Source organism: Peromyscus maniculatus, chromosome 4 (assembly GCF_049852395.1).
Source record: "Peromyscus maniculatus bairdii isolate BWxNUB_F1_BW_parent chromosome 4, HU_Pman_BW_mat_3.1, whole genome shotgun sequence".
Lineage (NCBI taxonomy): Eukaryota > Metazoa > Chordata > Mammalia > Rodentia > Cricetidae > Peromyscus > Peromyscus maniculatus.
The window spans coordinates 109,085,724-109,207,310 of record NC_134855.1 but is presented as its reverse complement, the minus strand read 5'-3'; the positions used below and the strand labels follow the sequence as shown (position 1 = coordinate 109,207,310).

General features: G+C 50.8%; 6 protein-coding genes across 17 annotated transcripts in view; 4 read left to right on the top strand and 2 right to left on the bottom strand.

Moving 5' to 3' along the window:
* Nucleotides 1–6,176, bottom strand: part of Cdc25b (cell division cycle 25B) — an 11,934-nt gene extending 5,758 nt beyond the window's left edge. Inside the window, exons 1-8 of one of the 2 annotated variants that reach the window (XM_006984554.4) lie at nt 5,086–6,176; nt 4,232–4,344; nt 3,353–3,404; nt 1,338–1,379; nt 1,167–1,203; nt 812–934; nt 598–720; nt 24–158 (exon numbers count right to left, since the gene is read on the bottom strand). In XM_006984554.4, coding sequence (XP_006984616.3) covers nt 24–158; nt 598–720; nt 812–934; nt 1,167–1,203; nt 1,338–1,379; nt 3,353–3,404; nt 4,232–4,344; nt 5,086–5,285 — 825 coding nt within the window. In that variant the 5' untranslated portion in view covers nt 5,286–6,176. The remainder of the gene's footprint in view (nt 1–23; nt 159–597; nt 721–811; nt 935–1,166; nt 1,204–1,337; nt 1,380–3,352; nt 3,405–4,231; nt 4,345–5,085) is intronic. The other variant, XM_016003033.3, reaches the window with a different exon arrangement.
* An 8,437-nt stretch (nt 6,177–14,613) lies between these two features.
* Nucleotides 14,614–17,393, top strand: Cenpb (centromere protein B). Its single transcript, XM_006984553.3, has one exon. It carries the CDS (start codon nt 14,799–14,801, stop codon nt 16,623–16,625), a length of 1,827 nt encoding a protein of 608 aa, XP_006984615.1. The 5' UTR covers nt 14,614–14,798; the 3' UTR covers nt 16,626–17,393.
* Nucleotides 17,394–19,621: 2,228 nt separating this feature from the next.
* Spef1 (sperm flagellar 1) lies at nt 19,622–23,923 on the top strand. Of its 2 annotated transcripts, XM_016003035.3 has the most exons (8): nt 19,622–20,160; nt 21,637–21,748; nt 22,209–22,365; nt 22,531–22,570; nt 22,698–22,755; nt 22,937–23,060; nt 23,168–23,271; nt 23,500–23,923. In XM_016003035.3, the coding sequence occupies exons 1-8, from the start codon at nt 20,052–20,054 to the stop codon at nt 23,786–23,788; spliced, it is 993 nt and encodes a 330-aa protein (XP_015858521.2). In that variant the 5' UTR covers nt 19,622–20,051; the 3' UTR covers nt 23,789–23,923. The 2 variants fall into 2 exon arrangements, with proteins under 2 accessions (XP_015858521.2, XP_006984614.2); XM_006984552.4 differs by lacking the exon at nt 23,500–23,923 and having other exon boundaries at nt 23,168–23,410.
* A 9,161-nt stretch (nt 23,924–33,084) lies between these two features.
* Nucleotides 33,085–47,868, top strand: Adissp (adipose secreted signaling protein). 3 transcript variants are annotated; one of them, XM_006984550.4, is made up of 6 exons: nt 33,085–33,617; nt 40,621–40,737; nt 42,434–42,576; nt 45,869–46,007; nt 46,889–47,014; nt 47,220–47,868. In XM_006984550.4, exons 2-6 carry the CDS (start codon nt 40,719–40,721, stop codon nt 47,318–47,320), a joined length of 528 nt encoding a protein of 175 aa, XP_006984612.1. In that variant the 5' UTR covers nt 33,085–33,617; nt 40,621–40,718; the 3' UTR covers nt 47,321–47,868. The 3 variants fall into 3 exon arrangements, with proteins under 3 accessions (XP_006984612.1, XP_006984613.1, XP_042132190.1); XM_006984551.4 differs by having other exon boundaries at nt 33,470–33,617; nt 46,892–47,014; XM_042276256.2 differs by having other exon boundaries at nt 33,530–33,667.
* Nucleotides 47,869–48,217: 349 nt separating this feature from the next.
* On the bottom strand, nt 48,218–88,581 carry Hspa12b (heat shock protein family A (Hsp70) member 12B). Of its 5 annotated transcripts, none has more exons than XM_076570665.1 (15): nt 88,329–88,581; nt 86,174–86,299; nt 61,512–61,574; nt 59,497–59,556; nt 57,667–57,764; nt 56,601–56,725; nt 55,166–55,352; nt 54,788–54,892; nt 54,364–54,480; nt 52,538–52,712; nt 51,768–51,854; nt 51,318–51,422; nt 50,963–51,221; nt 50,425–50,528; nt 48,218–49,677 (listed from the first exon to the last, which is right to left on the bottom strand). In XM_076570665.1, exons 4-15 carry the CDS (start codon nt 59,537–59,539, stop codon nt 49,025–49,027), a joined length of 2,058 nt encoding a protein of 685 aa, XP_076426780.1. In that variant the 5' UTR covers nt 59,540–59,556; nt 61,512–61,574; nt 86,174–86,299; nt 88,329–88,581; the 3' UTR covers nt 48,218–49,024. The 5 variants fall into 5 exon arrangements, with proteins under 5 accessions (XP_076426780.1, XP_076426781.1, XP_076426779.1 ...); XM_076570666.1 differs by lacking the exon at nt 88,329–88,581 and adding an exon at nt 87,194–87,810; XM_076570664.1 differs by lacking the exon at nt 88,329–88,581 and having other exon boundaries at nt 86,174–87,146.
* A 13,938-nt stretch (nt 88,582–102,519) lies between these two features.
* Nucleotides 102,520–120,837, top strand: Siglec1 (sialic acid binding Ig like lectin 1). 4 transcript variants are annotated; one of them, XM_076570663.1, is made up of 22 exons: nt 102,520–102,538; nt 103,150–103,225; nt 103,487–103,846; nt 104,145–104,441; nt 105,357–105,623; nt 105,881–106,135; nt 107,828–108,127; nt 108,772–109,029; nt 110,352–110,663; nt 111,023–111,280; nt 111,585–111,887; nt 113,561–113,821; nt 113,927–114,238; nt 114,771–115,022; nt 115,478–115,747; nt 115,836–116,087; nt 116,378–116,674; nt 117,185–117,445; nt 118,487–118,789; nt 119,037–119,139; nt 119,479–119,551; nt 119,963–120,837. In XM_076570663.1, exons 2-22 carry the CDS (start codon nt 103,177–103,179, stop codon nt 120,020–120,022), a joined length of 5,103 nt encoding a protein of 1,700 aa, XP_076426778.1. In that variant the 5' UTR covers nt 102,520–102,538; nt 103,150–103,176; the 3' UTR covers nt 120,023–120,837. The 4 variants fall into 4 exon arrangements, with proteins under 4 accessions (XP_076426778.1, XP_076426777.1, XP_042132188.2 ...); XM_076570662.1 differs by lacking the exon at nt 102,520–102,538 and adding an exon at nt 102,934–103,062; XM_042276254.2 differs by lacking the exon at nt 102,520–102,538 and having other exon boundaries at nt 103,028–103,225; nt 119,946–120,837.
* Nucleotides 120,838–121,587: the final 750 nt, after the last annotated feature.

Sequence of the window (121,587 nt, the reverse complement as noted above, 5' to 3'; positions counted from 1 at the left end):
CCTAGTGGACCAAGGCTGTTTACCTTTAAATCACCCTCCAGGATGTCCACAAATCCATCATCTTCTTCGGAAGCCCTCTCAATGGGAGTCAAGGAAGAGGAAGACTGGGCCACAGGGCTCAGCTCCTCTACGTCCATCTTCCGTTCAGGGGTACGACACTGTCCAAATCACAAGAACAGAATACTCAAGAGGTGGGGGTTTGCCAGCCCTTCTGAGGATACTTGTCTCCAGGACTTGGGGGTGGGGGTGGGGAGTCTGGATCACTCTTCTCTTACTGTCTCTATAAAATTTTTTTAAACTTTTATTTATTTTTAATTTTTAACCTTTATTTTATGTATACGGGCATTTTGCCTGCACATATTTCTGTGCACCATGTACCAGCAGTGTCCACAGAGCTGGAAGAGGGTATCAGATCCTCTGGGACTGGAACTACAGAGGACTGTGAGCTGCCGCATGGGTGTCGGGAATTGAACTCAGGTCCTCTGAAAAAGCAGCCAGTGCTCCTAACCACTGAACCATCATCTCTCCAGCCCCCACCCCTCCCCTGAGCTGTTTCTTGAGGGCGCGCCCTACAGGAGGTCAGTTCTCCTCATGTACCATCAAGTCAGGGGCTGAGCTTGGCCTCTGAGCAAAGGCTTCTCTGCGGCTGGTCCACTCTGCCAGAGCTTGGGCAGGGCTGGGATGAGTGGGCTTCCATGGCATCTTGAAGAGATAGCCATCCTGCGGGCAAGATTGGAGAGGAGACGTCAGGATAACCCCAGGGCACCCTTCTCTCCCCACGCCTCTTCCACCCTTGGGTCCGGAAGCGCACATTCTCTTTGTCCTCGCCAGGGCTGCTGGCTGCTCTGTAGCCTGCCTCCTTTTTCTCACGGCTATCCAGTGCTTGGGAGTTGGTAATGTTCTGTAGCACAGGGCTGTGGTCCAGCAGCCTCACCTAGGAAATCAGACAGGGTAGTGACCACTGAAGGCTGCACACTCCTGTTATCACCCAGGCCCTACCTTCTGCTACCCAGCTCCAACTCCCAGGCCACTCAGCCACCAGATAAAACCCCATCTCCCCCAACCAGCCCAGCGATGCCTGGCTACTTCAAGCACACCCCCTGAGAGGTGCCCCCCAAGATGTTCATGCCTGAACAACTCCCTGTCAGGCCTTGGAGGACACTCACTGGTAAGGACCGGAAGCGTTTTATGGTAAACTGCTCACTGTAAAAGAAAGGGGGACAGTTCAGAGCTGGGAAAATGGGGGTCAGTGACTTAAAGCAGGCAGTCTCTCCTTGCTCCCAAACATTGCGGGAGACAGCGGGAGGTGAGTAGGGGAAGGGGTGGAGAGCACTCACTTTTGAATGACCAGGCTGGCTGTCTGAATGGCCTGTTCAAACCTAGGAGAGAGAAGTGACCCATTTTCTCTGGAGCCCAACCTCTGCCTCAGGCCCCAGGCCCCAGCCAGGCCCATCCCCAAAGGGTCAGCCATGAGAGCAAGGGCCTGTGGTCAGGCTAGGGGAAAGGGAGAGTAGAAAAAAAAGCCCACTACTGGTGGGGCCAGGTACCAAGGATGAAGGGTTTGAGGCAGTCTGGGATTTTAAAGGCTGCCTTGAATGGAAGCAGGCCCGGAGAAAGGCAGTGATGGAGCCAGCTGGGGCAGGTCACAGGGTCATTAAGACATCACCAAGGCAACAGTCTCGCCAGCCTGCACCAGCGAGCACAGGCCTTCCACCTGTATGCAAATTACAACAGTGGGGCCATATGGCCGCCATGAAAGGCATTGATCCATCCCATGACAATAGGCTAAAAGCACCCTGCAATGTGGGTGACTCTGGGCTGGATCCCAGGAAGGCTGGGTTGTCCTTTCCACTAGGAGAAACTGGCCGGGCTCTCTCCAGGACAGGGCCCCCCCACCCCACCCCGACTTTAGTGTTTTTTCTGGATCAGCCCAGCAGAAACTCCTAGTGACAAGTATAGGGGTTACATCCTCTCCTCCCTCCTGTGGAATTTTCTAAGACCCAACCTCTGTTCCACCCCCTCCTGCTGTCTTAGAAGAGGCCAGCCGGCAAGGAATTCCAACAGATGTTCCTTTTGAGGCCGAGGCAACAACTTCTGCATACAGCTCTGCCTTACAACTACGCTGCTGGCGACCACCTGTCAAGTGGAGCCTGCTTACACTTACACTTACACACACACACACACACACACACACACACACACCAGCTTCTTTTTGAGAAACTGGAAATAGTCAAAAGCTAACACAGGCCCCTCGGGGCCCGTGTGCAATCAGCCTGGCATCACTTGTTAGCTGGGCCTTAGGGGTGAGGGATCTGTGTTGTCGTCACTAAAGACCAACCTCCACTCCTCCCCAGCCCCACCCAATTCTTGTTTCCTGTTTGTGAATACACCCTGAGCTCAGCACAGTCCGATCAAAGGCACCAGGAGGAAACAGTAACCGCCACCCTAAACCAAACGCTCTGGTGGGCAGTGCTCAGCTGTCCCTCCTAATGCCCGACAGCTACTCCGGCAGCTGGATGGGAACAGGTGCGCTCTAGAAGGCATAATTTGTGCCCATAGGCAAGGAAGAGGTATCTGCCCAGAGCAAAGGCCAGCTTTCTCTCTCCACTCCCTGTTGCCAAGGGCCTGGGTTGGCTGGGACAGGCAAGTGTTCAAGCCAGAGGCAGACACAGCTTTTGTTTGGTCTAGGTTTTTGAGATATGGTCTCACCATGTTGCCCAAATTGGCCTTGAACTCTCTCTTCCCGCCTTAGCTTCCTGAGTGTTGAGATTACAGATATGAGCTACCACACCCAGCGGGACCATATTTTTCAAGTTGGGAAAACATTTCACGGGCACAAAAATGTGTACAGGAAAATGGGACATTAGCTTTGTATTTCTGAATGACAATGCTAGCCACTGTCCCTATGACCTCTGGTCTTGAAACCTACTCTCACCTGCCTTCTATGATAGCAGACCCTTCTCCAAACAGGAAGCCCCAGTTCTCAAGGCTTGGGGATGCAGCCCTGAGGGGTCTGCCCACTTTCTGATTTCTCTGTAAGAATGCAGGATTCTGGAGGGGCGGGAGAGATGGCTCAGTGACTACGGACACACGTCACTTTTGCAAAGGACCTGAGTTCAGTACCCAGCACCCACATAGGGCAACTCACAACAACCTGGAACCCTAGCTCCAAAGGGATCCAAAGCCTCTTCTGGCCTCTACAGGCCTGACTGCTCACATGCACATATCCCCATGTAGAGAAACACATAACAAACACACAATAAAAAAATAAATCTTAAAAAAGAAAGGAAAATCGATTCCCAAGGGCAGGTGCCAGCCCCTCAGCGGTGGGATCCCTGTCTTCTCTACTCACGCGTGCTCTGCCTTCTGCGGGTCCATAGGGCTGGGGGAGTCCATGCAGAGACCTGGTGGGACAGAGCACTGTGGCTTGCAAGCGGCAGTCTCTCCTGCTTACTTTTCCCCAAGAAAGGAAAAAAGAAACCTCTTCCTATTTGAGATCAAGACACACTTTAAGAAAAGAAACAAAACCTACTTACGGACCCTGAGCCTGGGACACTGCCCCTCAAAGGAGCCAGGGCTACATTATTTGTTTACTATGGAAATGTCTCTACACAGTTTTTTTGTTTGTTTGTTTGTTTGTTTGTTTGTTTTTTCGAGACTGGGTTTCTCTGTGTAACTGAATAGCTGTCCTGAAACTCACTTTATAGACCAGGCTGGCCTTGAAATCACAGAGATGCGCCTGCTTCTGCCTCCCAAGAGTGCTGGGATTAAAGACCTGTGTCACCACGGCCTGTCCTCAACACAGTTTTTTAAAGGCACAATGCTTCCTAAGCATTTTTCTTAGGCTGGTTTAAAACTACTTGGAAAAGATAATGGTTTCCTAAGGAGAAAAGTTACAGACTGAGAGAATGTTTCACAAGGACCACCTTTTGGTAGTGAGTGCCTTCTGGGTGGGGCTGCAGTTCAGTGGCCGCATCACTAGGTTTCGAATAGGTATGATAACATCTCCTACCAAGGGCCAGACTTCCCCAGGCTCCCCAGTCAAGGCTGGGTGTGGTAAGACCCACCAGAGGTGTGTTTTCTTTTCACCTTTGAAGGCAAGAGAGAAGATTCTGGGCCCACCCAGCCGTGGGAAGGACGTTCATCTGATGGGCTGAGAAGTTAGGAGACCCAGGCAGTTCCCTGATCTCTTCTGACCCTAGGGGACCTCACCCAGGACCCTGGGCCTTACCTGCATCAGAAGATTCTGAGGACACGGATGACAGGGAGGTACGCCTGGACAGAGAGAGGCCCACCAGCCTGTTCTGGAATGACAGGCTTCCTACCTGAGTCTTTGGGGTCTCACTAGGAAGAGAGAATAGGCACAGGAAAGGGGGGGGGGAAATGAATGCTGAGTTTAGAAGCTGGTTGGTCCATGTTTCCATGTATCCCCTAGCTATGAAGGGCCCATCCATTACTGAGAGATGATCACATTCTAGGACTATCCTGTATCTCAGGTCAAAGCTCTTCATTCCACGGAGGCCCTAGAGGGTCTTCTCTGGATTGACTGGAGAAGAGTGAGGAGGGTGGGCAGGAGGCAGCAGGGAAGTTCTGTGGAACTTTTCCCTGCTCTTCACAGCCCCACCTTATTATCCATGCACTTTCCTGGAGGCAAAGGCCAAGACCTGGGTCTCTATTGTGGCTGGACCACCCAGCTGGGACCCCACAAGAACGTTTAGGGAGGTCCGTCAGTCTTTAGTCAGTTTTAGCCTTAGGAGCGTTTGGGAGATGCAGGGTGCAAAGAGCAGGGGCTTGTACGACCCACTCCTAAGCGGACCTCAAGGATCCTCTGCCTAAGGCAGAAATTAGGGAGGCAGTGTGACATGGGCACAGTGAGGGAGCGGGGCGGTGGCGGTGGCGGTAAATGATCCTTAGCTGGCCATTTGGATGGTGTAAGCCGCACAACTTCTGACTCAGCACCCCCGTGCCAGGTCCCTGAAGCAGGGGTAAAGCCGTTTGTGCTCAGCACTTCTAGGTTTCGGTGCCTAGTTCCTCCAACTCGGGGCACTCCATCCCAACACACCCAGTACCCGTGGGGCATCCTACCTGCCGAGACCAGCGAGGTCATGCATGGTCTGAGTAAGAGTGGTAACCGGAGAGGAGGAAGCCGCACGCTCCGGAGACCCCAGGAAGCCATCAGGCTCCAACCCGAAGCCTGGGAGGTGGTGCGGCCGCTGAACGCCACCGAGCACGCGGGCAGGACTGAGAGCCGAGCCCGGCGCAGACCTCGGCGGGGGCACCTCCATCGTGGCGGGGTGGGCAAAAGCTAGCTAGCTACAGGGCCACAAGCACGAGGGCGAGCAGACGCCGACCCAGCTGGCTCGGCTCCGAGAGCGAGCTTGGGGTGAGGGGGAGGAGGGAGGGAAAGAAGGGAGGAAGAGCAGTGGGCCTGGGAATGAGGAGAGGGGTGCGGGGAGGAAAGCAGGGGAGGACGCAAAGCTGGGCAGCTGCCACCGCCACCTCCTTATATATTCGAAAAATAACAGCGGCAGCGCCGCCGGACGCCACCAATGGGGGCGCCGGTTCCGGGAGGGCGGGACCGAGGGCGGGGCGCTTGTGATTGGGGCTAAGGCTGGACCAGCTAGCTCTGCCAGCCCGGCTTCTTAGGGTGACTCAGGGAGTTGGCTTAACCCCGTGCCCCACACATACCCTCCGCTCCCTCTGACACGAGGATCCTGGTCTCCGGGATTCTGCCTCCTGGGACACATTTTGGAGGTACACACCCCCGAGAAGGAGTAGCCACCCCCTAGGGTGGCCTCGTAAGGATCCCTCGACGACGTTTACCATCACGCACGGTCACCAGTAAGGAAGAGTGCGACGCTCTGCTTGAGTTGAGCTCCAAGTGTGCTGGGAGGTCTGCGGCGTTCCCTGTCCCGTTTACAGACCGGGACGTTGAGAAGTTCCTTAACTCGTTTAAGGCCATGGGTTTGGTTGAGTGGTGGAGACAGAGATGCTCCTTGCCGGGCTCCTCTGATCTTCCAAGCCTCCCTGTCCGCCCCACTGGGCCACGTAGAGTCGCTGCAGTCATTCTCAGGCGGCGCTTTGGGCACGCGCCTCGTTGCGCGGCAGAGCGGATCGGCGGGCTTCCGGGGCTCCCAGTTTAGACGTGATCCCACTGGACCACAATAGTCTCCCATAATCCCTGAGAATCGACGTTTGCATTTAGGCATGGGTTTCTGCTGCAGGCAATTGTGACCTGTCACCGGAGAACCCAGTTAGGGAAAAATCTCACACCCACTTATGGCTTGGCTAATTTGGTGTTAATAGCACCGTATTTAGTGTTTCTTCGAAGGTGGAAGAGGCTGAGTTTGCTATTAGTTTACAATGAGCGTCTTCTAATGATCTAATCACCTTCCAGCCAGGTCTGTTTTCCTGGAATGAGCTGGGAAGGACCAAACAGGCAGTTGAGAGCTTTTTCAAATTCGTTCTCCTAAGGGAAGGCGTGGCTTCTGGGCTGATTGATTGTTGGGGTGCAGTACACGATCTAGGAGCCAAAAGGAGCTTGCCTTTGCTGCTTGAACCACCACCCCAGACCCACCACCAGGTAGGGTAGGGATGGGGCCTAGGAGGTTCAGCTGTGTGTGAAGGAAGAGGACACTAGCCACACCTGAGTGGAGTGACCAACGGCCTTTTTCTTTCTCTCAGCATTTTGCCCAGCTCCTGTGCTGTACCAGGAACTATATACTACTAGGTAGTTAGGGACCTATTCCTGTTCCGGTCACAGGTCAAGCTCCCGACCTCCAGCCTCCTGTGCTGCCCTTAGTGCTAGGACCAGGAGAGAAATGTGCCCCTGCACGGCCTTCCATTCCAAAGACTGGAATGAAAGTGCTCCGAGGATAATGTTCTCAAAACGAACACAGCAGGCTTCCCCCACCCCCGACCCCAGCACACACTCTTAGGGTGAGAAGGGGTTCTGCTGTGTTGATTTTAAAAATCACTTAAAATGAAATCCCACAGCTGGAGGTGCTCCTTGTCCCCAGTGGAGGGGAGAGGCGCCCAGTGGAGTCCTCCCAGAGCACCTCACATATCAACTCACATGCTTCTGAACTTAATTCACCACTTAGATCATAGACTATGCACTCAACCGAAACAACAACACAACTAGTCCCTAAAGACCAGTTAAAAGATTTGCTCTTTTTGAAATTAAGGAGGGGAGTGTCTCATTGTGTAGACCTGGCTGGCCTGGGGTTCTGTGCGTAGAGCAAGCTGGCTTCAAATTTTGCCTCCTGAGTGCTGGGATTACAGGTATGAGTCACCACGAACTGGCATGTTAAAATACTTGCAACCTGCAGGGTAAGAGGACTTCCCACACAGCATCACCTTTTAGAGACTTTTTTTAAAATCCATTTTTTTTAAAAAAAAATTCTATTTTATTGTTTTATGTGTGTGGGTGTTTTGCCTGTCTGTGCACCAGTTGTCTGCTTGGTGTCTGTGAAGGGCGGAAAAGAGCATCAGATCCCCTGAGACAGATGGATGTGAGCTGCTATGTGGGTGCTGGGACTCAAACCCGGGTCCTCTGGAAGAGAAGTCAGTGTTCTTAACCTCTGAGCCATCTCTCTAGGGCCCTTTTTTATTTCCCCTAGTTGTCCACCCCACACACCTTTTTTCATGGCTTATGACATGTTAAATTTATGTTCTACCAAAAATTCAGAAAAAGGAGACTATTAAATGATACAAAAGGAGGTACACTCCCCCCCCCCCCCGCCCCAAATCTTCAGAAACAGCATTGTGAGAATATGCTCTTTCCTTGCATCGTCCCCTGAAGATGATTCCTACTTATCCAAAGGAAACATGATGGCAGACACGGACGACAGCCACAAACAGAATTAAACATTTCCCAGAAGCCACAGTCAAGAAGCAAAAGGGAAGCTGGCCTTGGTTGTGGACTCATGGTGGGGGAGGGGGGAGGAATGAGGATCACTGAGAGTTTGAGGCCAGCCTGGGCTGTAGAGTGAGACCCTGTCTCAAAAAAAACTGAAACTACCAACAACGAAAAGTAGAAAATGTGCTTGAGGTGTGTCTCAGTGGTAGGCCATTTGCCTAGCATGTGCAAAGGCCTAGAATCAGTTCACAACACAGTAAAAACACAAATAAATACAGTAAAAATACGTAATTTTTATTTTTATATTTTAACTTTAGTATTGTTTTTAGTGTAATACATTAAAAATATTATTGTGCTGGTTAATTTTTTTGACACAAGCTAGAGTCATCTGGGAAGAGGAAACTCAATTAAGAGAATGCTTCCATCAGATTGGCCTATAGGCAAGTCTGTGGGGCATTTTGTTGATTAATGATTGATGTGGGAGGGCCCAGCCCACTGTGGATGATGTGGGTTGTCAGTGTAGGGGCTTGAGAGACATCTCAGTAGTTAAAGAACACTGGCTGCTCTTCCGGAAGACCCAGGTTTGATTCCCATTAACTACATGGCAGCTCACAACTGTCTGTAACTCCCATTCCAGAGGATCCACTGCTCTCTACTGACCTCCGCAGACGACTAGGCATGATGCAGACATACACGTGATCAAAGCATTCATTCGTGCAGTGGTTTGAATAATATGGCCCCACTAGGCTCATATATCTGAATGCTTAACAATGGCACTATTTGCTGGAGTAGGTGTGGCCTTGTTGGAGGAAGTGTGCCACTGGGCACGGGCTTTGAGGTTTCAAAAGCCCAAGCTGGGCCCAGTGGCTCTCTCTTCCTGCTGGCTGGAGAATTCTCTGCTGCTTCTGCACCATGTCTGCTTCTGTCACAATGCTCCTCACCATGATGGAAGTGGACTGAACCTCTGAAACTGCAGGCAAGTCCCAATTAAATGCTTTCCTTTATAAGAGTTGCCATGGTCAAGGTGTCTCTTCACAGCAAGAGAACAGTGGCTAAGACAATACACATAAAATAAGTAAATCTAAGCAAACAAACAAAAGCAGTATTTGTCGTTTGGGAGGCTAAGACTGGGAATTATAAGAGTGAGGGTATCTTGGACTACATACTGAGTCTCTAACTTAAAAAAAAAAAAAAAAAAAAAAAAAAAAAAAAAACAAAGCCAGGGATGGGGGACATGATTTTAGTCACAGCACTCAGATCTCTGTGAGTTCAAGGCAAGCCTGGTCTACACAGAGTTTTAGGCTAACCAGACCTACACAGTGAGACCTTGCCTCAAACAAAACAAAACAAAACAAATCACAAAAACAACATCAAAACCCAACCAGCACTAAGAAAATATGCATGGGAAAATACCTAGAAAATTTTTCTTTGATATATGAATTCATAGAGACAGAAAGGTTAGATGTTATCTCAAGATAGAGAAGAAAGGAATATAGAGCAACGATTTTCTAAGTACAGAATCTCTGTTTTGTGTGATGGAAAAACCCCACAAATGAACAGTAGTATTAGGATATAATATCATGAATGTAATAAATGATTACAATTAATGTAATTAATGAATATCATAAATATAATTATTGAATGAATACTACGAATGTATCAATGAATATCACAAATATAATTAATATCATGAGTGTATTTAATGAATATGAGTGTAATTTTAAAAATAAATAAATTAAAATAAAAAAAAGAAAAATTTTCTTTGATTATAGGTGGATCATACATATAATCCTAACACTTGGAAAGTAGAGGCAGAAGGACTCAGAATTTAAAATCAACCTCAACTACATACCTATTTCAAGGCCAGCATCCTGTCTCAACAACAACAAAAAATACAAAAAATTTTTTTCCAGTGGTAGCATTAGACATTTTTTTTCTTTTTCTTTTTTTTTTTTGTTTGTTTTTTGAGACAGGGTTTCTCTGTGTAGTTTTGGTGCCTGTAGACCAGGCTGGCTTCGAACTCACAGAGATCCACCTGGCTCTGCCCCCCGAGTGCTGGGATTAAGGCATGTGCCCCCATACCTGGCTTCCTCACCTTCTTTTAAGGTGAGGAAAACATTCTAAACCTGACTTGCACTGGTGGCTGTACATATCTGTAAGCTGTATCCCCTGGGTGAGTTGTACAGTTACAGTATATGAACTGAAGTTTTGTTATCTGAGAGACCACAGGCAAACTGAACATTCCTTTCAGGACTCTCAGGTCTAGGTGGAAGTCTAGTAATACCTCCACGGCTAGATATCTTCCATCCCACTAATATCATTTGCTCTACTCCCTTTCAGGGCCCTCCTTGGTGCCACACAGAATGGTACTTACACAACCACATACATATGCTTCTGGCATAGCCATTTCTAGACATCTGGTCTACCTGATCCTATAAGAGTATACAGGTGTTTTTTTACCCTCTCCGAAATGACTTTTCTTCTGTCATCTATGTGGCACTCTGGGATCCCCACCTCCTTCTGTAAGCTTCATCTTTCCCCTGTCAGATTATTAGGGAACTCACAGTCCACCTGCTTTTCTGTTGGTCCAGGCTACCTGGAGCTGCAGAATAAGTTTCATACCCATTATTCTTATCTAACCCATCCTTCATGCCCATCAGTGAGCTTTCCTTTCTCCTTTTCATTCCCCTTTCCTTTTAGTATGTATGTGTGTAAGTAAATATGCAAATATATGTGTGTTTTATTTTATTTTACATTTAAATGTTTCTTTGTGTGTATTTAATTTGTTTGAGACAAGTTTCATTATGGAGCCCTGGCTATCCTGGAGCTCACTATGTAGATCAGGCTGGCCTTGAACTCATGGAGATGCACTTGCCTCTACCTCCCAAATGCTAGAATGAAAAGTGTGCATCACTACATCTGGAATGATTTTATTTTTTGAAATGGGATTTGTGTAGCCTAGGTGGGACTCAGACTTGCTGTGTAGCTGAAGCTGGCCCCACATTCCCGATCCAGCTGCTTCTGCCTCCCAACTCAGATTACAGGCCTCCACCACCATGCTTGGCTCTCTTTTTTCATTTTAAAGGGCAGTATTTTATATTTGATTTTATTTTATGTATATGGATGTTTTGACTGTATGTTTGTCTGTGCACCACATGCAGTGCCCACAGAGACCAGGGAAGGGCTTTGGACCCCCTGGAACTAGTTAAAGGCAGTTTAGCTGACATGTAGGTGATGGGAATTGAACCTGGGTCTTTGGGAAGAACAAGTGGTCTTAGCTACTGAGCCACTGCTTCAGCCCAAGAGTAGTATTTCTTGTAAAAGAAAACTTTGGCTAGGCATTAGTGGTACATATCTGTAGTCTTAAGTACTCTGAACACTAAGGCAGGAGGATCATAAGTTCAAAGCCAGCCTGTGCAACTTAGAAAGATTCTATCTCAAATAGTTAAGAATAAAGGGGGTTGGTGTTTAGAGGTAGAATGCTTGCCTAGCATGTGTAAGCCCTTGGTTTCAGTCCTTAGTATTGCAAAAGAAAATAAAGGAAAAGTAAAGGAAGAAGGAAGGCAGGCAGGCAAAGGGACTTGAAAAATTCAACAACATAGGGGAAATTGTCCATCCATAGACCAGTCACCAAACATCCACTGATTATAAATCAACATATACGAGGAGGCAGGGAGCCATAAGGACAAATGAAAACTCCAAAATGTAGGCAAAGCTCCCTGAAGATGCATAGGATGGTGTCCTTGGCATATGGCTCCACGTTTACCTTTACACCACAACTAATCATTGATCCTATGGGAGAAAGTTTCTCATATTTTATTCTGAACCTTGAGATTAGAAGAATGCTTTCATTTGTTTGTTTTTCCCAGACAAGATTTCTCTGTGTAGTCCTGGCTGTCTTGGAACTCACTCTGTAGACCAGGCTGGCCTTTAACTCAGAGATCCACCTGCTTCTGTCTCCCAAGTGCTGGGATTAAAGGTGTGTGCCACTATACTTATCTTAGAAGAAGGGTTTTTATATTTTGCTTAATAAAGGCCTCAAAATAAGACACAAAATCAGAAGCAATAAAGCAAAATAGAGCCAGAGCTGCCTACTTGGAGATTACAAGTAGTCTCCTATCTGAAAGATGTTCTGAGCTAAGACAAGTAGCAACTGAAGGGAAAAGGTGAAGTATTTATCAAAGATTTATGTTCGGAGCACATGGAGAGGGTTTGGTTTGGTTTTGATTTGATTTTTTGCAGAGAAGGTTACACTGTGTAGCCCTGGCTGTCCTGGAACTCTCTGTAGACCAGGCTGGCCTCAAACTCACAGAAATCAGCCTGTCTCCACGTCCCAATGCTGGTATTAATGGTGTGTGCCACCACTGCCCAGCTACTTGTAGAGTTTTTAGACATCAGGGAAATAGGATTGAGGTGGAACATGTGATTGGCATGCATGAGGCCCTAAGTTTGATCTTTATGGCACACACAGGAGAAAAGACCTGAGTGAGAAATGTGGACAAAGGCTGAGACTCTCAGGATCCAACACACACATGGAAAGAGAAATGTATATCAAAAGAGCAGAAAGTCGGGCTGGAGGGATGGCTCAGTGGTTAAGAGCACCGACCTCTCTTCCAGAGGTCCTGAGTTCAATTCCCAGCAACCACATGGTGACTCACAACCACTTGTAATGAGATCTGGTGCCCTCTTCTGGCCTGCAGGGACACATGCAGGCAAAATACTGTATACATAATAAATAAATCTTATTAAAAAAAAAAAAAGCAGAAAGTCACACTGTCTTCCCTGGCCTTGCAGAACACCACACTGAACACCACAATGACTCGATTTCCGATTTTGTCTTTATCAGTTCCTCATGAGTGTGTTGTTGGTAATTTCTAGAGCCCTTAACCTGGAAGCTCCCAGGACACTGTCCTTGGTTCTCTTTGTCTCTTGACTTGAAGCCCCAGCGCCTCAGCCTGCCATTCTGGGATGCTGATCTTCAAGACTTTCAAAAACACGGCAACTTCACTCATCATGTCTTCATCAGAACCCCCCCCCCCAAGGGCTCAGGGATCTATGCAGAAGAGGAGGTGAAAAGATTTTAAGAGCCAGAGGCGATAGATGATTCCAAGGAAACAGTGTTCTCCAGACACAACAGGACTAATGCACATATGAACTCACAGAGACTATAGCAATAATACGCACAAGGCCTACACAGATTCAAGCCAGACCAGATCTCAGCGCTGAGAGGGAGGAGGTGGGCACAGGTCTCACCCCAAACCAAGATGCTATCTGCAATTGATACCCACTGGCAAAGGGAAAGCAGTTTTCTTCAATAGATTGTCACTGGGTATATCAATCACATTCCAGGGCAGACCCCATGCCCAGGAGTAGTTGGGCAACGCAAAATGAACTCAACAGTATTTTTGTAGGCTTTTTCGTCTCATTTTGCTTGAAAAATGTTTGGGCATTTTTTGCCTTACTGGTCCTTTGCATGTTTATTTTGATTTTTGTTATTGTAGGGCTGTGTGTGTGTATGTGCATTTCTTGGGTTGTCTGGCGTGGTGGCACATGCTTTCAGTCCCATCATTGAGAAGGCAAAGACAGGTGAATCTCCACGAGTCTGAGACCAACCTAGTCTGCACCGAGTGCCAGGGCAGCCAAGGCTACATAGTGAGACATTGCTCATAAACAAACTGGCAAGCAAAACACTACAACGCACACACAGTCTTAAGGGCTCATCACTTTCACGTGTTTGGTGATGCAGGAGGAAGTCTTAAGATTTATTTGTACAAGCCCGGCGGTGGTTGGCGCATGCCTTTAATCTCAGTATTTGGGAGGCAGAGGCAGGCGGATCTCAATGAGTTTGAGGCCAGCCCGGTCTACAGAGTAAGTTCCTAAACAGCCAGAACTGTTAAACAGAGAAACCCTGTCTCAAAAAACCAAGAGAAAAAAATTATTTGTACATATGTATATGTACATACATATTTTTGTAGTTGAATTTATGACTACGTGCAGGAAAAAAAATCCACTGATACCCAGATGTTATTAGTGTTTTTGGATTGTGGATTACTAGAAATTTAAAAAACGTCTTTAGCACCATCAAATGGATTTAAATGCCATGTTGTCTTTACAATAACCTAAATGTGTAACCATAGATTGGCCTTCTCACATTTGGAACAATTCACACCATTAACTTACATATTAGGGGGAAAGACCCAGCACTTAAAGAGTACTGGCTGCTCTGGAAGAGAACCCGAGTCTGGTTCCCAGCACCCACATAGCAACTCACAACCACTTGTAATCCTACTCAAGTCCGACACCCTCTTCTGGTCCGCTCCGGCATCTGCATGCAGGTGCGCATACACACAGGCAGACACACACACACACACACACACACACACACATGCATAAAGACAATTATTTAAAAAGAAGCATATTGGCAGTGGTATTTACACATCGTGACAATCCTAATCGCTTGACGCCAGCCAGTTAAAACGCAGTCTAAGCAGCCTGATGCCAGCTGGCCGCGTCTGGAGCAAAGAGCAGAAGCGAGAGCATCAAAACGTCCTTTGTGCATCTGTCCAGGTGTCTGTGCGTTTTGTCTCCGCAGATGACCTTTCCCGCGCGTGGCCGAGGCGCACGGTCCGGACCTCAGCGCCCCCGGCGGCGGGTCGGGGCAGCGTCGCGGGGTAGGGGAGGCGGCGCCCAGCGTCCCCGCGCTTCCCGCGAGATCCCGCGCGCGCTCCGCCCCGCGCCGCGCCGCGCTCCCCGCTGGGCACGTCCTGCCGCCCGCGCCGCCCGCGCCGCTTGCCACCGCCCGCCGCCGCCCCGCGAGCCGCTTTGTCTCGGGCGGGGCGCGCGGAGAGGCCGCCAGGTGCCCCCCGCCGCGGGCCCGGGCCCCCCGCCCCGGGGCGGCGACGGCGGTGCCGGGCCCCGGGGCGGAGGGCGCGCCGGGATGGGCCCCAAGCGGCGGCAGCTGACGTTCCGGGAGAAGTCGCGGATCATCCAGGAGGTGGAGGAGAACCCGGACCTACGCAAGGGCGAGATCGCGCGGCGCTTCAACATCCCGCCGTCCACGCTGAGCACCATCCTGAAGAACAAGCGCGCCATCCTGGCGTCGGAGCGCAAGTACGGAGTGGCCTCCACCTGCCGCAAGACCAACAAGCTGTCCCCGTACGACAAGCTGGAGGGGCTTCTCATCGCTTGGTTCCAGCAGATCCGCGCCGCGGGCCTGCCGGTCAAGGGCATCATCCTGAAAGAGAAGGCGCTACGGATAGCGGAGGAGCTGGGCATGGACGACTTCACGGCTTCCAACGGCTGGCTGGATCGCTTCCGCCGGCGCCACGGTGTAGTGGCCTGCAGCGGCGTGACCCGCTCCCGGGCGCGAAGCTCTACCCCCCGGGCCCCAGCGGCACCTGCCGGCCCAGCCGCGGTGCCCTCGGAGGGCAGCGGTGGGAGTACACCAGGCTGGCGCACGCGGGAGGAGCAGCCGCCGTCGGTGGCAGAGGGCTACGCCTCGCAGGACGTGTTCAGCGCCACCGAGACCAGCCTGTGGTACGACTTTCTGTCCGACCAGGCCTCGGGGCTGTGGGGAGGTGACGGACCGGCTCGCCAGGCCACCCAGCGCCTTAGCGTTTTGCTGTGCGCCAACGCCGATGGCAGCGAGAAGCTTCCCCCGCTGGTGGCAGGCAAGTCCGCCAAGCCCCGTGCAGGCCAAGGTGGTCTGCCCTGCGACTACACTGCCAACTCTAAGGGTGGAGTCACCACCCAGGCCCTGGCTAAGTACTTGAAAGCGCTGGACACCCGAATGGCTGCAGAATCTCGTCGGGTCCTCCTGCTGGCCGGCCGTCTGGCTGCCCAGTCCTTGGACACCTCGGGCCTGCGGCACGTGCAGCTGGCCTTCTTCCCTCCCGGCACTGTGCATCCATTGGAGCGAGGAGTGGTCCAACAGGTGAAAGGCCACTACCGCCAGGCCATGTTGCTCAAGGCCATGGCCGCCCTCGAGGGTCAGGATCCCTCAGGCCTGCAGCTGGGCCTAGTGGAGGCCCTACACTTTGTGGCTGCGGCCTGGCAAGCAGTGCAGCCCTCGGACATAGCAACTTGTTTTCGCGAGGCCGGTTTTGGAGGTGGCCTTAATGCCACTATTACCACTTCCTTCAAGAGTGAGGGAGAGGAAGAGGAGGAGGAAGAAGAGGAGGAGGAGGAAGAAGAAGAAGAAGAGGAGGGTGAAGGGGAAGAGGAGGAGGAAGAAGAGGAAGAAGAAGGGGAGGAGGAAGAAGGAGGGGAAGGAGAGGAGGTGGGAGAGGAAGAGGAGGTAGAAGAGGAGGGTGAGGTCGATGACAGTGATGAAGAGGAGGAGGAGGAGGAGGAAGAAAGCTCCTCTGAGGGTTTAGAGGCTGAAGACTGGGCCCAGGGAGTCGTGGAGGCCAGTGGTGGTTTTGGGGGTTACAGTGTCCAGGAAGAGGCCCAGTGCCCCACCCTCCATTTCCTGGAAGGTGGGGAGGACTCTGACTCAGACAGTGATGAAGAGGAGGAAGATGAAGAGGAGGATGAGGAAGATGAAGAAGATGAGGATGATGATGAGGATGGTGATGAGGTCCCTGTACCCAGCTTTGGGGAGGCCATGGCCTACTTTGCCATGGTCAAGAGGTACCTGACCTCCTTTCCCATTGATGACCGCGTGCAGAGTCACATCCTGCACTTGGAACATGATCTGGTCCATGTGACTAGGAAGAACCATGCCAGGCAGGCGGGAGTCCGGGGTCTTGGACATCAAAGCTGAGCTGCTGGACCTAGCTGTGCTCCCGCCCAGATGGGCAGCACCTGCCCAAGGCAGAGAGCTCTGGCAGCTGCTGGAGATGGCTGGAGGAGTCGTCCCCGGGCCTTCAGTAATGCTTCGCCTGGCCCCGAGACAGACCCAGGGGCTGAGGTCTGCTTCACTGCTATTGCCTCTTTCTCAGAATCCTGTTTCCTCCCTATTAGTCCCTGGGCTCAGGGCACTGGGTAGGTGGGGAGCTGTCCGGTGCTACCACACCATGCCATCAGTGGGTTAGACCACAGCAGCAGCCAGGGACAGGTCCTGGAAGCTCTTGGCCAGAGAGTGCCTCTCCCTTTGCCACCCAACCAGGTCTTTGGTGGGGGGGATCCCAAAGCCATTCTGGAAAGGGCTCCAGAGGAAGGTCCAGCCTAGGCGCCCACGAAACTAGCTGCCCCCCTCCCGCACCTCTAGGCTGCCTGAAGAAGCACAGTGTAACTTAGCCTGCCTCTGCCTGCTTTCCACCTCCCTAAATCCCTTTCTCTGGCCCAGTCTTTGGCCCTTGGTTTTCTTTCCAGATTGGAGGTCCTCAAGAGGCCCTCTTGGGGAGTGACAGCAGGCACCTCCAATCTGGGCAGCTGCAGGCCTCTTGCCTCATCCTCTGCAGGCTCCCATCCTGGGCAGAGGGGCCTGGGGTTGGGCCCAGAGTCCAGCCGTCCAGGTGCTCCCTTCCCAGTTTGAATTCAATAAATCTGTCCACTCCCCTTTTGTGGGAGTGAATGTTTTAACAGCCAAGGATGCATCCTTCATGGTCTGGGCTTGCGTCTGTCTTGGGGGACACATCCTTTCCAGGTTCCCCTTGGTTCTTGCTGTAGTGGGACAGGGAAGCAAAGTTTTGAGCAAATGGCCATGACTGGGGTGAGTGGCAGGTGGTGACACCCACATAAGTGTTAGAGAATTCTGAGGAGGGAGGATCTTTAGTGTTATATCTTTTGATAGTCTCCAGGAATCCTTAAACTCCTTTGATGTTAGTGAGTGGAGAGGGATCAATAGAGAGGCAGCCAGGAGTCTGATAGGGGCAGATCAGGCAATGTGCACCTGATGACCGGGTTCACCAAAGCCAGTTAAAGAAAGTCCTTGCAGGAGCAGAGCGAGAATGAGAAAGCTTTGGGACTGCGTGGGCCAGGTTGGAGTTGGAGGTGCATACTAGGCACCCTTGTTTGATCTCAATAGGGAGTTCTTCAAGCTGTTCAAGTGATTGGCATTTTCAAGTCTGTTAGTCACCTTTGAGGACAGTGACAGGAAGGGGAAGTTACTAGGAAACATTGCACCCCCATGAACTGGTAGCTCATTGTGCAGGGCCACTCCCCCACTCCAGTCCAAAGGTGAGGGCATGTCCTTCTTTCAGAGCCCAGCCCCTCCCCTCATGGCTCTCCCTTACTGGGGCCCGCAGGTTCCAGCCAAGGAAAGACCTGTGCAGGGTAGGTAACTCTGAGTCCCAAACCGGTTTTCCTACCTTTCTTAGGGCTGGCATATTACCTCTGGTAATTTCCCAACCCCTAACATACCCCAGCCACCAAGTTCTCCCTACACTGGAATGTAAGGGGGTGGGGGATGTCCAAGTCATCCATTGTGCCTTGTTTGACCTGGGTGTGGTTCTTTCCAAAAAGACTGGCCATAAATGTTTGGGCCTTTTGTGTTTCTGACACTAGGAGATTATCTCCAAGCCTTGAAAATTAGTTGTTCTTGTTTTGTTTTTAATGCAAGTTTTGTTTATATTTGTACTGAGGTAGGGATGCACTCACAGCCAATAGCAACCTAGGCAAGAGTCTCACACTGAGCCATACTTCCCCCTTGAAAGTTTTGAAACAAAGTCAAGCAAAGGACTTGGGATTCCATTTGGCATCCACCCCTTTCTCTAATTGGAACTTTGGAGGAGGAGGAGGAGGAGACCAGAAGGTCTGGGCCTGCTGTGGAATATGTTGGAGGGTGCAGTGACCTTTCTCTAGATGCCTCTGGACAGTCCAGGTCCTTCATCTCAAGTACCAAGGCAAATCACTTTGATCTGTCTCCTGCCACTAAGAAGCTCTTGTACTGGTCCCAGTATTTTAACACAAGCTGATGCTAATAGGGCCCCCCTTTTTTTGTGCTAGGTGTCAAACACTCAGATGCCCTTATGAGGTAACAAAACCCACGACAAATAGGCAGAGAAGTTCAGAAATGTGTCCAAAGCCACATCATTAGCCTGTTGGAAGCAAACTTTCTCTCCAGGCAGTATTAGTACTTTGTATTCCTTCATTAAGGAGGGACCTATGTTCCTAACCCTCCTGGTTGCAGAAATCAGTTTTCAGTCCATCATAGAGTAGCTCTTCGGAGGAAGATGATGGGATTGATGGTGTCTGTTGAAGCTCCTGCTTTCATATATACAGCTGACTTCTTATTTCCAATCCCCATACAATTACAGGCTGCTTATACTTTTTTCCCATTTTGTAAATTTCTTCCCAAGTACACGGTTGGGACAAGTAGATGAAAACAGTTTCTGTTTTACAAAGGAGGAAATAGGGTAAAGGGATTAAATGACCTTGCCCAAGAAAGTGGCCTTGAAGGCTCTCCCTGGGAATCCGGCTTACATATTAAATGTCCCGCTAGGATACATTGCTGGGGTGAGGAAATGGCAGTGACCCTAGGTCTACAGAGCTTTGGGGAGGGGTCTAGTGAGGAAGGACTATTAAACAGCTTCGGGGCAGGAGAGATGATTTAGTGGTTAAGATCACCGGCTGTGCTTCCAGAGGACCCGGGTTTGGTCCCCAGCACCTCTATGGTGGCTCACAACCATCTGTAACTCCAGTTCCAGGGGATCCAACACCTGTCCGGCAGGACTCAAGAACACACGTGGTACATAGATACACATACAGGCGAAACATTCAAACACAAATAAAAATAAAGCAATTACTCAAAAGTAGGCAACTTGTCACACAGAACCCGTAGGTATCCGATTAGCAGAGCGCCCCTCCCCCTCCCCTGCCGCTGACGTGTGGAGATGCTTCCTTTAGGACTGACCATTAAATGGCAAAGAAGGGGAATGGCTTCTGGGGACGTAGTTGGTTTCCGCAAAACCCAGAATGGGTCAGTGGTTGGTCAGCAAGTGATGTGGGCAAACAGGTGATGCCTTCTTGGGGAGAAAGGAAGTTAAGTACCGATAACTGCCCTTTCAAAGCTGGGGCCCAGGGGAAGGTAATATGGGAAAAACTACAACTCCCAGAAGTCTCTGTTTCCAGGCAAGTAGCGACAGTTGCTATGGTTTCGGAAAACAATATGGCTGCTCCCAGATGGGATTTGAGTCTGCCGAGTAGGGAGGTAAACGTTGATCTGAGTGGCGAGAGGAGGCACTTGAAGGGTCCTGGGGCTGGCGTTGGGCTCTGTGGGGAACGGTGAGGCCTTGCGCAGGAGCCAATGGCAAGCGGCGTGGATGAGGAGGCTCTGCACCAGCTGTACCTGTGGGTAGACAACATCCCTCTGTCCCGACCCAAGAGAAACCTCTCCCGGGACTTCAGTGACGGAGGTGTGCGTTGTTGTGTATTTTAAAATGTTCTGTCTTTATGTATGTGTAATGGACTTGTGTGTATGCAATCGTTTTTGTTATGTGTGTATGTAGAAGGGGTGGGATCTGTGTTTTGGGACTTGATCGTGGAAGAGTGCACTTGCATGTTTCTTCTATTCGGGTGTGAACAATGTATGTCCATTATACCTTGTGTGCATAGAGTGTGTCTGTGTGTCTCACTTCAGGGGCTTTAAGGACTAAGTGGTGTGTCTGGTATCTGGGTATGTATTTGTGAACCTATGCTTGCTCATATTTCCGTGTTCTGTAGTCTGTCGTGTGTGTGTGTGTGTGTGTGTGTGTGTGTGTGTGTGTGTGTGAGAGAGAGAGAGAGAGAGAGAGAGAGAGAGAGAGAGAGAGAGAGAGAGAGAGAGAATCTTGAATTTCTGCCTCTACTACATTCCTGTGTCTATCTCCCCAATTCTGAAATTATAAGCATGCACCATCACCACTCCTGGTGTTTGTTTTTAATGTGGTGCTAGGGAGTCAAACCCAGGGCATTAGGAATGCTATGCAAGCACACCACCAACTGAGTTACATCGCTACCTTGTGTTCTTTTGTGTTGACATGTGCTATCCTGAATGTGTATGTGTTGTTTGTGTGTGTGTGTGTGTGTGTGTGTGTGTGTGTGTGTGTGTGATTGTGTGCTTGTTTTGTTTGTTTGTTTTTCAGGAAAGGCTCCCGTATTTAAGAAATGCATAGTCCTGTAGGCAGAATGTCTTCATTTCTATGTGTATAATTGAGGAGGTTATGTGTATATGTGATTTCTATGTTTGTGTGTGTTCTATGTGTGCACCATATGTGTCTGGCATTTATTTATTCTGTGTGTCTATACATTCTGCCTCTATATATCTGAAGAGGAACATTTTTTTGAGACACATGGTTGCTATGTAGCCCAGAACTCACTATTTTCCTGCCTTCTGTGTGATGGGATTACAGGCGTGTGCTACCACAGCCTGTTTATATGGTGCTGGGGATTGAGAGCAGTGCTTCATACATGTTATACATGCATGCTACCAACTGTGCTATGCTACCAACACAGTAGAAGGAGCTTGTCTTTCTGCTTATGTAAATCTGTAGTTCTCTCTCTCTCTCTCTCTCTCTCTCTCTCTCTCTCTCTCTCTGTGTGTGTGTGTGTGTGTGTGTGTGTGTGTGTGTGTGTGTGTGTGTGTGTGTCTGTCTGTCTGTCTGTCCTTGTGAATTCCTAAGATAAGGCTGCAGACTCCTGTAGGGCCCTCTTGGAGACTCTCAGTGTTTCTGTGCCCTGAGCTAATAATAAGAAAGATGCTGTTTCTTTGAGGAATGGAGGATCTTGATCTGATCATTGATCCTGCTTTCTTTGTCTCTTTTCTATCAACCTTCCCTTCTTCCCTATCCCCACCCCTTCTCCCCGCCCCACGTCCCTGCCGTTCTTGTCTGTTTCCAACCCTACTCCCTCAGTCCTGGTTGCAGAGCTGATCAAGTTTTACTTCCCCAAGATGGTGGAGATGCACAATTATGTCCCTGCCAACTCTCTCCAGCAGAAGCTCAGCAACTGGGGTACCCTGAACAGGTAGTAGAACCCCTGGATGTGGAAGTAAACTCTGCAGTCCCTGCCCACTTCCCAGGAGGGGCTGCTCCAGCCTCAACTTCCTATGACCTTGACTGGGGATGTGGCTCAGTAGTAGAATCCCTGGGTTGGTCCCTAGCAATGCAAAACAAGACCCAAAAATAAATAAATAAATAAATTAAATAAATAAATAAATAAAAAGCAAGACAACAAGAAACCTCCTATGGTCTTGATAGGCAGGCCGAGACTGCTGGGGGGAGAGGGAGACACAACAGAATCCATTTAGTAATAAAATCAAAGAATTATCTTTATTGGGACGGAAACAAGGAAATTGGCACCCTCAAGCAGAGGAGGTTCAGTTGCCTGCCCATCAAGTCCCCTGGGGGCTATGTCCACTTCCTTCCCATTGCCCTCCGTTCGTTTCCCCAGGACCCACTGCACCCTTCTCGCATTCACTCCACAGAAAGGTGCTGAACAAGCTCAACTTCTCGGTCCCCGACGACGTGATGCGGAAGATTGCGCAGTGTTCCCCCGGGGTAGTGGAGCTCGTGCTCATTCCGCTGAGGCAGCGCCTGGAGGAGCGGCAGAGGCGCCAGAAGCTGGCTGCTGGCTCCTTACAGGTGGTGCTGCTTGAGCCTGCTGGTTGGGGCGCAAGGGGTGCTCCCCAGACATTGGAGAGCCCTGCCTAACTAAGAGAACCTGGCCCGCAGGATTGTGGGAGGGAAATAGGGCTTTTTGGAGACAGATGAGCCCAGGCTCATAGGAGACCACATGTGTTCTTTCAGGAGCTGGCTTCTCAGGATGGCAGTGGCTACATGGATATGGGTAAGGCAGCTTTCCCTTATCTCAGGAAGGCTTCCCCGCCATGTCCCCTCAATTGATTTTAGGGTCAGGGGGAGACAGGAGAGTGGGACTCCAGCAAGGTCACACTCCTCCACTTGCGTTGTCTTAGGTTTGTCCCAGAAGACTCGAGGAGACGGTGCCCCAGCCCTGGGAGGAGAGCAGTCCAGGTAAAGTCGAGGGTTCTGACCTCACCAGGCTGGGTGGGTTACCCACACAGACTAGTGTGGCAGTGCCTTGGTCATTGGGGAGGCGGCGAGGAGGCGGAAAGGGAAGGCCTGGTCGCGGATGCTAGAAGAGAATTGCGGGGGTCTGACATCCAGGCCTCTGCTAAGCTACCACTTACTGCAGAGGGGGCCGGCCGCTGGCGCCTCGACCCCCTGGGTATAACCAGGCGCTGCAGGGCGATCCGAGCTTCGTCCTTCAGATCGCTGAAAAGGAGCAGGAGCTGTTGGCCTCTCAAGAGACAGTGCAGGTGAGGAGGGGGCCCTGAGGCCTAAGGGGCAGCTTGAGGTCTGCAGGGGGCCAAACACGGGCAGGGCATCAGGCCTTGAAGCTTGATGTCTCTGCACCCCCATCCAGGTCCTGCAGATGAAGGTGAAGCGTCTGGAACACCTGCTCCAACTCAAGAACGTGCGCATCGATGACCTCTCCCGGAGGCTCCAGCAGGCCGAGCGCAAGCAGCGGTGAGCGGTGCCTGGGCTGCGCGGGGCTTCCCAGTACCCGCCGGAGCCCAGACGCCGCGACCTCCCCACTCACCTGCCTGCGGACGCAGGACTGGGAGGGCAGAGCGAGCTGCTCACTGGCGCCCCCTGCAGCTGCGGCGCCCAGCTGCGGAGGGTTCGGGCGAATGTGGGGGTGCTCGAAGCCGAGGCCTGGGATTGATCCTCCTCCTTACACTCCATCCGGGCTAGGAGAAAAGACCACTTTCCACAGCCCAGAAAACCTGTACGGACACACAGCATGACCTCCCAAACGGTGTCCACTTTGAAGCTCCCGGCGCTGGGCCTGGAGAGGCGGTCCTCTGGTTCGCTCCTTCTCAGCTCGGCGGATAGCCTCATCTCCATCCGTGCTAATTCTCCACGGCCTCGGACACGCGAGAAGCTATCCCCGGAAGCTAAGGGATTCTCTTGCCCCTCCTGGGTGTTTACATGGGACCCATCTCAGGGCTGGAGACCACAGCAGCTGGAGAGGAAGGGATAAGGGGCTGCAGGAAGAAGCCAGGAGTAAGAGAGGCATGCAGCTGCGCAATAGCCCTCCTCTCTCACAGGGCGATGTAAGGAGTGCCCGGGGAAGTCAGGGCAGAGTTGTCTCTATTAAAGGTAGTGTTGTGTGTTCTTCCTTGTGCCTGTCTTTTTATTTTCTGCCTGCATGGGTCCCAAAGGCAGCGAGTTCCTGCCTTGTCCTTTACCCTTTCGCCAGCTGTCCTTTTAAAGACCCTATGGACGTAGGATGGGTCTCATGTTTTGGGTCCCACTGCTCATTAGATTGACGAAACTGCCCGTGGGTAGATTTTGTGAAGTGTGACAGCCTGCCTCTAGCACCACGTGACCCCTCTCGCTTCTCTCTCTGGAGTCCTCCAATCTTGTCCAAACCCAAGCTGCAGATTTTCACCAATTGTGGCCACTCATGTTCCCAACCTTGCCCACAGACTCTCTCAAATTACCTTGCTGTATGACTCTCAACCCTGTCCACACACTGATCTCAATTCTATGGACGGTGGCTCCATGTCACCTGAAACCCTGACCAAGACACCCTGACCATGGTATGACCTTCACTCTAATGATTTGCTGACTGATACTAATGCTGAACATTTTTGTAAATCCCAAGGTATGGCAATTCCATTCACAGGCATGCACTCAGCATATTGCATGGGAGAAACTCCTGTGCCCTCTGTTCTGGGAGACACACTGTAACAATCATACAGAACTGAACCGATGGGCTGGAGATGGGCTCAGCTGTGAAGAGCATTTGTTGTTCTTGCAGAGGTCCTGGGGTCAGTTCCCAGCACCCACATGGCAGTTCACATCTCACATCACTTCAGTTCCAAGGGCTCCAACACCTTCTGACCTCCACAGGCCCCAGACCCACATGTCATGCACAGATATACATAAGCTTAAAATAAATCTAAAAAGAATTCAAAGGAACTTGTATTGGTTATCTACTACTGTGTAACACATTACTACCAATGTAAAGGCTTTAAAGGCTTAAATCAACACATGATTTGACTTTTGTGGTTGTTTTTTTTTTTTTTTTTTTTGGTAGTCAGAAGTTTCTCCAGTCCTGCCTGGCCTAGGGATCGGGTGAATCTCTCCTACCTGCATCCTGCAGCCACTGGTCCCCAGTAAACACAGAGGCTTATATTACTTACAAACTGTATGGCCTATGGGTCAGGCTTCTTGCTAGCTAGCCCTTATAACTTAAACCAACCCATTTCTATCAACCTATATGTTGCCATGTGGCCGTGGCATTACTTGTCTGCTGGCATCTTGTAGCTCCTTGGGTGGAGGGCTGGCCAACTTCACCTTTCTTCATCTCGTCTTCAGCCTGAATTATCTGTCCTGCCGTAGGCCAATGCAGCTTTATCAACCAGTCAGAGGAACACATATTCACAGCGTCCAGAAAGACATCCCACAGCAGTTTTTAAGGGTCAAATATGAGCATGAGTCAACTGGATCTTCAGCTTCCAGGATGCTTACAAGGTTAAGGCCCGAGGTATCAGCGAGAACTGTGACCTCATCCTCAGGCTTAAGTTCAATTGGGGAAGGAGGCACAGAGTGTTAACAGATCAGTCCCTTGTGGGTGGTTGGGCTTCAGTGTTGAAGACTGTTGGCTTATGACTGCTCTAATTTCCTTGACCATTTCCAGTATAGTAGCTTGTGTGTGTGTGTGTGTGTGTGTGTGTTGTGTAGGTCAGAGAACCCGAGACCACACAGTGGAAGGAGAAAACTGACTTTCACGCGTTGTTCTCAGACCCACACATTACAGCTTGGGATGTGGCAAATGCCTTTATCCACTCAGCTATCTCACTGGCCCCATGTAGCTTATTTTACCAAAGCCAGCAAGTGAGAAAGTAAATAGTGGGCTAGCAAACCAGTCATGGTGGCGCACGCCTTTAATCCCAGCACTTGGGAGGCAGAGGCAGTCTGATCTCTGTGAGGTCAAGGCCAGTCCGGTCTACATGGCAAGTTCAAGGCCAGTCAGGGCTGTATTTTGAACCTTATCTCGACTAATTAACTAACAAATTAAAGGGCCAGAGCTAAGGTTCAGTGGTCAAGAGGACCAGAACTCACAATTGCCTGTTCCAAGGGATCAGATACCTCTGACCACTGAAGGCATCCGCACATGTGTTCATACTCACACACATACACATCATCAGAGATACTTTTTAAAAGAATGGGTAGCAAGATGGAAATTACAATCATCTAATGTAATCATAGAAGTGACATCCCAGTAGATTTCTATATTCTGCTTATTAGAAGCACTTGTCATTGGGTCCGGTCCACATTTGGGGAAGGGTTGTGCGCTGGCATCAACATCAGGAGGACTTGTCGGAGCCATTTCTCCTTTTGTGATCCTCCTGCCTCTGCAGGCAATGAAAGAACAAAATCAAGGACAGTAGTAGTTCCTGTTGAGAGGAGGCTGAAGAAAGATGAAAGAAACTCACTTGGTTTACGTTATTTGTAACAGTTTGGTTCTCGGGGCAGGTGGTGGGTTTATCTATGTGAATTATTTATGGAGCCAATGGCTAAATAATATTAAGAATGTCCTCGGGACTGTATCTCAGTTGGTAGAATGCTTACCTAGCACACACAAAGCCCTGTGTTCGATCTGTAGTCCCACATAAACAAGGTGTGGTTGCCAATATGTGTAACCCCTCACTTAAGAGATAGAGGCAAGAGAATTGAAAAGTCAGTATTATCCTTGGCCACAGGATAAATCCATAGCCAGCCTGGGCTACATGAGACCCTATCTCAAAAAAGATGGAGTTAGGGGTTCTCTTAGTCACTGTGAGGAGACACCATGGCCAAGGCAACTTTTAAAAGAAAGCATTTAATTGGGGCTTCCTTACAGTTTCAGGGGGTGAGTCCATGATCACCTTGGTGGGGATCTTGGTGGCAGGAAGACATGGCGCTGGAGCAGTAGCTGAGAGCTCACGTAATATGCAAGTTTCAGGAAGAGAGACACCAAGACTGGCCTTGGCAATGATCTTTGAAACCTCAAAGCCCTCTCAATGACAGGCCTTCCAACAGGGTCACATCCACTCCAGCAAGGCCACCCTCCCCCCAATCCTTCCCAAACAGTACCACTAACTGGGAGCTAAATAAAAATTTAATAACAAATTAAAATAATCAGGATGGTGAAATGACCCATCAGGTAAAGGCACCTTGAATTCAATCCCTAGGACCCACAAGATAGAAGGGGGAATTAACTCCCACAGGTTGTCCTCTGCATTCATGAATTCTGATTTCCTCTGGTTTATTCATTCCGTAATTCCCCAAATGTTTAAAAATGAGTTAAAAACAAGCTGACAAGTCAGGCAGGTGGTGGTGGCGCATGCCTTTAATCCCAACACTCAGGAGGCAGAGCCAGGCAGATCTCTGTGAGTTCCAGGCTAGCCTGGTCTACAGAGCAAGATCCAGGACAGGCACCAAAGCTACACAGAGAAACCCTGTCTCAAAAAAACCAAAAACCAAACCAAACCAAAACAACAACAACAAAAACAGGCTGAAAGGAAGAAAAAGCATGTAAATGACATCTAAAAATGGTTAATGTTCTGAATAGATTAAGCATACCCATGATTTAAAAAGCACACACAAGTAAAAATAAAAATGAAAAATGAAAGGTCTGCTTGGACTTAAAACTGAAAAGGATGCTTGGACATCCTTCTAGAATATTTTTTTTTTTGTGTGTGTGTGTGATGGGGTCTTTCTGAGTAGTCTCCAACCCAAGGTCCCGTGTGTCAGTTTCCTGAGTGCTGGGATTACAGGCATCCACCCACCACACCTATAACCCCAGCACTAGATGGGACTGTAGCAGGTCTGTGGACTTCGTGCATTTGTGGTTGCCTGTGTTTCTTCTTTACACTCAGAGAAGTGTGATGCATTCTGTGTTCTCCGCCTCTTGTAGATCTGTGGGGATTAATTTTATGAACAAATTTAACTGAGCCACAGGGCACCAGCCTTGTTCTAAGTGCTGTGTGAGAGTGTTCTGGGATATTAGTAGAGGAGTAAAGCAGACTGCCCTCTCTTCTGTGGATAGGTTGGCCTCACACAATCAGCTGAAGGGCTGAGCAGAACACAAAGGCCAATCATCCCTTAGGAACGAGAGAATTCTCAGAGCCGGACGCTTTTGAACTGGCACCTCAGCCCCACCCACCTTCTCTTCAGCCTCAGAAACACTGGCTCTTGCTGAGTCTTGAGCCTAAGCCCTCATGGCCTTTGTACCAGAACTACCTCATCAGCTCTCCTAGTTTTCAAGCCTCAGAAGCTGCACAGGAACCGAATGAATCATTTATCTCCCCCATACCTCTATCAAGTCACCCTGCTGACCAGGGGACTCACCAGCCACCATAATTGTGTGAGCCAACTCCTTATAACAAAGCGATCGCTCAGTCTCTTTCTTTCGGTTCTCCTTTTGGGCTGTCTTCAAACGGTTCTGCTTCTCTGACACAAGATTCTTCCACACTGCTATGTTGAAAATTTCTTCTTTTAGCTACATAAGATTCTTTTGTTGAATCCATCCTACACTTGGATACTTATTTCCTATTTTTGTTATTAACAGTGGTAATGCAACAATGAATAGGCTCATACCTATTGTGTAAGGGGTTATCTGGATGATAAATGTTATAATTGGGGTTGCTAGGTTAAAGAGTGTTATATGCTGGGTGTGGTGGCATACGCCTATAATCCTAGCACTCTGGAGACAGAGGCATAATGATCTCCACAAAGTTGAGCCTGGTCTATATAGCAAGCCCCAGGCTAGCTGGAGAGAGACTGTGCCTCAAACAAAATAAATGAGTGTATCTGTAGTCCTGATATTACGACATTGTTCCTTTTTTTTTGTTTGTTTGATTTTGATTTTTTTGAGACAGAGTTTCTCTGTGTTGTTCTGGTGCCTGTCTTGGATCTCACTCTGTAGATCAGGCTGGCCTCGAACTCACAGAGATCTGCCTGGCTCTGCCTCCTGAGTGCTGGGATTAAAGACTTGCACCACCACTGCCCGGCGACATTGTTCCTAAAAGGGCATGGCTGACTCATAGCAGAGGCAAATATTGACAACCTACGGCCTTACCTTGCTTGTACTGTGCAGTGTTTTCAAGAAATAAATTGTCAATTTGTCTATTGGTGAGGATGCGAAACCACTGGCTCTTTTGCTGTGCTAACTGGAGTCTCAGTAAGTACAAACACTTCAGATAACAGTTCGGGGATTTCCCACAAACAGATGGCTATATTTTATGTTAGGGTCTCATCAGAAAAACTGTAGCTAGAGTTTTCCTGCCTTGCCCACAGTCAGGACAATCTTTGTCACCCGCCAGTCCCACAGCCGCTCAGACCCAACCAAGTAAACACAGAGACGTATATTGCTTACAAACTGTATGGAGCACAGCCAAGTGCAGACCATCTCAGACACCTGCACTCAGGCCCGTGGTCCTAATCATCCTCTATGCGGACCTGCTGGGTAAAGCCACAAGGAACCTGAGAACGGGCTCCCACAGGACATACAGAACATCCCACAACACCCCCCCCTTTTTTTTTTTTTAAAAAAAAGGAAGGTTTTAACCTTAACAAAGTAAAATTACATATAATTTGGGAATTTGGGCATAGCTTCTCTTACTACTTCCTGCTGGAGGGGGGCGCTGTATCTTATGGGGACACAAAGAAAATTTTAGGATTATGGAATAGTCTATGAGGCTGTATTGTCTGAGCCAGTTGCCTTTAAACCATTCTGGATGTTGGGTCATCTGGGCTATGGTGTCATTGGAGACCTTTCAGTGGGTCTTGGCTGGTCAAACCTGATGTATCTTAATCTGGAAGAATTTTGTTTCTATTTTTTAGATTTTATTTCTTTGCACCCCACTCCTCCCAAAACAAATTATATATTTATTATTTTCGAGACGGGGTTTCACTATTTAGCTCTGGCTACTCTGGAACTCACTATGTAGACCCAGCTGGATTTGAACTCACAGAGATCTGTATACTTTTGCTTCCCAAGTGCTGGGACTAACAGCATGCACCACCATGTCTGGTGTGTGTGTGTGTGTGTGTGTGTGTGTGTGTGTGTGTGTGTGTGTACATGAATGCTCCAGCTTTTGGAGCTGGAGTTACAGATTATTGTGAGCTGCCTGAAGCAGGTGTTAGTAAACAAACTTGGGTTCTCTGTAAGGCTAGCACATACCCTTAACCACTGAGCCATGTCTCCAACCATCATAGGGAATTTCTTACAGGGATTCAAATACAGATAATTTTGGAGATGGTTAAACAGTCTCTGTAAGACTTCTCTACCTCTTTTGTGATACTAGGGAATGAGCACAAGGCCTTACCCATGCTAGGCAAGCACTGATCTATATTCCCACACTCAACTAGTTTTTAAAAATTTGAGATAAGATCCCACCAATTTGTGCACTGGCTTAAACTCACTCCGCAGCACTGTCAGACCTACGACTATTGATCCTCATGCCTCCGTCTTCCAAGCAGTGGGGATTATAGGCCAAATGGCACCCGGCCCCAGTAAAGTCAATGCTTTTGTATCTAATGCTGGAGTGTCAAGCCTACAGATTAGGAGCTGGGAAGGGAGGATGGACATAAAGTGGGGTACAGTGGAATCCAAGAGCAAAAGCTCTTGAACAAAGTGGAACTCATGTCAGCTCTCTTTGCCTTCAGTCTTCCTGTGGGTGAACTACAGAATCAACAGGCCCACTTTGTCATCTCACCCAGGCGTTGAAGGGAGATAAGGGAAACACAGAGTCCTTGTAGGCATAGCTGCTACTCCGTGTCAGCGAGGTAAGTCAGCAGATCAACGAAGTGTGTGGGTGACAAATCTCTTCCTCGGAGCTTGTAAATGTCAAATTCTATGTTGCTGCTATTTTTCTTCCAGTCTTTAAATCTCATGCAAAAATGTCTGCTGTGGCCCACCCTTATTCAAAACATATGGGAAAGAGAATTTGATAAAGGAAATTTGAAAAATTCATGCTAAGTAGCACTTTACAAAGCTACTACAAGCTATGAACCAGCAAATCCTAGCTACATACTCAAGAGAAATACATACATGTAGTCACTAAAAGAAACATACTAAAATGCAAGAGTATACATTTTTGTATTTTGCTCAATATTGTCTTATAGAATCATCCATATTGTTGCATGTATTCAGCATGTTGTCACTGATATAATTGTATAAATATAGCATAATTAATTTGCTTACTTTATTGTCAATATATATTTAAATTATTTCCATTTGGGACCTTACAAATGCTGTCATATATATATATATGAAATAATATTGTTAGCATCTATCAAAAATTTATTTTTATATGTATGTGTATGTGCATGGGCTTATCTGTTTGTGTACCACATGTGCACAGAGTCCACAGATACCAGAAGAGGGCATCAGATCTCCTGGAGCTGGAGTTATAGGCAGTTGTGACTGTGGGTGCTGGGAACCAAATCCCAGTTAGGTTTGTTTGTGCTCTGAGACAGGATTTCTCTGTGTAACAGCCCTGCTATTCTTTGTAGATCAGGCTGGCCTCAAATTCACAGAGAGATCTGCTTGTTTCTGCCTCCCTAGTGCTGGGACTAAAGGTGTGTGCCACCACAGCTCACCTGGCTCAAATCCTGGTTCTAAGAGCAGCAAGTGCTCATAACTACTGAGCCATTTCTCTAACTCCCAAGCATCTATCAACTTCGTTAGATATTATCTCTTTTCCAATGAAGTTCAGAGTATTCTGGAGCAGAAGTGGAGTTTTCCATGTGCCCTATATGTTTTCCTAACCCAGAGTTGTTCATTCCTTCTCATATACTGCCCCCAACTCCATAGAGCCTGGTGTTCTTTGGATAAGGCCCTGGGCGCAGGAATCTTATAGGTCAGGGCACTTCTGATGTTGGCATACCTTCTTCTTGGTTGCGCAGGCCCATTGAGAAGCAATAAAGCAGCCATATAACTTCTAACTCGGTGTTTGAGTGGCACCCAAAGTCTTCCTTTCTCCAGGAAGCTTTCCAGAACCATCTGTAGCCTTTTCTAGAAGCATGTAGCATGCCCTAATAACAGGCAGCTCCACATCACACGTTTTCCCAGGTAGCCAAGATGCTCAGAGTCTGGGATCGTGAGGCGTGCTGGCAAGAACAGGAAACCACAGATCTTTTCGTGTGGTGGTCCCACAGTAAGCTGTGGGTGCCTTGCACTGGGAGCAGCCTAGCACAGTAACTTGCTCATCTTATATATGCAGGAAATACGTTAAAAGGAGTTGGCAATTAGAAAAATAACCCCAGACAGTGAACTGCTATCAACTAGCCCGTGTTTCTCACCAAGGGACGGATTTCAAGTGGAAGGCAGCAGGAGGGAAAAGGAATCATGAAGCTGAAAGTCAACACAAACCTCGGCAGTAAAATAAAGACGAGAAACAGAGATCAGAGGGAACTATGGTAAACTGATGTCTTCCCGAGAGGCAGAGAGCACTACCTCAAAGCCTTTGGGCCCTATCTGGAATGTGAATGTGAGTATATATTGTTAGATCTGATATTTCAAAAGAAGACTGGAAATCGGAATCCTTCGTGAAGAAGCAGCGCGCGGGGGGGCAGGCAATCAGACGGGAGGAATAATCATTTATAAAAGTCTCTGAAGGTTATACATCTGCGGGCTACTTTTGCCTGGCGCAGTGGCGCGCCACACCACCTTGGACCCCCTGTCTGCTGACTTGGAAAGAGCACATATGGAATACACGACAGGGCTTATAGAAGGGTGGGAGCGGGGGTTGAGTAGGCTGGGATGGGAATGAAAAGTTCTCAGTGTCCGCGGCAGAGGACAGAATTTTCTCAACAGTAGGGAGCGCACGTACCACCCATAAAGTTTGAAAAGCTCTGCTGGAGACAGCGGGGAAGCACTATGCCCTCGGAAGCAACGAGGACACTATGAAAACAATAGCAGACGGCAGGTTAAGGGACATAAAGACGCGGGGAGAGTCGGGACCTTGGAGACTCTTCAAAGGCAGGGACCACAGTCTCTCGGAAAAGCAAGCAAGCTCTCACTGGTCCAAGCCCTGTCCCCACTCGTTAAGTAGGACGGAGAGAAGCTGTGTGTTCCGGCCTGCTCCTTCGGCACTGTAAGTCACCCGTCCTCGTCAATGCACGTAAGGGTAGAGACAGTCACGCACCGAAAGGTGGGCCTGTGGCAAAAATCCAAACCCCTTGGCTGTGCCTCTTGCCCACGTGCCTCGTGTAGACGCCCACACCCGGTAGGGCGGGTCGAGGCGCATCCCGCTGCCATGGCGACCGCCTCCTTGGAGATCCAGAGCAGAAGCTCCTGTCCCCGGGGGCGCCCGCAGAGCCTCCCTCCCCCACTCCCACGCCGCATGCCTTCTTTGTTCTCATGTCTATCTGGAATGGGGTGGGAAAGGAAGACACCGGAATCCAGATTCAGCCATGTGGGAAAGATGATTGTTTAGACCGAAACTGCCGCAGCTCGGAAGCCTCGAGGGGGGAAGGCCGCTCCGGTCGGCTTGCCCCAGCGGTTGCCAGCTGCCCGCCCGCTTCCCCGCCGGAGCCCGCGCGGCTGGGGTGACGCCGACTCGTGGGGCGCAGCCTCCGCGCGCACGTGACGTGGAAGCTCGTCGCTCATTGGTGGTTCTTCAGGCCCAGCTCATTGGTCGGAAGTGCCACAGCCCCGCCCCTCCCCGCCCCTCCAGCCAATGAAGGAGGAGAAGGCGTGGCGCGGGGCGGCTGCGGCGCGGGGCTCTTGCTCGCGCTCTAGAGCTTGCTCCGCTGCTGCCGCCGTCTCCGCGGTGGTTCCTGCCCGCCTGGCCGCGGGGCTCGCCCGCAAGGTGAGATGGGCCCTCCCGGCTCCACGTAGTGCGCCAGAGTCGGCTCTCGGGTATGGGATCCCCCGCTGTGCTGGAGCCGGAGGCTCTGCTTTCTGGCCGGGGGAACTCTGCAGAAGCGGGATGGGGTGGGGGATGTGGGGTCCTGGGCACAGATGACGGTTAGCTGTTGGGGTACAAGTGGCACCTGAGGGCAGGGGCGTAAATGGGGCTGGCATCCCCTTCCCACCTGGTCCCCCTCTTCTCTGTGTGACCTTGGGAGTGTAGCCACTGAGCCTAAGGTGCCTGGGCACGATCCTGAGGAGGATGTTGATGTTGGGAGTGTCGACTCGGGAGACTCCTGCGTCAGCCCGGCGAGCTCAGAGCGCAGGGCATTATCTCAGACAGACAGAGCCCCGGCCTTGCGCTCGGTATCGGTACGTCTGAGGCCCGTCCGTCCTGCTGCTCTTGTCCCCCCGAGAAGACAATCATAGTGGGGTGGGGAGTGCCACACCCACAGAGATGGCGGTACGAGAAAGGACACAAGGGCCAGATCCAGAGCCTCCCCAGTACCTCTCAGAAATGGTTTTGAATTAGGTTCTGGACCAGTGCTCTTGTTAGTGTATAGAGCTCCATTGGACAGCTTGAGTCTTTCCCTCTTTAATCTTGGCGGTGGGATGCGGAGATGGAGCATTGCTCTGCACCAGGGAGCGTGCGGGGTGGGGTGGGGGAGGTGTGGGTGGGTGGTGGGTGGGAGGGGGATCTGGAGCCGCTGTCACCCACTGGCCTCTGCTGCTTGGGTGGAGCAGTCAGTCTCGAGGCCAGAGGAATCCAAAGACCCTCCTCTGGCTGAGGGCAGGGGGAATGTGGGAAGAGGATGCTGGGCAGAGGAGGGCAGCACTTGTTGGTAGATAGGAGAGGCATGGTAACACCCTTTTCACAGGTCAAGCTTTCCCTCCACTGTTTGCGAGAGAAAACAAAACACCCATACTGTCCTTGCATCTTTGGCTTTGGGGAAGGGGGATTTGAAGATAGGTCAAGGCTGAGTTGATGGAAGATTGCTTCCACATTTGACCTCCACGTGGCCCTATCTGAGACTCCAGTGGGTGTTGTTTTTTGAGCTCTTAAGGGGAGGCAAAGGTAGGTGCTTCTGCTGGGCTGATTGAGCTTGTGACTGTGTCCCAGGATGGGTGTAAGGGAGGAAGTAGTAGGAAGAATAGAAAGAAGGTTGTTTTCTGGTCTGGAGTAGAGAAAGGCCCCTAGTAGTTGAGGATGGTGATCGAAGAATGATTGAGAAAGGAGGCCCCCAAAGGTTTGGGGATGCTCCCAGCTACACAGCACAGATCAAGCTGAAGTTGGCTTTGTTGATACCTTGGGGTTTGGGGCCTGCTTCTGGATGAAGACGTATGTATTCAGGAAGAAGAGAGTCACAATTGGAGAGCTCCACTTTGCCATGGATAGACCATCTTTGGTTCTTAGCTTGGAGCTTGAGCGCTAGAACAGGGCAGCCTGGAGTTGCGGCCAGGACTGGGTCAGGCAAGGCCTTAGGGTGCTAAGGACCCTGGGTTTTTCTGTAACCACCCAGATGTTTATCCACATGCTAGTTCTCGGGAAATACAGCCTCAAAGCAGCCTTCCTCCGTCTAGGTTTTCTGTTACTCCAATTTCCTAAGAGCATCTGAAAACATCCCCCCAAGGCCTCAGCTCTTCAATCTTACTCATCCTGCAACTGTCCAGGATATCACTCCAGATTTGTATGGCTTTTGTTTTATTTACTTAATTGTCTATTTATTTAGAGATGTTGTCTCATATAGCTCAGGCTGTCCTCAGAATTACTATGTAGCCAAAAAATAACCTCGAACTCCTGATCCTCCTGCCTCTACTTCCCAAGTTTTCCTGCTGCCATACCCAGTTTTCACCCCTCTCACTCCTGATTTGTTGACAGTCCTCTAAGGACAGCGACATCCTCTGCTTTGCCAGATGAGGGGGCTAATGGAGGAAAGGCTCAGCAGCCTTCTCCATAGTCTTCAGAGAATTTGGCTGCCCAGGGAATGGAAGAAAAGAAACAAGGGAGGGAAGAGATGCCCCCCTTTAACCTTTTAGCTAGTTTCGGAGAAGCTGAACTCCCTGTGGGCTCCTCCAAGAGTGGCCGGAAGTGCTTGTTTTCTGGTGCCTTTCTTCCAGTGAAATTGCCTTTGCTCTAGGAACCAGGCCCCCAGAGCCTTGTTTTTGCAGCGATTGGAGGTTGAGGTGCGGGGGGGTGGGGTGGGGGGGTATTTTCACAGTGTCGTAGGCACGGCTGCACCAAGCCCTGGGAGGAACAGGGCCACTGCTTACACTCTCTGAGAAATAAAATGGCTCATCTATGCAGCCAGCAAGGGCAGGATGTGAATCTGATTGCCTGCTGCCCCTGGGGGTCTGGGTGGTTTGGGTGACAGTGGAAATGTGGCTAGCACAGGTGTGCCTGGAGGCAGGGCAAGGCCAGGGGTTGTGAGGTGGCCCAGCAGTTCCCCGTGGACAGGACTACAGTGGGGGAGGCCCAGTGACCTCTTTTCTTGCTTCTAATGAGGAATGTGTGTGGATGAGTGTAGCTCCCAGGGGGCAGACACTGGCAGGTTGTCTGTTGTGAGAGGAGGTTTGGTTCTTCCAGGCTCTTGTGGGTCCCGGCAGTTACTTGCCTTATGGTTCCCAGGGTTACAGATAGATAGTTCCTGGGTGATGGCTCTCCTTCATGTTCTGGCCACTGCAGGAAATGGAGATCTTGCTTTCAGCAGCTTGCTCATCTCAGGGTGGGTACGGGCAGGGAACCAACTGGCTGTCGTAACCCTTCAGAAGAAAGGTGGAAGGAAACCTCAGTGGGGAGGAGGGTGCTGTCCAGAGCAGGAGTTGGCTAAGAGGTGAGGGTGAGAAGTTCCTGAGAGTCACTGGCCCTGTTCACACCGTATCTGTCCCAGTAGGGCCCTGCTCACACCATATCATCTGCCCTAGTGGGGCCCTGCTCACACCATATCATCTGCCCTAGTGGGGCCCTGCTCATACCATATCATCTGTTCTAGTGGGGTCCTGCTCACACCATATCATCTGTCCTAGTGGGGCCCTGCTCATACCATATCATCTGTCCTAGTGGGGTCCTGCTCACACCATATCATCTGTCCTGGTGGGGCCCTGCTCACAGTACATGATCTGTCCTAGTGGGGCCCTGCTCATACCATATCATCTGTTCTAGTGGGGTCCTGCTCACACCATATCATCTGTTCTAGTGGGGCCCTGCTCATACCATATCATCTGCCCTAGTGGGGCCCTGCTCATACCATATCATCTGTTCTAGTGGGGCCCTGCTCATACCATATCATCTGTCCTAGTGGGGCCCTGCTCACACCATATCATCTGTTCTAGTGGGGCCCTGCTCATACCATATCATCTGCCCTAGTGGGGCCCTGCTCATACCATATCATCTGTTCTAGTGGGGTCCTGCTCACACCATATCATCTGTCCTAGTGGGGCCCTGCTCACACCATATCATCTGTCCTAGTGGGGCCCTGCTCATACCATATCATCTGTTCTAGTGGGGCCCTGCTCATACCATATCATCTGCCCTAGTGGGGCCCCCACTCACCATATCATCTGCCCTAGTGGGGCCCTGCTCACAGTACATGATCTGTCCTAGTGGGGTCCTGCTCACACCATGTCTGTTCTAGTGGGGTCCTGCTCACACCATGTCTGTCCTAGTGGGGTCCTGCTCACACCATATCATCTGTCCTGGTGGGGTCCTGCTCACAGTACATGATCTGTCCTAGTGGGGCCCTGCTCACACCATATCATCTGTCCTGGTGGGACCCTGCTCACGCCATATCATCTACCCTAGTGGGGCCCTGCTCACACCATATCTGTCCTAGTGGGGTCCTGCTCATACTGTATCTGTCCTGGTGGGGCCCTGCTCACACCATATCATCTGTCCTGGTGGGACCCTGCTCACGCCATATCATCTACCCTAGTGGGGCCCTGCTCACGCCGTATCATCTGTCCTGGTGGGGCTTCCCTAGGGATGCCATTCATCAACATATTAATTCCGCCGACAAATGTAGACTGAATTTACCTTCCTCTCTGGTGCTCTGATGGATACCGAGGACGTTTGCCAAAGCTACAATTACTGCCCTTTATGGTAAGAGAGATTGAAAACAAGTGACCAGAGAGTGAGGGGGAAGCTGTTAGGCCTTCCCTGGCATTGGGAGTGGTGTGTGTGTTGCTTTCCTAAAAAGAAGATGCTGGGCTGGGGCTGAGCTTAGCTGTAGATGGGAGTTGGGAATTTCTGACTGAGGGCCTGAGCAACGGTAGACGGGCACTACTCCAGGTCAGACTGTTTTGTTAAATGGGCTCATCGGAGCCTTTGCTGGTCAGGTTTCATCCACAGCTCTGGGAAGTATCTTGAGATATGGGAGAACCTTGTAGACCCTGGACTGTGACTACCCCAGGGCTGCAGAAGTGTGTCTGGAGCAGCCGCCATGAGGAAGGAGGCCGCATACCCTGGTCCTTTGTCACAGCCTAGAATCTACCACTTTAGGAAGTGGCTGGAATGTTAATAGGAGTCAACTCTTTTCTAAGGCTAGGCTCCCTGGAGGCGAGCTGACCACAAGCCACCCTCACCAGAGGTGAGTAGGGCATGGCTTGCCTCTCTTCATTCCAGGGCCTGGGGACTAGCTTCTGTGAGGGGGTTGATGGTGACTGTTCCTGTTTGGCTTGCTTCTGCATTCCAGAGTCGGGAATCTTGGACGTCCATTCATCTCTCCAGGCCCCTTTCTACCAGGGCTGTCCTGAGACCCAGTCTGTGAACACTCTAACCATGGCGGGGGTCTGGGTGGACTTGTCTGGCAACAGTAGGGAAGGAAGAAAGGCCAACTTCATTCCCAGGGGTTCCCAGGACTGCTCAGTACTCAGGGGACCTTGAGTTCATGTTCTGGACAGGCCCAGCCACTGACTATAACGCTACCCCGTGGTTTCTCTTCATTCTCTGGACTATTCAAGGTCATTCTTGGGTCATTCATCTCTAAACACTTTACTGTGCTTCTCTGAAAAATATGGACATATATTTATAGTACAATTCCACTACCTCACCAAATAAAATCAGTGTTTCACACTGGCTTCGAACTTTCTATGTTTCTCTGTGGCTGAGGAGGTCAGAAGGGTATCAGTCCCCTGGTTTTGAGTTGCTGTGTGCTGGGCACTGAGCAACAAGTGCTCTTAGCCATTGTTCTAGCCCTTCTTATATCTTTTAATTAAATTGATTTATGCAGTGCTGGGGCCTTGCCAGATGTTAAGCAGGCACTCTACTACTGAGTTACATCTTCAGGTTTCCAAATATTCATCTCTTTGTCTCTCTCTCTCTCTCTTTCTCTCAATAGCATCTTGCTATGTAGATCAGGCTGGCCACAGACTCACAGAGATCCACCTGCCTCTTCTAAGTACTGAGATTAAAGCCATGCCACCACATTCAGCTTCCAGATGTCCACCCTCCTAGATTTATTTCATTTTTAATTGTATGTATGTATGTATGTATATATGTATGTATGTATGTATCTGGGGGGGGGGGATATGTGTTCATGAATGTGGGTGCCAGGGGAAGCCAGAAGAGGTTTTCAGATCCCTCGGAGTTGGAGTTATTGGTAGTTGTGAGCTGCCTCACATGGGTTCTAGGATTCGAACTCAGGTCCTCTGCAAAAGCAGTACATTTAGCTGCTGAGCCATCCAGCCCCCCCCCCCAATGTCTTCTTTTAATAGGGAGTTAGAAATTCCTTCCAGCATTTCTTGTAGCTAATGAGGTGAAAAGGGTGGGTTTCTTGTAGGATTTTCGTGCCTTCTTGGTGCCTTACATGTGTGTTAATCTAACACAGGACGATAGATAAACATTTTAGATTGTGTAGGCCATATGGTCTGTCACAGCTAATCCAAGTAGTTTTGTTTCAGTGCAGAAGCTGTCACCAATGACATGCAAGTGAACAAGAGGCATTGTGACCCACCCAGTGAAACTTTATTTGCAAACAAACAAAAAAAGGCTGTGGCCCAATTCCATATCTAGAGCAGTCTGCCCTTTCCCCCGCTTGCAGTTTGAAAGAAACAGGTCAGTTGTCCTGTGGCATAGCCTGCCTTCTGGATGGACTCATTGAGCGCTCACAGTTACTCAATTTGTCCCACAATCCCGTGTTTTTCGTGTTAAGAAGTTGGGCATAGAGGCTCAGTTAGTCTAGTCTGAGCATCTTCATCAGTCTCCTTGGTCATAGATGCTGTGCTCCATGCAGGCTGTCTCACACCAGGAGGTGTGACTGTCATCCCACAGTGAGTGAGGGGGCGATGTTATACCTCCCTATGCAATCTTGCGTCGTTCTCCCTCAGGAACCCCAGGTCATCTGTTAGTGCCACTTGGGCATCTGTACTGTCTCATGGTTGAGCATCTTGAGTGTCCTTGCCTCTGGCATTTGTTTCTTTAGGAGTGCAGGTGACTTAGCATTTGATCCTTTGTTATTAGCAGGAAGTTGCCTGTAAAGAAGGCAGTTCACGTACAAGATATAGGCTGGATTATTTCTCTTTAATTGCCTGTTTCCATAGCAGAGAGTTGAGCACTGTTGCCCTTAGTGGTGCCAGGAGGGTTTGGGTTTGTTTTGATTGCGTTCTACCTTTTCTGTAGTCTCTGTGTGTGTCCTGGTTTAGTGTAGTCCATCTGCTTTATCAGGTGCCCTCACTGTTCTTTTGATGTTTAAATGGGCTCCACCCTACCCATAGAGGCTTGCAAAGAATGCCTCATGGTTATTCTTTTATATTTTATTACACTTGCTTGTGTGTGTGTGTGTGTGTGTGTGTGTGTGTGTGTGTGTGTGTGTGTGCGCGCGCGCGATACAGGGGTCAGGTAGATGTCCCTGTATTTTCTGAAAGCAGCAAGGGTTTAAATCTTTCCCAAAGGGAGCCCTCTGATTCTTCACCAGCCGTGGGCTGATGGGTAGTCCTGACCCCTGTTTTCCTTATTCCTCATCCTTCAGGTTCCTGCCACTGTCTCTGGAGCATGGCAGGCTACTGAGCTTGAGTGGCAGTGTCAAGCAGGAGCCGTGTGTCTTGCCCAGTGGCAGGGGAGGTGTCCATGGCTGCAGCCAACAGAGGTAAGTGCTTTCCTGGGTCTGTAAGTTTGCATGAGCTCTTGGAGTAGCCCCTGGCAGGTGAAGTATTGTCCAATATTGGGCTTGTTTTAGCCCTGAATATGGTTATGTGTCAGTGTTATTCAGAATATGCCAGTGCGTGTCCTGGGTTCAGTGGATCACCCCAGCCCTAGCAGGGACCCCTGCTTGCTCTTTGGTTTTCCATCCTGTGGAAGTATATGCTTTTGTGTCCCCATGTGTCAGTCTCTCCGTTAGACTGCTGGCGGTCTTAAAGGACACGTAGTGCTGGGGTGAACGTCATAGACCTGGATCAGGACCTCAGCATGAATCTGGAAGGCTTTAGGCAAAGGAACCCTGCTCAGAATGAGCATCAGGTTGATGGGGGCTCCACAGGGATGGTGGCTGTGTCTGACTGGCTCCTAGGGCTTCTGCTGAGTATTCAAGAACCGAGGCCAATGCCAGTCCAGGCCTTCCTACCAAAATGACTCTGGATCGGACTCTTGGGAGGCCTAAGGCCTTGATGGAGGGTCACAGAGGACTGGGGTCATGCCCTTCCTTTCCCATAGGCTGAATGTCCAGGCTCTAGGCTATCTCTCAGCCACTCAGTATCTCTTAATCCCTGCCCTTTCTGGCCTTAGGACTCCCAACACATCACAGTGATAGCTAATATCTCTCATCTATGCTAGCAGAGGAGGAAACAGTGTGGGGTGGCCTGGGAGGCTTCTCCGCTTCTTAGTTGCTAGTGACCATTGATACTGAGTGGCAGCTGTAAATGGCCAGCTGTTTTGTTTTTTCAGCTTTAGCACCTTTTTTCTCCCACTGCAAGTGGATTCCCTAGAGTTCGTTCTTATTGCTGTACCCCAGATTGGTTGGGATTATCAGGAGTCTCAGGCTGGGCCTGTCTCATACACTAACAAACCTGAAAAGGACAGTGTCAGTGGGGGCTGGGAGATGGCTCAGCAGTCCTCTTGCAGAGGACCTGGGTTGAGTTTCTAGGACTCACATCAGGTAGCTCAGAGCCACCTGTGAATCTAGTTCCTGGGTATCCATTGCCTTTGTTGTTGTTGTTGTTGTTGTTGTTGTTTTGAAACAGGATATTACTATGTAGTGCTGGCTGGCCTTGAACTCACAGAGATTCACCTGCCTCTGCCTCCCAGAGGATTAAAGGTCTGTGCCACTACACCTGGCAAATCCAGTGCCTTCTTGCTTCGCACATTATGCACATCAACTCAGACAGATACATACATACAGACAGACAGACAGATGGACACACACACACACACACACACATGAAAAAATGCCAGGGATGGAGAGTATGATGCTGTGGAGGGCCCATCTCTGCACTGCATGCTGGTAGGGAAGGTGCCAGCCTCTTTGCCTCCAAGTGAGAGGTCCTATCAGCTAGCCCCTGAATCTTTCTTATATTTATGCTGTGTGTGTGTGTGTGTGTGTGTGTGTGTGTGTGTGTGTGTGTGTGCGCGTGCGCGCGCGCACGCGCACATTTGTGGGAAGACTACACGGGGAGCTATGTGATGGGGGTGCTCAAGCCTCAAGATTAACAGTATCCACCTGGCAGGGCCCTCGTCGGTGTATGCTGGGTCATGTCAAGAGCAGTCTGGGCACGGGGAGGGAATGAAGAGGAGGGTTTCCTGGTGTAGGGAATCCAGCGGCCCCTGGAGCCTTCTCCTCCTCTTCCTAGGCAATAAGCCCAGAGTCCGAAGTATCCGATTTGCAGCAGGCCATGATGCAGAGGGCTCCCAGAGCCATGTCCACTTTGATGAAAAGCTGCATGACTCAGTGGTCATGGTGACTCAGGAGAGTGACAACAGCTTTCTAGTCAAGGTACGTGAACTCCTCCCTCTCGTCAGCCTCGCTCTGCCTTCCTCTCTCCTGCCTTCTGGAAACCCCTTCCATATAACCCCTACCACAGCTGGGTTCACGGGCACAGCTTTGCCTCTCTTGAGCCTTGGTTTCTTCATCTGTACAGTGGGAGGTAAGGGAATCAGTGAGTGATTTAAACAAATGTCATTTGACTCAAGGCTACTGTGGCCTCATCCAGACAAGAGCCACGGAGGGCTGGTTAGAGGCCGTGGTATCATGGGCCTCGATCAGGCCTAGGCATGCTGTCCTGGCTCCGTGGCCTTGGGCAGTTTGCCCCCATTTGTCTCCTCCCTCCCTCTGTCTGTCTTTGTTTCTTGCATTTCATTGTTTTGTGGGAGCATGCATGCCACGGTTGCATATGGGGGTCAGAGGACAACTCGCAGGAGTCTGCTCTCTCCTCCACTTTGTGGGTTCAAGGCTCAAACTCTGGTCCTCATGCTTGGCTGCCCATCTTTACTTGCTGAGCCGGGTATTCACGGCCTGCTGGGTATTCACGCCCCTCAAAGTCGGTGTGAGAATGAAAGGATGTGCGTTTGTGATGTCGCTAAGTATGGTGATGATGAGGTGTTAGTTTCACTCTCTGCCAGGCTTGGCTCTTTGTAGTGGTATTAATGATCTCAAACGAACCTAGGGCCTTGCGCATGCTAAACACACCACGGCTGAGCTGTGTCTGCCTTACCCTGAATCTTCTACTTAACGGAGCACTTTTACTCACGGCCAAACTTCACATACCCAGCAGCATGGCCCTTCAACTGCCTGGATGCTGTTAGGTTCCACACTCACTAGAAGGGGCAGGAAGGAATTGTTGGAAGAGCTGGGTTGGGGAAAATGAGGCTTGCGGCCTTCCACGTGGTCAGTAAGACAGGGTCCCAGAGTTGAGCAGGAGTGCCCTGTGGTGAGAGGTCAGAGGGCTGGTCCACGGAGACTAGCCCAACTGGCTCGCTGCCCTTCTCAGAGGGGTCCCAGGTTTGTATTTAATTCTGTCCAGCTCTAGAGTCTTCGTTCTCTCCTCTGCAGCTGATGTTCCCAGGGAAATAAACAAAATAAAGGCACTAATCAAATGAACCGGGAAGTTAAATGGAGCCGCAGTCACAGACACAGCACCCAGAAATGACCCTGGTCGCTTTCAAAGCTTTCTTTCCGAGGGCTAGTATCACAGTGGACATGGTGTTTTGTGCGTGCCTCTGTTTGCAAACTGTCTCCTGCCTGCTAGGAAATAATTTTCAATGGGATTTCACCCCCATCTGGTATTTGGCATATGTCACGGCAGCTTCTGTGTTCCTGTTGTTTCCATTCTTCTTATAAATTAGGTGCTGATAAGCATCGTCTTAGCATCTCTGAGTATTTCCCTGGCAAATTCTATAAGTGCCACAGCTGGGCCCCAGGTCACAGCAGCTAAGTATAGCCAGAAAGTCTTTAAAATGTCTTTTAAATGATTACTCTGTGTGCACATCATACTACATGTGACATAGTGTACATGTAGAGGTCAGGGAACAACTTCAAAGAGTCAGTTTTCCCTCCACCTCCATAGTGTACTGAACCCAGGTCCAAGGCCTGTGTGCCAAGTGCCTCTAGAGATCCAATGATTCATCTCACCAGCCCCAAGAAAGCCTTTTTTTTTTTTTTTTAACTTTTTACATTTATTTATTTAGGGGGGGAGGTTGACCATAGTATTTATGTGGAAGCCAGAGGACAACTTGCAAGAGTCAGTTCTACTCTGTGGGCTCTGGGGGCCAGACTCAGGTTGTCAGGGCCGTGGCAAACGCCCTCTGACCCACTGTGCCAGCTCACTGGACCTGAACATGTTTTGAGGGCCGTTGACAGGGCTTAGCAGGTAAACGTACTTGCCCAGCTTGACTACCTAAGTTTGGCACCTACATAGTGGACGGTTAGAGCCAACTCCTGCAGATTGTCCTCTGACCTCCACAACACAATAGCATGTGTGTTAAGCCTACCCCATCACCCTCAATAAACAAATGAAAAACAAAAACCCAAATGAAAAACAACAACTGCGTTGTTTTGTTTTGTTTGAGACGGGAATCTCATGTACTCCAAGCTGTCCTTGAACTGGCTGTGTAGTCAAGGATGACCTTGAACTGCTGGTCCTTCTGCCCCCACCTCTAGAGTGCTGGGGTTGCAGGTATGCTCCATCAGGCCTGATTTGATTTGGTGCTGGGGATCAAGCCCAGGGTCATACATACTAGACAGGCGCATTACCAACTGAGCTGTATATACATACGCCCAGCTCTTTGTTTTGAGAGTGTAGCCGGGCTGGCCTAAAACTCACTCGGTAGCTCACACTGGCCGCAGACTTGTGGTAGTCCTCTGCCTCAGCTCCTTAGCGCCGGGAGTAGATGTGATCGACCCGACTGTGCCTGGCTCAAAGCTTTCAGAATGCCATGCTGCTCCACAGCCGTTTCAGCTTATGACCCTTCACACCCAAAATTTCCCAAGGCACCGTCCCCGAGGGACAGCACTGGTTGGCCAAGCAGTGTATCTGGACAACAGAAATTGCTTGGGCCATGAGCAGAGGTCACTGGTCACATGGTACCTTTGAGTAGGCAGGTAGGCAGGCATCCATTATCATGTGTCAGCAGGCAGGATCACAGCTTCAGTGGTTAATATGTGCCTTGTGGCCGGCTGTGGACTCCCATAGCTGCTTTACTGTGGTTTTTTGTTTGGTTCTGTGATCAAAACCAGGGTTTTGTTGAGTATGTGTTGAGTACACAGTCTACCACTGAGCTGTACCCCAAACCCTAGTGTCCATTTCTCCAGTCCCGTTCTCTTCCCATCCCATGCTGTCAAAGCAGCAGAAGCACCAGCGTCCCTGACCCTGGCGGCTGGATCTGGACAGGGGTGGATGTTAAGCTTCCTCTCCCTGGCACTGGCTGGTTTCTTCCTGTGTACTACACAGGACAGGAGTGACCAAGAGGTCTAGAAAGGACTTTCCTATAGTTTACAGTGTGACCTCGAGGTGGTCATTTCCTGACTTCCATATTCTCATCTATAAAACTGACCGCTGGGGCCTGTGGGACCTCTGAGACAGGAGCTGGGCATGGTGCTGTCCCGAAGGGGAAGGAAATCTGTTACGAGGCCTGGAGCCATGAGGGAAGAACAGCTGGAGGGGAACGAGAGTTGGGCTCCCAGGGCAGCAGCTGCCGGGCCCCTCCAGGAGCGCAGGCGGCGTACGTCCCCTGATGCCCCAGGAGAAGCCGCAGTGGAGATGCCTCTCCCCCTCCCCTCGTTGCTGCAGGTTGGCTTCCTGAAGATCCTGCACAGGTATGAGATCACCTTCACTCTGCCTCCAGTGCGCAGGCTGAGCAAAGACATCCGTGAGGCCCCGGTCCACAGCCTGCACCTCAAGCTCCTCAGTGTCACCCCCACCCCTGAAGGTAGGTCCTCTCCTGGGCACCCATGAGGGCCTGCTGTGAGTGGGAGTGGGAACGTGAGGCTCTTTGCCCTTTCCTTAGGGAGGGTGAACAGGCAGCTCAGCACAAGTCAGGGGCATGGCTCCTCCTTGAGTTTACAGTGTGGGACCCCAGTGTCAGCCCCGGGCCTCCATTTTTGGACGGAGAAGTCCATTTCATTAACGCACACTGCAGTTTTGCACCTACCCACTGGCTGCTGGTCCCCTCAGGGGAGAGGTCCCAGAGATGGGAGCCACTGAGAACCGTCTCTGCGCCCCCGGCCCTCCCTCTCATCTTCCTGGATACAAAGGCTGGAGCTGTAGGAACTAATGCTAATGCCTAGCACCTACTAGTTCCAGGCCTCGGGCTCTAGGCTGCTTCTCCAGCTGGCTTCTGGTCCTCTCCCACTCCTGACCCCACCCTGGTAGAGACTAGACTGTCAGCTTCCGTTCCACGAGCCCACCACTACTGCCTCCTAACACTGAGCCGAGCAAGTCCTTTCCTCTTGTCATCCCATCTGCTCAGAGCCCCCTCTGACAGCCTCTCCTTGTTCTCCACCCCCTTCTTCCTGCCTTCCCGTGTGGCACCAATGGGGACGTTTTCCTTAGAAGCATAAACTGGACCCTGGCCTCCACCTTTAGAGCCATGCTGAGTTCTCAGGCCAGAGACACATTGAACTTAGTTGAAATAATGGGAAGTTTCTGGAAGTTCTGTGCCGGCTTTGTGGGGATGTATCTCTGGAGGGATCATCTGGGCCTTTTTTGGAAGAGGCTGAGCAAAATTTACCCAGTGGGGCACTGTGAGTACTGGGGACAATATGGAGGAGCAGTGGGAGGTACTGACTGACATCCATCCCTGTCCTCCAGCAGGTTACAGCATCAAGTGTGAGTACTCAGCGCACAAAGAGGGCGTCCTCAAAGAGGAGATGCTCCTGGCCTGCGAAGGTGACCCAGGCACCTGTGTGCGTGTGATGGTGCAGGCACGGGTCATGGGTGAGTGAGAGTGGGTGGGTCTGGCTGGAGGGAGGAGGCACGAGACCAGCTTCAAGAGGTTCTTGAAGCTGGCCGGGGGGCTCTCATCTCCTTGGCAGAGTCCTCCCGAGTCCCCCAGCCAGTGTGAGGGAGAGGTCCCTGTGGAGTCCACCTGGTGTGGTCCCAGGACACAGCCAGCACACTAACTGTGGCACCTGCCTTGCAGACCGGCACCACGGTACACCCATGCTGCTGGATGGTGTCAAGTGCGTGGGCGCCGAGCTGGAGTACGACTCAGAACACAGTGACTGGCACGGCTTCGACTGAGGCCTGGGGCCTGCCTGCCTGCCTGCCTGAGCCCCCGAGCCTTAAATCCCACCCGCTCCCCGACATGCTGCGTGATGGTGTGGCTTCCTCACCTCTCCCCTGGGTGGGCGTGGCAGGGCTAGCCCTTGCTCACGCCTCCCACGTCTGCCTTCATTCCCGCCACCGTCCTGCCTCTCCTGTGGTCTCCTCGACCACTTCCTCCTCTCCCATGTGCCTGAGTCTCCTGACTGAAGAAATGGGTTGAGTCCCAAGGAGGCTGTCTGGGAGGAGGGACCTGGGGTGGGATTTACCTCTTCTACCCCAAGCCATAGGGGCTCTAGCTGGGGACTGGGAGAGGACGGAGCGGCTCTGTCTCCTGACGTTGATGCCCCACGCTGCTGCTACGGTCATCTCCTCCCCCACCTCTGCTGCCCTCCATCTTCCCCACTGCGGTTCATGTGGTGAGGAGGTACAGTTTCCAGCTCCTACCCCTCAGGTCTGTGGTACTTGGTTTTTAAATGACTGGTTGGGATAGAGACCTTAATAAATAAAAGTTCCAGTAGATACCAGTGGGGGCTCTGTTCTCTGGGCTCGGCAGACTATCCCGTCCTTCCCAGATGAGCTGGTTCCATCAGGAGGAAGGGGTACTGCATGATACTGTGGCACAGGCACCGCCAGGGGATGGAGGCCTTTTAGGCCTGGGACTCGCTGCTTAATGTGGGTGGGGAGCTGCCTCCTGCCTAGGCCGCAGCGCAGTCTTCAGGGACTCTGGTGCTCGGCAGTGAGGAAGCAACAGCCCCTCGCCAAGTCCCTTTCGTCTGTGCAGCTGAACCCGGTCCCGCTTCTCTCCAGTGCTTGTACCTCACACACTGCCCCCACTTATGGGGCCCCCACTCTAGTGGGTCTAGAAGGCTACTCTTCTTGACCGCAGATGCTTTATTTTCACCCAGGGTAAGTTCTCAGGCAGGTCAAGTTGTCCTAGGCCGTGGTTGGCTGGAATTGCCTGGCATTTCACACTTGGAGAAACTGAGGCCCGTGGTTGATCAGATTTCTTAATGATATGCTATACTGGTTAGGTGGCAGACTGGGACACCCCCTGCCCCTCGCCGCCCCGTGACTCTGTCCTGTGGCTGAGCTGGGGGCAAATGGGTCATTTGTAGGCTGCCCGAGGGTCTGAGCGTGCTGCGTCCACATCCCCTCCAAACCACCTTCACTGTGACAATGCTCCCTCCTCCCGTCAGCCACCGCTCCGCAGTTAACAGTCGCACATCCAGGTACTACTACACCTGTCCCTTTAGCATGGGCTGAACCCCCACCCGCATGAAACTGCTCTCTGGCTTCCTGTGGCTAAAGCGCAACAGTTGGTGAACTCTAACCTTCAGGCTCAGGTTCTGCACCTCACCGGCTCCCCAGCAGTTTCCCGTCCCCTTCCCCTCACCCCCAAGTTCAGGCCAGTGTTTAGTCCTCTGTTGCAGTCTGTCTTCGTGGTCACACACTTGCCAAGCGGGGCTCAGCCTCGAACAAACCTCTTAGAAATCTCTTACACCACCTCGCCTCTTGGGTTCTCTGTTGGAGCGAGGGGACTTTTAGTGTTCCAGTCAGCAGACCAAGGCCCCATACCAAAGCTGGGCTCCGTGTGTCCTTCACATTTCTCTCAGGGTAGGGAGAAAGGGGCGCTGCTGCGAAGACTAGCATGTTCTCGTGTCCCCGCCGGAAGGGGCGCCCTCAGTTGGAAAGAAAGTCGATGGCCGCCCGTACAGAACGGTTGGTACTGACATCCACAGCAGTGACCTTAATCTCGGTATCGCCAAACTGCATGGCAGCGCGGATCTCACGGCGGTTGGGGGGCGTGCCTGTGTTTTCCGGGCCGCCGTCCGGCTCCAGCTCCAGGCTGAGTGCGCCGCACTTGCGCACACCAGGGTCGGTGATGAAGCGTGCGTCCTCCGCGGCACAGCAGTACAGATTGATGAGCACGCGCCGCTGGCCCGGGCGCGCGGGACAGTAGCTGCGCCGCACCTCCTCTCCCAGGGCCACCGACTGCTCGGCGGCCACGAAGCGCTCGAAGACATCAGTGCACCAGCGGCGCCCATCCCGAACCAGCAATTTCTCGGGTGGGTGGTGGCCAGGCACGAAACGGTTGAGCACACCCACGCCGTAAGTGAGAGGGGAGCGGCGTACCCGCACCACACCGGGTGCCTGGCCAAAGAGCACGGCTCCCTTGAGGATGGTGAGGCCCACGTCGTGCGGGACCACAACGCGCAGGCCGCGGGTGCCCAGCGCCGTCTGCACCGCATGCTGCAGCACGGCCGACTCGGCGAAGCCGCCCACCAGGAACAGCAGCTTCACGCCCTGCACCTCAGGCCTAGCCAGCAACACCTCTGCAGGGCAGGGGCAGGTGTGGGATGGGGTTCGGGGAGAGAGGGAGGGAGACGGTCACTGAAGGCCACCGGTGGTTCTGCTGCCCACACCAGTATTGGGGGGGGGCGCAGGGGGCGGGGAGTTGGTCTTTCGAGACTGGGTTTCTCTGTATGACAGAGCCCTGACTGCCCTGGAACATGCTTTATAGACCAGGCTGGCCTCAAACTCAGAGATCTACCTCTTTTTGTCTCCCAAGTGCTGGTATTTTTTGTTTGTTTGTTTTTTGTTTTTCTAGACAGGGTTTCTCTGTGTAGCTTTGCGCCTTTCCTGGAACTCACTTGGTAGCCCAGGCTGGCCTCGAACCCATAGAGATTCGCCTGGCTCTGCCTCCCGAGTGCTGGGATTAAACGTGTGTGCCACTGCCCAGCCCAAGTGCTGGTATTAAAGGCATGTGCCACTGTGCCACCAGTACTCTTAATTAAAAGCATCTAAGAACCGGACATTAATAGAAAAGAGCTCTTTCACTGAAGGTTCCTGGCACTCCTCACTGGGCTTGCCAGCCCCAACACCCTACTACTTTGCTACCATCCCGTGAAGGGTAAAGAATCAGGAATGCATTTACACCGTGTCCACTCTACACACTATCAGCTCATTTAGTCCCATTTACAATGGGGGCATGGAGGCTGTATGGTGGTTTACAGGCATAGATGAGAGGAATTATTTCTGAACCTGGATTTGACGAATGAATGGGGCATCCAGGTACTCACCTATGTGCTGGATGATCCCACTGACTGTGGGCTGAAACAGCTCATTCATAGCCTCACAGGACATCCGGAGCATCCCCTGTGAGGACCACTTCACGAAGTTCACACTGCGGGTGGTGAAGGGGACACACAAGTCCATGGGTCAGTCCAGCTGTTTGCTGCGGCTTCTAGTCAGGGGTCCTCACGCGTCACAGGGTGGACCCCTGCCCTTATCCTCGATCCCACTCTGCTGTCTGCTCGGCTCATGCTGGAGGTCACGAGCAGCCAGCGCAGCGGAGCCAAGAGCATTGAGTAACAGGGCGGGGCAGGGGGAAGATAACATTTGCAGCCTCTGTGCCTTAGGACACTCTCAGTGTGCAGTTTGGACTGCTGATTCCTGACGGCCGGTGGACCTGCCCCACCACCCCGAACTCACCCCCCCCCACCTGTCACTGTCTCAGCTGGCATGGTGTGTGTGTGGAACTGACCAGGCCCCTGACTCTCCCTTGCAAGGGCAGGGCCACATTAGCAAACGCTGCCTGAGCCCTGCCCCTGGGCACACCTGCTCCTGCGCAGGGCGGTCTCCACGTTGTGGCCTCGTTGTTTGCGGTAGAAATCAATGAAAGAGAAGGGAAGCGAAATGTTGAGCGCCCCTGCGCGGTGCGGGCCTGCCGTGCGTTTGCGGGCCTCGAAGGCAATGGTTAGATCCACCCAAGCCGCTGGCCGTTGCCTTTTGAATTTGGCGATGAAGTCCTCTCCGAATATGCGGCAGAGCAGCTGCTCAAAGGCGAGGTCCACCCCGACTGCGCCGTAAGGGCCGCCTGCGGAAGGGTAGGAGACAGAGGGTGTCATTGCCAGACAGGCCACCAGGGGACGATGGAGGCCTTGTGGCCAAGGGTATTTGTGGGTCTACTCGCCGGAAGCCTTGTAGAGCTCCTTGAGGGTGCCATGAGGCTGCTCCAGCTGGTGTACGGTCAGGTCCACAGTGCCGCCCCCACAGTCTGCCACCATGTAGCGGTCTCCTGCACCGGTCAACACGGGTAACGTTAAAGGCCTGTCTCTCGCCTTCCGTCTTGCACCCCCCAACCCTGCTCCAGACACCAAGCCTAACCCTTGGGGGGACAGTATGGAAGCAGGGGGAGAGATGAAGGGCTTCGTCTCAGGCTATCAGGTAAGGATGCTGAGTGTGGAAGGGATCGGATTGGAGGCTTAAACACGGAACAGCATCCCCTGGCGGGATGAGTAGGGGGGTGCCGCTGTAAGCAGGATGACTGGGGGAAGATGTAGGCTTCACAGATGTACCCTTCCCCAATCCCTGCGGATGCCCTGCACGACCTGGGTGTTCCTTCATACCCTTCTTGCCTCACCTTCTTGCATCTCTGCCCACAGTTCTCCCACGCCAGACTCCACCAGGAACGTTCGGCTGTGGCGAGACCTGCGCAGCTGCTCCCGGGCTGGGGTGGGGCAGAGCAGCCAAGTGAGGTTAGGAGCTAGCTACCACTCTCAACTCTTCTCCTTACCAAGGCTGTGCCGGGCACTGCGGCAACACTGATCCCAACCCCAGGCTCTAGAAGCATTGTTGGATACAGGACTTTTTCTTGACCCAGAGGGAGCAGGTCCTGGCACATTCAGGCCTTGAAGGATCTGGGTGGGAGATGTCTCCTAGTGTCCCAGGGAATCTCGGGACTTGGGGCCTCTCCCTGCCAGGGAGATCACATTTAGGAGGATGGCCAAAACGAACTACAGTTGTCCTTGGCCTCAGTGCCTGGGTCTGGCTGCAAGGGGCAGGGTGGGGCAGGGTTGATGTGGGGTAACAGTTGATAGAGAGGCTGTTTAAAGAAAAGCCTCTGAAGAGGAGGCTGGGGCCCAGCTTGCTCCCCTGTTAGTGTCCACCGAGCCCCTGTCCCGAGGCAGTCTGTCTCCCTGACCCTCAGACTCTGCTTCCCTGGTCAAGGTGAGATTGTCCTCCACCTGGGGTCCTGGAGCCAGGGCTGTGTCCTCCTCACACTGAACTCTACCTAGCTTCCCTCAGGGTGGTGACTCCCCCTTTTCCATCCTAGACATAGCTAACCTCCCACCCTTTCAAGGGCACCCGCCATCGAACCCAGCACTAGGCAGCAACCCCGGAACAGCTTACCATGTCGGAAGCTGGAGTCGATAGAACGGCGCTCACCCAGGCGCCCACCACCCGCAGTCCGGCTGCTCAGGTCCATGAGCTGGTGCAGGCGAAGTTTGCGACAGTAGACAGAGGCAGCCTCGGGCTCCAGGGCGATGAGCAGTTTTTCTGCATCCTCTCGAGACACCAGGCCAGCCTGGGGATAGGGTGTGGCCAGCACCAGGCGGCACCATAGACTGCCATGTAAGACGGCACTCTGGGGCCCTCCTACCTCTTCTCCCATCACACACCAGCCATGCCGGGCCTGCCAGGCCCCTCCATGCTACACACAGCTGAAGATGCCCCACAGGCACCGTGAGGTCAGGCTGGGGAGGGCCAGGGCCCAGGAGCCAGCGGCTTACCGAGCAGAAAGAAATGGCAGGGTTACAGCAAGCTTCCCTCCCCAGGTGCAGAGCTGGCTAACTAAGTGTTGGCTGTGGTGTTCCTGTGTTCCGGCACAGTGAGGGTGGGTGCAGTGGACTGCAGGGGATGGTGGGGCACTGCCCGGCTCACCAGGCCGGTGTCAGATATTGGCCATAGGTTGCCCCCCTCCCAGGAGAACTCTGTTCCCAGAGAATCTGCTATAGCAGGAAGGAAATAGTGAAATTCCAGGCACCACGACAGGCCAGTGGGGGTACAGGAGAAACACTCAGAATCTGTCATTTCCTGCAGCAGGACAAAGGCTCTCTCTCCCAGGAGTTTAGAGTTCATGGGATTCCAGGCATTCTGACCCGGTTAAGAAGAGGGAGACCGGCAGGCATGAAGGGTTCCTGCCCTGGGCCAGCCCTTTCGGAGCTGACATCAGGGAGCAACGTGGGAGAAAGCGGGGCAGGCATGTCTGTTCTGTCTGAGGACATCTGACCCCTGCAGAGCAGCTCATTATGCTCAAAGTCAGCCCCCTCTAGAGACAGGCATAGGCACCCACAGTACTGCCATCCGACCCACAGGTAGAGGCATATCGGTATCTCCAAGGAGGCGGAAGGCAGGCTTGAGATAGCTTTTGGATGTCCTAGGCTCTGTTCCTCAAGGCCCCAGGAGCAGAGCCAAGCAACCTGTGAGGTCTCCCTGTCCCCATTAGAGAGAGAGCAGCGTCTGAACCCCACATACTCCGTGGTAGGGAGACATCACACTTTGGCCAGAATCATCTCCCTTTGTAGCTAAATAGTCCTTTTCCCCTGGGAAGAACCAGCAAGGCCTGGGGCAGGAGTGGAGGTGTGAAAAAGTACTGCCAAGGCCCAAGTGCCTGTCCCTGGTCCCCGCCGGTCCCCTCCAGTCCCCTGTGCAGCTCCCGCTGTAGACATCTGTCCCACCTCTCATGGACAAATGCCCCTCCCACCCCGCCAGCAAGCAATGGCAGGCAGTTATGGACCCTCGCCTCCCTGTGGCCAAGTCCTCCTGCCACAGTCCTCCCTCCGGGGCTTCCTGTAGAACGGAGTTGAAGCTCGACTCCAGCGAGACCGCATCCTTGGTCATCCCTCTCCAGTCCTGCGTCCTCCACCTCTTTGTCCCGAGAGCCTCCCTTCAACAGACTGTATACACAGTACTCCCTATCTGGGGCTCTGCTCCTCAGGAACTTGACAGGACATCATCTGCCTATAATGACCTGTGCCCCTGTCCAGCTGTCCTTGTTCTTACACACCCACCCCCTCTCCTGGGGACAGCAGCGTCCCAAAATCCCAGCAAGGGTGACTATCTTCATGCAATGATTTTTTTTTTTTTCTGGTCCTCAGGGTTGAAGGATGGATGAGGTGCGGGCTACCCCCAGGGCCATCTTGGGGTGGGGCACAGTTCCACCCGCACATCCTCACCAGGTAGGCAGCCTCTCTCATGAACTGCTTAGCTGGCTGTTTCCAGATGGCGGGCACTGTCAGCACCCAGCGCACGGTATCCTTCTCTAGCACACACGGGCTCTGCTCTCTCAGCTCCTGCAGCGGGGGGGGGGGGGGGGGGGGGACACGAGACAGTGAGGCAACAGCTGGCCTGGAGCATTTTCAGACCCCTCCGGGTGCTGGACAGACTCATCGAGCCCCGCTGGGGAAGATCTGTCGCCGGGGTGAGAAGTCTGACTTTCACCTGGCTGGCCCAAGTGCAAGTTCTAACAGACAGGACAGGAACTGGAGGTGGCCTGTGACCACTCATCATCTGGACTCAGGGTGGGATTAGGGCAGAGGAAGGGAAGGGAAGGGAGGGGGCGTCCCTGCCCCAGTCAGTGGGTTGGGACGAGCAGCACACCTGGAGGGCGTGCTCCTTGAAGAAGCGGAGGGCATGGGCGAACACCTCCAGGGCCAGCATCTTCTTCCCGTTCACCGCCTCCAGCTGGGTCTTCAGGGTGAGATCCTGGCAGAGACACAGGGCCACTCTGCGGGAGGCCATAGCTCTGCCCCAACTACAGCCATTCTCTAGCTCTGCACACAACCCTCGAACCCACCTCGACGTCAAGCTCACCGTCAGTCTTGCCCGCCTTCTGTTAGGCCCATTACCCCACCCCTCGCGGGGCCCCTAGTTTGGCCACTTCCTCTGGTCTTTTGGACAGGCCCTGCTCTCCACTAACACTGCCCGCTCCCTTCTGGGCTCCCCCTCCCCGGCAGGAGCCTGGCCACATTGGCTCACAGTGGCGCTGTGGATCTTCATCTTAAACTTCTCAAAGTAGAGCCAGTCCCGAGCCTCCTCGGGGTCTAGGTCGTGGTAGTAGTCACGGGCGGTGTAGCCAAAACTGTGAAAGACGCCCTCTGGGGTCAGCAGCAGACAAGTAGGGGTCTTCTGGTGGGCCACGCCTGGGTCCCCTCCCTCCCATTTCCTGCAAAGACAAAGGCAGTCAGGAGCCAGAGGCAACCTTCCTACAGTTGGGTGCTGGCTCAGGGGCCAGTTGTGTGACCACGAGCATGACACAACTTCCCTGAGCTTCCGTTACCCCCCCTACCCTCCCCCCGCCCCCGCATCTGTAAAATGAAAATAATGGATATGGGAGTGGTGACTGTAATCCCAGCATTCAGGAGGCTGAGGTGGGATGATGGTCAGACCATCTCCCAGACACCGCCCCACCCCCCAGAATAATAATTGTACATGTCTCTTACAGTTTTGTGGAGATGAAATGGTGCCAGTTTACATCCCTCTCTATAAATGTTCCCCCCAGGATCCTCTCTGTCCAAGGAGCCCTGAGTGACCTTTGGGTAGGGTATCCCATTTGAACTCTTCTCTGTATTATTATGAGCAACAGCAAGCTATTATTCCATGGCCTGTGTCTGGCCTCCTGATAGGTTTCCCTGAGACCCTAGCAGAAGCCATCTCTGGCCCAGGCACTGTACTTCTCAGGGTTGTTTTCCAGGGCCAAATTACTGCAAGGTCTTTGATGATTCCTTCCTTTGTCTTTCCCCCTCCCTCCCTCCCTCTCTACCTCCCTTCCTTTCTGTTTTTTTTTTTTTTTTTAGAGCCTGGGTATGGTGGCACCTATAACCCTGTCACTGGGGGGGCGGGGTGGGGAGTAGGGATGAGTGGATCTTCAGAGCTCCATGGCCAGCTAGTCTAGCCAATCAGTGAGCTCTTCTAGGTTCAGTGAGAGGTTCTGTCTCAATAAGACAGTGGAGAGTGACAGGGGAATATCTTGTCAACCTCTGGCCTTAATGTGCATGTACATATGCACAAATACACACATGCACGCGCGCGCGCACACACACACACACACACACACACACACTTAAAAAAATCAAAACATACATCCCAAAAATAAAGCCCTCCTTTGGGGATACAACCCCAGAACACTTGTGTAGCATGCCTGTGGCCCTGGGCTTGATGTTCAGCACTGTAAATAAATAAACGGATGAACAAATAAATAAGTGAAGTCCAACATTCCTGTAGGGGGTAAGAGGACTCCAAATAAGGCTGGAGCTCAAGACCAGAAGTCCATTCTCCAGCCTTCCGTCCCAGTGAGGAGTCCTAGAGATGTAAGGGAGTCTGATAAGACCATGCCCTGTGATTATTTCTAAGGCCAGGCCGGTACAGAGTGTGAGGTGCCTCCCCAGCCCAGCTTCCCATCCAGCTGCCTCACCTCATCATGTGGATGGCTTCAGGGTCACTAGCAAAGCTGAAGGCATAACCGCTGGATGTGGTCCCAAAGTCGATGGCTACCACCACAGAGAAGGAGGCCTGCTGTGGAGCACGAGCCTCTGGCTTCTGCAAGTTCAAGACGTAATGTCAGCCACCGGCTAAGAGGACCTCCTCCCCTTCACTGCCTGTGGCCCAAAGCAGCTTTGTTCCAGACCCATTGGCCCACCTTCCCGGTTTTACACCGCACCTCCTCGGGGCTGAGACCTGGCCATGCCACCTGCCTGGACAGTCCAAGGCCTCTCAGGAAGCCACGGCAGTTTGGGGTTAAAATGACTGCTCTCTAGCTCCCACTTCACCTGACTGCCGCCCAGATCCCCTCGGCCCATCTCCCTCTCCCGCCATTTTCACAGCCCGCTACTCGCCTTGCCCCAGCTGGGAGCAATTTGGCTTTTCTGGGCGGGTTTCTAATACATGGATGTGCACCCTTTGCGTAACACAAACCAGACTCCGGTTTTGTAGAAGAGAGGAGGGGCCGCAATGCATGTGTGGAATTGTCCCTACTTCTCCCAAGCTCGACTTGAGCCCCCTGAGAACAGGGGACCCCAAGCTGGATGGTCAGGACAAGGCCATATAGGGTAGGTAACCCAGGAAAGCTGTGGGAACAGAGGCTAGGTCCTCAATTGTGCAGTTTCTAAATATTTTTAAACAATGTACTTTTCCCTGAGATGGGACTTAGGGTGTGTTAGGGCTCTGGTTGGCAGGAACAGGGCTTGAGGACCTAGAAAAGTCGTATGCCTGCCTAAGCAGGTCAGCCACAGTGGCTCCTGGGAGTCATCCTCTATGGAGAGCGGTAGGAGTGAGTTACCCGGAGCTTATGTTTTCAGTAGAATTGTTACGTCTATAGTTCAAGGCCATGGGGACACATGACTGCTGTGCCAGGGGTAGGAGGCCTGGTGGCATGCCTCTGTGCCTTTCTTCAGTCCAGTCCCCACCACAGCTCTGCCAGGGGCCACCCTCTCCCATACCACCCGGGCCACCGACCACCCAGATCCCCAATCAGGGCTTACTGGAGAGTGTGAAGGTGTGAGCGGGGCAATACCACAGCTTTCCTGGGTCCTCGGGGAGCCGGGTGGGCTGGGCACTGGGGATCTGTCTGGGCTAGAGCCTGTAGAGAAGAGAGGCCAAGTCACCCTCGAACGATCTGGGAAGCAGGGGCCCCGGCCTCACACAAGGGCTCGATCTGTTCTCTCCAAGCCTGGCTGAGGCAAGAGGCCATTTGTGAGGGGAAGGGAGACAGGAGAGAGTAGGAAGGACATGCATGGTGCAGGGTTGAGGTCTAAGCACCTTCCTGGGCCAGGCAGATGCACTTGTCCCCCTGCACGGTGGCTTGTGTGTATCACCTGGGCACAGTTTCCCAAGTCCCCTTTAAGCACACACAGGAGAACAGAAGGAGGCAGAGAAGTATTTCGTGGTAGAAAGACAGTCTAGAGAGGGCAGGCAGGAATGGTGAGCAGATAGTCTTCTGTGGCAGGGCCGGAGGGGGCTGTGAGGTGGGACATGCGGCCCAGAGGCAGGCGGCTCCTCTCTGCTATTACGTCAGGTCACATGGTTCTAATCAGGACTTGAGGGAGTCCCCCACTCCCAGAGGGCACAGACAGGACCAGAAAGGGAAGGCAGCACCTACCCCCAGCCCAGCTCTGTGTCTGGGGATCTCCTCAGCACCAGGAGTTTTGATCACCTGTCCCAGCACACATGCGTACACTCAAGTTAGCATTGGGGGCAGAAGGGCCACTGAGATCATCCTGAAGGGCCCAGGCCTGAGCTGGACTTTAGGGTCTAGGAAACAGAGCAACCTCCAGGAGGGCCCCGGGTATGGCTTGAATTAGACACCGTGGGACAGGAAGGCCAGCCTGGCAGGACACCCGAAGGTGGCATTGAAGTCACTAGTCACCAGCACACGAAGGTTTGCTAAGGGTCATGGGAGGGGATGGCCTGAGACCCTGACACCAATGGATGGGGTTAGGGAGGCTGACAGGAGAAGCAGAGTGGGATCTGGCATGAAGGCCCATGTCAGGAGGTCTGACTGACTGTACTCTGGGCCAGGGCCATCTGTGTGTGCTCCCTCAGCTTGTCCGTGATCCTTGACAGTGGCCCTGGGATAGCCCAGGGATGCATTCGAGGGTCTATAGGAAGTGCCTGGACGCAGCTGCAGTGTGTCTGGGTACCAGAAGAACAAGGTCAGGGCAGCTACAGTTCAAGATCCCCTTCCTTGGGCATCCAGTATGGACTAGGCCCTGCTATCAGCTCTAATGTGAAAGGCAGTTGCTGTGGCTGGAGCCTGGGAAGGGAGGCAGGAAGGAAGGGCCCAGCCCACCAGGTCTTTGTGAATGGACTTCCTGAGGAGTGTCCCGCCTGCCTGCTGGTCTCCCACCCTGCAGAGAGCACACAGCCTACACCCAGATGAAAGCAGATGTGCTGAGTTCAGTGCACACAGGCTCCCCTGCAGACCACTCAAGGTCCTGTGCATAGGGATCCTACGGACACTCACAAAGGGTCCCATGTGCGTACTTGCACAAAGCACATGCAGGTCCTTTGCACACAGACAAGCATATGCACACACACACACACACACACACACACACACACACACACACACACAGGGCTCTCCGAACAGATACTTTCTGTGTACAGACCATCACTGCACACACATGCACAGGTGTGCACACCACACACACACACACACACACACACACACACACACGAGTGTAGAATGTATAGAATGGTTCTCAGAACTTGTGCGGAGAGAGGCAACTGGGGCCAGTGGCTAGTAGTCTGCATGCCAAGGCAAGTGGGGTGGTGGGCGTGTGGGGGGGGGAGGGGAGCAGTAGAGGTCTTACTGATATACAGCCCTTGCAGGCCCATTTCCGGGACAGTCAGCATCCTTGCAGTCTCTGTAGCTGTCAACAAGAACAGACAAGCAAAATGAGGCTTACTCGTTCTTGGCTCTTTCCCGGACTGCTGTTTGTGCTATTCCTTTAGTCTGATCCAGAGTCATTTGATGCTAATCCTTGACGTCATACTGTTCCACCTACAAACTCCTCAGTGTGTCTCTCTTGGAGATAAAGATGTCGTCACATTTTGAAAACCACCATCACAATTCTGTTAGCATATCTAACCAAATCCCTTCATCTCATCTGGAGCTCAGTCTCCACAGGCCTGGCTTGCTCAAAAATTGGTCTTTGCTCTGTAGGAACCACAACCCTCCTCAGTGTTTGGTGCTCACTTTGTGCTGGTAATATTTTTATTGCCTTATGAGTATGCTTATATAACGTGTGTGTGTGTGTGTGTGTGTGTGTGTGTGTGTGTGTGTGTGTGTGGTGTCCATGAAGGGTGACAGATTCCTTGGATCTAGAGTTACAGATAGCTGTGAGCCGCCAAGTGGGTGCTGGGAGCCTGGGTCTACTGGAGAAGCAGCCAGGGCCCCTCACAGCTGAACAAGTTCTGTGGCCCCACAGTGGGGATCCTTAAACTTTCCCCTTTAGACCCTGTTTCATTTGAGACTCTATTTTACATGCAATCCAGGGTATATAATCCAGGGTATTATAATTATATAAAATAGGACTGTAAAGAAAATATTCATAATAAGTCATATAAAACTTTATTTTGAAAACAATTCACAAACATATATATGTGATTTCCCCACTTATTAAAGATAGATGAGCCGGGCGATGGTGGCGCATGCCTTTAATCCCAGCACTCAGGAGGCAGAGGCAGGTGGATCTTTGTGAGTTCGAGGCCCAGCCTGGTCTACAAGTGAGATCCAGGAACGGTACAAAGCTACACAGAGAAACCCTGTCTTGAAAAACTAAAAAAATACCCAAACAAACAAACAAAACCCCCAAAACAACAACAACAACAACAACAAAAACATTTAAAAAAAGATAGATGAAAATTTGAATAGTAGTGAGATGGATGTGCTTGCTTCTTTTTTACATTCAAAAATGAAGTCTTAGCCAGGCATGGTGGCTCATGCCTCTACTCTCAGCCCTTGGGAGGTGGAGACAGCAAGATCAGGAATTCAAGGTTAACCTTGGCTACATATCATGAGGAAGGGTAGTCTGGGATACATGTGACCCTGTTTTAAGAAAACCAATAAATAAATATTGGATGAATATCTGATATTACAGAATGTAAAATCTCTTCAACATTTGTCAGAGTTGACTGACATTTTGATAATGGCCGAGCTGAGAATGCTGCTTCACATAAGTTCAAAATAACAGAAGCATGTCTAGGGCCATTTCAGAAATTTCAGGAAATTCTATTTTAATCTCAAGTCACAATTCATTTATTTTTTTTTTCAATGAAATTCAACTCAACAACTCAAAAAAGCAATCTTTAAAATCAAACATCCTCATGGCTGGAGAGATGGCCCAGTGGTTAAGAGCACTCTTCTGGAGGAGCTGGGTTCAATTCCCATCAACCCACACATCAGTTCATAACCATCTGAAACTCCCGTTCCAAGGGATTCGATGCCCTTCTGGCCTCCAGAGGTACTAGGCATGGAAGTGGTGCACAGACAGACATGCAGGCAAAACACCCATTCACATAAAATAAAATAAAAATAAATAAAAATGAAGTCATAAAAGTCAAATTCTTGTTTGTTTGTTTGTTTTTGTTTGATTTTGGTTTTTTGAGAAAGGGTTTCCATGTGTAACCACTCTGGCTGTCTTGGAACTCCTCTGTAGACCAAGCTCGACCTCATAGAGATCTGCCTGCCTCTACCTCCCGAATGCTGGGACTAAAGATGTGCCCGGGTAAAAATCAAACATTCTTAAAAAAACAAAAACAACAAGAAACCCACTAACATAATACAAAAAAAATTTCTAACATGATACAACCCAATGATACCTACATGTAGAGGGTTGGCAGGAGGATGTTGAAAGTCTTTGTTCTCCGTTGTTAAGCCAGTATGTTCCTATAAGGAGTCAGATAAGAGTTCCATCATTTTGTATGTACAGTAAAACACTGCAATTCTTAACACAGACCAGTCTCAAATCTGAACTAAGGTGTTTCTGTCAGCTTCTGTGGGTATTTCGTGGACAATGGGCATGCACAGTGCCAAGGGGGCATGTTGTGTGCTCAGAGCCAAGGCTGCTGTGGGCCACACAAGTGCGACACAGGCTAGCCCTGCCAGAGACAGTTGGATTTATTCAAGCTTTGCTTTTGAAGTCATTTTTGGTCATTGGACATTCAGCAGACTGCTTGTTGCCAAATTTTCATTTTACCTGCTTAGTCAGGTGTCCTCACCATGGGATCGGTCACCAGCCATGTTTTAGGAAATGATCAGTGCCTGTTCTGGGGACTTAGGTGATCAGTTCGCCATCAGACAAGCATGAAAAGTAACTTTGAGAACGCCAAGCATACTACGGACGTGAAGATGGCGTCGGTGTGGGAGAAAAGAGCTGGGCTGTACCCTCCTTGAGACTGGGTTTTATGTGAAGGGCAACAGGAAATCTTCGAGGTTTGGAAGTTGCAGAGTCAGGTGGAGCATGACCGACGGTGTCTGCACCTCTGGCTGCCCGAGAGAGTGAACTGCTAGAGAGTAATATGGAAGTGGGAATCAGCTGGGCGCTAAAGGTTTCCAGGCTGGAGATGACTGCAAACTGTGCGCCTCAGACATATAGAAGTGCAGACATTTCAGAGGTGGTAGTGTAAATCAGCAGAGCTGATCAGACCCATTAAGTGGGCCTTAGGAGGAAACTCTTCTGACTTAAGCTGGGGGATGGAAGGAAAGACAGGCCAGGGAAGGCGGGCAGCAGGAGCCGGCAGAGTGTGGAGGCTGTGTCCCGCGGAGGTCAAAGCAAAACCAAACTAGCCATCAGAGGTGTCGTCTGGAGATAGGGAGCAGTCCCTGAGTATACATTAGAGAGTCATTGTCATGGGAGTCTGGGAGGAAGTGGAGTGGGAGGGGAGGGAGGAGGACATTTAAAGGCTTGGCAGGTGGAAGTAGGCTGACCAAGGACCCTCCTGTGGTTCCATGACAACCCCAGCAAGAGAAGAGGGTGAAGCTAGATGATCTTGAGAAGTCCTCGAACAAAGGGGCTGGGGAGATGGCTCAACAGTTAAGAACATTTGTTGTTCCTGCAGAGGAGGGCCTGGGTTCTGTTCCCAGCGCCCACACAGTGGCTCACAACCATTTTCAACTCAAGTTCCAGGGGACCCAAGCCCTCTTCTGGCCTCTGTGGGCACTAGGCACACATGTGGGACAGACAGACATGCAGGTAAAACATTCATACAAACAAAATTAAAAAAATAATTTAAAGAAGTCCTTAAGACCTCAAATATCTGTCCTACTCGTCCAAGACAGATAAACCCAGGTAAAGCTGGGCAAAAGAAGCTTGGCTGAGGAGGGTGGGTACAAGTTCCTGGAGGGAGGCAAGGAAGGCTTTGTGTTCATGTGTTTTCATTTTTAAACACATTTTAATTTTTTAATTATCATTTTACCGGAGGGGAGAAGTTGACTATGGAGGCATCTAGGGTGTTCACGTGGCTGTCAGAGGACAACTTCTGGGATCACTTCCCTCTTTCCCCCTTGATGTGGGTTCCAGGGATCAACCCAAGTCACCAGGGTTCCATGGCAAGTGCTTTCACCCATGAGCCCGCTTGCTGATTCAAGTTGATCGTTTGTTATAAACCAAGGTTATCTGTATTTTTGTTCCTAACATGGGAGGAGTTTGAGCTTGAATTTGTGAGGTTATGGGGTCCAAGCTCTAAGCAAATGCCTCCAACCCATCAATAGTTTTGTTACTCAAAGTGTGGCCTCCGGTCCAGCAGTCCCAGCATCACCATGCCCCCCCACAGGAGCTGTGGAAATTCAGACTCCTCCACCCCGACCTTGTATTTTTCTTTTTCTTTATTTTCTCTCTCCCCGCTTCTCTTTCTTTTTCTGTCCCCCCCCCCTGCTGCCCCCTGCCGCCCCTGGGTTTCTCTGTGTAGCCCTGGAACGCACGCTCTGTAGACCAGGCTGGTCTTGAACTCAGAGATCTTCCTGCCTCTACCTCCCACGTGCTGGGATTAAAGGTGTGTGCCACTACTGCCTGGCCAGAACATGTATTTTAATGAACTTCCCAAGGTAATTTAGATTCTCATTATAGATCAAGCCATATTCAAGTGTTCTCGCTGCCCCATAGTCTGCAAATCATGGGGGCTATTGCTCTTACATGTGAGCCTGGCTATCCCTTTAAGCAAAGGTGGAGGCTGCACCTCTCTGTAGCCTGATCAGGAAGTTTTGCTAACAGAACACAAGCAGACATAGAGCCGGGCAGTGGCACACCCATACACACAAGGATACTCCCTTGCTCACACACTGTCCGAACACACCCAGCATCAGGGAAGGACAGCCAGACTCTTGTACATCCAGGGTACCCCTGTGTAGCCAGCACCATGGAGATTTCTAGACACATACAATCTTGCTTCCACGGTACTGGAGAGGCACAGTCGGCTGTACCAGGAGCCACAATTAGGGAAAGGATGAGGGCTGGCTGTAGCTAAGGGATAATGTTGAAGAGAGGCAAAGTAAGTAGGGGGACCTGTAGGAACCCTGGGATCAGGGCAGAAGCCTAGCTCAGATGAGAGGGATAAACTAGAGCTGGGTACCACAAACTCTCCAGAGCTGACACTGTCTCTTAGTTCTACATCCACTTACATAGTGATGTCAGCTTGAAAGCAGCCATGGCTAGGAGTATTTACATTGCAAAAATTGGTAAAACTTAGGGAACTGACTGTATTTACGGGCATGCCACTGCATCAAAGCCCTCCACAACATGTACTGAGCACTTCCATGTCATAGGCTTCAGTTAGGTGCTGAGAACCACTTTGATGAATGAATGGATGGATGGATGGATGGATGGATGGATGGATGGATGGATGGATGGATGGATTTTCTGGGCCAAGCTTATTGGATAGCGGAAAATAACCTTGAACTTCCAAGGGAAAAAGACTTGAGTTGTCACTCTGAGGCTTAATTCCATGTCACAAGTAGATGCCTATACCTCCACCAGGGCCCATTACGGTACCATCTAAGAGTGTGTCACCTCTCTGTACCTCAGCACAATGGGTGGCATTGGGTTTGTGAGGACCAAGTCCAGGTATGGAGAGTGCTGGGCAAGGCAGGGAGCTGGGTGTGTGTGGACAGTGCTCTTGACTTCTCTATGTGGATTTGGCTTTAGTACTGGGTCTTACTGAGAATTTTATCGTATCTACCCTGAGTTCTTTTTGAAGGAGGTAGGAACTGAAACAAACTGTGATAAAGGAATCTCCACAGATTCCGAAGAGATGGAGGTAAAGGAGCTAGCAGGTGTACAGGGACATACATGTGACCTTCCCACCATATCAGGCATGTGTACCCAAAAACATTTGAGGAGAATGCTGCCTAAGGAGCTTAGGATAACTCAGCTCCCAACAGCTAGGTCTCGTTAGAGTACAGGGATAGAATCAGATGGAAGCAGACCCCCATCCCAAGGACTTCTAATTTCTGGGTGGTAACATCTGAGTTTGAGAGTCACCGGGTAGAATTATTTGGTTTACAGAAAGTAACTCCATTTCTGGATGGAAATTGCATGCCAAATCCAGATCCCAGCCTGATCACTACTCTACCTGTAGACAGCCCCTTACCCTGTCTATGGCTGACTCCTAGCTCTTGGCCTCATGGCTCATACTCTTCAGGTTCACCCTCACTTACAGCCCCGATTGTCGTCTAATAGGCACAGTCTGTCAATCACGGCAGACTAGGACAGGGTGTGCCAAGTGGGAACTCAGAGACTTCCCCAAGTCTCACAATAACCTAGAATTTTTTTGCCTGATGGACACAATTCTTCAAGGGTCTCTTCTTGAGTGGAGTGGTTAGGTGGGTACCTATGCTCTTCAGAACCCTGTAGGTGTGTGGTATTGCTGGACTTCCTGTTTCTATGTGAAACCCATGAGAACAAAGAACCCACCCATATCTTAACAGGTCCCTCTTCCCGGGGACCCTGCTGTAGTGGGTAGCTGTTCTAGCTATGACCTTGAAGCACCACCCCCAGTGAGGTAGCGGGTAACTGTCACACCTGCCTATGACCTTGCGTGTCCGCTGGGGACCCTTAAGACCTGGGATGCACGTATGTGGCTCTCTCTTGGCTGCCTCGTGGTTTTGGAAGCTGGAGACAGCCCAGGAGAAAGAACAGCGTGGCACTGTGCCCCAGCCTTCCAGGACCCTGCAATACCCTGCCTCTCTTGACTGGTGCTGCCCGTTTAGCAGCCTGCTGGCCCTTTATTTCAACAGGACTGTCAACAAGCTGAGGTTACAGACATTTCTTCCAAGCTAGTTTGGGCCACTCAACCGGGGGGACCAGGGTCGGATCAGTTACGTCACCCAAAGGGCTGCCCCACCCTATTCTGGGGAGATGACCTCAAGGAGAGGGGACCAGGAAAAGGCTGTGGAGTAAGGAGGCTACTCCCTCCTGTAATGGCTAGGGGTGATGGAAATGGCCACCGATGTCCCCAATCTCTACCTCAGCTTTGCGTTCCACATACGTACCACCCCTTTGGGTACTCATCGTGGGAATAACGAGTTCACAGCCTCTGTCCCACTGAAACCTGAAGCTCTCTCTCTCCCCTGCCCACCGTCTCCAGTGAAGTTTTTCACTTTCCAGGGCTCCATCTGCTCGAGGCAGCCTGAGTGAGAGTTCCCGCCTTCCCCTTTCTTCACCGGACAGATTGACTCCACAGACAGCTCCTCCAACCCTGCAGAAGCCCAGACCCCACCCAACTTGGATCCCCACCCTGGCTTCGCGGAGAGAAACCTAAAGTCCCTTGCATACTGACACACTGGCCACTCAGATGCTCTCCCCACATCCTCGGACCTCAGTGACTGGAGCCTCGTGAGGCACCTCTTGACACACAAATATTCAACCTCCAGTCTCACCTCTAGCCCAGGCAGCAGGTCCCCACAGCTGGGTAAGCGAGCAGGCCCTAGTTCACAGCGGCTCTCCCACCAGCCGCCATCCCACCTCCCCATGCACTGGGTCGTTCCAGACCAAGCCTCCGGTGAGGGTCCCAAAGCCAGAGCTCAGTTGCCTCCCCCGGCCCGGGCCCGCCTCCTCGAGGAGCTTGCAGATTTGCTCCCACCCAGCCCGCGACTTCATGAGCTTACAGCCCCAAAGAGGAGCCTCTGCGTCTCCCAGGGGAGCCTAGAGGTCCTTCCCCAGCTCACCTCCGCCCTGCGGACAGCTCCGCCGGGTCTGGCCGCCTGGATGCTAGCTCAGAGCCAGCGGCAAAGTCTGCTGTGGCCCTCGACGTGCGCCAGGCCCGTCTCTGCACCCTCCCCCAAGGCCGGATGGCAGCGCTCACCGCCCAGATGTGTGAGCCGGGGCGGGGCCTGCTTGCGCGGAGCTCAGCCCAGGGGCCCAGCCTGGTCCCGCGTCCCGGGCCCCTCCCAGCTTCTCGCAGCACTGCGGGCCAGCGGCGCCTCCCCTGCTCGGAGGGCAGCCCAAGGGGTGGGATGGGAGAAGGCAGAGGGGGAGGAGCAGGGTGGGAGGAGATTTCCAGACCCTTCTAGGCCTTCTGCTCCCACTTCCCCAGCTGCCCACCCTGGGTTTGGGCCGTGGCATCTGCTGCCCAGAGTCTAGTCCCCACGGAGCGCGACCCTATTCCAGATCTCTGAAGTCTCTCCATTCTTTCCTCAACACTTTTCCTAGAGGGTGTCCTCAATGGTCATATGGAATAGGGGGTGAAGGCAGAACCTAGCTCTCCAGACGGACCTCATGCTTGGCCAGAGACCACCCATTCTGCCTCAGTGGGGATAAGTCCTCAGCTTTTCAAACAGGGCTCACAGTCTTCTTGTATCGACCCAGGACCTCCCGGTGATGCCAGGACCTGGCTTCACTGTCAGGAGACAGTAGAGGAAGCCATGGGTGGTTGTCAGGTGCTTGCTGGGGCTCTGTCCTGAGCTGACGTACCCTGTCCTGTCCCAGGACGCATCAGGGCCTCTGTTCTCAGGAGCCCACAAGGGCTCCAGCTGCTTCTAGATCTTACCTCCCTGGGACTGCTCCCCTAGACCCAGAGGACAAGGAGAGGAGCTGCCTTGTCTGCCATCCCACCCTGCACAAGGCCGTTTTCCCTCCTTCACTGCCAGAGAAAATGCTACCTTCCTGAGGGCTTGCAGCCCTACCAGGTCCACTGTCTCAGAGTGTCGTCTGAGGTCAGGGCTAGGGGCGTGTGTGTGTGTGTGTGTGTGTGTGTGTGTGTGTGTGTGTGTGTGTGTGTGTGTGCAGTCAGCAGTTTTCCCTGCTTGCCTGAGGATGCATCTGTGCAGCATGAACAGGTGATATTGTGCCTTGTGTCTGTGTGTATTTGTCTGTGAGGGTCTGTGTGACAAGATTTTTTTTTTTGCGGAGGCCTCCAGCCAGCTTGAATCTCCTTCAGGGCCAGACCCTCCCATACACACCTGCTTCTTGCTTTGTCTTTTGTCTCACCACCCATTCCTCCCTTGTCGCTGAGGGCCACAGCTGCAGGCCCCTCGCCGAAGCGATGAGGGCTCTCCCCTCTTGCAGCTTCCCCTCTGCTTTGAGTCCCGCTTCAGCCCTCATCCGTCCCAGCCCCACCCCTGTACAACTCCAGTCCACACAGAGGATGTTGCGCATGAGAAGTTTGATTCCGTCCCCACGGAAGGTTTGGCCCCTGTGGGCGCCGACAAAGGATCTGCTGAGTGTCTACCCTCCCCTAACCCGGCCCTCCATTCTCCCGCTCTTCTCTAGTGCCGCGTGGGCCCACCCACTGACCTCGGGTTTCTAGCTTCTCCTCTGGTGGGCCTCAGGGTGTGTCTTCTCCTTGTCAAGCCTTCCCCTAAGCTTCCCTCGGGCCCTTCTCTGGGCCTCTTTCCTTCCAGGGGCAGCCCTCTCTTCCAGTCCTACCCTTCCAGTCTCTAATGTGTATCTGGTGGACTGTCAAACACGGAAATCCTGCCCATGATGCCATCCATCCAGCACTCTCCATGGCTCCGCCAAAGCCAAAGGAGATCCCGTGATTCAAAGCATGCACTGCCCTTGGGTAATGTCCCTAACTGTCTTTCCCAGTCCCAGCCTCTGGCACCTCTCATGGCCCTCAGACCCAGACCTTCTGAGCTTCCCAACATTTGCTCCACCTGGGCCAGCCCTGGTTAGGACCACTTCCCAGGATTCCTCCCTTCTCCAGGCCTTCGGGAGAGAGAAATCTGGCCCTTACACTTTACTATGGGTGCCGTGTCCTGCTCAGAAAGCTCCCAGCCCCAGGGACCACCGCATAGGTCTTTAAGAAGAAGAATCTTTGAGTTTGGAAGGCAGAGCAGAGCTCCTTGCTCCTGGTACCCACGACATGGCAGAGCAGTAGGCAGCTTTAGGGCAGAGAGTAACATTAATATTTAAGACATGCTGTTCTCCCGGTCTAAGCCCATCGACGCTAAGGGTCAGTGGAGAGAACTGTATAGTTATGCTCCAACCTTCTACTCAAGCCTTACTTGCTGCCTCTGTTCCAAAGACTGGAGAGTGGGTGCACATTACACACACACACACACACACACACACACACACACACACACACACACACAAAAGAGAAGGGAAGGGTTGCTATTTTTTTTTCACCTATGGAGCCTATTCTCTGGACTTCAAAATGTGCTATGCCTAGCCAGGAACCTTACTTGGGTGCTCCAGTCCCCCTGCCCCACATGTGTGGCAATAAAGCCTTTTCAGTTCAAAGTATAGGCAGGGGAACTGCAGCTGAGAAACGGGAGGGCAGTCCCTGCAGGCTGCCTCCCTCCGAGGCCCACCCTTGCTGAGCCACAGGACGGGGACTAGTGACTGGGCTGTGTCCCAGCTCAAAAGCTAGGCTGCCCAGATGGTGGCCCATTCCTCCTGTGTTCAGACCCTGGATACTGGCAGTGAGCAACTCCTGGGACAGAGATTCAACAGTGTTCCTCTCTACCAGATTCCTGAGATGTGAGCTTCCTTCCAGGAATTACTCTGCCTGCTGGGCCGCCCAGAAGAACTTCCTCTCTGTGACCTATGGTCTCAGGTCTCAGGCAGGATCATTTTCCTAGCTGGAAATGGGAGTGCGTGAGACCCTGCCCCTCCTAGCCGCATAGGAGTCTGCCGATCCGGGGCTTAGGCTAAGCTTGGTGACTCTGCTGTGAGCTGGCACCTCCTTCTTCATAAACAGAAAAACAGGGTTCCACTTTCCAGCTGCACTCCTTGCTCTCCGTTCCAGATGGCAGCCAGCTCATGAAGATTGGCCTCACTTCCGGAATCTTCAGTGGGGCCTCCCACTTGCAGCCTTCCCTATCTGGGCTCCCCACAGATGACAGAGGCCTGGAGGAGGTGGGTTTCAAACTCTGAAGGATGACCGAGAATGGACCCCAAGGAGGAGCAGAAGGTCCCTCAGGTGGAGGAGGCTGTGCACATAGGCTATGGAGAACAGAGGCAACTGGAAGCAGGATGGGATCAACGTACTTGGCAGCCAGTAATGCCGCCAGCTGACCACTCCACTATCCTACTCTTTAGGCATTATACATGGTGTCTTTGGTTTGGTTTGGAGTCTCTCTCTCTCTGTCTCTCTCTGTCTCTCTCTGTCTCTCTCTCTCTCTCTCTCTCTCTCTCTCTCTCTCTCTCTCTCTTCCTTCCACTGTGACTCCCCACGCCCCACCCCCCACCCCCGTCCTGAGACAGGGTTTCTCTGTGTAGCTTTGCGCCTTTCCTGGAACTCACTCTGTAGCCCAGGCTGGCCTCAAACTCACAGAGATCTGCCTGGCTCTGCCTCCCGAGTGCTGGGATTAAAGGCGTGCGCCACCAACGCCCAGCTGTGACGTTTTATTTATACACGTGTTTTACATCTCTAGAAAAAGAAACCCAGGACTTTTCCCTATTGTGTTTTCATCTTGCTTCTTCATGGTCCATGATACCAGCTGAGGATGTCAGTACCTTGCAACCAAACAGGGTGGGAGTGTTATGCCCACGTCATGAGCGCCCCCAGAGACCACCAGGAGTCTGAGTTCTTATGCAAAACAATGAGCCTTTATTGCAAGCTCGAGCTTGGGCTCTCTGTCTGCACCATTCCCAACACAGCGGTTGGATCAGGGAGCACCTCGAGCTCAGTTGAGGCAGGGTTTTTAAGGAGTAAAGGATGGTGGGGGTAGGGGAATTCCAGATTCAGATGGGGGTTGAACTTCTGATTGGGCAGGAGTGACGTAACAGAAGTCTTGTCAAACGGGGATTGGTACTGACATTGCTGCAAGAAAATCAGCAGCCTGTATACAAGTGATGTGAGCTATCCTTAATGTTCTGGAGCACCTGGCACTTATTTGTCTCAGTTCTGATTGGTCCTCCGCAGGGTACAGTCTGTGGTTTTTCCTGGTTACTGCAATGGTGAGGCCTAGTCCCAGTGTTGTTAGTCTGTAGCCTGTCATGGCTGTACTAATGTTAAATTAGGCCTCTTCAGGAGCACACCATGCTGCCATTTTCCTAGGTCTTTGAGCTGCACATCCAATCTCGGGCTAACTGTGCTATGCCTGTTTAATCTGCCTATGAAGTTCACAAAGATTTCTCCAGTTCTGTTGATGTCTTAGGGTTTTTATTGCTGTAAAGAGACACCATGACCATGGCAACTCTTATAAAGGAAAACTAGCTTACAGTTTCAGAGGTTCAGTTCATTATCATTGTATTGGGACATGGCGGTGTGCAGGCAGACATGGTGCTGGAGAAGGAGCTGAGAGTTCTACATCTTGATCCAAAGGTAGCAGAAGGAGTCTGTGTTCTACCCTGGGTGTAGCTTGAGCATAAGAGACCACAAAGCCCGCCCCCACAGTGACTCACTTCCTCTAACAAGGCCACATGTTGTAACAGTGCCACACCCTATGGGCCTGTGGGGGGCCATTTTTATTCAAACCACCATGCTATCCCTAAGCCAGTTTTAGGCAGAGTATTTCTAGGTTTGAAAACAATTTTTATATTTATTTTTAAGTTTTTGTTTATTTGTGTGTGTCTGTGTATGTGTGCCCCCCCCAAACCACTTCTGTTTTGACTTGAAGTCTGTTTGACTGGATATTAGAAAAACTCCAGATATTGGTTTCATATTCTTTTAATCTGCTGAGACAGGCTCTTACACAGGACAGTGTGCAGCTGAGGATAATCTTAAACTCCAGATCCTCTTGCCTTCATATCCCAAGTGCTGGCTGGGATTGCATTCATATGCCACCACACTTGACATCCAGACTTTTAGACATAACAATACTAGGGTAGCTAATCAAAATGGATTTAAGAACACACCACAAAAAATCAAAATGACAAGAAGTAATATACATCTGTCAATAATAATTCTGGATATTAATGATTTCAATTCCCCAGTAAAAAGATACAGACTAGTAGATTGGATTAGAAAACAGGATCCATCTTTTGGCTGGCTTAAAGAAATATACCTCCTCATCAACCATAGATACCATCTTAGAGAAAAAGGATGGAAAAAACTATTCCAAGTCAATGGAACCAGGGAACAAGCAGGAGTAGCTGTTCTAATATCCAGCAAAAGCGACTTCAAGCCGAAACAGAAGAGGTATGGGGGGGGCACTTTGTACTCATGGTGGTGGTTTGAATGTCACTGTCCCTTAAAATCTCACAAGGAGTGGCACTAGTAGGAAGTGTGGCTTTGTTGGAGTGTGGCCTTGTTGCAGGAAGTGTGTCACTGTGGGAGTGGACTTTAAGGTTTCCTACACTCAGGATACCACCTAGTAAGTCAGTTGACTTCCTATTGCCTGCAAGATGTAGAACTCTCAGGTGCTCCTCCAGCACCACACCTGCCTGCATGCATGCTCCCTGCCATCGTGATAATGCACTGAACCTCTGAACTGTAAGCGAGACACCCCAATTAAATGTTTTTTTCCTTATAAGAGTTGCCGTGGTCATGATGTCTCTTCACAGTAATAAAAACCCTAACTAAAACACTCATTAAAGGAATCCAATAAGATATTACACCAACAAGATATTACAATCCTAAACATTTATGCCCCAAACACATGCATACTCAAATTCATGCAAGTACTGCTAGATCTAAAACCACAGATTAAGCCAGGTACAGTGATAGTTAGTGACTTCAATACCCCACACTCACCAATAGGACATCCAAATAAATATCAAAGAGAATCATTAGAGTTAAGTGACGAAATCAAATGAACCTAACAGACATCTACAGAACATTCCTCTTAAGTACTAGAGAATGCAAATTCTCCTTGTAAGCCTGTGGAGTTTTCTCCAAAATTGATCAAGTCTTAGGGCATAAAGGAGGTCTCAAAATATAAAGGAGAATCAATAACTTAATGATGCACCTGAAGGCCTTGGAAAAACATGGACAAACCAAAACCAAACTCCAAAATAATAGATGGGAAGAGATAATTAAAGTTGGGGCTGACATGAATGAAATGGAAACATTGATAAAAAGAATTGAAAGGAAGAGCACATTCTTTGAAAAGATAAACAAGACTGACAAGCCCTTAGCCAAGGGAACCAAAAGAAACAGAGATCTAAATTAATGCAATTAGAAGTGAAAAGAGAGCTGGGTGGTGGTGGTGCATGCTTTTAATCCCAGCACTTGGGAAGCAGAGGCAAGTGGATCTCAGTGAGTTCGAGGCCAGCTTGGTCTACAGAGCGAGATCCAGAATAGGCTCCAAAACAACACAGAGAAAAACCCTGTCTTGGGAAAAAAAAAAAGACGGGAAAAGAGAGGCATTACAATAGACATCAATGAAATTCAGAAAATCATATGCACATATTTAAGTGGAAAATCTAAAAGAAACAGACAAATTCCTAAGATGCAGACAGCATACTGCAATTAAACCAAGATGAAATAATCTAAACAGACCCATAACCAGACATGAGATTGAAGCAGGGATACAAATTCTCTCAACTAAAATTGACACAGGACCAGATGGAGTCACTGCAGAATTCTACCAGAACTTCAAAGAAGAGCTAACACCGATACTTCTTAAATTATTTCCTAAAATACAAAAAGAAGGAAGGCTTCCAAACTCTTTTCTTGAAGCCATTATTACCTAAACCAGATAAAGACACAACAAAAGAAAGAAAATTAAATGTTGATTTCTCAGTAAAATCCCAGAAAGCCAAATCCAAGATCATTCTTCATGACCAAGCTGGTTTCATTCTAAATGCAAGGGTGATTCCAATAAATGTTATCCACCACATAAAGAGCCTCAAAAACAGAAATCACATGATCATCTAATTATATTTGAAAGGGTGCTTGAAAATGTCCAGCATCCCTTCATGATAAAATCATGAAGAGGCTAGAGATGGAGGACATACTCAACATAATAAAGACCATATGCTACACACCTGACTTCCTGCTAAGTGGAGAAAACCTCAAGTGTTCCCACTAAGATCAGAGCCAGACAAGGATGTCCACTCTCTCCACTCTTATTCAGTGTAGTGTCTGAAGTCTTAGCTGGAGCAATATGACAGAGAAGGAAATAGAAGAGCTACACACAGGAAAAGCAGAGTATCCTCATTTGCAGATGCTACCATTTACACATAAGAGATCCCCAGGAACCCACCAAAAACCTTATAAAGCTGACAAATATTTTCAGCAAAGTGGTGGGACACAATTTATCATTTTAAAAATAGTATTGTATTAATTCTTTGATAATTCCATATAATTATTTTAATCATATTTCCCCACACACACTGTCAGAATACAGAACTAACGCACAAAAATCAGTAGCCTCCTTCCATTCAATGACAAATGTACTAAAGAAGAATGGAGGGAAACAATCCCATTCACAATAGTGACGAACACACACACAAACCCCGAGATTAAACCTAACAGAGGCGGTGAAAGGCCTGTGCCATGAAAACTTTAAGACAGTGAAGAAAGAAACTGAAGGAGACACCACAAGATGGAAAGGCTTCCTCTGCTCATGAATTGGCAGGATTAATATGGTGAAAATGGCCGTTCTACCAAAAGCAATCTTCAGGTTCAGTGCAGTCCCAGCCAAAATACCAGTCTTTTCTTAACAGACACAGGAAAAAAAAAAAAAGACCCTTGAATTTTGTATGGAGGCACACAAGACAGGATAGCCAAGGCAATCCTGCACGAGAAGACGCTGCTGTAGGTAACCATACCTGATCTCATATACTGCAGAGCCATGGTAATACAAACAGCATGACACACACAGATACTTAGATCAGCGGGATAGGATGGTGGACTCAGCTACAATCCACATACCTACAGCTGCTTTGACAAAGATGTCAAAAATATATACCAGAGAAAAGACAACGTCTTCACAAATGGTGCTGGGAAACTTGGATTTCAACGTGCAGGGAAAAAAAAAAAAGAAACTAGATCCTTACCTCTCACCTTGCACAAAACTCAGCTCTAAATGAATGAAGGACCTCAACCTATGACCTGGTATCCTGAAACTGCTAAAGGTAGGGGGTACACTTTGAATCTAGGCACAAGTGAGAACTTTGTAAATAGATTCTGGTCACTCAGGAGGTAAGAGAAACAGTTGATAAAGGGGATCTCATGTACTAAAGAAAATGGTCAATTGAGCAGAGAGGCAGGCCACAAAACAGGGGCTGGGGGAATCTTTGCCACCTACACATAAAACAGAGTATTAGTGTCTAGAATATGCAAAGAACTCAAAAAACTAAACACTGAGGGGGGAAAAACACCTACCCAGTTAAAAAATGGTCAATAGAACTGAATAGAAAGTTCTCAAAAGAAGAAATACAAATGCCTAGTAAACACTTTTTAAAAAGCATTGGCCATCCTTGGCCATCCGGGAAATGCTGAGAAAAACGACATTAAGATCACATCTGAAGAGCTGTCCAGGTGGCTGAGAGGGAAGAGGAAGACACCTGGCACCAAGCCCGGTGACTTGAGTTCTGACCCCAGAACCACAGAGGAAAAGGAGAGAATTAACTCCTGCAAGTTGTCCTCTGACCTCCACATACATAATGTAGCGTTCATGCAACCCCTTCAATAAATACATAAGTGTGAAGAAAGATTCTGTGGCAATGCATTATGGCAAAAATATCTGACATTCTAACCGGGCGGTGGTGGCACACACCTTTAATCCCAGCACTCGGGAGGCAGAGCAGTCGGATTTCTGTGAGTTCAAGGCCAGCCTGGTCTACAGAATGAGCTCTAAGACAGGCACCAAAATGACACAGAGAAACCCTGTCTCAAAAAAACAAACAAACAAACAAACAAACAAACATCTGACATTCTAAGAAACTGGAACTTTTGCTGGACCTCACAACCAGAGTTATTCACTTTGAGGTCACTTAGGACTTAAGACTGTCGCCCGACTGTGTCTCAGCCTGTTTACCTGCGTTTAAGAGAATAATGAGATAACCAACTTTACTTGTCTTAGTTAGGGTTTCAATTGCTGCAATGAAACGCCATGACCAAAAAGCAAGTTAAGGAGGAAAGGGTTTATTTGGCTTACACTTCCACATCACTGTTCACTACTGAAGGAAGTCAAGACAGGAACTCAATCAAGGCAGGATCCTGGAGGCAGGAACTGATGCAGAGGTCATGGAGAGGTGCTGCTCACTGGCTTGCTTCCCCTGGATTGCTCAGCCTGCTTTCTTGTAGATCCCAGGACCACCAGCCCAGGGATGGCTGGGCTGAGCCCTCCCACACTGATCACTGAATGAGAAAATGCCAAAATGCCTTACATCTGGATCTCATGGAGGCATTTCCTCAACTGAGGCTCCTTCCTCTCTGATGACTCCGGCTTGTGTCAAGATGCACACAAACCAGCCAGTACACTTGCCTAGGATTTCCCATGTAATCAGCTTTTACAACCTAGGCTAATGCAGAGCTGCAATGTTAAATTATGTGTTCTTTCATGTCCCTGACCACAACAATGCATGTGTATCTTTTGCTGAAAACAGCAAATACAGAGATTGAAATCAATCCTCTAAAATGAATATCCACCATAAATGTTGAATGCGATGCTTATGGATATTGGTTAATAGACAATGATGTTGTAATAACAAACAGTTATCTGGTCAGGTGGAGTCAGTTGGAATCAGAAACGTAAATACTTGTAAAATTCTTTTAAAGATTTCTGAAGTATCCTTCATCCTCTCTCCATGTGATAATTTTGTGCTGTTCAATAAAAGAGAGAGCAAAGCCCTTTGTTAGGGACAGACACACGACCACACAACTGACAGACACACACAGGGGCAGATTCACATACATATAAAGGAATATTACTCAGTTGTAAAGAAAAATGTTACAATGAAATTTGAGGTAAATGGATGGAACTGGAAAATTTATACTGTGTGAGGTCACACAGGCTCAGAAAGACCAATGTTTTTTCAGATGAGGGTAATATCTTCACTTTTTTTTTTGTTTTGTATGTTTAATCTGGAGTGCAAGAGGAAGATAGGAAACTAGAAATGGGCTATGGTGGGCAGGGACGTATTTAGGGAGGGAGATGGGAGATAGAATATGGGCAAAATCAAAGTAGAGAAAGTAATTCTGGGTGCAGATGGGTCCAAGCAAGATGTGGAGTGATGGGGATGGGGAAGTGAGGGGCCAGAGGTGTGCATGGAGAAACTATCTGAGAACCTATTATTTTGCAATCCAAGTACAAATACATAATAAATAAGAGGGGACAATAAAACATGTGTGATATAAAAGAACAGGCATGTGGCACATGACTTAAGTCCTGATACCCAGGAGCCTGAGGCAGAAGCAAGAGGATCTCTAACTTTACATTTAAATGTGTGTGTGTGTCCTTTTATATTTAATTTAAAAAATATCATTGGGCCTGGAGAGATGGTGTCTCATCAGTTAAGGACATTTGATGTTCTTCTAGAGGACCTGGGTTCAGTTCCTAGCACCTGCAGCAGTGGCTAACAATTGTCTGCATCTCCACCTGCGGGGGAGCAGTGCAGTGCCCTCTTCTGGCCTCTGTAGGTATCTGCATATGCATGGTGCACACGCGCGCGTGCACACACACACAGAAATAAAAATGTATGTTCAGGCTTTCTTCTTTTTTTGTTTTTCTTTTTAGACAGGGTTTCTCTGTGTGCCCCTGGCTGTCCTGGAACTCACTATGTGGACCAGGCTGGCCTTGAACTCAGAGATCTGCCTGCCTCTGTCTCCTGAGTGCTGGGATTAAAGGCGTGCACCACCACCGCCTGGCCTTTAAGCATTTTTGTTGTTGTTGTTGTGTGTGTGTACACGATGTATGTGAGGGAGTTCTTGTGTCACAGCATGCATGTGCAGCTCAAAGAACAACTTTGGGGGGGTGGTTCTCTCTTTCCACTTTTACACGGGATCAAACTCAGGTTGCCAGGCTTGCATGGCAAGTGCTTTTATTTGATGAGCCGTCTCACGAGCCACATGTTAAAAACTTATGTAGTGTGTCATGTGACTAACAGCCAAACTTTCACCAGTCTTTGTTTTTTGTTTTGTTTGAGACAGGTTTCTCTGTGTAGCTTTGGCTGTCCTGGAACTCACTCTGTAGACCAGGCTGGCCTTGAACTCAGATCCACCTGCCTCTGCCTCCCAAGTGCGGGGATTAAAGGTGTGAGCCGATGCCGCCGCCGCCGCCGCCGCCGCCGCCGCCGCCGCCGCCGCCGCCGCCGCCGCCACCACCACCACCACCACCACCCAGCTCTCAGCTCTCACCTGTTTCTTAACCACACACATTTGGATTACTTTCACTTCTTGCCCATAAACTGCTGTCAGTACTGTGGACCACATCTATAGCATTTGACACTACCTAGCTCCTTCTCACCGCTCTCCTTAGGCCTGTAATTTTTCTATTGCAATGATAAGACACCATGACTAAGGCTACTTATAAAAGAAAGTATTTAATTGGGGTTTACAATTTCAGAGGGTTAGAATCCATGATCATCATGGTGGGAAGCATGGCAGCAGGCAGGCAGGCATGATGCTGGAGCAGTAGCTGAGAGCTCACATCTTGATCCGCAAGCAAGAGGCAGAGAGCTAACTGGGAATGTTTTGGGCTTTTGCAAGTTCAAAGCCCACCCCCAGAGACACACCTCCTCCAAGGCCACACATCCTAATTCTTCACTGAAAGTTCCAACATCTGGGGACCTAGTATTCAAATATATGAGCCTATTGTGCAGGTGGTATTGTTCAACCCACTGCAGCTTGCATAGGAAGCCTACCTTTCTTTATAAAGGGCAGAGTCTGTTTTCCCAGCTTTCTTCAGAGCAGTGGTTGTCAACCTGTGGGTCACAACCTCTTGCTGGTTGAAGGACTTTTTCACAGAGGTTGCCTAAGATCATTGGAAAACACAGATACTTACCTTACAATTCCTAACAGTAGCAAAATTACAGTTATGAAGTAATGAAAATAATTTTGTGGCTGGGGTTCACTACAACACAAGGATCTGTATTAGGAGGGTTGAGAACCACTGGCCTAGAGTCTGGTACATGCTAAATGAATTCCACCGACTGGAGGCCCACAGACTCTGAATGGTGGTTTGCGAGGTAGGAGAAGGAAATGAGGCCTCTTGTTTGGAATTAAAAGAATTTCCCTAAAGTAAGAACAAGTATGTGGATCTTTGCATTTTATGCAAATAATGAGTGTAAGATAAAATTCGAACAATGAAATGGCTAAATCTGTCTCTAAAAAGATTATCTTCTCAGTGTTGGCGTGTAACAAATCACGTCGCTTGAAATAATGACTGTTTCTTTCTCGTGACCTTACGGGGCAGAACTGAACTGCTTGGCTAGGTAGTTGTTCTTGCCTGGGGAAGTCCTAATGAGGCTGCCTGGGGTAGTCTCACTTCCAGGCCTTCCTCAAATCAGTCAGCAGGGCCAGAAGGCCTGGGATCCCCTGTCTGTGTCCCCTACCAACAGTTGAGCTCAGGCTTGTTCTTGTGGTGGTCTCAGGTTCCAGGAGCAATCGAGGACAATCTCCAATGTGCAGCTGCTTGCTTCCAGAATTATTTTTCTTTTCTTTTTCTTTTTTTTTTTGAGAGAGGATCTCACTTATATTTCCCAGGCTGGCCTGGAACCTCCCACTCAGTCTGTTGCTGAGGATGTCCTGATCTTCCTGCCTCTACCTTCACATCTGACTTAATGCAGTACAGGGTTTTGTGCATGCTTGGCAAGGGAACCAACCAAGTCACGCTTCTCAACACCTCATGCAATCTAAGTGTCCCATTGGTCAGAGCAGTCAACTGTATGGTCGTGTCCGAATTTGAATTGTGTGAAATTTAATGGTGGATTCAACATTAGTTCTTGATGCTTTTGCTGTGACCATATTTTTAATTTTTAATTTTGCTGGAACTGAGGGTGGAATCCAGGACCTTGTGATTACTAGGTAAGTACTCTACTACTGAGCTAAATCTCTATATTTTCAGCCTAACAAAGTGGGCTATATAACAAGGTTTTCTTTTTTCTTTCTTCAATTTCTGCACTTAGCAAGTTAATTTTTTTATTTTTTTATTTTTTTTGGATGGGGTAGTTGGAACACAGTCTGGCTATGTAGCCCTGGCTGGCCTAAAATTTGCAATGAACTTCTTGCCTCTGTCAAGTGCCTATGCTACCATGATGGGTTTTCTTTCTTTCTTTCTTTCTTTCTTTCTTTCTTTCTTTCTTTCTTTCTTTCTTTCTTTCTTTCTTTCTTTCTTTCTTTCTTTCTTTCTTATTTATTCATTCATTTTTAAGTGCTGGGAATAAACTCAGGGCTTCGTACATGGAAAACATGAACTCTGTTACAAAGATATACTCACATTTGTGTGTGTATGTCTGTGTGGTCTAGTTTCCTTTCTGCTGCCATGGTCAAACATTCTAGGGGGGCTGGAGAGATGGCTCAGTGTTTAAGAACACATAGTGCTCTTCCAGAGGACCTGAGGTCAAGTCCCAGCACTCACATCAGGTGGTTCACAACCACCTGTAGCTCCAGCCCCAAGGGGTCTGACTCCTCTGGTCTCTTAGGTTACCTTTACTCACATACACAAGCACAGACACATCATTTAAAACAATAATACATTTTAAAACCCACTGTAACCAAGAGCAACTTCAGGAGGAAAGGGTTTATTCCATCTCTCTGGACAGGAACTCAAACAGGATCTTGAAGCAGAAACCACGGAGGACGTTGCTTGCTGGCTCACAGGTTCATGCTGAGCTAGCTTTCTTTTCCTTTTCTTTCTTTCTTTTATTTTTTCATTTTATTGAAAGTAGATTCTTTTCTCATACAATATGTCCTCTCAAATGGCTGAAAGACATTTAAGGAAATGCTCAACATCCTTAGTCATCAGAGAAATGCAAATCAAAACGACTCTGAGATACCACCTTACACCTGTCAGAATGGCTAAGATCAAAAACACTAATGATGCCCGGTGGTGGTGGTGGTGGTGGTGGTGGCGGCGGCGGCGGCGGCGGCGGCGGCGGCGGCGGCGGCGGCGGCGGCGGCGGCGGCGCACGCCTTTAATCCCAGCACTTGGGAGGCAGAGGCAGGCGGTTCTCTGTGAGTTTGAAGCTAGCCTGGTCTACAGAGAAAGATCCAGGACAGGTACCAAAACTACAAAGAGAAACCTTGTCTGGGGGAGGGGGAACCACTAATGACAGTCTATGTTGGAGAGAATGCGGAGTAAAGGGAACACTCCTCCACTATTTTGGGAGTGCAAACTTGTACAACCACTGTGGAAATCAGTATGGCGGTTTCTCAGAAAATTGGGAATCGATCTACCTCAAGACCTAGGCATATACCCAAGGAATGCTCAATCATACCACAAAGATACATGCTCAACTATGTCCATAGCAACATTATTCATAATAGCCAGAACCTAGAAACAACCTAGATGCCCCTCAACTGAAGAATGGATTAAGAAAATGTGGTATGGGGTTGGGGATTTAGCTCAGTGGTAGAGCATTTGCCTAGCAAGCGCAAGGCCCTAGGTTTGGTCCTCAGTTCCAGAAAAAAGAAAAGAAAAGAAAAAAAAAGAAAAAGAAAATGTGGTACATATACACAATGGAGTACTACTCAGCAGAGAAAAACAATGACATCATGAAATTTGCAGGCAAATGGATAGAACTAGAAAATATCATCCTGAGTGAGGTAACTCAGACTCAGAAGGACAAACATGGTATGTACTCACTCATAAGTGGATACTAGATATAAAGCAAAGGACAATCAGACTGCAACCCACAGATCCAAGGAGGCTACCTAGCAGGGGGGACCCTAGGATGACTGTGGCTTATAATAAGTTTTGGTTTTACCCACTGACTGGGCAAGCTTTAGTGAAACATTTCACTGTTAGGATAAGAATTTGTACTGTATCAAGCTGATGAAAGAAAATGCTGGCCATACTTTCAGGAGGGGAGGCTAAAATCTTTTTAGATTATGGATTAGCCTATAGAAAAATGTCTGCTGTAAATCAAACAGTGAAGGGGAAGATGAATAGGAATCTCACTTACACAACTTAAGTAAAAACATAGCTCTCTGAACAGATGAAGATAGGTCTCTTCTCTATCACAGAATCTGATCGATATTTATATGTATAATTCAGCTATTATTTGACTTAAAAGGGCTTATTGGGAAATGTTATCATTTATACTATTTTCTGCAGAGAAAATATTTTACTGTTTAAAATAAATAAATAAATTTAAAAGAAAATCCCAACACTAGTTAACCATAGAGGCTTGGAGGTCTGTACAGACAGACAGGAAGTGACAGAGTTGGGCAGAAAGAGGAAGTGAAGCTGCGTGGAGAGAGGAAGTGAGATGGCTGGGCACAGAAAGGATTGGACTGATGATTTCCTAGCGGTAAGAATGTGGCTGGCTTCTTTCTGCTTCTCTGATCTTTCAGCTTTCACCCCAATATCTGGCTCCAGGGTTTTTTATTAATAAGACCGTTTAGCACCAGGTGGTGGCGGCGCACACCCTTAATCCCAGCACTCGGGAGGCAGAGCCAGGCGGATCTCTGTGAGTTCGAGGCCAGCCTGGTCTACAGAGCGAGATCCAGGACAGGCACCCTGTCTCGAAAAACAAAAACAAACAAACAAAAGACCATCTAGCAATTCTTCTTACAGTTTCTCCTCCCAGTTCCTCTCCAGCTCACCTCCCATCTGGATTCACTCCCTTTCTGTCTCTCATTAAAAAAAAGAACAGGTTTCTAAGAGATAACAACAAAATATAACAAAATAAAATACTATAAAATAAAACAAAATGCATCACATCAAGGCTGGACCAGACAAACCAACAGAAGGAAAAGAGCCCAAGAGAAGGCACAAGAATGAGAGACCCTCATTCTCACACTCAAGAGTCCCATAAAAATACTAAACTGAAAGCCATAATACACACTCAGAGGACCTGGTGCAGACGGAGGAGACCCTGCCCTTGCTGCTTCAGTCTGGGAGTTCATATGGTCCTTGCTCAGCTGATTCAGAGGCCCTTGTCCTCCTGGTTTCCTCCATTCCCTCTGGCTCTTATTCTCTCTCCACCTCCTCTTCTGGGGGTTCTCCTGAGCTCTGAGGGGAGGGATTTGATGGAGACCTCCCATTTAGATTCTCTCTCTGCATAATGTCTGGCTGTGGGTCTCTACATCTGTTCCCATCTGCTGCCAAAGGGAAGCCTCTCTGATGATGACTGGATAAGGCACTGATCTATGAGTGTAGCAGAATATCATTAAGAATCATTTTATTGATATTTTTTTTTTTGACCAGTAGTGTTTGGTTTTACCCTAGGTCTCTGGAGTGTCTAGTCTCTGGTTCTTGGTCACCTGAGTAGTTTTGGATATGGGTTCCATCTCATGGAGTGGGCCATAAGTCAAATCAGACATTGGTTGGCTATGCCTGAAAGTTCTGTGCCACCACTGCCCTACCACATCTTGCAGGCAGGACAGATTGTAGGTCAAGGTTTTTGCAGCTGGGTTGGTGTATATGTTTCTCTTTTGGTAGCCTCTGGAGTACCTTCCTGCACCAAAGACACTAGAGTGTAGGGGTGAAGGTTCCATGCAGGCACCAGTTCATCTTCTCCATGTTCAACAAATTGCGTAGGTGTTATCCTCAGCAATGGGACCTGGCTGTCACTTTGTGGAGAGCAACCTATTGTCTTAGCAACAGCCCGGGCTGTTTGGGGATTTCTGTGGGACACCCTTAGCCAACAACTCAATTGAATGCAACCCAGTCTCACTATTGAAGTCTTGATTGGTGACAAGAGATGGCCAGTTGGGACTCCATATCTCCCATTGTTAGGAAACCTCCTTAGAATTGCCTCGTGTTTTAGGAAGTTTCCACTGCACTAGGTTTCCACATCATCCTTCAAATGCCCCTCGATTCCTGGCTCCACCCCCCAGCACTGGTAACAGGTGTGTGCCAGCAAGCCGAGCTTATCCTTGTGTGTGCAGGAGCTCTGCCCTTAACCCTCCGAGTCTCCAGTCCCTCGCCTTTCTTTTTCTTTTTTTTCTTTCTTTCTTTCCTTGTTTATTTATTTGGTTTTTCCAGATGGTTTTCTTTGTGTAACAGTCCTGGCTGTCCTGGAACTCACTTTGTAGACCAGGCTGGCCTTGAACTCACAGAGATCCACCTGCCTCTGCCTCCCAAATGCTGGGATTAAAGGCACTCGCTACCTTTTCTTTTATAATGGAATGGTTTGATTTTATTTGATAACACTATTTTTTCTTTTTTAAGTGTTTTGGTGGTTAAACTTGTACATTCTAGACAAGCATTCTTTGTCTTTATCTTTTTATACTCCATGATTATGTTAATCAATTTAAGCCTTATTTCTATATTAAGTAGATTATATATTCTCTTCAGTCTTTTAATAACTTATTTATTAAATTATGTCTGTTGTACACATGTTGGCCCACCCATTTATTGTTTTTTAATTATTTAAAGATTTAATTTTTGTTATTTAATTATGTGCAGGTTTATGTGTCTGCATGAGGGTATATGCACTCGAGTGTGGGTGCCCAAGGTGGCCAGGGCATCACATTTCCCTGGAGCTGGAGTTCCAGGTGGTTGTGAGTTACCCTGATAAAATGGGTTCAGGGAATCAGACACAGGTTCTCTTTGAGCAATCAGCACACAATCTTCAGCACTGAAGTGTCTCCAGCCCTTTGCCCTCACTCATTGCTCTCATGTCTTTACATATTTTGTTTATTTTAGACAGGGCGTGCTGGGATTACAGGATTACCCGACTCAGCCCTTATCGGGTGTTTCTATTAGGTGTTTTGGAAGGAATAGGGTTTGAGAGAGAGAGAGAGAGAGAGAGAGAGAGAGAGAGAGAGAGATCAACCTTCAGGCAAAGGGCTTGTTAGAGAGCTGGACAGAGTGGTTGGTGTGAAGGAAGGGCTTCATCCTGCTCAGAGGAGCCGAGTTAGGTTTGTTTTCTTGTTTTGTTGTATTTTTGAGACAGGGTCTTACCATGTAGCCCTGGCTTGCCTGGCAGAGTTATGTAGCCATAACTCACTATGTAGAGCAGGCCAGTCTTGGACTCGCAGAGCTTTGCTTCTCTCTGCCCCCCAAATGGTGAGATTAAAGGCGTGTGCCACTGCACTGGGTCGGAATTAGTTCTTTGTGAGACAGTGAAAGGGTGAGGATGGAGGTGGGAGAAGGGGTGGGTGGGGTGGTGGTGAGCGTTAATGAACCCCAAGTCCACTGACCTCACCAAATTAGACTCAGAGACGGTCTCTTTTCTTTTCTTTCTTTTCTTTCTTTCTTTCTTTCTTTCTTTCTTTCTTTCTTTCTTTCTTTCTTTCTTTCTTTCTTTCTTTCTTTCTTTCTTTCTTTCTTTCTTTCTGAGACATGGTCTCTCTCTACGTAGCCCTGGCTGTCCTGGAACTCACTATGTAGACCAGGCTAGCCTCTGCCTACTGAGTGCTGCGATTCAAGGCAGGTACCATATGCCTGGCTCCATTATATTTTCTATTACTTTTGGCTGAAGTGTTTAAAAGTCCCAAGGATTTTCCTGGATAAGAAGCATCTGAGAGAACATTAGACCTTGATACGAGGAAGTGAGACAAAGCTGTCTTCTCTACTTTGAGTTTATTGTCTGGAAACGCAGGGTCCTGGGTTGGGGGCATCAGGGCACTTGGCTCTCTAAGGGCAGTGAAAGGAAGAAGCCTTCAGGAGCTTGCCTGGATCTGAAGCTCTTCACAGCTGCCTTCCTCCCACACCTCTTTCCCTCCTCTTTTCTTCTTTGAAGTACTTGGGATTGAACGGGGGTCCATTACAGACCCTTAGCAAGTCCCCAACCCCTAACCCTACCCCCGCGCCTGCCCACAGTAGTCTTTCATGAGCACTTCCTACGCACCAAGCATTGGAAAGACATGGTTCTCACAGAGTCAAATGAAGCCTGTCTTCTCTAATCTGCTTTATTCTGCTCTGCGCCTTTTTAGGACTTCATGCAAATCAGAGTCATGGGGTACTTACTGCATACACCGCGGGCCGATGTGTTCCACAAACCAAACATGTGTAAAGCCTGTCTCTTTCTGGTGGGGAGGGAAAAGGGCTAGTTCTCTTCAACACCACATCGTGGGCTGGAGGTGGTCCTAAGTGTCTACCTGTGCTCCATGTAGCAGCTCAGGGGCTCCACACACACTGTGACGGCACCAATGCTGAAGTAGGACTTGACATTTGGGTCTGGGTGAGTCTGCAGGGCCTGGACAACGTCAATGATATCTGTGTAACTAAAGGGAGAAAACACATGGTCAGCTTCCTGGTTGGGGCTACAGAACAGGAGAACAGGGGAGCGCTGAGTGGCTGAGTGGACGAGGGCTGAAGACCCAAAGCAGAAGGCTGTCCCAGAGTGCCTTGGTGGTACCTCACTTTATGATCCAGAGCCCCTAGAATCCACAGCATGCTTGTTCATCCCCAAGTTCTTTTGGTTCCCCTAAAGGGGAAGAGTGGGTGGAAGAGCCAACCTGCTCTGGAGATGAGAAGTGACTGTGTTTTCCAGTCAGAACTCAGGGGCTCCTGCCAGACTCTGTTTTCGTTAGTTCTTTCCTCTCCCTCCCATTTCACAGGGTCATCAGATCTGTCAAATACCATTTCTAGCCCCATCTTCTGCCTGGAACTCCCTCCAATCTTATTTACAGAACCAGTCTGATGTCTTCACTTAGGAGCGAATGTGTTTGTAATCCAAACCCTCGAGCAGGTTCCTCCCAGGTTCCTGTTATTCCAAGCCCAGAGGACTTCACTCTTCAGACACTGGGCCAAAAGATCCGCGTCCTCTTTGACTCCACTGCTCTCTCACCCTTCAGCACACGCCTGAAGAGATCACTGCTCACACTCCCACTGGGTCAGAGAGCACCGTACTTCACCTAGGCCACCCCAAAAGCCGCCCAGCTGCCCCCCTACTTTCGTCCTGCCTCACTGCCAACTGTTCTCAACACAGAAGCCGAGGGATCTGCTAAGCCCTTTGACAGATCACATTACTGCTCTGCTCAAAGCTGGTTTCTGTCTCAGTGCGGAAGCCGAGCCCCTGTCTGTGGGCCAGGCAGCCCCGTGCCACCTGACCTCTCACAGCGCAGGGGGAATGGCGAATGGCGTACTCCTCCCATCCCTTCCCCTAATCCACGCACTTGGGCCTCCTGGGTCCTCTCTGAACATGCCAGGCATACTTCTACATTTGTACTCTGCTCCCCCGGGCTGGGATGCTCTTCTCCTCTGGCATCTGCCTGGCTGGCTGGCTTCCTTCGGGTCTCTGCTCAGGTGGCACTCGGTTGGTTCTTGTGGTGCTGGGGATCGAACTCACAGAGTGCTGCACATGCTAGTTGAGTACTGCACGGCCGAGCTACGTCAGCCGGCACCTTATGGAGACATCTTGGGCCATCACACACTGCAGTGATGGTCACGCTCCTTTGCACACCCTGTACCCCTCCCCCGTTCGTCTGCAAAGCGCTGACTCAGCCACAGTCTCTCCTGGTTCCTGCTTTCTCTGGTCCCGTCTTCCCTCATTTTTCTGCTCACTGTCTCTGCAATAAAGCGGCTGTTCACTGTTACAGCTTCTGAAGCCTAAAGCAACTCAGATCAATAAAGGGGACATTCGACCTCCAGCAGACCCTGGGATGACTCTGAGGGGCCTCTTCACCTCACAGGGGACAGCCCTGTCCCAAGGGACCCAGACTATTACCAAAAGGTCTGAGTCTAGGGAGGGAAGTCAGACCCGAGCGTCTGGCAGATCAGAGGACCTGCGTCTGTGTGGGCCTTTGGGAGAGCAGTGGGGGGGGGGGGTGCAGACTGACAGAGCCGTGTTCCGAGTTCCTACACGCAACTCACCTGTAAAAGGGCCCTCGGCTTTGTCCCAGATTAGAACATCATCCTCGGTCCTGCCCAACCATCAGAGCTGCAGGGCAGACAGGGTGTGGGCACCTGGCTATTCCAAGGGTGTGGGCATCTGGCTACTCCAAGGGTGTTTACTTATTTAGCTCTAGGTAGACTAGAAGTTGCTTTGTAAACCAGGTTGGTCTCAAACTTGTGGGAATCCTGCTTTAGCCTCCCAAGTGCTAGATTCCACTATGCCTGGCTTGCTCAAGACACTGCTGAGGGATTCTTGGGCTCTGCTCCCTGGCTCCTCTCCCAGGCATGTGTGTGTCTATTTCCAGCACTGTGCTTGGGTGGGTCCCAGTGCCACAGGGGAGAGCCACACACTTGGTAAGCGGACTGACACTCGCTCACTGTCCTGAAGCTCTCTGGGGAAACATTAACCAGACTTACCGTTTCTGGATGAATGTCCAGCCTTGTTCCTCAGTGTTGACACCCCCCCTCTTCTGAGAAGAAGGGCTTACTGGGCCGGCTCTGCGGCTCAGATGGTTGAGCGCTTGCCTAGCATGCGCAAAGCTGTGGGTTGGATCCCTGGCACCGCATGAACTGGGCACTCACTGTCCCGCACATCAAGGGCTGTGTCTGAATAAACAAGAGCACCATCACAGCACAATCACTGTGCCGCTGTAAGGAGAGGAACTCATTCTTAGCTTTCAGGAAAACACCTACAATTCATTGAAATTGCTTTGGGGGAGCTAGAATGGATCCCTGCCAACTTTTTGTCATAATGCCTGGTCCCCTTGGGTGATGATCACAGTAACCGTGATACAACTCACCAGCCTAAGCCACAGAGAATCTGCCACTGAGGACACAGGGTCTCACCATAGAGTCCTGAGCTGGCGTCACATTAGGGCTCTGAGAGGGTTTGGCTCAAGGAACACGACCTTGCAGCAGCCACCTGGCCCTATAGCAAGGCCTGAACCTCCCGCCCCGCTCCGCGGCCCCGCGGCCCCCGCGGCCCCGATGGGGCCCCGCGGCCCCGCAGCCCCCACGACCCCGCTGCATTCATCTTCTACTGCAGATCGCCTCCTTAACAGACACTTCAGTAATTTTTTGATATTTTTTTGGTCATTTTGAGACAGGTCTCACTATGTAGCTCCACCTCCTGGAACTCTCTCTGTAGACCTGGCCTCAAACCCATAGAGATCCGCCTGCCTCTGCCTCCCCAATGCTGAGATTAAAGGTGTGCACCACCACACCTGGATAGAAGTACTTTATTTTCAAAACAGCTTTAAATTTTTTAAATTGCTGGCCAGCTAGAGGAGTTGCTTTATACCACCCCAGCCCACACAGTTCTTCCTATTAGGAATGCCTTATTGATGGAATCACATTTGTTAAAATTAATGCCCCAATATTGGTATATTCACTAAAGTGCATTCCCCACTCTAGACCCTGGCATTCTAGTTGAGGTTTAGTGTTTCCTATAAAAAAAGGAACAATTCTCGAAATGACGCAGGATGCCAATTGTCTCCCCCTTCTCTTCCTTCTCCTTTTCCTCTGTCTCCCTTTCTTCTGCTGCTCTTCCATTTATCTTTATTTTTAGATTTTTAAAACAATTACCTGAGTACAGTGTGACTGTGTATGGATACGTGCAGGTGAGATCAGGCGCCCACAGAGTCCAGAAGAAGGTATCAAAAACCGAGCTGGAGTTACGGGCAGTTGGGTGCCGCCTGACATGGGTGCTGGGAACCAAACTCAAGTCCTCTGCAGAGTAGAACATGCTCTTATTGCTGAGCCATCTTTTCCTCTTGGTTTGTTTGTTTGTTTGTTTGTTTGTTTTTTTGATGCAGAGCTGGTCTTGAACTTGTGGTAATCCTCCTGCTTCATTCTCTGGAGTGTTGGGATTACAGGCACACAGCCTCATGTCCAGATCCCTGAGTATCTCTACTTACCTGCCTCCTACTTACCTGCCTCTACTTACCTGCCTCTACTTACCTGCCTCCTACTTACCTGCCTCTACTTACCTGGTGAGGTATCAGGCCACATCTCTAGCCCATTTTTATGGGATTTCTTTTTCTACTTATTATTGTTAAGTTTAAGAGTTCTTTGTCTATTTTGAGTAATAGTTCTTTATCGGACAGTATTTTGTAAATATATTCTTCCAGACTGCAGCTTGACTTTTCAGTTTCTCTCTCTCTGTCTCTGTCTCTGTCTCTCTCTCACTTTTCAGCCTCTGCAGTTCAAGAAGAAATACTAGAAGGTGTGAGAATGATGCTGAGCGCCAGCCCTGCACATCAGCCCACAAAGAGAGCCCATTGGATGGGTGTAGTGATCATGACATTATATACAACATACAGGTAAAAGAGTTCGGCTGGTACAAAATGGGATGAAATAAAAGTGGAACTTCCTTCCTCCTCAGGATGTAGATATTCTGGAAGGTTTAAAAAACCTATTTTTTTTAGAAGGCTTGTTGTATATTTTTGACAAAATTATTCTCATTATTTTAAAGTGTGTGTATCTAAGTATGTGCACTTGAGTGAAGGTGTGGCCGAGACCAGAGGAGTCGGATAGCTCTGGACCTGGACATTATTCTTTCTGGCTCAGTCAAGAGCCAGCAATCCCAGATATGAGGGGATGGGCTGTGGCTGACCCAAGGGTGGGCCCTACTCTATGCAGATGAGGTTGGCATTGATCCTGGATGGAAGCTCTTCAGTATCGACGGTGGCTAATTTTGGTCAGCAGTACCATTTCATGTTCTCCTGTTTGCAGCTTGAGTGGAGTTGGGGCTGGAGTGTTTGTTTGTTTGTTTGTTTGTGTGTTTGCTTGCTTGTTTGTTTGGGAAAGCCTTTTCCTCTTTATTTCTTTTTTGTTTGATTATTTTTAAGATATTATATAGCTCTGGCTGGTCTTGAACTCACAGAGATCCACTGCATTTGTGGCCTTCCCTCCACATTCCCCGTGACAGGGCAAAGAATCCAATCTTGGGAAGATGGTTGGAAGTAAGTCTTCAGTGGCTTCTTCAAGCTGATGGGGCATGCGCTGGCTTCACCTATTGTCTGCTCCGTGGAGCTCCATGGAGGTGCCATGGAAAGAGAGCACAGTTAGGGGTGGCCTTGGTAGACATTCTGTGCTGTCTGGTCAGGGGCTGGGGCAGGGCTTCTGATGGGCGTCAAAGCCTTGTTGAAGCATCATCTGGGGGGCAAACTGTTGAATCCTGTGTGATGTTGCAGGGAGCCCCTCAGAGGAATGTGTCAGTCTCAGGAGGGCTGGCTAGAAGAGAAGGGAGAAAGAAATCCCTGAACACTGGGAACAGGGGCTGAGCAGAGAAAGAGGCCAGGCATGGTGGCACACGCCTTTAATCCCAGCACTCAGGAGGCAGAGGCAGGAAGATCTCTATGAGTTTGAGGCCAGCCTGGGCTACATAGTGAGCTCCAAGATAGTCAACATTACAAAGAGAGATCCTGTCTCAATAAATAAATAAACTAATAAAAAACAACACCCCCCCACAACAAAAATAAAGCAGTGCTTCCTCTTTCCTTTGAGCAGAAGATGCTGGTCTGTCATCCCTGGGGGAAGCAAAGTCGTCTGTACAAACAAGGATCCCTTTAGATTTCACCAGCGAGTTGCTGGCCAGACCTGGGGCAGACAGAAAGTCCCAAGAGTGGATCCCTCATAGCTCAGGCACCACTATGGCTAGAGAGAGCTGATCAGAGAGGTCTTGTGGCCCCACAAAGGGCACCCCAGCCAGAGGCTTCCTGATGACTCCAAGCACACACCATGCAACTATCGGGGTCTCTAGTTGGAGAGAAGAGAGGTGAAATTCTCCTCCTACGCCATCAGTGTGGCAAAGGGATTGGTGGGTCAGGGAAAGAATTTGTTTTTCGGACTAGAGTAGAAAGAAGATTTTTTTTTTATTAACTTCGGAGAGAGCAGTGGGCATGGCTGCAGATTCTAGTTTTCTTCCTTCCTTCCTTCCTTCCTTCCTTCCTTCCTTCCTTCCTTCCTTCCTTCCTTCCTTCCTTCCTTCCTTCCTTCCTTCCTTCCTCCCTCCCTCCCTCCCTCCCTCCCTCCCCCCTCTCTCTTTCTTCTTTTCTTTTTCTATCGAGACAGGGTGTCTCTATGAGATCCTGGCTGTCCTGGAACTTGCTCTGTAGACCAGGCTGGCCTCAACCTCACAGAGATCCACCTGCCTCCGCCTCCCGAGTGCTGGCATTAAAGGCGTGCATCATCATGCCTGGCCTTGTTTCTAGTTTTCTAATTGTCTTTTTTATTTCTTCCTGAGATAAAAAGCAGCCATCATCTCATGTGTCACCAGGAAGCCTGTTTGCCATGTACCCAAGCCTGGGTCCTGTGTGTGTGAAAGGAGCTAGGTAGCCGCTGCTGGGTTTACCCAGCATTCCTTTCTCCCTCCGGGGCCTCCATTCTTTCCCACCCTTCTTTCCACTTCCTCCCACCTTTTTCTTCCTTTCCTTTGGGGTCTGGGATGTAACCAGGGTCTGCGGGTGTTAAGCAGACACTCTCCACTGAACGGCTCTCCCGGTCCACCCCTCCTGGCCCCTTCCTTTGATGAACTGCTCTCCCAAGGCAATTATGTGATTTCTATTTGTTGCAAGTTTCTCCTTAGAGATGAGATTGCAACCAAGTCCTGGCATTTCACTTCTATGGTGGCTCATCTGAGAGCCCACGGAGACAATGGGGACAAAGGTAATTGGATAACTAAATTGGAGACCTTGTAGCCTTTAGCCTTAGGTAAGGCTTGAGCCAGGAACCAAGTGATATATTTAAGGACCCAGGGTCACGGTGTCTCTTCTGCTCTTAGTCCTGTCTTCATCCTGGCTTCTCCTAGTGACCCAGGCTGACTGTACCCATCCACTAGGGAATACAGGAATTGGATTTATTTATTTATTTATTTATTTATTTATTTATTTATTTATTTATTTATTTATTATTTATATTTTGAAACAGGCTCTCCTGGGGCCCAGGCTGGCCTGGAACTTGCAATGTAGAGGTTGATGGCTTTGAACTCCTGATCCTCCTGCCACAGGGGTTATAGTGGCACATCTGGCTTTAGTTGAAATCAAGGCTTCCTGCTCCCATGACTCATACCAAAAAAGAAGAATGAAGGGCTAGTGAGGAGGCTTATTTGGTGAGGCACTTGCTGCATGAGAGGGTGACCCCTTAAAGATGGAAAGAGTGAACTGAGACCACAAAGATGTCCTCTGAACTCACAGGCACACACACACACAAATACACACACACACATACACACACACACGTACATACACGCACACATACACACACACATACACACACACACACACACACATGCACGTGCACGCTAATAATACAATTAGAAAAAGGAAGCGTGGATTAATTTTGGAAACCCTAACCACAGAATTTCATTTTCTTTCTATTTAATTTCCTTTTATTTTAGCTATTCTAATTAAAATCTCCACGGCTTGCGTTTGCTCTCTCTTCCATAGCTGCTTTCCTGTTTTGTGAATATAGTAACATTAAAACTTCCCCTTTTCACAAACTCCTTTTTGTAATTTGTATTATCTGTTTGCATCAGCTTGTTCACCTTTTGTTTACAGGTTTTTATTTATTTTTTTATTTTTATTTTTTTAAGCAGGCAGTGTAGCTGGGTAGTTCAGAGCTGCGCTCAGGAAATGGCTGCCTGTGTCCACATTCCATCCCCACCCGGCTGCTGCACAAACCTCCAGCTCCGGTTTCTTTACCACCGTGTGATTCAGCTTCCTGTGAGCGGAGATGATACTACAAGCTGGTTCAGAGGTCCATGTCCTCCATGTACCATGCTCAAAATGCTGCCAGGGCCACACCAGGTTCTGTGTGTGTGTGTGTGTGTGTGTGTGTGTGTGTGTGTGTGTGTGTGTGTTGTGTATGTGTAGTGCTGTACATCTAGGACCTTGTACATTCTAGGCCCTGAATGCACACCCCAAGCCCATGATTCTCTGTCTCTGTCTCTCTCTCTGTCTCTGCCCTCCCAACCCCTCAGCTGGTCTCAAAATCTCAACTAGGCACGAACTATCATGCTTGCTTGTTTGAACTCCCAATCCTCCTGCCTCCAACTTCTGAGTGCTGGAGTTACAGGCGTACACTTCTATACCCAGCTCATCGTTCATTCCAGAATCCTTCTCTCTCTACTCTTTCTCCTTCACTGTCTAGTATTGGTCTGGTGACCAGCTCATCTTTATGCAAAATGGTCAGGGCCGACTGCCAGAAGAGCATCCCAAGGCGCTCTTCCCGCCCGATGGTAGCTTTCTTTGCAGGCCTGTTTGGGTCTGGTTTTCTCTACTCCCGATTGTATGTCATTGGGTTGGTTTGAATGACATGTTCCCCATAAGTCTCTGGTATTTGAATATTTGGTCTCCAGTTGGGGGCTGTTTGGAGAGGATTAGGAGGTGTGGCCTTGCTGGAGGAGGCGTGCTATTGGGGGTGGGTTTTGAGGTTCCAAAAGACTCGTGCATTTTCCAGTTAGTTCTCTCCGTCTCCTGCTTTGGATCCAGATGTGAGAGCTCAGCTGCCACACCAGCGCTCAGCCTTCAAAAAATCTAACCAACAAAGAGCCCCACACCTCTGAAGCTAAAAAAAACACGGGAAATCTGAAGGCTGAGGAAGCAGAGGTTTTTGGCACCCTCTGGAGGAGGCTGGAGGCTCTGCACAAACTCTGGCAAACTGCTTGGAGCCCTTAATCTGGGTAGGAGAACTGAATGGGCTCAGGAGTGAATCTCCAAGATTTACCCGGGCACATTTTCTATTAGAACAATTACATAAGACCTCGTGACTAACTTCTAGCTAGTTTGACAGAAAAAAAGCACGAAGTATGCAATTTAAGGAAATGTTCCAAAGCTGGGCATGAGTTGCATTGACCTTTACTCTGTCTTGCTTAACGGTGGGAGCACCAGCAGTCACCTTGGACCATGAGGAGAAGCATCCGTTGAAGGCAGCTGACGGGAAACAGTAGGGTCCGGTTTCACTATGATCAAGTTGCCAGATGGACATGGTAGCATACAGCTGTAATGCCAGCATTTGGAAGCTGCGGCAAAAAGATCACAAGTTCAAGGCCAACCTGGACTATATAATAAGAGCCTATTTCAACCCCTTCACACACAAAAATACATAACATTGCATGCCAATGTTAACTTGAGAGAAAGGAAGACACATTCTGTTTTATTTATACTACTGCTATTTGGAAGTTAGATTTTTGTAACCAACTTTTCCCCTTTTATTGAAAATAGATTCTTTTCTCATACAATATAGTTTCCCCTCCCTCTATTCCTCCAAGTTCCTCCCCACCTCCCCCCATCCAGATGCACTCCCTTTCTGTCTCTCATTAGAAAAGAACAGGCTTCTAAGAGATAACAACAAAATATAACAAAATAAAATATAAAAAACAAAAACATCACATTGAGGCTGGACCAGCAACCCAACAGAAGGAAAAGAACCCAAGAAAGGGTACAAGAATGAGAGACCAGCTTGTTCACACACTCAAGAGTCCCATAAAAATACTAAACTGAAAGCCATAACACACACTCAGAGGGCCTGGTGCAGACCGAGGAGACCCTGCCCTTGCTGCTTCAGTCTGGGAGTTCATATGGTCCTTGCTCAGCTGATTCAGAGGCCCTTGTCCTCCTGGTTTCCTCCATTCTCTCTGGCTCTTATTCTCTCTCCACCTCCTCTTCTGGGGGTTCTCCTGAGCTCTGAGGGGAGGGATTTGATGGAGACCTCCCATTTAGAGCTGAGTGTTCCACAGTCTCTCTCTCTCTCTCTCTCTCTCTCTCTCTCTCTCTCTCTCTCTCTCTCTCTCATGTCTTGTCAGTCTCTGTATTTGTTTCATTTGTGGTAGGAAGAAGTTTCTCTGATAATGGCTGAGCACTGATCTATGAGTATAGCAGAATATCATTAGGAGTCATTTTATTGATACTTTTTTTTGATCAGTAGTGTTTGGTTTTACCCTAGGTCTCTGGAGTGTCTAGTCTCTGGTTCTTGGTCACCTGAGTAGTTGTGGATATGGGTTCCATCTCATGGAGTGGGCCATAAGTCAAATCAGACATTGGTTGGCTATGCCTGAAAGTTCTGTGCCACCACTGCCCTACCACATCTTGCAGGCAGGACAGATTGTAGGTCAAGGTTTTTGCAGCTGGGTTGGTGTATGTATATCAATAAAATGACTCCTTGTGCTAAGAGCAAGCATGTGGTGTTTCTGAGGCCAAAGCCTCCAGGCCTCAGTTTGTCAAGGAGCTGAATAAGCAAGCGCCAAATCCCCATTGCCAGTCACCAATAAACCCCCAGAGCTGCAGGGAAACTCGGGTGTGGCACCTACGGTAACCCCACAGGGTATCCTGGGGGCGTAGGTCTGGCGGGTGCAGGCTCACACAGCCCGACTTCGCTCCAGACCACTGGTTCGTCTACCTCTGTGTCTCTTCACTTTGGGCCACCGTGCTGCCTGTCGCCCATCTTCACACGACACATGTGGGAAGGCCACCACAGAAGAACATTTCAAGACCTTGCTCATGTCATGACCATTCACATCTGTTGGACAAAAAAGGTCACAAAAACCAAGACCGGAATTAAAGGCTGGAGAACACACTTCACCTGTCATGGGGTGGATGAACATGGTCTGTCACGTACTGGAGAGCTGGCTCCCAGGGACTCTCCCCAAAGGCTAGGGAGACAGGTTTGGCCTTGCTGGAGGAGAATACCAGCCTCTCTTCCCATTTGCCCGGGAGAACGCTTCACCGTGGCCCTGGGTCCCACTTCAGCTGCTCAAGTCCTCAGGTCCTTGGCCCAGTGGGGGCTGTCCCACGGCTAGGCCTTTCCTGGCCTGAGATTGTGCAAGGTCTTCAGCTGCCCTCTGAGCACACTCCCAGCTGGACACAGAGAGGGTTGAGGGTTCAGGAAAGAGGAAACAGTCCCCAGGACAGGATCCTCCTCTCCTGGGAAGCAGAAGCAGCCAGCCAGCTGCACCGTGGGCTCTTTGGCCTTCCTTCCTGTTCTCCTCTCTGGCAGGCAGTTCAGCCAGCTCCGCGGCCATTTCCTCCATCTCTGGGCTGCAGAGGAGGCAGATCAGGGAGTGGGGAGTCAAGTGGGGCTGGGACTCTCTGGGGTGGGCTATGCATGTGGGGGTGACTCTCGGACCTTCCAAACCCGTGCAAACCCTAAACATGAACTCTAAGCTGTTCCCCCATGCTGGGTCCTCTCCAGCCCCCCCTCCCCCCCCCCCCCCCCCGCCTAGCCCCACCCTGCTCCCCACTCCACACAGCGATCCCCGCCCCCCAGGCTCACCTCCACTCCACAGCAGCGATTCCCCCCCCCCAGGCTCGCCTCTCACTCCACAGCAGCGATCCTCACGCCCCCCCCCCCCGCAGGCTCGCCTCCACTCCACAGCAGCGATCCCCCCCCAGGCTCGCCTCGCACTCCACAGCAGCTGTTCTCCCCCCCAGGTTTGCCTCCACTCCACAGCAACGACTCCTCCCCCAGGCTCGCCTCTCACTCCACAGCAGCGATCTCCCCCCCCCCCAAGCTCACCTCTCACTCCACAGCAGCGATCCCCCCCAGGCTCACCTCCACTCCACAGCAGCTGTTCCCCCCCCCCAGGCTCACCTCCACTCCACAGCAGCGATCTCCCCCCGCCCCCAGGCTCACCTCTCACTCCACAGCAGCGATCCCCCCCCCAGGCTCACCTCCACTCCACAGCAGCGATCCCCCCCCCCAGGCTCACCTCCACTCCACAGCAGCGATTCCCCCCCCCGCAGGCTCACCTCCACTCCACAGCAGCGATCCCCCCCCCAGGCTCACCTCCACTCCACAGCAGCGATCCCCCCCCCCCCCCCGCAGGCTCACCTCCACTCCACAGCAGCGATCCCCCCCCAGGCTTGCCTCGCACTCCACAGCAGCGATCCCCCCCCCCCCCCCCCGCCAGGCTCACCTCGCTCTAATGGCAACTCCAACCGATTACTGCGTGTCTTCCTCCCGCAATCCCAACACGTCATCCCAATCCAACCCCCCTCATTCCTACCCAGGCCCCATCTTCCCTCACCTGTACCCATTCCCACCCTAAATTCCAATCCAGATCCCAGCCTACCATCTGGCCGGACCACGCCCATCCCACCCCTAATCTTCTCACTCTAGAGCACCCCACTCAGCTTTGTTCACATCGCTATTTTACCTGCTGTGGGTCCTTCAGTCAGAACTGGGCAAAACTAGGTTGTGGGATGAGCTGTGGACTTTTTACCACTTCAGTCACAGTCAATTGGGTAGCTGCCAGGCCCAGTGACATAGGTTTGTAATCCCAGCTACTTGGTGGGCTGAGGCAGGAGGATCATGGACTGAAGGCCAGCCTGGTTTCAAATTCAGAGGCAGAGTTGGAAAACTTATCAAGAAGAGGGGTGACTAGGTATGTAATGCATTGGCAGAGTCCTTGCCTGGTTTGCATGAAGCTCTGGGTTCAGTCTCCTGACCATATAAACCAGGGATAAGGATGGCATCTGTAACCCCAGCATTTGAGAGGGAGAGGCAGGAAGATCAGAAGTTCAAGGTCATCCTTAGCTACATAGGCAGCCTGAGATACATGAGTCCCTGTCTCAAAAAAAAAAAAAATGATGTTGGGCTTATGTCTGGGGCTCTCCTCTATCTTGAAGAGAATCTACTCCTAGAATTGCCCACTGCACTCTTACTTCTCTTTCTGGGTGTCCTCCGGCTGGCCACATCTATATCTCTCTCTCCAGATGATAGGGAAGTTGGGGGAAGCCCTGGGGTGCAGGAAATAGAAACTGAATCTTACATTGAGGAAAGCCACCCATGGTGACCCTGCTCTTGTCCTTTCTCTGCTTGCTGGAGTGGGCTTCTGAGGTCAGCAGTCAGGGAGTCAGAGCCTCAGCCTGTCTTCCCTAGACGTCCTGGGACACTTACTTGATTTCACATGCAGTCAACACAGGGTTTCAAAGTATGCCAGGGCACTCTAATGGCTCTGGCACGGCACATGCCAACTCCAGTGTGGGCATTTAAGCCCTTTCTTCAGTATGCCCCGATTGGGGACTCGAGGATTAAAATCAGAAACTTCTCTCTGAGGACAACGCTGTTCAAAAGCCATGTTCACAGGAGGATTTCTTTCAGGGCCACAGGCTCTCTTCCTCCCTTTCTCCCAGGACCAGAATTTATCCCCAGGGACTGCTGGGTGCCTAACTAGGTTGACCACCCCAATCCAAGCCCATGGCACCTCCCCATCTACACCAGGGTTTTCACTCAGGGACAGAACTCTTTCTTTCTGGGGCTGTCCATCCTCTTTCTTTCTTTCTTTCCTTCTTTCCTTCTTTCCTTCTTTCTTTCTTTCTTTCTTTATTTATTTATTTATTTATTTATTTATTTATTTATTTATTTATTTTTTAAACAGACCACTGGGCATTTGGAGTGGAACAGGCTGAGTCAACATGCTGGACTCCAGTGGGACTGGTCCCTGTGGTACTGGGACTGGGCCAAATGAGACACCATTGCCATATGGTCTCTCACACACTGCATTCTGGGATTTGGATGTCTAAATCCCACCATTCCTCAACAAGAGTCCTCATCGCCATCTCTAGGACCTCAGTTCTAGGAGACAGGGAGTTGGGGACAGCAAAGATATAGTTTGCTGATGTTCCGGCTGCAGGGGTACTGGCCCCCGGCACCATGTATGTGGATCTAGGCCCTAGGGGTAATCCAACCCCAAATGTACTGCACCCAACAGGTTGACTTTTCTTCCTTCCTTCCTTCCTTCCTTCCTTCCTTCCTTCCTTCCTTCCTTCCTTCCTTCCTTCTCTTTCTTTCTTTCTTTCTTTCTTTCTTTCTTTCTTTCTTTCTTTCTTTCTTTCTTTCTTTCTTTCTTTCTTTCTTTCTTTCTTGATAGAGTTTCTCTGTGTAGTTTTGGTGCCCATCCTGGATCTCACTCTGTAGACCAGGCTGGCTTCAAACTCACAGAGATCCACCTGACTCTGGTCTCCCGAGTGCTGGGATTAAAGGCGTGCACCACCACAGCCCTGCCAGGCTGCCTTTTCTTAAAGTGTCGACAGCCTGACCCAGTTTCCAGAAGCCAACTATGTCGCTCAGATGGTACTGGAGGCCTGGGGCCCCTGGGGAGCAGAGCTCTGTCTGTACTACTTGGGTCCTTTGCCACCTTCCCTGCGAAGGTATCTCTCTGCTTCCTCCGTGGGGCTAAGTGCTGCCTGGGCATCTTGGGAGCACCTCAGATCCCTGTCCAGGCCTCGACTCTTGCTCAGCCCTCTCCAGGTAGCCAGTGCAGTTACGTGGTGGATGGGCTGGGGGCTGGGAGATGTCATGAGTTTCCTGTCCCCACTTCCAGCCTCCCCAGGCCTGCCTGTCACCCTGCTGAGTCAGCAGGCAGCTGGGAGGACACAGAGTTGCAACACATGTGTGTGAGAAAATACATATCAGATCAAACTTACTCTTCTGTCTTTAGGTGTACATTTACACGGTTCCGTAGCCATCACCACCGTCTATTTCCAGAATTTTCTCCTCATCCACAATTTCTGTACCCATTAGCTACATCCTTATTCTCTACTGCTCTACCAGCCCCTGGTAACATCACCCCATTTTCTATCTCTAGAGCATACATTAACTTGAGCAATGCAGTATTTGCCCAGTACGTCATAGAGCAAATGTCGGAACGGCACCCGTCCTGACTAACATTTTACTATACACTTGAGCACACCTCTCTGTCCATTCCTCTGTTGATAGGTGCAGAGCTCTTGCTGTCCTCTGGGGACTAAACGACACTGCTGTGGACGTGATTTAGAAGTGTCTCTTTGGAGCCTTGCTTCCATCACTACAGGGGATAAACCCAGGTGTGGGGTTACTGCCCCATTCCATAATTCTATCCTGACTTCTTGAGGAAGCCTCAGCCTCCCACACTGCTCCATTTTACATCCTACTAATGATGCATGGGGCTCCCACTAAACGGGGCTCCCATTTCTGCATACCCACCTCAACAGTGTTTCGTCCTGTCTTTTCATTAGTAGCCATCACAGAGGTGAGAGCTCACCGGTTGTCCTGTGTGTATGCGACATATTCACGTGTTTGTCGACGTCTGTCCAGGAGCGGGACACTGTGTGTCCTCTGCTTTCACTTTACACTTCATTCCCAAGACAGGATCTCTTACAGCTGAGCTGGCTGGCCAGCAAACACCATCCGTCCTCTGTCTCTGCTCCAGCCCATGCTGGGGCTGGATGCATGCCCACACCTAGCACAGGTACTGTGCCATCTCCCCAGCCCTTACTGTGGTTTTGACTTGTGTTTTGTTTTTTCATTTGTTTACTGGCCACCAGTGACCATGTCTTCAGTGAAAAGTGTCTATTCAAGTCCTTTGCCCATTTTCCTAATTGGGTTCTTTGATTTTGGAGAAGGCTAGGCTATTGTCAGACCTCTCTACATGTTCTGGATATTAATCCTCAATAAGTGAGTCTCAAATATTTTCTCTCATTCTCTGGCTGTCTTGTCTTCATTTCTCTGCACAGTAATTTTTGACACACACAAAATCAAGTCCACCTGTCTTAGTTGGGGTTTCTATTGCTACAACAAAACACCACAACCAAGAGGCAAGTTGTGGAGAAAAGGGTTTATTTGGCTTACACTTCCACATTGCTGTTCGTCACCAAAGGAAGTCAGGACAGGAACTCAAGCAGGGCAGGAATCTGGAGGCAGGAGCTGATGCAGAGGCCATGGAGGGGTGCTGCTTACCGGCTTGCTCCCCCTGACTTGTTCAGGACCACCAGCCCAGGGATGGACCACCTGCCGAGGGCTGGGCCCTCCCCCATTGATCACAAATTGAGAAAATGCCTTACAGCTGGATCTCATGGCGGCATTTCCTCAACAGAGGCTCCTTCCTCTCTGATGACTCTGGCTTGTGTCAAGTTGACACAAAATCAGCCAGTACACTGTTTTCCTATTTCCCCCTTTTTTCTTTTCTGAAACAGGGTCTACCTCTCTTGCCCACACTGGCCTCAAACTCACCATCCTCCTGCCACGGCTCCCGGAATGCTGGAAATACAAAGCACCCCACTGTGCCTAGCTTCTAATTCAGGAAAGCACTGCCTGACCCAAAGCCACAGAGATGTTACCTAGGTTTTCTTCTAGGTGTTTCTTATGTGTGGTGCCTGCAGAGCTGGCCCTCTTTGGCACAGGACTTACTTCTTGTGCATGGCATACCATAGGCAGTTAACTCATGTTTGTGGGTGTGAACACGTGTCATGCAGAGAACCCTGTGCCACCTAACACACGAAAGTTTCCTTGCCACCTCTCTAGCCAGACTCTGAACTCCAAGGACCACACACTCCTGTCTCCATCGCCGAGAAGATCTTGTGAGTCGGGGGCTCTAAACTGTCGTGGACAGGTCCTCAGGCCTAGGTCCGCAGAAATGGGTGAATGCCAAGAAGAAGGAAAACACAGAGACTTCTCTGCTGTGGCCACAGAGACTCACTCCAGAGGGGAAGTTACAGATTTGTGCAGCATCCTGAAGGCTGAGTAAGATTTCTGCAAGCAAAGATCATTTATGATGGGGGTTGAGCTGGGCAGCTAGGGAGCCAGTGAGGAGGCAAGACTGGTTCCGGGGTGAGCCTATGAAGTTCAGAGAAAGGGGATGCCATTGTGAGGTAAGAAATGGAGGTCTTTCAAATCTCATGGGCAATGAGGTACCACAGAAGCTTTTGATGACTTTTCAAAGTCAACATTTTATCAGGAGGCTGATTCTGTGAGTTTGAGAGCATCCTGAGCTACAGAGTTGAGAACTTTGTCTACAAACATGCATTTTGGAAATTCAGTCTGATCCATTCTGACCTGTAGGTGGTAAGGCTGGAAGCAGGAGATAAGGAAGTTCACTGTATTCAACTGGGTGCGCTGGAGAAAGTCACTGCGTCTCTGGACTCCAGACTCCTAGTTTGGGTAACAGGGAGGGGCGGGGGAAGAAGTAACGAGACCCAACTGTTCATTTGCCTTGGGGCTGTGTCCTTAAGGGGTGGAGTCAAGGAACACAGAAGACTTTCTGGGACATGCCACCAAGCGAGAGCATTTCTGATCACACCCTGAGCCAGGGACAAGGGCTTCTCGCTCCCTGCTGGTGGCTGCTCCAGCAGTCCTAAGGAACCCTGCCTTCCTGTTGGGTCGGCCAACAGAGCAGGTGAGATTAAACCCTGCAGGCTCTGGGACCGGAGTGCCCCGAAGAGGCCTCTGTGTGCCCAGCCAGCCTGTCATACTGCTCTCTTAGGCCGCTGAGCTCACCTGAGAACTGGTGATGTGGGTTCTGCTCTCACTGCTCCTGCTGGCCCCTGTCCTCTCCCTGGGTAAGTTGCACAGGTCTAGTGACTCTCACAGGGTCTGGCCTCTGGGGACCCGGCACGGCAGCCAGACTGTGCCTAGGTCAGATGTGGCTGAGCACACTCCATCCCTGGAGCACAGAGAGGGCCTTGCTGTGGGGTACGCTGTAGGAACAAGATGGGATTTGGGGCCTGTGTAGAGCACCCTTTCTTGGGCAGGTGATAGGGCTCTGAAGCTTCTCAGGCCTACCTCACCCTCTCCTTTGTCCTTTTCTGACCCACCTCCAGGCCAGACCACATGGGGCGTCTCCAGTCCCAAGGATATGCAGGGCTTGCAGGGGTCTTGCCTGCTCATTCCCTGCATCTTCAGCTTCCCGGACAACGTGGAGGTGTCTGATGGCATCACAGCCATCTGGTACTACGACTACTCGGGCAATCGGCAGGTGGTGATCCACTCGAGGGACCCCACGCAGGTGGTGGAGCGCTTCAGGGGCCGAGCCGAGCTGATGGGGAACATGGACCACAGGGTGTGCAACCTATTGCTCAAAGACCTGAAGCCTGAGGACTCCGGCAACTACAACTTCCGCTTTGAGATCAGTGATGTCAACCGCTGGTCAGATGTCAGAGGCACCAAGGTCACTGTGACAAGTGAGGAGGCTGAGGACCGGCCACTGTCAGGGACTTCCAGGCTATTGCTGTAACCCTATCCTTTGGCCTGGACCTTACCCAGGTCTTCGGCCTCAGCCCCTGCTCTGGTGTTGGCCTAACACTGTTTCTCTCTGTGACATTGGGGTGGGGGCGGGGGCCGGGGGGCAGTGATCATCTAAAAATTCCCCTTTCCTTGAAGTCCCCCTGACCAGGGCTCACCCTTTGATTGGGGTCTTCGGGGCAGAGGTTTACATTGAGAGGAAGGGCTAGCCCTGAGAATCGGTGTCTTTGGTTTCAGATGACCCCAGCGCTCCCACTATTACTGCCCCAAAGGAGCTGCGTGAGGGCACGGAGGTGAACTTCAACTGCTCTACACCCTACGTGTGCCTACAGAAGAAGGCCAGCCTGCAGTGGGAAGGCCAGGACCCCACTCACGCCGTCACCTCCAGTCACCAGAGCCTCGAGCCCACTGGCGTTAGTCACCAGGAGACCCTACATATGGCCCTGTCCTGGCAGGACCATGGCCGGACCCTGCGCTGTCGGTTCTCACTGGCCACGCGCAGCAGTCAGAAAGAGATTCTCCTCCAAGTGCAGCGTGAGTGTGCTGCACCCTGGTCACTGGACACCATTTCTGGGGCTCCCTGATGAAAAAAAAGCTTGCCTGGCCCCTAGGGACAGACCCTTAGTCCCAGAGCCTTCAGGTGCCTTCAGGCCTTCAGGCAGGGCCCATAGAGAGACTGATCTCACCTCACAGCCCACGCTTTTAATCCCAGTACCAGGGAGATAGAGACACATGGATCTCTGGGGCTTGCTGTCCTGGCCAGACAACCTAACCTACTTGGCAAGTTCCAGGTCAATGAAACTCTGCCTGAAGAAACAGGGTGGATGGCACCTGAAGAACAGCATCCGAGGCTGACCTGTGGCCTCCATATGTGTATATATGTATACACTCTATATCTGTGACCACTACACACACACACACACACACACGCACGCACGCACGCACGCACGCACGCACGCACGCACGCGCACACACACACACACACGCACACACACACACTCATGCATACACACTCATGCACACATGATGGGTGTGGGGGATTCTTAGTATTCTTAGTCCCTTGCCTATACATTTTTCTGAGAGCTAATGTTTGTTGTCTGTGGTCTCCTGCCATGAAGTGGCTTGTCCCTTTCCAATAGCTACCGGAAGCCACCAAAGCAAGTAAAGCACTCATGATCGTATCGATGTAACTTATCCAAACAAAATGTGGACAGTGTTATGACACAGTGTTATAACACATGGGCCATTGATAGCCACACATTGATAGCCCTTGATAGCCACACATTGATAGCCCTTGATAGCCACACACAGGCCAAACACCACATTTTCAGAGCCTCATTGGAAAAGGAGGGAGGTAGGAATGCATTAGGGGACAGATGACACTGGTTTGGGGTGCCAACACCCTGCCACCCTCATGCACCGTACCTGACATCCCATCATGCTTTGCAGATGCCCCCAAAGGTGTGGAGATCCTCCTCAGCTCCTCAGGAAAGAACATTCTCCCAGGGGATCTGGTCACACTCACCTGTCAAGTGAACAGCAGCTACCCTGCCGTCAGCTCTGTGCAGTGGGTCAAGGATGGAGTGAGCCTCGAAGCCAATGGACGTGTGCTACAGCTGTCCTCGGCAACCTGGAATGATTCCGGGGTCTACACCTGTGAAGCGATGAATCCTGTGGGCTCTCTGGTGTCACCCCCGGTCAGCCTCCATGTTTTTAGTAAGTCCTGGATGAGGATCTACTGGAGAGCTGAGGGAACCTGGGGGCACGATACCACCAGAGGCTTGCATACCCATGCTAATACCTTCTCACAGGGGGCAAGTCAGGAGGGCCCTGGGAAGTGGGATAAAGAGACTCGGGGTGACTCCAGGAGGCTCCTGCTCTATGGGGTGGGGGTGGGGCTCTGTATAACATGTAGAGATCGAAGCTGACTGTTATCCAGAACTCTAAGGGTGTGTCCTATGATGTTCTTGCAGTGGTTGAGGTCAAGATGAGCCCAGCAGGGCCCATTTTGGAAAACGACACAGTGACACTGTTCTGCAGCATCCCCAAGGAGGCACCCCGGGAGCTCCACTACAGCTGGTACAAGAACCACATTCTTCTGGAAGATGTCCACTCCCCCGCCTTGCGCCTGCCTGCAGTCACCAGGGCCAATACCGGCTTCTATTTCTGTGAGGTGCAGAATACCCAGGGCCGTGAGCGCTCCGGCTCAGTGAGTGTGGTGGTCAGACGTAAGTAGCCAGTATGTGTGGCAGCAGATGTCACCAGAGGAGGTCCAAAGGGTGGGTGGAGTCCCTGCAAGAAGTTGGGGTATAGCATAGCATCTTCAAGACCCTTGACCCAGATGTGGACTACACAGCCAAATGGGGTTGAATGCATTCCCAGCTCTGCACCCTACACAAGGCTGACCTTCCCAGACTCAGTCTCCTCCTGTGTTTACAAGTATTTTACTTAGAAAAAAAGATCAACCCTATGAAAAGTTGTAGGAAACATTCAAAAACATTCAACGTATACTTTTAGTCTAGATTCTCTGCCTGTTGACATCATGTTGCAGGCATTGTATCTTGTCTGTGCACCTGGGTTGTATTGCTTATTCCACACACATACATGTGCACACATGTGCATATACATGTATATCATCACTTATTCTGTAGACATCTGTACACATGCACATGTTACTTACATACCTTCCTACAGGTGCATTCAGAATTATGATGGAGCTATACCACAAAGAACTTTTCTCACACCTTTAGCCCCAGAACTTAGGATGCAGAGACTAGTGGATAACTGTGAGTTCTGGGCTAGCCAGGGCTACATAGTGAGATCCTGTCACAAATAAAGAAAAAAAAATCAAAGTTGAAAAGGCATCTGTTACATCCAGGTACTGAATGCGGGAGTTAGGTTCAGTCAGCCTTAAACACGCATGCATCAGACTCGTGTTAGCTACATTCGGGTCAAGCTAGCTAATAGGTGCGTACTTCACAATTAAGTGCCAGCTAGTCTGTGACGTCACTGAATGTCTGCCTCCAAAGCCTGCTGATAGCACAATAGAACCAGGGTGCCCGTGGCTCTCCTAGGCTTGCTTCCGTATATGGCTGACCATTCAGTAGCGTGAGAGGGGGTCATACTGTAACTTGCTAGCCTAGGCAAAGACCAGCATCCCAAAGTACAGTTTATGCGGACTTTCACCCCACCATAAAGGAGAAAAATCCCGAGTGGAGCCATCGTCCATATGTATGTGCCTGGAGTTGTGTGCGCAGGGTCTGTTCACACCTCACCCTACCAGTGCTCATCTCCCAAGATTACCTTGTACGTAACTCTGACCCAAGGATCACACCAGGAAATGCGATGCCGATTCCAGACTTTAGGGGCAGCCTTTGATCCTTCCCTGTCCTTGTTGGAGGCTAACCCTTGGTTTGCAATTGCCCGAGACGTACTGGGAGGGCCACAGGCGTGACTCTCTGTTTGCCTTGGAGCATCTCATTAGGAGACTCAGGGTCAGTTTTTCCTGCAAGGCTAACGGTCCCTTCGATCACTTGGCAAAAGTGCTGCCCTCTGTCTGGACTGTTCCGGTTTTCTCATCTTTAAAATGAGGCACTGGTCAGGCATGGTAGTACAGCACTGTAATCTATCACCGGGGTGGCTGAGGCAGAAGGATCACCAGTTTGAGACCAGCTTGGTTACAAAGTGAGAACCTAATCTGGGGCCCTGTCCTCCATTTGCAGTGTGGGCACGAGGGCTAGCCTGGCTAACAGAGAGATTTGCCCATCCTGAGGGCAAAGTATATTGAGCATGTGCTCAAGAAGGTCTGAGATCACTCTGTTGCGGGGCTCCGTGGGGGCAAAGGGAATGCATAGGTCACAACAGGGGATCCAGGCAGTGACCTGTCTGAGGATGACCAGCCACCTCTGGTTCCCACACAGATCCACCCCTTGCTCCAGTCCTGACTACCTTCCTGGAGACACAGGCTGGGTTCATGGGCATCTTCCACTGCTCTGTGGTCAGTGAGCCCCTGGCCACACTGGTACTGTCTCACGGAGGTCTCACGCTGGCCTCCAGCTCTGGAGAAAATGACTTCAACCCTCGCTTCAGCGTTTCCTCGACCCCCAACTCCCTGCGCCTAGAGATCCGAGACTTGCAGCCAGCTGACAGTGGCGAGTACACATGTTCAGCCACCAACTCCCTTGGAAACTCAACTTCCAGCCTGGACTTCCATGCTAATGGTAATGTGGGCATGCACTGCAGGGGGCCACCAGTGGAGGGCTCAGGGAGGAGGCCTCTTTTTTTCCTAGCAGTCCTAAGGACTCAACTGAGGGACCAAACTCTGGCTAGGCCTCGTGGAAGACCTGAGTAATACAGTCACTCCAACCTTAGAGATTTCTGGAAGAAAAGGCATAAAGGGATATGTAGTAGATCAAATTATTTCTTTCCCACATCTTTGGCTCTGTACTTGAAGGGTCCTTTCTAGGCATCCATTTATTTTGTATTTCTTAAGTTTTGGGGGCAGGGCCTTTGCTGGGCATTAGATGTGGGAGGTAGAGAAATAGGATCCTCCAGTTATTGGAGCACACACTGCTCTGCCTTCCGAGGCCCAGGTAGGCACTAGGTGCAGGGGACCAAGCCCTGGCCTTCAGGCATGCTAGGCAGGCACTCTATGAACTGGGCTATGTCCCCAGCCCTCAAGTCAGGTAACATAAGTGGGGCTTGATGTAATCTGGGCTTCAGTACATCTGAATTGCTAGTCAAGGCCACAAAGCCCAAATGGGCATGTGAACAGAGGAGAAATCGAGGGGGCTTCTTGCAGCAGGGGACACAGGGGGCCAGGGCCCTCACAGCCAACCAAGCCTATTCTCTGTCCCTCCTCCAGTGGCCCGACTCCTCATCAGCCCTTCAGCACAGGTTGTGGAAGGGCAGGCAGTGACTCTGAGCTGCAGGAGTGGCCTGAGGCCAGCATCGGACGCTCGCTTCTCCTGGTACCTGAATGGAGCACTACTTCTCGAGGGATCCAGCAGCAGCCTCCTGCTTCCTGTGGCCTCCAGCACTGATGCTGGCTCTTACTACTGTAGAGTGCAGGCTGGCCCCAGCACCAGCGGCCCCTCCCTGCCTACTGTCCTCACTGTGTTCTGTGAGTTGACCTGGCTACTGGCCACTGGCCACTGTGTGGGATCATCCCATGGGGACCACTAGCTACCCCCTTCCATATCCTCCTGACCCTGGGGTTCACAACAGGGAGTGGTCATAGGCCTTGCCACAATGGACGTATCAACCTAGGGTGGAAGTTGGGGGAAGGAGGTAGATCTCCTTTATCGCTCCCTATGTCCTGCTCTCCAGACCCAGCCTTTGCTCCTACGTTGTACCATGGCTCTACATCCCAGCTTGTCCTGTCCTAAGATATCACAATTTAAAAGATGTGCATGCGCCCACAGGCTGAATGGCCCCTCTGTGTCCCCCAAGGGTGATGCTCCAAATGAGTCTAGGGGCTGATGATGATACAAGGGTCATACTTGAGGGCCTCCCCTAGCAAGTATGTTCATGGGTTTTCTAGTGCCTGTGTGGGATTATGTGGAGCCTGGTCTGCTAGCTGTCTTTGGGCCACGTGCTTTGAGAAATCTCTAGAATGGAATCATTTTTTTTTTAAGCACTTGCCTAGCACGTACAAGACTCTGTGTTCAACTCTAGAACCATTTAGCGACTCCTCTTGTTGCTGTACAAAAACAACATGAGGAAGTGTGTACTTGTTCTGGCTCTCAACTTGGAGTGCAGCCCATCAAGGCAGCGGAGGGCAGCTGGTCTGTGGTCAGGAAGCAGAGAGAGATGAAGGCTGACGCTCAGCTCCTTTTTATTCCGTCTGGGACCCTGGCCCATGGAATGATGCCACCCACCTTTACGGTGGATCATCCCACGTCAATTAATTCAACCTAGAAACTCCACAAACACGCCCACAGGTTCATCTTCTAGATGATTCTCGAGCCTTCAAGTTGACAGTATTTATTCACCATCAAAACCGCCAAAACCACCACAAAGCTAGAGAGGCCATTTTGAGTGATATCTAGTATGCCAGGATCAGGGTTGGGGAACAAATGAAGGGGGAATGAACTTGAAGGCATTGCTCAGTGATGGGGTGGGTGAATTAGCAGCAGTCTTGGGGACTGCTCTGAGGGTGTTCTGCTTCAGATGGGACACGCAAGGTGGCTGATAAGATAATACCTTGATTCCAGCTGGAAAATGTCACCCCTTCTGGGAAGACTCAGCCCAGCAGCAGGTCACAGTTTGAGATGTGGAGCACAGATGAATGCCAATGTCGTCTGGGTACCCTTGTGCTCTGGCTACCCCACACAGCTGTTCGTGGCTGCTTGGGGTGCTTCTTGGAGCCTAGCTGGGCTGAAATGGATGTTGGGCTCTAGCAGTAGCCACGAAATGAGTGCCTAATGCTCTTCCTCTCCACAGACCCCCCCAGAAAGCCCACATTCACTGCCAGGCTGGATTTGGATACCTCCGGTGTTGGGCGTGGCCTCCTCTCTTGCCATGTGGACAGCGATCCCCCAGCCCAGCTACAGCTTCTCCACAAGGGCCATGTTGTGGCCACTTCTCTGCCATCGAGGTGTGGGAGCTCCTCCTCACGCACAAAGATCAGCAGAGCCTCTAACTCACTGAGTGTCGAGATCCAGAACCCAGTGTTAGAGGACGAGGGCATGTACCTCTGTGAGGCTAGCAACACACTGGGCAACTCCTCTGCCTCAGCCACCTTCAATGCTAAGGGTAAGGAGTAGAGAAGGGCTGAGGGAGCTAAACCCTGAGCTCAGACTACCCCTGCACTGAGGCAAAACAACCTCTATCCACAGTGGGAGGAAGCAGAGGGACCTTCAATGTCCCTCCCTCCACATCAAGGGAGGGGGACCGTCCTGGGACTTCAAGGCTCACCTCTGAGAAAGCACAGAGGGGCTGCCTATCCCTCCATGCCTTTTCCATGCCCCTCTACACCCCCACGTCTTATTGGCTTTCCTCTCTATCCTTCCCTGCTCAAAGTTGGAAACCCAAGCCAGGGCCAGGGTGGGCTTTAAGTGAGGCTCACCAGAGAGAGACCTGTGTCCAGTCAGCCCCTGCTGCTTATCCTTCAGCCACTGTCCTGGTCATCACGCCGTCGGAAACGCTGCATGAGGGCACAGAGGCCAACTTAACTTGCAATGTGAGCCAGGAAGTTGCTGACAGCCCTGCCAACTTCTCTTGGTTCCGGAATGGAGTGCTGTGGACCGAGGGACCACTGGAGACTATAAGGCTGCAGCCCGTGGCCAGGACCGATGCTGCCATCTATGCCTGCCGCCTCCTCACTGAGGATGGGGCTCAGCTCTCGGCTCCTGTGGTCCTAAGTGTCCTGTGTGGGTGATGGTTAAGGGCATCACAGCTTGGAGGGCAGAGGGGTCGGGGTGTGTGTATTAATGGGCCAGGAGGGCAGAGGAGCCTAGGAGGCAGGAGGACCTGAAGGGTGGAAGGACCTAGGGGTGGAGGGACCTGGGGGTAGAGGGGCCTGAGGGCCACAGGGTTGGGGTTGGGGGCCTGGGGAGATAAATGCCAGCCTAGAATGACCAGATGGGCCTATGGAGAGGACACACGGTAACAGGTAGAATGTAGTGAGATTGGCTAGAGTAGCCTGAATAACTACCCCTACTCTGGTTCATGCAGATGCCCCAGACCCTCCAAAGCTGTCAGCCCTCCTGGATGTGGGTCAGGGCCACATGGCTGTGTTCATCTGCACTGTGGACAGCCATCCCCTGGCTCACCTGTCTCTATTCCGTGGGGAGCATCTCCTGGCCACCAACTTGGAACCGCAGCGTCCATCCCATGGCAGGATCCAGGCCAAGGCCACAACCAACTCCCTCCAGTTAGAGGTTCGAGAACTAGGTCTTGAGGACTCTGGAAGCTACCTCTGCAAGGCCACGAATGTTCTTGGATCAGCCAACAGTTCCCTCTTCTTCCAGGTCAGAGGTAAGTGTCAGCCCTCTGACACTAGGCTGGACCCTGAGATCTAGAACTGCTCGGGTCAGACACTGCTGTGAGGTCCATGCAGACACTTTGGTGTGCAGTTTGCAGCCTTCCCAGGTCTCCCTGGACTTCCACTATTCCCACCTGCACTAACTGCCCATAAGGAAGCAGAGGTAACAGAGCAGGTGGCTTGTTTCGGCTGGAGCCTGCCCCTCCCTCTCTCCCCTCCTGATCTTTTGAGACAGGGACTCTCTGAACTCACTATGTATCCACACCAGCCTCAGACCCCTGCCTCAGCTTCCTGAGTGCTAAGATTACAGATGTGAGCTACCATGCCCAGCTGGTTAGAGAATTTTCTAACATAACTTACTTTGTAATGTAATTGTGTTTCATTTAAACATTCTCATATAAAATCCAGTGCATGCATGTTATACATGTGTATCTGTATACATCTTCTCACAAATGATATATTCATCTTCTTTATTCATATATGTATAGATATATACATATATTCATATATGTATAATATATTCATATATTACTTATATGTATACATATATGCACATGTATCCTCCATAGAAAGTCTCCCAGAACAGGCATCCATGGTGGCACACACCTGTAAGCCAGGCATTTCAGGAGGCAGAAGCAAGGAGATAGCAAGTTCAAAGTCAGCCTGGGATACATATGTCTCAACAAAACAACACAAAAAGTCTATGTAGGCAAATACACCAGAAAAAAGGAAAGATAGTGTCCATAAGGCCAGGGCCAAAGAGACATACATACTTCTCTCAGAATGTGAAGCAGTCACAATTTGGGACGTTTGCTTTGGTTCTGTCTGTCTTTTCTAGCTTATTACGTCCATTTCTTAGGCAGAGAGACTGAGGGTCGTGGGAGCCCTCTTGAAGGAGCAGGAACAGCAGCCTTGCTGACTGTGGCTAGTTTAGTTCTGGTCGGCTTTTTTCACTGCTCTGATCGACCCCCCCCCCCACTGCCTGACCCCTGATTCCTCTGTGCCTACTTCCCACTCTCCTGGCTGTCATGACCTACATCGTGGGCGAAGAAGGACTTGGCCAGAGAAGGCTGGGACAAAACCGCTGCTGTCAGCCTTCAGACCCTAGGCTACCCATGCTGAGTTCAGTTTAGATCGGTTCGGTGGCCCTCAGCATGACCACCCCCCTCTGGCAGTGCTTGTGTGGCCAAGCCATCCTTTCTTAGGGCTAACACATGGAGGTGGTGTGCCAGGTTCTGGTTGTGGACATATAAGCTCCATTCTGCTAAGGCTCACCTGCCACAGAACAAAACCCAAACTTCAAATGTTGCATAATGTTAATCCCAACCCTCAAGAGATCACCATAAATTCCAGGCCATCCTGGGCTACCTACTGAGTTCCAGGCCAGCCTGAGCTATAGAGTAAAACTCTCTAGAAAAAAACAAAACAAAACAAAACAACAGATGAACCAACTCATAGCAAACCAAAGCAGAGATCCACACGCCAGGTGGTGAGAAGGGTCAGGACCAGGCGGATTCAGGGAAGAAAGGATCAGGAAGACAAAGACCCAGAACTGAGGGAGCCCTGGTCAGCTGCAGATGCGGGACTGGGCCTCTCCACTTCTGGAGACATAAACAGTGCAGACAATGGGAGACAAGCCCTCATCTGCCCTGTTTTCTCCTCACAGGAGCCTGGGTCCAGGTTTCCCCGTCACCTGAGCTCCAGGAGGGCCAGGCTGTGGTCCTGAGCTGCCAGGTGCCCACAGAGGTCCCCCAGGGGACCTCATACCAGTGGTATCAGGACGGACAGCCCCTCCAGGCGTCAACCTCATCCACACTCCGCATTGCAGCTATAAGTCTGAGGCAAGCTGGTGCCTACCACTGCCAAGCTCAGGCTCCAGACACAGCTACTGCCAGCCTGGCCGCCCCTGTCAGCCTCCATGTATTCTGTAAGGCTGGTTCTCACTCATGTGGGGGAAGGGAGGTGTTCCACAACAGACCTTGTATGAGGGACACCCTAGTCACTTCCTCCTGACCCTCCTCATCTGATGTAGACACCCCACGCCAGCCCACACTCAGTGCCCTGCTGAGCACAGGCCCCGCACGACTCGGCCTCCTGGTGTGCAGTGTACGCAGTGACCCTCCCGCTCAGCTGCGGCTCTTGCACCGGAAGCGCCTCGTGGCCTCTACCCTCCAAGGCCCAGAGGAGCCGGCGAGCAGTGATCCCCGGCTGCACGTGACTGTGAGCACCAATGAATTGCACCTGGAGATCCACTCTGCAGGACTGGAGGATGATGGCACCTATACCTGTGAGGCCACCAACACACTGGGCCAGGCCTCTGCTTCAGCCGACTTCGATGCCCAGGGTCAGTGTGGAAGAGCACAGGAAATGCAGTAGGTCCTAGAAGCCCAGGAGCCGAAGCACAAGCCCCACCCCTATGCTAATTGGGGGTGTGGTTTCTGGACTTGGGGTACAAGAAAGGCCTTGTTTAAAAACTGGGTGCCCAGTGCATAAAACTAACCAGAAAAAGGCATCTCAAGAGACACCACAGCTGTACAGGGAGCCCTTTTCACCCATTTGCCAGGGAGGGGCTTGGGACTAGCTGGGTTTTGAAGAATCCCCAGGTTCAACCTATGAACTCCTTTAGCAAGAGTGTTCCTGGGGCCGGGCGGTGGTGGCGCACGCCTTTAATTCCGGCACTCAGGAGGCAGAGGCAGGCGGATCTCTGTGAGTTTGAAGCCAGCCTGGGCCACCAAGTGAGTACCAGGAAAGGCGCAAAGCTACACAGAGAAACCCTGTCTTCCCGGGGATTTTGGCGTATCTCAGTAGCAGAGCTGACTGGCCCGTGTGGAGACACAGCTCTAAGACCCTCGCTTGTGACTTCCTCCTTTCTCCAGCTGTGCGTGTGATGGCGTGGCCCAATACCACTGTGCAGGAGGGGCAGCGGGTGAACCTGACCTGCTTGGTATGGACCACCAAGCAGGACCCACTCAGCTACACATGGTACAAGGGTGGGCAACAGCTCCCTGGTGCCCGTTCCATCTCTCTGCCCAATGCCACAGTCGTAGACGCTACTTCCTACCGCTGTGGTGTGGGGCTCCCTGGCCAGGCACCTCATCTCTCCAGACCCGTCACCCTGGATGTCCTCTGTGAGTCTGGCTGGGCGTGGGCAGTGAGTGACAGGAGCTCACAGGGTGTGGGAGAGCCCCCTAGTGTGCAGCCCAAGAACTCAACTACTAGCCAGCTGTGGAGCGCTGGACAAGGGACCTTCGGAGTTGTGGGGAGGCCGGGTGGTGGTGGCGCACGCCTTTAATCCCAGCACTCGGGGAGGCAGAGCCAGGAGGATCTCTGTGAGTTCGAGGCCAGCCTGGTCTACAGAGCGAGATCCAGGACAGGCACCAAAACTACAGAGAAACCCTGTCTCAAAAAAAAAAAAAAAAAAAAAAAAAAAAAAAAAAAAAGGTTTCGGGGGGATGGGGACAGGTCCTCTGCCTTTCTAGGCAGAGGAGCAGAGGCCCTGACTGGACAGTAGGGAACTCTCCTGCAAGCTGGCCTTTCTCAAGTCTGCTTCTGAACTCTGTAAACGCTTCCTGGATCTCTACAGATGCTCCCCGAAGCCTGCGGCTGACCTACCTCCTAGAGACCCAGGGCAGGCAGCTGGCCCTGGTATTATGTACTGTGGATAGTCGCCCACCCGCCCAGCTAGCTCTCCGCCGTGGCGGCCACCTTCTAGCCTCTTCAACTGAAGCCTCTGTCCCCAACACCCTGCGCCTGGAGCTTCGGGACCCAAGGCCTAGCGATGAGGGTCTCTATAGCTGTTCTGCCCACAGCCCATTGGGCAAGGCCACCACATCCCTGGAGCTTCGGCTAGAAGGTGAACTAGGGCTAGACCAAGGCTGCAGGGGAGAGAACTGCCTGGAATGTCTAGCTGGGCCACGCTGACCCTGGACTCCTTGGTTCAGGTGTACGAGTGACGATGGACCCCTCTGCTACTGTGGCCGAGGGGCAGCCTGTCACAGTGACCTGCGAGGACCCTGCCGCCCTCCCACCCACCCTCTATGCCTGGTTCCACAACGGCCATTGGCTTCAGGAGGGGCCGGCTTCCTCACTCCAGTTTCTGGAGACGACCCGGGCTCATGCCGGCGCCTACTTCTGCCAGGTGCAGGATACCCAGGGCACACGCAGCTCCCGACCTGCCACCCTGCAAGTTCACTGTGAGCGGGGGCTCCTTAGCTGCGGCTTTCCAGGGTGAGGGTGGCAGAGGGTGCTTCCAGGACCTGGTGAGGGTGGGCATGGCACTACAGAGGGCGTAGAAATGGGCGCTTGGGGAAAAGAGGGCATTAGCGATGACGATGGACATTATGGCCACAGGCTCTTGATAAGGCATAATTTTTAAGGAAGGGGACATTTGTCTGGAAACTTAGCCTCACCAACATTGGGCAGATGGGCAGTGAGCCTTGCATGCCTCGGCAGGGCCCCCATCTGTGTTCTGGCCTACCTCTAGATGCCCCTCGGGATGCTGCCCTGTCTTCCTTTCGAGACTCCAGGACCAGGCTCGCGGTCGTGATACAGTGCACCGTGGACAGCGAACCACCTGCTGAGCTGGTCCTATCCCACAATGGCCGGGTGCTAGCTGCCAGCCACGGCTCTCCATCGGGCACAGGCCACGTCCAGGTAGCCCGAAACTCTCTTCGCCTGCAGGTGCAAGGCGTGGCTGGGGGCGATGATGATGCCTATGTCTGCACAGCCCGAAACGCACTGGGCTCCATCAGTACCACCCAGAAGCTCCTGAGGGAGACTGGTGAGTGGGACAGGGGTGAGGAGGGGGCTATGTTTTGAGATTCTTGTGTTGTGGGGCTGCATCCCATGTGAGGGTCTGCCGTCCTGAAGGAATGTGAACTACTCCCTCCCTGAGAAGTCAAGTCCGCTGGGGAGGCATGGCTTCATGAAGGGGTAGGCTATCGAGGGGATGATCCAGCCCTACCATCGAAGTAAGGATGGAGTAGGTGGAGACAAATCCTGGCCTCACACACCCTTCACTGGGGAAGCCTGGGGTGGGAGCAAGACAGAGGCCCGGGATTTGGGAATCCCGGTCTGAGGGCAAGATGCAGCCTCACCCCTCAGATGACCTCTAATGCTGGAGGCACAGCCCTGCCATGGGAACCTCAGAACACAGATGTGATCGTGCTGGTTTTTATGATCAGTCTAAGGAGAGCCATAGCTCCACTGTGGAGGGCCTTGAGCCCAAGACAGATTGAGATCACCCCACCATGCACAGACCCCTGACCAATTACCTGCCCTTGTACCACAGGTATACATGTGGCCGCTGAGCCAGGCTTGGATGTGCCAGAGGGCAGAGCCCTGAACCTAACCTGCCACCTCCCTGGTGGCTCCAAGCCCATGGGCAACTCAACCTTCACCTGGTTCTGGAACCGCCATCTGCTACATACATCTCCTGTGCCCACACTCTCCTTCACCCATGTGACCCCGTCTCAGGCTGGCCTCTACCACTGCAGGGCTGACCTCCCCACTGGGGTCACCACCTCTGCTCCCGTCTTGCTCCATGTCCTCTGTGAGTATGAGCCCACCTCTGCCTTGACTCTCTACATCTCGTCGGTCTGTATCAGGTCTTGTCCTCTGCGCAGAGTAAGCACTTCACAGGCATGGGGTCTCGGAATACTAGCATCCCTACTGGCTGGCTGTGTGTGGTTGTGTATCGATGCATTCATTCTCTACCTTTGAAATGGAGGACACATTCATCCTGCCCTCCTGGGATGAATAGAGAAGATAGAGCAGCTGAGTGCCTGGTGCACAGTAGGCCATCGTTAGCCTTGGTTTTCCCACTCCATTCTTCATCTACGCCCAAGCTGTATCAATCAGCTGCTGCTTAGTCACAAGTTATCCCAAATTCACAGATCTATGGGTTATAAATCTGGGCAGGGCTCAGCTGGGCTGTTCTTGTCCCCTGGCTGCAGTTGTCTAGAGGCTCTGCTGAAATTGAACAGTCTGAGATGGCCTCACCTGGTGATTGAAGATGGGCCATACGTGGCCAGCAGGCTGGCCTGGGCTTTCCACATGGTTGTTTCAGGAAGTAGAAGAGAAGCGGCAAGATGTCTGAGATCCAGTCCCAAAGCCCCACAATGCCACTTTAGAAGTGTGTCCGCATATTCTGTGTACGTGTGTGTGTGTGTGTGTGTGTGTGTGAGTGTGTGTGTATGTGTGTGTGTGACGTGTGTATACGCATGCACCTGTTTGTGCACGTGGAGGCCACTCCACTGTCTCTATTACTCTCCACCCCATCTTTTGAGACAGGGTCTCTCACTGAACCAATTCAGCAAGCTTGGCTGTCCACAGAGCTCCAGGGATCCTCCTGGCTGATACCACAGTGCTAGGATTCTATATTTCCATGAGTGCTGGAGCTCAAAGGCAGATCATCCGCATGTTTATACAGCAACCACTTTACCGACTAAGGCACCTTCCCATACCCCATGATGCCACTTTTGCCTCAGGAGTGAGAAAATGAGCTCCACTATTTCACGGCTGTTACAGCAAAGTCACAGCCGAGGGAGGGATGTGTAGTGGATTTCTAGTCACCACACACTTCTCCCCACAGATCCTCCCCAGAAGCCCACTCTGACTGTGTTTGTGGAGCCTCAGGGCGGCCTCCACGGCATCCTCGACTGTCGAGTGGACAGTGAGCCCCTGGCCAGCCTCACCCTCCACCTGGGCAGTCAACTAGTAGCCTCCAACAAACCCCAGGGTGTTCCCACCCAGCCCCACATTCACGTCTCTGCCTCTCCTAACGCCTTGAGACTGGACGTAGAGGAACTGGGACCCAGCCATCAGGGGGAGTATGTGTGCACTGCCTCCAACATCCTGGGCTCTGCCTCAGCCTCGGCCTACTTTGGGACCAGAGGTGAGGAGAATGGTTCTCCCAGCCACTGGGATCACGCTGCACAAAGATTCTCAGGTCCTGCTCAGATCCCTTCTGCACCAGACAGCTTGTCTGTCTAGTCCAGACGGATTGCTTGGGCCTCCCTTGCACAGGGCTTGGAGATGAAGTGAAAGTTAAAATCAGTTCTGCTGTGGTTGGCTCACCTCAGGAGGGAGTGGCGGGGCCCTGAAGCCCAGAGACCTCCCTCAGCCTCTTCTTCATGTTGCAGCCCTGCACCGGCTACAACTGTTCCAGCAGCTGCTCTGGGTACTGGGATTTCTGGCGGCCTTCCTGGGCCTGCTGCTGGGCCTGGGAGCCTGGCACACGTGGAGGTGGGTCCGGAACTGGGTGGGGGATGGGATACTTCATGCTGCTTGTCTCATTTCCCCCATCGTCCCCCAAATCTTTAGAGGGAAATTTTCCCCTACAGAGCTCATGACCCTCAAATTTCCTACCCTGCCCTCTCCAAATTTGGGGGTCCCCTCCCAAATCACCTCTGCAGTTTATCTTGCAGTAGCTTTCCTTTGCTTGTGTCTGTGGTGAAGAAAGAGCTGGGGAGCCCTGAAGAAAGACAGGTGCCCCTGCTGCGCAGGGCTGTCCTGCTCTGCAGGGGGCGAGGCTGGGGAGCTGCAGGGAGGGGACTCTTACTGAGTCTGCTCTTGCCCATGCAGAAAGAGGCATTCTCATAAGATGAGTGTGAACGAGAATTCAGCAGAGATGGCCACTCATAAAGACACTATGCAGGTATCCAGTCAACATAGGTGGGCGTGTGTGGGTGTAACTGTGTCCATCTGGAATCTAGACAACATCCCCATCTAGAGGACAGCACCAGCCCCGGGGTGGTTGGGAGAGGAGCACAGGAACCCGGGTTTCCTTGGGGAACAGGGAGAGCCTTTCTGACTGAGGCTCAGAGTAGCTATGTGTTTGCTGGGTGCATGACTTGGAGGCACGCATAGCTTTATCAAGACATATTTTCTGATCCCTCTTCCTCCATTTTGAAGTCTTTCCTCCTCAAGTCGGAGCCTGCCTGTCATCTAGGCAGGAGAGGAAGGCCATTCTCCTTCCCTTAGTGTATCCCTCTTCTGTAGATGATCTCTTCCTAGGACCCCAAGTCAGTGTGGGACCTTCCTTGACCCAGGGTTTCTTTATGGGAAGCTCCTAGCTCTGGATGCAGCTACACATGGAATGCCATCTGATGCCACACCCCTGAGCTGACGGATGACTCACCTGCCCTCAGGAGGAGGAGGTTGCCACTGGCTGACACGTCAGGTGTTGTGAACAAGGTCCTGCCTGCCTCTGTACAAGCAGCATGGCAGCGTCTGATTTTCCGTGACCTGCCTGCCTCCCAAGCCTCTTGCTCCTAAGAAAAACGGATGGAGAGAGGTGGGATGGAGGTCAACCAGCTGCCGCCAGGGCTCCGAGACTGAGTCAGCCAGGTTTCCCACTTCTCTCTGTGAAGTTTTGCCTCTTTCTCTTCAAAGGCCACCTTGAACCTTCTTGATAGGTCAGAACAGCATCTGGGTCCTTGCGGACTTGCTAAGATACTCTGTACCAGACGGAATATAAGTCAGGCTGTTTTAACAGGAACTGAATAGAGTGACCTCGGTGTGACAGATTTATTTTCTCTCCTATACTGGCTGTGCTATGGTGGTATAAGATACTGGGGCTCAGGATCCTTCTCTCTTGCTTTTCTCCATCCCCCAAATGTTGCTTATGATTACGAAGCTCAGGTGACTGCAGTGAGCTTGGTCCTACAGTTTTGCCGAGTAGAAGGGCAGAAAACCAGCCTCAATCCAGAGGCAGGACACGGAGAGGAGAAACCTGGTACAGCAGGATGCTGCAGGCTGTCAGGGATGACCAAAGGGTGGTGGGGGCAGCGGGTTTGAGAACGTGTGACTTGGGAGTCTTTGCTCACATGTCCTTCCAAGGGGCTGTGTTGAAGAATGCCCAGAGAGCCTAGCTGGCTCAATCCCCAGTGGTCCAAAGCCCTTGGACCTCGGAAATAAACCTGAAATTCAAACCTAACATAATCACATGGTAAGTGTGTTAGCTCAATGGTGTTTCCAAATGTGAGCACATCCATGTAATCAAATCAAGAAACAGAGTTGCCAAGCAGGGTGGTGGTGGCGCAAACCTTTAATCCCAGCACTCAGGAGGCAGAGGCAGGCGGATCTCTATGAGTTCGAGGCCAGCCTGGGCTACAGAGTGAGTTCCAGGAAAGACTCCAAAGCTACACAGAGAAACCCTATCTCACCCCCCAAAAATCCCACAAAACAGAAATGCCAGCACCCCACAGAACCCCACTCCCATTGCCGCCCCCTGAAGTGTAGCTACTTGCTTAACTTCTAATGCTATAGGTTTGATTTTTCCTATGTTCGAGCTTGATAAAAATGGCATCATACTTTGAGAATGACAACTTCGTGAAATGATTTGCCAATGCCCATTAAGGGTAAAATATTCTTCCCTTGGCCCTGGCATTCTATTCTTGGGCATTTACTTGGGGAAAAATAAGGGCTTAGTCACGCTGAGATTTGTACTAGTATGTTCATAACAACATTATCCATCATAGCCAGAAACTGAAATAATAATCACACAACAGTATTGGGATGCTCCATGCAGATATGAGAAGCTGTACCTGCAGGTGGCCACGTGAACATGGTCCTCAAATGTTCAGTGGAGGAGCTGGCAGCTAGGATCACAGCTGTATGTAGCAGTGACTTTTCTCACTGCTGTATCAAAGCACCAGGACTAAAGCAACTTCAGGAAGGGAGGGTTTATTT

What these genes read in the sequence shown, in the direction of transcription:
- Cenpb (XM_006984553.3), top strand. Translation starts at nt 14,799, where the DNA reads ATGGGCCCCAAGCGGCGGCAGCTGACGTTCCGGGAGAAGTCGCGGATC.
- Spef1 (XM_016003035.3), top strand. Translation starts at nt 20,052, where the DNA reads ATGGCAAGCGGCGTGGATGAGGAGGCTCTGCACCAGCTGTACCTGTGG. An exon ending in AACTGGGGTACCCTGAACAG is followed by an intron (nt 21,749 to 22,208) that starts GTAGTAGAACCC and finishes TTCACTCCACAG; the next exon opens with AAAGGTGCTGAACAAGCTCA. An exon ending in CAGTGGCTACATGGATATGG is followed by an intron (nt 22,571 to 22,697) that starts GTAAGGCAGCTT and finishes GCGTTGTCTTAG; the next exon opens with GTTTGTCCCAGAAGACTCGA.
- Adissp (XM_006984550.4), top strand. An exon ending in TGTCACCCCCACCCCTGAAG is followed by an intron (nt 46,008 to 46,888) that starts GTAGGTCCTCTC and finishes CCTGTCCTCCAG; the next exon opens with CAGGTTACAGCATCAAGTGT. An exon ending in GGTGCAGGCACGGGTCATGG is followed by an intron (nt 47,015 to 47,219) that starts GTGAGTGAGAGT and finishes CCTGCCTTGCAG; the next exon opens with ACCGGCACCACGGTACACCC.
- Hspa12b (XM_076570665.1), bottom strand. Translation starts at nt 59,539, where the DNA reads ATGCTGACTGTCCCGGAAATGGGCCTGCAAGGGCTGTATATCA. An exon ending in TCAAGGAGCACGCCCTCCAG is followed by an intron (nt 54,481 to 54,787) that starts GTGTGCTGCTCG and finishes CCCCCGCTGCAG; the next exon opens with GAGCTGAGAGAGCAGAGCCC. An exon ending in CGACTCCAGCTTCCGACATG is followed by an intron (nt 51,855 to 52,537) that starts GTAAGCTGTTCC and finishes GCCCCACCCCAG; the next exon opens with CCCGGGAGCAGCTGCGCAGG.
- Siglec1 (XM_076570663.1), top strand. Translation starts at nt 103,177, where the DNA reads ATGTGGGTTCTGCTCTCACTGCTCCTGCTGGCCCCTGTCCTCTCCCTG. An exon ending in TACTGTCCTCACTGTGTTCT is followed by an intron (nt 109,030 to 110,351) that starts GTGAGTTGACCT and finishes TCCTCTCCACAG; the next exon opens with ACCCCCCCAGAAAGCCCACA. An exon ending in AGCCACCTTCAATGCTAAGG is followed by an intron (nt 110,664 to 111,022) that starts GTAAGGAGTAGA and finishes CTTATCCTTCAG; the next exon opens with CCACTGTCCTGGTCATCACG.